General features: G+C 46.6%; 3 protein-coding genes and 1 pseudogene across 3 annotated transcripts; 3 read left to right on the top strand and 1 right to left on the bottom strand.

The window, feature by feature from the left end:
- Positions 1–39,086: 39,086 nt before the first annotated feature.
- Positions 39,087–102,239, bottom strand: LOC129385674 (endothelin-converting enzyme 1-like). The gene is made up of 5 exons (XM_055072580.2): positions 102,023–102,239; positions 82,929–83,261; positions 56,786–57,217; positions 48,891–49,073; positions 39,087–40,585 (listed from the first exon to the last, which is right to left on the bottom strand). Exons 2-5 carry the CDS (start codon positions 82,971–82,973, stop codon positions 40,397–40,399), a joined length of 849 nt encoding a protein of 282 aa, XP_054928555.1. The 5' UTR covers positions 82,974–83,261; positions 102,023–102,239; the 3' UTR covers positions 39,087–40,396.
- LOC129385673 (uncharacterized) lies at positions 97,868–119,803 on the top strand. The gene is made up of 4 exons (XM_055072579.1): positions 97,868–98,245; positions 98,583–98,906; positions 113,597–113,769; positions 119,654–119,803. The coding sequence occupies exons 1-4, from the start codon at positions 97,931–97,933 to the stop codon at positions 119,694–119,696; spliced, it is 855 nt and encodes a 284-aa protein (XP_054928554.1). The 5' UTR covers positions 97,868–97,930; the 3' UTR covers positions 119,697–119,803.
- A 57-nt stretch (positions 119,804–119,860) lies between these two features.
- On the top strand, positions 119,861–125,944 carry LOC129385816 (endothelin-converting enzyme-like 1). The gene is made up of 4 exons (XM_055072963.1): positions 119,861–119,936; positions 121,056–122,158; positions 123,508–123,936; positions 125,849–125,944. Exons 1-4 carry the CDS (start codon positions 119,861–119,863, stop codon positions 125,942–125,944), a joined length of 1,704 nt encoding a protein of 567 aa, XP_054928938.1.
- A 10,441-nt stretch (positions 125,945–136,385) lies between these two features.
- On the top strand, positions 136,386–140,986 carry LOC140219588 (uncharacterized; annotated as a pseudogene).
- Positions 140,987–144,179: the final 3,193 nt, after the last annotated feature.

Here is a 144,179-nt window from a genome sequence, read left to right as displayed (position 1 = left end):
CACAGCGGCTTCACGGAGCGTTCGCTTGCCAAGGCTGTCTGCATGACGTAGTACTCCCTCCTATATTTTTCCTTCCTGCATGGCGACGCCAGCCGCACTTCTTTGGCTACGACGTGGGACATCCTGTGCTGCTCCATCAAGCCAGGGGTAATGTTATACATGTAAAAGCTGGCGCATGGTATTACTAGTAATGCGCTATGAAATCTGATGCACTGCTGTCGCTTTCTGTCACATTCATCTAAACGCGGCTAACGTGCCAATCTCTGTGTGCAACAGATATTCGCGTTCGAGCCGAGCTTGGACACGTGCTATTTATTCCGCATCATTCGCCCCTGTGTAGGCACACCTGAGTGAGCTTGCACGTGAGGCAAGCGTACGTGTGATTCGACCTTTACATTTAGCAATGCAATACCATTACGCACATGTATCAAATCTTCCAGAGAAGGCCGCGTTTGCACTGCAGTGCACCAGTGTCTTTTTTTTTTTTGCAAACAGAATTTTGTCACAGCTGAGTTGAACAATACAGCCGAATTTCGTTTTCGGAGCCCTAAGAGAGGCGGTAACTTTCTGTCCCAAGGCCTGACACACTGTCGCAAACCGGACATAACTTCGTTTTCTAGTTCAAGGACACCATTCAGTCATTCATTATAAAAGAACGCTTTTACAATACCATCGCAGGAACGTTTATTGCAAGCGTCATGATTTCGCCATCAGGGTTTTCTCTGTGAACGCGGAGTACAGAACGTGGATTGGTGCAAGTCAAAACCTGCATGTTTATTCTGTGCGGTGCTTAGCAACACAAGTCGAACGTAGTCGCACGTCTTTTTCAACGGCCGTGCTTTTCCCACTGCACTGTGATATACATTGGTGTTCCGTAACGGTTTGCGTGCTGCCGCTGGTTGAATAAAATAGTGGGGCATTATAGTCGCCAGAACCACGATCTGATTTTGAGGCACGCCATAGTGGAGAACGTTTATCATCTTGAACTCTTAAGTGCATGAGTGTTGTCGAATTTGGCCCACATTGAAATGCAGCTGGGACCGAACTCACGGCATCGAGATCAGCAGCTCAGCCCGATTTCCAATAAGCCATCAAGGCGGTGGTGGCCGGGTTCGTATCGTGAACCACTGACATCGTATGTAGTGATTCCACAGCAGTGAAACTTTTCACTATGTCACTGACCCTGGCATTAATCGGACTAGCGGAGCATGGCCAAGGTTAGTAGCTTTAAAACACGTAAGCATTTCTTTTTCTGACATACGAGAAAACGAGTCCGTCAATGCCTCTGTCACGTAAGGTAAATCGCTATATATAAAGAAATTAATGTATAAAACGAAATAAATTCGACAGGAAAAACATTGGCGGTGGTCTATGAGCAACCAATAAGGTCATAAGGATGCTAAGGAGTGATGAAGGATTAGATGGGTCTTGTCACGGTTCATAATGGTTCGACGCAGACGGATAAAAGGCTAAAGAACTATAAGAGCTTAAAATGGTCGGAGCAATTGTGATAAAGTTAATATACACCGCTAAGGGTTGATAAGCGTCGGATCAAGTGCTATCAGGTTGACAATGACCGATAAGCGTTCATAAGTGGCGGATCATAGCAGATAAGGTTGATAAGGAAAATTAAGGGTTCATAACGATCGGATCGATTGCGATAAGTTTGATACCGACTGATAAGTGTTGATAAGGCTCGGATGGAGTCCGATAAGGTTGATAACAACCGGTAAGGGTGGGTAAGTGTCGGATTTTGTCCGATAAAGTTTATAACGACTCATAAGGGTTAACTAGGGACTATACTGGTCGGACCAAGTTTCATAACATTGATAATGACTCCGGTTTGCGCGGATATGAGCAAGTGGCACAATGCTTACGCTTGCTTAGACAACTATATTCGACCACGAGATTGCTCCGCCAAACTGTACAATCATCCGAAAAGACCAACCTTCACGGAGTGGAGGAGTGGCCTTACTTATAAAAATCTGTCTTCGCTTTGTACTTCTTCCCAAGGTGGACAACGCTGAAGCCATTTTCTGCAAGCTTTTGTGCGACAGGACATCAATTGCAAATGGTTGCGTTTATCGGAGCCCTTTCTCTGACAGCGCATGCCTTTCAGCAATTCAAGAATATATGCAGCGTCATGGTCCATCAACAACCCAGGATTAATCTTGCGGGCGACTTTAACCTTGCCGACATAGACTGGCCCATAATGCATCACACATGAGAAGCCTCAGAAGTGCTAAGAGACTTAATGCTACATTTTAACCTACATCAACTTGTCACTCGTCCTACTTGCGTTCAAGGTTCAACGAAAAATATCCTCGACCGCATATTTCTTAGCAACCATTTTTCTACAAGTCAAGTACAAATGGACATTATTGAAGAGATATCTGATCACAGTATACCTATGTGCACATTCCAGCTTGATCGTTGTATTACTACCCTGTCTACAGTAAAAAGTTTTGTTTAAGCTTTCATAAGGCAGATGACGCCAGCATACTAGCTCATCTGTCGCATGAATTCGATTCCTTTTTGGAAAAAGCATCTCAGGAATCTACTGTAGTAAATGCATTGTGGCTACATTTTAAGAGCATTGTCCTGCACTGTATAGCTAATTATATTCCAATGCAAAAGAAAAAAACAGCGCCTTAAGAATCCATGGATCACACGCGAAGTCATCCATGCTAAACGGCGCGCAAATCGGCTTCGTAAGGCAAAAACGAATAACCCAAAACCATCTACAACCTTGAAGTTAAAATCTGCAGTTATGCATTTCAAGCACAAACCAAAACATTCGGAACAATACTACTACAGTGTCACGCTTGCTAGCTTCCTAAAAAATAACCCACAAAGATTCTGGAAACATCTGCACAGTAGCGAGTAGACAACCAAAGTAACTGAAGAAGAAAAAAGTACAACGGCAAATAAATACAACGATGTCTTCAAGTCAGTCTTCACGAAAGACAATGGCACACTTCCCCCTCTTCCACCATCCTGTACCTCAGTGCTTAATCCCTTAATAATAACGGATGCCGGTATCCACAATCTTCTCATCGACATTGACCCTAAGAAAGCAAACGGCCCTGGTGAAATTCCAAACGAACTCCTAAAAAAATATGCTGAGTGGTGCAGTAGATATCTGGGACAGATTTTCCGTAATTCACTAGCAACTACTAATCTACCACACGACTGGAAAAAGGCTAAAATAATACCGACCCACAAGAAAGGAGACAAAAATAATGTTGCCAATTTCAGACCCATATTTCTCACCAGCACTTCATGCAAAATACTAGAACAAATCATTCTAAAACACATGATAGTGTTTCTAGAACGCGAAAACATCCTATCGCTTCACCAGCACGGTTTTCGATCTGGCTTATCAACCATCACTCAACTAAGAGAGGTAGTTCATGACCTTGCTCTTAGTATTAATAATCGTTCTCAAATGGCTTCGCGCACGCGCCTTGCATTTCGAAGGCCACGTGAACTCTTAGCGGCGGCGGCGGCGGCGGCACTGCAGGACGCGGTAATTCTTAGGGAAGCGCGAAAGAGGACTCCCGTGGCCGTACATGTCTCATAGATAATTTATTTCGACGGGGGTAATGTGTTGTGCCACTGTAGTGATTAAATTCTAAACGCATTACCATGGATAGTCATCGTGAGATGAGTTCTGCCGAATTTTTATTAACCATGCACGTCTAACACCGCCAGCAGCATAAGAGATAACAGCATAACAACATTCTTTTCATAAATTCTTCTTGCCCACAGGATATGTGTTGTGCGTCGGTTTTCGTTACGCCATGAACGTGGTACAACTATACTTAACGTAACAACAGTGTAATAGTTTAAGGAGGTTGAAGTGGAAGTCATTTCTTCGTTGTATCTTCATCTAACGTCCGGGAAGCGGCTTTACAATGCTTAACCCACATGTTACGGTGAAGAAGACATTTCCTAAGTTTCCACCTACCTCTGATAGATTAGTATCATTTTCTTCCATATGGCGCCTGAAAGTCTCGTACGCGACCTCTATCGCCGGAACCTCGGGGAAGATGCTGACGTTCCCCGGCAGGCAGCCGAGCGTGCGCTGTTCGTAGGTGCGCTGGTCGTTCTCGCTCAACCAAGTCGGCACGATCTCGCCTTGCGGATTGATCTGCATAAATCAACGTATTACTGCTGCATTCGGCCATGGCCGGGCAGAGCACTTGCGGTGGGAAAAGCGCTCCATCCATTTAGTAGACAGACAGAGTACGAAAGAAGTAGTGTGTTCAGAGACGTGTAGTGTAAGCATATCACAGCAGTAAAGCTTAATACTTAATAACACTAAAGTAAACACCAAAATGCGTGTTTATATGCATAAATGTGGGCACAAGGTTCACAATGCGCGATAACAATAAATACGCTCAATTTAATCCATTTAATTCTGACACTTTAATCCTGTGCCTAGACCCCTAATGCCGGCAAAAATAAAAAAAATCTGTGTGCGCCTTTACATTTACGCAATGCTGTTTCTGCTAGTTGTGTACGGTGCTCAATGTTTGAAACGTGATAAGACCAAGCGCTAGGGTGTCCGCGCTTTTCGGGCCGACCGGGGGCGCTGGGGACTCCTATCTTCGTGTAAAGTAAAAGCGAGGACTTTCGCGACGCATTGCGTTTCTCACCAAGCGCTCACCTATGGCACAAGAAACCGGCGACGGTAGGCACGCGTTCCTTGTGTAGCGTTTCAACTGCTCAGCACTGGTGATTACAAAAAAACTTTATGCGCTCAGTTCTTCACTAAGTTTTTTAATATTAGTTGGTCATTATGTCAGCGAAAATGTTCGACACGTGTCTTCTTCACAAGAACAATGCAATGGCATCCTACTGCAGGGTGTCCTGATAACCGTTTTGCTGGCATGACGCCAATTAAAAGCGTTTGCAGGCAAGGTAGCACAGTGACGTATATCGTGGCTACCGTAACCTCGAAAATAATTGTTATCAACCAACAGTGCCACAAAAGATCAGGAAAAGGCAGGCGCTAAAAGCACCGTTGTTTTGCGAATCAGCCCTCGCAGTTCAGGTTACGGTCATTCTTCGATTCTCTTTAGTCAGCCGCGAACAGTAGCCATCAACTTCATCAATCATTCACTATTTGATTCACTTTTACAATTTTTATGAAGCCTTGAAAAGAGCTTCAGATTCCTATATAAGAACGTCAGGAAACCTTACTGCCACCTGAAGAACTTCTGAAAACTGCTAGAGAACGCTTAGGTGCTCACCCAAAATAATAATTACGTAGAAAGTCGGCTTAAGCAGAAGGTGAGCTTATTCTTAGTGTCATTATTCTCAGCTTATTCTTAGTGTCTTAGTGTTTTGCATGCCTGGCAGGCCAGGCATGCAAAAGCCCACCGATTAGGAAGGACTCAAACGACGAATTAGCGAATCTCAAAGCAGCGCGATCAGTGGTTATCGTCTGGTTGTCGATCGCGCATAACGGAAGAGATAAAAGTTTCATGCCTAAGTGGCCAGACTGAAGCAAAGGTTGAGGAGTCTGCCAGAGGATGACAACAACCACGTCAACGCATTAACAGATGGAATATGCAGAGCCACCAAAGTTTGTGGCTCTTGTTGTGCTCCACGTACCATATCGCAAACATCGACCAACTGTGAGCGGCCGACAATAGAAACTTAAGTGTTCAGAAACCATCGACGGCGACTGTCTTTGCCAGGGAGTAGCTTCTAGAAAGCTATTCCTTGTATAATAGAAATGATTATATTGCAATCGTATATTTCTTGCAATGAGACTATTTGGTTAGAAATAGTTGTCTCATTATGTAATCTTGTAAAAATCAGAGCCTTTAACCGGCACATTTCTGGCGATAGTGAAATCGGCTACTCGCTTAAGCCGACTGGTCTTGTGCGTTCTCTACATCGGAGCAAACCATCAACGTGGGCGTCGTTCTTTCGAACAGCAACCGCATTAATGAGACGGCATGGCTGTCCTTCCCGAACGGCCCACCACAGCGCCTAAACTTCGGATGCCCCCTAGGTATAGCCAGGCAGCATGTGCGTCTCAGAGAGATTCGTATTACGTGGCCTTAGGCGACGAACAGGACCCGCAATATTGTTCAATGGTTCGCACACGTGCCATTTGAATTGACCTATTTATTTTGGCAGTTTCACCTTACGGCGAAGCATTGAAGGTAGGGGCATTGGAATTACGAAATTATCCCGTCGAACGTGAAATCCGAGAAACACGACTTTCGAATATCGGAGATTCCCAATATGCAAACAAGTGAAGTGATAACGTTCGTGGAGCCTATTTGGCAACTAAAGGCTTGTTTACATTATCTTAATATTGACATTGTGTGTATCCCTTGACGTTATGTAATTAACGCTGCATCTGTCACCACGTTAACCGCTCTACGCCAGGTCAACTGAGAACCTTATAAACGAAAAACGAACGACAGTGCGCTGACTTCTAGCGCACCTTGACAATGACAGCCATGAAAAATGCAATAGAATGTAGTCATATGCATACGTAGCATCCAAAGGCAATAACACAGCACCGCATGTTTTGACGAAATCCAAAAAGTGGCGAGATTGGACAAAAAAAAAATTACGTTGTCTTAACTGAAACAGTGAGCATTTAAGCTGCCTACGCCGAGACATGCTTATACTCAAAGGTTGGTGACTACTAAGTGACCTTATGCTTTTGCTTCTTCAGCGACTGCGTCGTCTACGCCGAAGCCGCGGTTCTGCTGCACCAGACTCATTCAAAGGGGTCTCCCCTTTGGTCTCCAGTTTTGCTCGCTGTACACTGCACAGATTCTTGTTGTTCCCTCATCGTGTTCGAAGGAAACGAATATTCCACACCTTCGAATGGTGAATTTTCGAAGAGATGAGAATCGAATAGCAATAACTATTTCGTTGTAACGATAGTGTTGAAAATGTTCGCGCCACTTATCTATAGCTGTCACATGAACTCGTTGATTTAAGAAAGCTTAGGGTTGATCAAGCTAATGACATAGTGATTCTCGGGCAGATATGTTGGCGACTTTCTGGACGCGGACCTATCATGCTAGGCACGCTACCTGCGGCAGGAAAGGACGCAATAAGAGTGAGTGGAAATGAATGTAATCGCTCAATAATGCGCTGTGGCAACAATGCGAGAGAGGGGGACCGCCTACATGGCGCACTGTGACGAGTCAACTTTTCGTGGCGTCAGTGGGCCATAAGTGCGCAACAATTAGGATCTTGCAGTGTTTCAGCTGCGACTGAAATGTCGCAAACACCACACATACTTTTGGTTCATATTTATATTTTTTCATATTTTGTAAGCATACAATGATGCGGTGCTATGGTATGCCGTGAATGTTTCTTTACTTAAGGAGTGGGTAAAGGTTTCGCTTCCAGGACATTTCAAGCCACAATAACACATGACGCTCCTTCTTGTCTTTGTTACTGTCTGTCTTCAAGCTAAGATCATCAAACAAATAACTAAAAGATATGGGGTTTTGCGCGCCAAAACCACTTTCTGAGTATGAGGCACGCCGTAGTGGAGGACTCCGGAAATTTCTACCACCTGGGGTTCCTTAACGTGCACCTAAATCTAAGTACACGGGTGTTTTCGCCCCCATGGAAATGCCGCCGCCGTGGTCGGGATTCGATCCCGCGACCTCGTGCTCAGTAGCCTAACACCATAGTCACTGAGCAACCGCGGCGGGTCACAAAGAACTAAGAGCATTCGTCAAGCACAAAGAAAAATAGTGAACTTGCAGAAACATTCCACATACAAAAGATCGGCGATGATTGTGTACTATAGCCTTCTATGTGTTTGTTAATTTGTGAGATGGAAATACTTGGCGATCTATTTCATGTCACTTAACACGCGCACGCAGATTACCTTTCTGCGTTTTGTTAATAAACTGCACTTGTTAGAGAGAAGTCGTACTGTGCGCTTCTTTTTCGCGTTGGCGTCATTTTCTGTGCTTATTCAAAGGACACGTCTGTCTTTACTGCCCTTCTTGTGCTGTAGAACGCTTTACGTAAATTTCAGCATCTTCACCATCATCAGCCTATTTTTTGTCCACTGCAGGACGAAGGCCTCTCCCTGCGATGTACAATTATCCCCTCTCTTGCGTCAACCGATTACAACTACCGCCTGCGAATTTCCTAATTTCATTGCTCCACCTAGACTTCTGCCGTCCTCGCGTGCACTTCCCTTCTCTTGCCACCCATTCTGTAACCCTAATGGTCCAACCGTTATCTAATCTGCGCATTACATGACCTGCTCAGCGCCATTTTTTTATCTTAATGTCAATTAAAATATCGGCTATTCTCGTTTGCTCTCTGATCCACCACCCCTCTCTTCCTGTCTCTTAAAGTTATGCCTAGCATTCTTCGTTCCAACCCGCCGTGGTTGCTCAGTGGCTATGGTGTTAGGCTGCTGAGCACGAGGTCGCGGGATCGAATCCCGGCCACGGCGGCCGCATTTCGATGGGGGCGAAATGCGAAAACACCCGTGTACTTAGATTTAGGTGCACGTTAAAGAACCCCAGGTGGTCCAAATTTCCGGAGTCCTCCACTACGGCGTGCCTCATAATCAGAAAGTGGTTTTGGCACGTAAAACCCCATAATTAAAAAAAAAAAAAAGCATTCTTCGTTCCATCGCTCAGTGAGCGGTCCATAACTTGTTCTCAAGCTTCTTTGTTAGTCTCCAAGTTTCTGCGCCATATGTCAGCACCGGTGAAAAGCACTGATTGTATAATTTCCTTTTCAATAATAATGGTAAGCTCCCAGTCAGGAGCTCACGATGTCTGCCGTATGCGATCCAATTAATTTTTTTTTTCTGTGAATTGCATACTCATGGTCAGGGTTCCCTGTGAGAAATTGACCCAGGTAAACGTACTCCTCCACAGACTCTAGAGGCTGACTGGTGATCCTGAACTCTTCTTCCCTTGCAAGTCTATTGATCATTATCTTGTTTTCTGCATACCAATATTCAACCCCACTCTTACACTTTCTCTGTTAAGGCCCTCAATCATTTGTTGTAACTCGTCCCCAGTGTTGCTGAACAGTACAACGTTATCTGCAAACCGAAGGTTGCTGAGATATTCGCCATTGATCTCACTACAAAGCCTTCCCAGTTTAATAGCTTGACTACTTCTTCCAAGCACGCGGTGAGGCTGTGTCTCCTTGTCTGACCCCTTTCTTTATAGGCATTTTTCTACTTTTCGCGTGGATAATTAAGGTAGCTATGCAGTCTCTGTAGATATGTTCCAAGATATTTACGTAAGCCTCCTTTACTCCGTGTTTACGTAATGCCTCTATAACTGCTATTATTTCTACTGAGTCAAATGCATTATCGTAATCTATGAAAGGCTCAGAGAGGCTGATTGTGCTCTGCGGATTTCTCAATTGCCTGATTGATGACATGTATGTGATCCATTGTAGAGTATCCCTTCCTGAAGCCTTTCCCTTCCTTCCTACAGCCTTCCCACAGCCTGTTCCCTTGGTCAAATAAAGTCCACTGTTGCCTTCATTCTGCTCGCAATTGGTGAATATTTATATAAAACAGGAAGTAAGCTATTGCGCCTATAAGTTTTCCAGTTCTTTAACGTCTCCCTTTTTGTGGATTAGTGTAATGTTGGCATTCTTCCTGATGTCTGGGGCCCTTGAATACGCGAGACAGTTCGTATAAAGGGCCGCCAGTTTTTCAAGCATGCCACATAAATTTAAGACACTTGTAATCGTCAGCGTTACATGATGACGTATACACGTCGTCCCAAAGGGGTAGCGTCGTGTGGTGGACGACACTGCTTTACGTGAGTTATGAACGGAGATGCAATTGAGTGACCATGCCAAAGTTGTACATCAAGCGCGGCGAGTTTCTTATATGCGCGTCAGCATAAGGATTTGCATGGTAAGAAAGTGGTTGGCGAAATGCACTTCAGATTACATTTTCCAAGCGATTTGAATGAATTCTCGAAAGAGCAGGCAATGGACTCCATTAATCATGTGGAAATACTAAGGGCGCTATACTCGTTCTTGAGGCCTGTAACATGCCAGAGAATGAAAAAACAATCTTGGGACACCAGCCGTCTACTTATCGCATATATGAACAATTATTGCGACGCGATCGCATGCCATGCCCAGCTTGCCATATGCAAGGTCTTACCGCTGAGAATATTGTAGGCGTCAGGTTTTCAACAGACGTAGCATTTCTAAGAATTATTTTTCATTCAATTTTCGTCGTGTCGTTACTTTCAAGCGTCAGCTTCCTCTCACTTCTTCGCGCCTTCAAATGCTAACTGGTCTTGTGATGCAATTCCTCACTGCACGACAGAAGTCCATGTCATAACGTTTTATTTAGGACTACTTCCATCATTGCTCTACTGATATGTCGGGCAGTCATTTCTTGCGTCACTTCCTTAGTCGTTCACCGTAAGAATTTCGACGGTACCGTTGCGCGCACATGCAGTACAGTATGCCCACTTCGTTTACGCTCTTACCTTAACTCCCTCATTGTCAATTGCACTGATGAGCGCTCGAGCGTACAGGTACAAGATGCCGCCGTGCAACATGGCTTTGGTGCCATCCGGATAGTATAGCGGTGGTGCCAGTGTTCCGAGGGACAGGGACAGGAGGTTGCGCACCTGCACGTAGTCCGCGTACGGCAGCTGAGCGTTGTCGCCCAGGAGCAGCTCCTCTTCGGCCGCCTCGGAGCCGAACAGCTCGCGTTGACTTCGACGCGTCTCGATCCAGAACTCGGTAAATGATGGAGCGCTGTCGGTGAAGTTTCTGTACACTTTCTCCAGTGCCTCCGCGTTGAGGAATTTGCTCGAGGGCCACAACACGGTGCGCACGTTCTCCAGCTTTTCTACGGCAACTTGTGTTGTCTTGCTTTCGAGCCAGGTAGAAGCCTTCGTTTTCTCAATGGCGACCTGCGAGGGTTTATCGCATTCAACACTTGAACAACCTAAGATCCGTCTTCAGTAGGTTTGTTCAATCTGGACATAAATGCTTGCGACCTTCCTAGAAATTGTACACATGTCATTAGAAGGGGCCGCATACAGCTCTTACCGACCGATCGATGTTTAATGGTATTTCTGTGAAGAAGACGACGAGCCAGAAAAACCGTTCTGGGAAGCAAGTCTTATGCTATCTTCGGCATCGCGTCCGATTATGTTCTAGCTTTGCGAAAGCTCCCTAATACCCATATATGGACATTTGCAGTTACAGGGGTCACCACACGGTCATTCAACGATTCTCAGATTATCATTGTGAATGGCATTAGAAGACCCTATATCGCTATACAAACAAGAAAATCTGCGATCACAGTGCACATTTCTACTAAAAATTTTCTTTGAAATTGCTGGGCTCTAAGCCAGCCTCAGACAAGCGACCATCATTTTGGCGTGGCGCTGTGTGACGTCTAGCAATCAGGAGCGACCACTGTGCCGTCTGCTTCGAAACTAGTTCAAGGCCACTACGGACGTTTTGTTCCGCGTGCTCTGGGACAAAGCGACGCAGCAGGGGCGTCCTCATTCAGTTTCGCCGGCATTTACTTCACTCGCGCGATAAAAAGCAGCAGCGAACTACCGAGACGTACGCGCGAAAACGAAACGACGTATGGTGACCACGGTGTGTTCCCAGCCACTGCAATAACATTCGGTGTTTGCGGTACTCAAAAGCACGACCTTTGATATAAGCTCCTGTTACCTGGGGGAGCCGCCTCCCGTGGTGCCAATTCATTTCATCGCCACACAGTGTTGCTACATTGCTGTACTGTTAATTTGTGATTTTAAGCAATTCAAATACAACATTTCTACAGCATCGAATGCGCTCAAATTTTGCTGTTTTGTTGTGGTGTGCGTAAGGCGCGTGCGGTTTATCCGGCAATGCATAATTCAGGCTTGAAAATTTGATGTCATGGTCCGTTTCAGAAAAGCAAGCCGAGGTTTCCATTAGACAAGTCATAGCCTGTACGGCGCATAGATTATTTGCTCAAGCGCGAAACTCTGCCTCACGTGATTTCATTTCATCTGCAATACTATTCGTCCAAAGGGTTAAGTGTTTCATCGATATTTCTATATCGTAGAACCATCGTCCATACAACCATGTTCAAATTCATAAATGCAACCCCCACCCAAATTCAACGACAGCATCATCGTATCACCTGCATCGCACCGCATCGCACTGCATCGCACTGAATTACACAACGAGAGAACACGACAGTTGTGCAGTGATTAGGACGACCATAAACTTACTCACTCAAGGCACATTATGTGGCTCACCATCTTGCTGAACTCCAGGAATGCAACCGTGTGCCAAACATACAATTTATAACGGCAGTACAGTTAATAATTGCAGTAAGATATGACGCTCAATGAACGTTTTGCAGCACCACTAACGATCAATTTTACATGAGGCGTTGAGCCCATGCGCGTGAAAAGAAGACATGGGCCACAGCGAAAGCTCATGCATGACTAAGCTAGAAACTTTATTAGTATCAGGCTTACGAGAAAATATCAGACGTGGATCTTCACTTCTCGGGACTCCTCTAAACACGAAGCTTTCGCGTAACAGAAATAATGGTCACAGCTAAGTAATTAACAACATAAAGCTCTTGCATCACACATGTAAGAATCGAAGTGATTGGCCTATGAAAACCTAATTGCACAAGCATGACTGATAAAGTCATTATTATTATGCTTCTCTAGATAAAAATAGTGTGTCGACAACTTCTTAACGCATAAATACTTCAATATACCATTTGTAATACACTTTTCGCAGTGGTACAATACAGACGAATGTTAAGAGATTATTCTCTCGTTAACTCTCACCGCTTTCACAAAGAAAAACAAGCGATGACAAGCCATCAACAAATGGTAATTTGAGAAGTCAGAAAATCATGCAATGGAAGAGAGACGAAGAGTTTACAAACATATGCATTAGCCTTCATTTCCATGGTTTGCAAAAATAACGTACGCATCAAGATTCTATATTCTACGCATTAGCCCATCTCAGCCAAATAAATCGTGATCCTTAAACATTCGTTTTTGAACGCTGACTGACAAAAGACACGGCAGGCATAAAAAAAAAGAGTGATCTAAGTATAGACTTTCGTATCACGCGTTATTCAAGGCCAATTTACTGAGACATATAGCGCAAATACAATAAATGTGGTGGCGTATTTTGCAATATAGAAATTTCGCTAAATACCTGCTTTTGCAAGAGACAAAATGGCTCGCAGTGCAGTTTCTTGCTTTTTTACCACCAAGTGCATGATACGCCAACAACTTCTCGTTTCTCACAATTCTGACCACGTTTTATACATTAACTCGCATCCGCGTGTTGGAAGGTAAAAAGGGCTTGCTTGGGGATGTACTCTGCGGTCACCACTCTGCTACCCAATAAAGTTGGCCACGAGAGAGAAAGGTCATTTCCTACTGTAGGTATGCATGTGCCGGCCTCGTGATTGGCCAGTTTCTAGGGTCCTCTGTTTTTTGGTGTTGCAATCTCTCTTCATTGATGCCATAAAATGTCTACGGCAGCTACATGCGTATCATCACACTCACCTGTACGATGCCGGCTAGGTGCTCGTCGATGCGTTGCCGCTCGTCTTCCGAGAAATGCGCTACAGTGGCCATAGCAGCGACAAGGAGCTTGTAGCTTGGTTCGACCTGACCAGCGCAGAAGCGAGGCTGTTCGTTTTTCGCTCGGTGATCACTGCCGTGGAACACGAACAGAACGGCCTTGGGGTCGGCCACCGCCGCATACGCTTGCATAAACAACCATGACAGATGGTTCAGTAGAGCTTTATCGCCGACGTGGTTGATGATACGCATAATACTTGTGAACTCGGCAATGTCGCTCACAAGCACCAAGTCATCCATCGTCACAGGCGGATCTATTTTCATCACTGCATTGAACATGTTCATTACATGCTTTCCAACAGGAACCTGGGATCTGCGGTCAATGTCCCTTAGTGAGAACAATGCCGGAATGCTTGCGTTGCAAGGGCACGACGGTACCAAGGTGTTGAAAACGTATTGAAGCATGTTGTATGTATCCAGCATCTCTTGAACTTTGGGATGACTGCTTTTGTCGTTAGAAAAAAGATTAAACAGGTCGTCGTAGACACTCTGAAAGTACATCTTCGGTATCCCATTAATGGTGGCCTTCCAAAACAGCATACGTTCGTTAGGGGCAAAAAAGATTCGCCTTTGTTTTTCTTTAGGAAAAGCCGAGAGGACCTTAAGGGTGAACCAGAGGTGCACGTTCCAGTTGAAAGAGAGGTCGAAGAGGACCTTGGCAGGAGGAACTTGTTCTTGCAGGTTGTTTGGCCAATCAATGCCTCGTGCGTGCATGAATTTTTTCATGGGTAGGAGGTCCGATCTCGTCTGCCCCATGCAGCTTTTCAACATGGCATCGACTTTCTTGCCTACGGGGAAGTGGACGGCACCCTTAGTCAGTATCACCGGAAGCTGCTGCAACCACGACAGGAGCATATCAGACATCTCAGAGCGTGATATGGAAAAATCGTTTCGGGGTTTCCAGCGCCTACACACATGACCACCGAAGTCGTCACAAGGGTCCACGCTGTTGTCCAGCTGATTTTCTATTCGATACCTGAGAATGAACAAGAAAAGTAGGCGTCAAACCTTGGGTAGCACTCACAGAATGTCCAACTGCATCAAGGCTAATTATTCAAAAAGTCACTCTTAAGCTTATGCACTAAATGTATTTGTTCTCTTTCATCACATTTGTTTTGGAGCATTGGCCATGTTCACAGAGAGCTAGCAGGTGTACGTGACGTTCGCTTCTTTGAGAAAACACGGATATTTACTTCAGATGCTGAAATGCTGCGCTCTTTCACGCCGTACATAAACAGCCGACGAAAAGAAGATGTTTTTTTAGCATCGAAACGTGAATAAGTTAAACTTCCTCACGACTTCTGAATGCTGCGGTCGCGAGGAAGAAAGCATTCCGGTAACTGTATAGCCTAACAACGTGGCTTGAGCACAGACGGTATTTTGATAGCTGCGTAGCCCTAACAGAGGGCAACATGTCATACGTCGCACAGTAACATGCTCGAATAGTTTCGAATAATTAGGCGTGCAGAATTAGTATTGCTCTCCCCTCAAAAGATGTCACAGGCACAGTCAAATTTGTCAGAAACGTGACCACTTCATGCTCAAACGTACACTCACGCCCTCTACCGTAGGCAGCTGGCTCGAGGGAAGTTGCTTCGAGCCCGTGCCGCCGGATTCGCTCGTTGTTAGAATTTATAGAAGACTCCTCGTAACGATAGACGACCGCCGAGGCATGTCATTTGAAGCGCTCATAAAATTAGATGAAAGAACATCAAATGTTTCGCCGTGGCAGGTGTATGCTTATATCCTTCTCACCGATGTTGGTGGCAGCCCTCTGTCATGCAGATAAGCAGAAGTTGCTGTTTTCGTCTCGGCAGCAGCAAGAAGGCGGTCGACAGAACGATCATGATGAACAGTGTGGTCATCACTGCCTTCATCTCGAATGACACTGCAGATTTCCTGATAGCCGGACTCTTGGGAGACTCAACCTGCAATAACAAGCGAAAAAAGGGAGGCGCTTATCGTAGGTCCATAGTTCAAGACGTAGCCTAAAACAGACAGTAGCCTATGTAGTCTGTGTGCGGATATCCTTCTTGTGTTCGTAGTCAATAAAGAGTATCCGGGCAGAACGTCCCAAATACATTCCCGAACACAAGATACACGAGAAAAAATGGGTCGCGCTTCTTCGCTGCTCAAATTTTAAGCCACCTTGGCGAAAAATCAAGACAGACTTTTCTGTCTCCTCGCTAAACTCACGCATACCATGGCAAGCTAGAAATATGTGCTAGCAAGAAGAGTGTAATAAATTTTTCTTACGCAAAAACAAAGTCAGGCGGGAAAAAACCTAGTCAGCAGAAGTAAGGACCACAGAGCCAAAATTCACCATAATTTTTAGTTTGCATATGTCGCCGCACCGCCAACTGGATGGTCACAATCACGTGATCTCTTGCTAATCTGCCTGATGAATGCCACCGCGTGGACGAGGAGGCTAGTAGGCTTGCCAGCAATGACATCTTGGCAACTGACCTCGTTACGCTTTGCTTCTGTTGACTTTTTTAGCGCATGTCAGAAATAGATAGTTGTCTAACAACAACATACGAAAGTGTGGACCATCCTTTTCAGTCTTAAACAACTGCCGGCAGACAGCTATGCACTCTTCGTGATTTGATGCGAACCATTCATTGTGGAACCTTCGCAGCTAGCAATTGATTCGAAGTTGTACTCAGTCGAATATCACACATGCGATGGCTTTAGAGAGAGAGTTTTCTGCGACAATAATTTATTTTCTTACTTCAGCGATATCTGTCATACACGTAGGCTCAGTTTTTTACTCATTTTGATATCCGCTGCGGTCTGTATCTGTTGCACGAACCTCGAAGTGCTTTGCGCGTTTACAAGGACACGAAAGTGCAATATGACCCGAGTGGATTCGAACCCCAACCCCACACAGCGGCGTCAGAGCTTCTAGATATCGGGTATTCTGCAGGTGCTATACGAGAAAAATGCTGCCCCAATGTTACTTGGGGCAGTTACCTGATCCAACAGTTACCTAACAGTTACCTGATCCAACGCACATATTGAACAATACCTGAAGCGAAGCTTTCAGTGAAGCGATTAAACGTATGCTACATATTTGGCGATTTAATTGCTGGTTTTTGGCGTAAAGGAAATTGGCGCGCGCACCAAGTGCAATCGCGCTATAAGCAACGTGACACACGCTGTGATCATCTCAAGGAGCTATTTGGCGCCGGCACTGTGAAACCACACGTGAGAATGTGGCCCAACGGTTAGAGCAGAAGGGCAGCTGTGCTGTGGAAACCAGGTTCCCCCAGCACAGCAGCCCTTCTACTCTAACACAGCTCTAACACATAAGGGCCCAGCTGCTCTTGGTGCTAGGTGGCAACGAGGTGACCCCAGCCCCAATCCCCATAATACACCTTGTCTTTTTTTTTAAGCGTCAGCTCTTTGGCGAGAGAGGTGAAGCATCCAGCAGCCAGGACCAGAAAAGCACGGGAGGTTTCACAAAGACAACTTCGCCCTGAGATTGTACCTTCATAAAAAAAATTGCGTTACATATGTTACGGGACTTGCTGAATAATAAATGCGCTTGCGCAGTTGTATCGTTCACGTGAATCACAAAAAAAAAAGGATTCGTTGGAATACATATCGATATTTCAAATCAGAGCTAAGCAAACACTCCGACGTTTCGAATAGCGAGATGTAGGCGCAAGATTGCTATAGGTGCGCGCAACACATTAAGCATGCATTCCAACCGCTTAAAGCGCTGTTCACAAATGTCACGAGGTCAGACAGAATGACTGTAGGTGAAACCTAGAAGAATCGCGTTTCCTTAGAACACGAGAAAAAACACCACATCTTGAGTACGCTGCGTGACAAGGATTAAGCTGTTAGGTGGTTCGACGTTTATTCTACCTGCCTGCATATTATTGCACTGACAATGTTATTTTGCTTAAAATGTGCATGTAATAATCAAAATGAGTTAACTCCTGGTTTAGAACCTGAAGGAACAAACGGATTACTCGAGCGAAGAACACGTGTTGCATGTTCCTAACAGTTAATACATTCGTAAGTCTGACTTGATGAAGGTTTGCGTCGATTTTCCCGCTTACATATAAATATTACGATCCCTGATGATCCGGTCCCTGATGTTTGATGTGGAAGACAATAGTAATGCTCAGCAGCCAAGCAAAAAAAAACAAGAACACATGATTGGCAGATGGCCGCTAAATCTGTGCAAGAGTACGTTTATCTAAGTCAATTACGCACAGTGGACCCCTATCATGAGAAGAAAAGGTACAAAAGAATAAAAATGGGTTGGAGAACATAGGGCAGACATAACCAAATCATGACCGGCACCTTACTGTATTCGTTGAAAAGCATAGAGTAAAATCGTTGCATTTTATAGGTTCTACTATGTTGGGTAGAAAGTTAAAAATTAGAAAAGAATCGTCAAACAGTTGAGGGACCGTGCAACCAGCACCGGAAAAAAATATATGTTAGGACCAATATTAAGAGACAGAAACATGGCGACATTGAATAGTCATCCTCGACAGCGTAAAGAAAATATTTAACGGACGGATAAAGCCAGCTCGGAGCTGACTGCTCTGTCATTTCAAAGAACTCATCCACACTACTAATGCGCCAATTCACCACGTGCTATCACAGAAGCGAGAATAATCTCTGAGGCTGCAGCAAATTAACATCTGATCACCTGTACACATTATATGGCCTATGCACACGCCACAGCTGTAAAATTTTCGAATATTTATGCAGCACAAAGCCGAACACAAGCGTCAACTAAGCTGCAATGCCAAATGAGTGAATGTTTCTAGATGAGGTTGAAATACGAAGGTATTGCTTCAAGTTTGATTTGTAAAACATTCTCCACATATGTAAACACACTGAACTTACATATATCGACACATTAAACGCATGCACAAAGTGCAACAAAAGAAAGTGCCTTAACATAGTGTCGGTAAACGCATTTGTTCTACGTGTGTAGTAGACGAAACCCATGGCGGGAGAGGCGCAAGCTACAATGTCTCAGTGAAAAAACCGATCATTTCAAATGGAAAGGATAATTGTAATTGGAAGTGAACTTGAAGTGTGCTCATATTACTAATCTTTACAAACAGTCAAGCCTCCGGTGCTGCCTCTGCTGCAAATTTCAACAAATCTATTACCATGTGGCGTGCGGTATTGACTGCGCAAAGTCTACGAGACTGAACGTACATTGACTTCCTTAACATTGCACTGACACGTTTGCTACGGATGATCGGGGAGATATCGCCGATCAGTTTTGGCACGAGCAAGCAGCTGTTTAAGGTTTTGTGGAAAGAAATGGTGCCGATGGCTTTTGCGAATACATTAACGTTTGTGAACAGCGCTCCGTGCTAATGTCCCACATTAGAGCCTTTTAGAGCCTTTCCATTCCTGTATGCCTCCTCAGCTTAAAACTAAAACACAAATGCCTCAGAGCACCGCTTAGTACTTGGGATTTTTAACCTTAATGAACTTTAAAGCATACCTAATTATAACGAGCAAGCGTTGCTTCCAACTCAGAATCTCCAATCTGCAAGGTACACCTACAATAAATCGACAGCGCTGCTCACCATTCGCACCGCAAGCTCTACATTACAACTTTATTAAATCAATCCCACGAGCACTCACTTGTACACGACTTGGTAAACTTCACACTATACGCCTATATAACACCGTTTTCTCATGGGCGCCACCATATCGCGTACGCAGTGGCGCTATCTATGGGCAGTCGGCATGCTGGCTTGGGCGAGCTGACTTGTATCTCAGATATACGCTCGGTGCTGATTTTTAGTGTTTGTTTCCGCGCTCACGCAGTCTGTTTAGTGGGACGTGGTGCCTTCTATGTGGAAAATGGTTCTGTAAGACGCACTGAAGTGGTTGAAGTCGGCATGGTTAGACATTCTCCTGGCGTTGAGGCAGACGTAACACACAGCGTGATGTGTGCGCACGTGTTTGAGCCTACAATCATTCTCGGAGATCTGTTGTGTATCTCTGAACGTTCCATTCACTAATGTGACTTGTATCTAACCATTATTGTCATTTAGTTCTAAGCTGGAGGTCAGGAACAATGAAACATACCCGACGATCGTAACAGCGCGGGTACCGGTCTGCTACGGTAGAAGTTCCGCTGTTATACTTTGAGAAGCGTTCAATCTGTTAGCTGTAGATTACATTGCGTGACTACTAGGTTCAGTGGACGTGGTTTGCACCCATGAATAAAATAGATTTGGTTAGTAATAATAACAGCACACCTTATGGGGGTGTGAATTACACTTGTCCAGCAAAGCGACCGTTAACGAACTACGCGAGCGTCCGAAGCAGTAGTAGATACTGGATTACGGATACCTCTGCTCTACATAGCGCATGGTCCAAGCATGTAACGTCAATGTTTATAGATATATAGTCATTGTGCGGCTTCACCATGCTAGGTCTTATAGAGGCGTTAGCCCGTTTTCTTTCTATTTTTGTTGAAAGAGGATGATCGATTTTTTTTTTGTTCGTCCCGTTCTCTACGACGCACTCACCCGTATTACGAAAATTTGGTCCTCACGAATAGGCCTCGCATTATTTTTATGCGAACCCTAACGTATACTGGGGCTTTACAATGCAAAAACGACAATGCCGGAACACATAGCTTATATATACAGGAGGCTAGCGTAGGCATATCACAGTGATTTCAAGTCTATAGTAGATAGCGTGTGGCGCTTACATGTTTCTGGGTTGCCTTACGAGCATGCGCTCATATGTTTTAGTTGCCCCGCCAAGCGATCAGATATTGAGCAGATTTCCCATTTCCTGCCAAAAGACAGACGCCGGTGCCCTTCGTTGAATTAAAACCGATACACCGAAAATAGTTCACAACGCGTACGCACACCACGGCTGATGATTCGCCGCGCGCCTTTTCCTCCTCGCCCGATTAAAAGGTCTATACAATAGAACCAATCAGGACTGCTTATTACTCGCACTCCGAAAATTGCGATGCACTTTCAGAAGAGAAACATAGCGCAGATTAGCACATGTACTCTGTAAAATCCAAAATATATCCACAATAGAGCCGCAGAGATTCTCATTACATCGATTCATTGAGCTATTACGTACGTTGTAACGTTTTAGTGACGCTGAAGAGCACAGTAGCGGATGTGTGAATCACTAAATGAACTTTTAATTCGGCAAACCAGTGCCCCCAAAAGCAAGTGACACTCAAAGGACAACGATCGCTGCTAGCGGAGTCGGCGATTGTGGAAAGTATGAGGGGCGGGTCAAAAGCGTCGGGGGGGGGGGGGGCTTTTACACATCATTGGTAGAAGGTAGCAGCGATATCGCTGGTGCCCTCGTGTCTTCCAGAAAGTACCCCACAGCTCGCGTCACGCATACAATCAGATTAAACAAGGCTCGGTGACAACAAAGAACGGATAGAAGCATCGATACCATTCGAGAAACTTTCGGTACATGCAGGCGTGTCCTGCGCCGTGCAATTGCGTTTAACATATGTTAGCCAGTGAAAAGCGCTCGCCGGAGAAAGATAAGCAAGTACATGCGCCAATATTTACAATGGAGCCAAGGAGGACTACTTCGTACTCGTAGTCAGTAGGCTCTAAATCCAACTACTATGAAGCTGGAGCGTGCTGGTTAGTAGTGGGAGTCCATAAGCTTCAAACTATACCTACAATTACACTAAATACAGCTACGTAGTACTCGAACTCGACAAACTTCACAGGGTGTATACATCGGAGCCACAGAGCGCTGGGTAGTGTTCAGGCACCACATGCCCGTAAGTATTTCTAAAAAAAAAACCACGAAGTGTTGGTTAGTACCACAGGTTTATTATTCCTCGTATACTCCGTACCTTCTAAGTACACCTAGACGAATGAAGCCAAAGAACGCTGCTTAGTACTCGGACCCTACATAAGCTGAAATGTAGCCCTACAATAAAGCTGCAGGGGGTTGTTTAGTACTAGGATTCTATAAGTTACAAAATATATCTACAGTGCGTTCACAGTGTACTACTTAGTACACTGACACCGTAACCTCGGCAGGCTCGAGATTGAGTGTTCAATAGAACTACACAGCGCTACTTTGTGCTCTGACTTCGAAAACATAAATGTAGCAGCAATATATTAGGCAACCACTTGAACAATGCGTACTATGCGGGAGGAGGTCTCAATTAGAATGCGGTTTGATCGAGTGACCGCAAACCGCATGCAAGCGACTCACATTAGAAGCGGGTGGCTCCTTGCGAGATATGACGGGCGAGGTGAAGCGCTTCAACTCCTTCCGCCAAACCTTGTTGTCCGGAGATGGTGACAACTTCGAGAGGGCCTCGTAGATATCGGATACTCGTGAGGGCGCAAAATTTGAGCCTGGGTGCCCGGGAGAAGTCGATGGCGCATCTGGTGACGCAGTGTCCGAGCTCGTCGAGGGGACAGGCACCACTTGATCCGGCTCAAGTGTAACGTGGGCAGCAGGCGCTCCTTTGGATTCAGCAGCGCCGGATGGTACGTCCTGTTGGGCCACTGTCTTCCTTTCCTGCGTCTACACAGTGAAATTGTTTGAAAAACTGTAGTAATATGTAAATAACGGTGAACGCGCAAAACATGCTATAGGTAATGGGGAAGGAGAAAGGATCGAGTATAGAGGCGGGCACGGTTCAAAAATTATGATTCTTTCTGGCCTGTGCGTGGAACTCAAAATGCGTATATTAATGCTGCTACATAATTACGCAAAATCCGAGGATTAGCTTCAATAATGTACCGGCAGATAGTTTGCGAAAATAATTAATTTCTCTTTATTTCTTTGAGGCAAAATTAATAATAATAGTAATAGTAATAGTAATAATATATTTTTTAAGATGAAAATTATCTGCTTCTGCAAGGAAGATAAGTTTTCTGACGCCCACGCTTGGTCGGCGAAGCTACCGTGCGTTACTCATGCCGTCACTGGTGAAGTTCCGCCCGAACGCCCTGAGTTCGCGCTAGGATGGCTTACTGACCGAGGCGCCAGGAGTGGTCGCCAGATGAGTCCCACTGCTGGACACGCCGGCTGACCCCACGGAAGGCGACAACATCGAGGGATTCCCGCGCTGCGCTGGCTGGGTTTTGTTCTGCCAAGGGTGGCGGTGTCTTATCTTGCGGCCGCTGAGAGCGCCAGATTTCTCCGTGGTTAGAACGCTGGATGTTGCCGTGTGCCCCGCCGTGGCTGGACTGGCGGCTGCAGTCGGCACCTTCTCACCGTGCCGTGGGTCTGCAGCGGCAGCAGCGCCGTTCTGATGGCAGGCCTCGGTGTTCTTCTTCGCCGGAGTCGACATAATGCGATCGGTTCCCTCAAAGATTCCAGAAAAAAAGAGCCAGGAGCTGACGAAGAACGCTGACGATCAGGCGGTCGGTCGATTTTCTTCTTCGGCGCGTGCCTTCCGCGCACGTTCCCTTCATGACGATGATGCAGGGAGTGCCCTTCGAAGCGGGAGATCATGTGAGTGTAAACGGGTCATAAAGAAGCAAAAAGAGGGAAAGAATTGATCCTCTGGCCGAACCTATCGCACAATGGATGGATAGATGAACGCGAAACTTTAATGAAAGTCCTGAGGTACGCGACTCGGCACGCTGCGGGCCGCTCCCATGTTGGGACCGTCAGGCCGTGCCCGACCGCCGCATCGTGGGCCCTCTGGACAGCTCATAGTTGCGCCCCGGCATCGGGGCTCTTGATAGCGGAGAGCCACTTGTCCTCATTGATTTGTTCCATGCCTCGCTATGAGGGGCAACGCCAGAGCATATGGTCTAGGCTGGCGACGTCATTGCTGTGCCTGCAAGCACTACTGGCATAAGTTTTGGGATAAAGCTTGTGAGATAAAGCCGGGCTGGGATACAATCGAGCGTGTTTTCAATAATCTGAGGGTCAATGCCTGCGCTGTATTTAATTTCTTGTGAGGAAGGGGAAAGTAATTTCCTTTCCTCACGCAATTTCGAACGTACACAACGAACGCAATTTCGTTGTATGTAGTTGGTTGATCTCTGTTCACCACTGCGGGCCGACGGGGGAGTTCTCCATGGTCACGGAAAGTGAGCCCTCGCGCCTTGGAGTGGGCCAGCTCGTTGAGGTTTGTGGGGCCTCCCATGATGGATCCCATGTAAGCGGGGAACCACGTGATTGTGTGGGTGGCGATGCTTTTGCTGTAGATGAGGCGACAGGCTTCTTTACACACGGCTTCAACGCTGAAGACGCGGATGGCTGCCCTGAGTCGCTGAAGATATTGACATCTTTGTCGTCCAGGAGGGCCAAGAGAATGGCAACTTGCTCGACCACAGGCAACGACGGGCTTCGTTCCAAAGCGGCGTTAACGGTCGAACCCCAGTGGTTGATCGACACTACCGTGAAATTGTTGCTGTTGCCATACTGAGCCCCGTCAAGGAAGCAGCTGCCGCCAGGGAGTTCTGTCGCGCGGCGTAGGAGCGCGACCGCCCTGACCTTCCTTCTTTCTACGTTGCGCACGAAGACTTTCACAATTTCACATTATTTCGTTTCACCTGATCGTTCTCTAAAAATAATCACAAGATTCGGCAGAACCAATCTCAAGATGGCTGTCGACAGTAATGCGTTAACGTTTAATCACAATAGGGCGTTTCTTTATTGAACCAAATATCTAAAACATGCCTGCGGCAGCACAATTCTAACCCTTGATCTAAATTGCTCGGTGATGCACCCATTACTACAATAAATCAAAATTCGTCTTAAAATACTTATTATAGTTAGGCAAATAAACGTTTCAATTATTTACTTTATGGCAGATATTTCAATGTATACGAATTGTAGCCGGTAAGTTCGCAAGGCCTATGCACTAAAAACGAATTCTCAGGACTGCCCGAGTTTCGACATATTAGTTTGGACGGTGTCTGACAAAATGTAATGCCGTTCCAATCACTTAAAAAAGAAGAATGCCGTTTAATATTTTACATTGAAGCACAAAAGTAACTCGAACACCAGCGCATTTTGTGGGACACATTGAAAATTAATATCTGAAAACTGGTGCAGTCCAGAGAACTTGTTCCAAGTGGAACCCGCCCTGGTTGCTTAGTGGCTATGTTGCTGGGCTACTAAGCTCCAGGTCGCGCGATTAGATAGTATTATGAGGTTTTACGGGCCATAACCACGATTGGATTATGAAGCCCGCCGTAATGGGGGACTCCGGGATAATTTGGACCACCAGGGGTTCTTCAAAGTGCACATAAATCGAAGACACGGGTGTTTTCGCATTTGGCTCCCATCGATATTTGGCCGCCATGGCCTGGATTCGATCCCCGGGACCTCGTGCTTAGCATCCCAACAGCATAGCCCCAAAGAAACCACGGTGGGTGATGTCGCGGGATCGAATCCCGGCCGCAGCGGTCTCATTTTGATGGGGCCAAATGCGGAAACACCTGTGCAATTAGGTTCATGTGCACGTTGAAGAACCCTTGGTGGTCCAAATTGTCCCGGAGTCCCCCACTATGGCGTGCTCATAATTTACCCATAATGCCCCATAATTTAATATTAATTTTATATTACAAGTAGATACGCCGTGCGAACTCCCAAACTACAATTCGTTGATTAGAATATGTGCAGTTCATGAAATAATAATTTATAAGTTAAGCAGCTTAGCCACGTTAATTATTTCAATAGGCATTCTGAGTATTAGATCAACAGTTCGAATTTTGCTATCTGCCATAGGGATTTTTAAAAACTTGATGCAGTTAGAAAAAACATTTCGTATAATGGCACAGCGTATTGCCACAGTCCAAACGAATTGTGTCTAAGGCGTTTACGGCAGTTGGGCTCCGCTTTCGTGCTTCCCTAAGAAAACTTGGCGCCATGTAGCGCCGAGTGTTCTGGGGTGGCATCAGAAATCTGCATGGGGTGTTCCGGTGTGGCACCTGAAATGAAAGCCTAGGGTGGCATCCTTGCCTGGCCTCCAAGACGAGATGCGTGGAGCGCCGGTGCATGTGAACGCTGGGAATTGTTCTCTCGCTTGCCGAACACTCTTTGGCGCATGCTCCGCTACCCGAGTTGGCGAGAGGTTCATCGAAGAGCGGGACATACGCAGCGTGTTCACGGCGCAGCTTCCTAAAGCGTTCGCATGAAAGGCGTTCAATGAAAAGCCGCACATATACCCAGTGAATTTCTGGCGTAACCTGCTAAAGCATGCGGGTGCTGTCCTTAAGGAACCCTTGTGACGTGGTTTCGATTCCTCTCGGCATCGTAGAAATTTAAGGGATCTTTTTTGTCATTGTAGAACGGCACATTGCCCGTGGCACATGTCTGGTTTCGCAAGTTGGCATGAAAGACGTTCAATGAAGAGCGGCGCACACGTTCTGCCACATAGCCAGTGAGCCAAGTTTGGAGCAAAGAGGTTCATTCAGGTTCCAAGAGGTTCATAAATAAATGGTCATCATGGATCCAAGAAAGCAGAGAATGTGGCTGGCGACTAGTTCCTGCAAGGTCTGCTGTTCCCCAAGGCGAAAGTGAGAGTCCATTATTCCGGAATGTCAAACTTAAAATGGAGCGATGCGGACCCCAAGCATAGGCGGAGAATTTACGATTTAAAGATCAGCATGAACAGCAATCAAAATTTGTCATTGCCCCGTACATACAACCCCAATTTCACTGCATAGTTTTCAAAGACCATATCGTGATAAATGAGAAATAGCTCAGACAGGCCCAACAAAAGTCTTATTTTAAGCAAGTCATTTCTTGAGATGGAAGTGGCAAATTGTCGCAAATTCGCAAAAAGACGGAAGTTGTCCTTTCACTAAGGAACTACTCGTAAATTAGGAGGCTCTAATCAACTCTGTCCAGCCGAAGTAATAAACCTTTTTTGGCGATTTCAATTATCCGTTCATTGATTGGTCTGCTATGGTTAACACCTGTCGCTACTCGGTCCGCGAATGAAGACTGGACACACTCTAAACTCATATTTGAGTTAGTGGACAAATATGTGCCACTCATCTCTATAGCAAACGGTAAAACTAACCCTTGGTTTGCTAAACAACATCGGTCACTACGAAATTAAAAGAAACGCTTGGGCATTACCGCTAGGCGTAATAATAGTTTCTTATTTAGATAGATGCAAGGAATAGCTACGAGCTTATTGTAAAGTGTTAGGCGCAGCCAAAAAGAAATATTATCTTTAGGACTAGCCCTCACTTATGAACAATAATCCTAAAAAATTTAGGAAATTTTCGTTAATAATTCAACTAAGCACGACCCAATACACGATGCAAAACAAGCTCCGCTTTCTGATATGATTGTTCAGTTGCTTTCAATGCGCATTTCTCACCTGTTTTTAATTAGAAACATTGTTCCAATATGCCATTTCTTCCAGAGGAAAATTTTGCCTTCATGCCACCAATCATAATCACTGCCGAAAGTATATCTTAGTTAGCAGTCTTAATGTGTCAACTTCAACTGGTATTGATAACATAAACTTAAAAATGCTAAATAACTATACAGATATGTTCAGTCGCATTCTGTCTCATTTTTAAGCAATCATTATCATCTGGTCAGCCACCTAAAGACTGAAAGATGGCTAAGGTCCCTCTTCTTTTCAAATATGGTGACAGGCACTCACCTGGTAACTATCGATTTATTTCACTAGCATGCATATATACTGCAAATTACATGAGCCCGTTATAGCTTCTCATATACATGGTTACCTCGAATCAAGTAAGTTTTACTTTTCTAATCAGCACGGTTTACTAATCAGTAGGCTATGCTCATGTGACACGCAGATGTTTGAATTTACGAGGGACGTTCGCTTTAACATCAACACTAACGTTCAAACTAACTGCCTCTTTCATAATTTTTCTAAATCTTTCGATACTGTAGCTCATTGTCATTTGATTTCGAAGTTGTCTGCCCTTTGCTCAGATTAGTTGAGACTATCTTAGATTCCCAACTTCCCGTCTTTGCCTCAGCAATTTACAGTATTAAATAACTTTTTGACTAACCTTCGTGACGTCACATCCGGTGTCCCCCAAGGCAGCGCCGTCGGTCCATTACTCTCTTTTGCATACATTAATGACTCACAAATTAGCATATCATACACAATTAGGCTGTTCGCTGACGACTGCATTATCTACCGCACAATTAAACGTTTCCATCACCATTCTATTCTGCGAAATGACCTTGACCTAACCTACACTGGGTGCGAAACATGGCAGATGTCCCTTAAATCCTTTAATGCAAGTCAACCTATTTTACCCGTAAACGTACTAACTCAGTATTTCAATACGCCGTTACTAATACCATTGCATTTAATACTCCACTGTACAAGCAACCTGGCGTCTACATTACACCTTATCTCTCCTGGGCTACGCATGTAGCAGCAAGCGCTTCTGAAGTCTCTAAGTCTCTGGTTTATTTGCGTAAATACTTGCGTAACATACCTTCTAAGGTACGGAAATTAGCATATCTAACCTATGTTCGTCATCAAGTACAATTTGATTCATCTATATGGGGACCATACCACGAGTCCCAGAGTAGAGCAGCCAGAGTCATCTCGCGTAAGCGCGACCATCTTTCTAGCAATATCGGAATAAAGACATTTAACTTCAGTCATTGGAAGCTCACCGCGTGATCGCTCGTCAATATCTGCTTCACAAGTACACTTATATCAATAAATCTCACCTTTTGGTAATTCATGCACTTGTGCGCACGTCACGACGCCTTCACAACACGCTCAGTTTCATGTGCACTTATGGCCAAACGTAGGCATTTACTTCCTCATCACTGCCTTAGGATATTTCACATTGAAACAACCTTCCAGATCACATAACGCCTCTGTCAAACCGCGAAAGGTTTCGTACTAGCCTATAGATACGCTCTTTTATAAACTTGTCTAATGATGTTACATTGTACTAATTGTACGCTTTGTTTTGTTACCTTTTTATATGATTCTAACTTTTCCTACTTTGTTAAAACTGTTAGCCCCCTACTCAATGCCCTTAGATAGGCCTGTAAGATACTCTGAATAAAAAAAAACTTAAAAGGGCATTTTATTTTGATTTTAGTTTCGAATGGATACGTAAAATCTATTGACCCAATTCATGTCCACATCAGAGGCAGCTTGTAACTCGATATCTACAAGATAATCGAGCTTCTAAGCAGCAGCGGCATCAGCAGGTGCATTAGGTGAAACGAGATTATTGAAGCTGGATGTAGTCGTTCGCATAACAGAAAGCTCATGGGCAAAATCACTGATAGAAAACACTTGTAAAAGGTGCTCCATCTTAGTGGACAACATTTGAACTATAGACTCTGAAAAGACTGAAACTATACTTTCCGTAACCATAGCCGTCTTAACCGCTATCGTTACAGGCAGTGTTTAAATGTCTCGACGCGAAAACTCTCACGGGATACCACACCAACAGTGAGTCCTTCCTTCAATTTCTACAAAGGATTCCATACGTGAACAGTGCCTTCAGTCGAAAATTTCCAGTACTTGTGGTTCCCGACTTCTCGCTGTGCACGTCGAATAATTGGCACAGTGAGCACCAACGCAGAGATGGCACTTCCTGCGAATAAGAGTCGCAGCTACCATCAGCACCAGAAGCACGGCCTCTAAGCACAACCTACGGCCACTCGACGAAAACGTACGTGGGTTTTAATCAAGCAGCGACGGACACACCTGCAGCATTCTACGCTGTGTCCATAACGCCAACGCTTGAAGACCTTGAAACGCACAATGGGTGAAGGACGCAACTCCTCACACAACCACGAATTTCTCAAAGCCGGGTTGTTCCAGAAAAAGTTGTGATCACTCATTCTGTGGAAATTTCTTATGGGCCATGATGCGACTTTACCTGACTACGAAAATCACCACGGCCTCTGAAAACGTAGCTAAAAAGTTTCTTAGACAGAAACGTGCGTCAGTCATTGCGGGCTATGTTTTTTTAGTGAGCAAGGTGCGCAGGAAATAAACAACTGAAGAGGCGGCAGGCAAATGCACCGGGCATTAGCACATCTTTAGCACAGGCCCGGTTTTCTAAAAACACAGGGTGATACCAGTTTCGCCGTAGTGCGGACCATAGTGATCAGTTAGAGACGTTGGGAATGGATCAGCGTGGGTTTTCGTGTTATGATGACCCCTCTATTGCTTGCCATTACATACACGGTAATGCAGCCGATGCCCGTCCACAACCAAGTTGGGAGGTTTTTGCTTCTCCTGCAGAAGCTGCTGGAGATTTTTGGTTCAGTTGTCTTGAATTTGGTAGCTAAATGCGCCTTCCCCCCACAAGTATCCGATGTCTGCTTCTCACAACCCGTCTTTGATAAGCCTGCGCAACTTGAGATACTTCTTCGTTGTTAGGTTTATGCATGACGGCTGCTGAAGATTTGCATCAGTGATCCGTGTGATGAAAAAATGATTAAGCAGTGTTTCCTATTCCGCTTGCGTTCTTTCGCGTCTCACAATCTTTGCAACAAATTCTCATAATACGTACTTCTATAGCAGTGTTACATAGCGAAGAAAGAAGACATGCCTAATCACAAAAAATTGTGTCCGTTACTTTCGTAGAGCGAGTTTACAATATCTTAAAATTTCGTTGGAGCTGTCGATAATTTGCTCGCCTGCTTTTTTTTTCTTCTTTCTTTCTTGCCTGTTGCCGTACGCAACTCGTTGGCACCACATGTTCAGTAGTGTCGGATAATGGCAGGATTAAGAATATCCCCTCTTAGCGTAGTCAATGAGGACGAGATTTTTCATCCGTTATCTACATTTTAGACTCAACGCATTTGTGAACCAAATCTCTAGTCCTACCCTGTAGGGTGCACAGTACAAACATTTCTCGCTCTTAAGACGTACTCAGATTTTGAGTAGTGCTGACAGATTCCAAACCTTAGGCAATAAATTTTAGAGAAGCTTACATAAAATGATCATGTACTTACATTTAGGTGTACACAAAGAGTGTGATGTCGTGAAAATCAATCCGGAATCATCTACCACGACGTCTACCAGTTACCCGCAGTTGCTCTGATATTTGAAACCAAATGAATAAATCATGCAAGAGTGTTAACTACGTACAGCACAACATAAACACAAAATAGTGGCTCCAGTCTTTGAGCAATGTAAACACTTAGAATATAAGCGTAAAATCACTTTTTAAGCTGCAAAATCTCTTTGAGGACATTACTGCGCCCCATTCACGCTATCTAAACCAGACATTCACTGCGTATCCGTTCTTCTCTATTTGCACAGCGTGTTTCCATCCATTACGCATATTCTGTCAAGCAGGGCATAGATTGGTGATTTTCGCGCCAACATTTCAGGTACAGGGATAGGCAATGAATCGAGAAAGAGTCCAATACTTTCGTTTTGTTTTAATGGCCAAATTAGTACTCTTCCGGGTGTGAGCTAATTCGCGGGTCAGCCAGTTGAGGAGAGAGCAGACAAAAGAATGCTGTGCAGACTGTTTACTGATGTTTTCAAACTTTAGCCAGGACAAATGATTGGAGTGCTAATTTATGGCGTGTACATAAACGTATCTTCACTTACGGTGGCTGTGGCAATGAATTATGAGAGCCAGTAAAATTGCGTTAAATATTTTTCTGACCTTACTCCAGAGACAATGGGCGAGCACGTCCATCTTGTAGAGACTGAAACAACCCGGGCACCCCCTGCTCTAACACCGGCAAAAGGCAATGAACGTGTTTAATTACACAATTCAACTGCAGGCTATAATTAGCAGCACCTTTTGGCTCTCCAACGCTCCATCTCGTATATTTAGGCAGTAATCAAATGGAAATATTCTTGTAATGTATTTTGTGAAGCTTCTTCGTAGTTGCTCACGTGCACACTATGGCAAAGAAAGAATTACTGGCTCTCCTGTAATCCAGAATGTATGTAAGCATAAAATGTGAACCGGCAAAGGAGATTTTTTGGAGAAGATAGCAGCCACAATCTTAAAATGGGCGTAGTGCATGTTCGCAACAGCCCACCCCACCACACCACACAGCACCACATCAAACTGTGCACTGGTCCATATGGACGCTGCCCATCTAGAAGAAGAAAGGCGGCTGAAGGCTGCACGACAGGCAGCGAACTGCCCAGCTAGAAGAATGAACTAAATTGTTTTTACGTGCCAATACCAGAATTTGATTTTGAGGCACGGCGTCGTGGGGGACTCGGAATTAGTTGTGCGCATTAGATCCCATAGATGAGATGAATATTTACAATTAGTATTAGGGTTATAATTATATTCGAGTGCTGATTGCTGTGCTATCGTTTGTTACTGAAGCTTTCCCTCAAGTCTAAATATTTTAAGGCAGTTTGTCGTGTGCGTATCATGGCTACGCACGCTTATATCGCATTCCGTTTCTCTACCACGGGTGCGCTTTAAAACCACGGCGCTGCAGTTTTTGCTTTTCTTTTCTTTCTTCTTCTCCGCCCTTAAACTAGCTCTCTTAACTATACTACACGCAGAGACAAAGCAACAGCGCACGCATGCGATCCCATAGATGAGATGAATATATATATATATATATATATATATATATATATATATATATATATATATATATAGTAAACTATCAGTCATAGCTCTCGTAGTATAGCCCTCTGGGCCGTTTCCTTTTTTTTTCGAAAGTAGTCCTATTAGGGTTATTATAATTACACGAAGGTATTTCGCCCTCATCAGCAGCAGTCCTTGGTATAGTTATTCTGGCGGCTAGCTTCCCACGCTAGGCGTGCCGCCATCGCACCTGGTTAAGCTTTTCCTAGACGCTAAAGTTATGCTTTGTTCGCGCAACCTTGAGCGATCGGAAAGCGCGTTTTCCCCTCTTGGCCGGCGGAGAAGGGAGGCTTCGTTCCGGCCGCGAAGCTCTCCACATCTCTGTAAGGTGCCTTGTGGAGGTCTCGTGCCGACGATGCCCTCTCGGTGAGCGCATATTTCCCCCCTCATCTTTTAAGAGGTTCAATACATACAAGCATTTGTCTCGCAAACCAGATTTTTTTCAAGGGAATTTTCCACGTCTCAGTAATTTCTCTCGTCGTATTCGAGTGCTGATTGCCGTGTTATAGTTTGTTAACGAAGCTTTCCCCTCAAGTCTAAATATTTTAAGGCAGTTTTCCTAGCCTCTAAAGACGCTCGAGTTCGCTCTTCTCCTCGAGCGGCCATTGTTCCTAGAAAGTATGCCTTCCAACTACTTCCAAAAACCGACTATCGCGGACAACATGAGTCTCTTTCCACGCAAGTGTGAGGCTCGGAGCAGGAGCTGTGGCGCTTGAAAGTAGCCTGGGGCCTGACGAACCAACCGACTGAGCTATCTTTCCGGGCAACATCGAAGGGTCACGAGTTCAAATCACCTGTTATGTTCCTTTTTTTTCGCCCCTTTTTCTTTCTTTTCTTTTCTTTCTTTTAATGTCTTTTCCTTTATTTTATCGCTGTACGGGAACCCTCCTAAAAAAAAAAAGAAATATATATATCTTCAAATATGCATGGCCTCACACTCACATGTGCAGGTCATAAATACCAGGTTCTCTAGCCGAGTGCCATCCATGCGGTATAACCGAGCTCAGATTGGTCCACCTTGACTGACCAAATAGGGCACCACTGTAGGTTAAATGAGGCGTACAACTCCTGCGGGACCCGCCGTGGTTGCTCAGTGGTTACGGTGTTAGACTGCTGAGCACGAGGTCGCGGGATCGGACCCCGACCACGGCGGCCGCATTTCGATGGGGGCGAAATGCAAAAACACCCGTGTACTTAGAATTAGGTGCACGTTAAAGAACCCCAGGTGGTCGAAATTTTCGGAGTCCTCCACTACGGCGTGCATAATCAGAAAGTGGTTTTGTCACGTAAAACCCCCTAAATTAATTTTTAATTTAACTCCTACGGGGACGGTAGAGTATCCGTCTCCAGTGCAAGAGGACCGTGATTCAAATCCCGGTGCCGCGCTATTCTCCACCGAAAAATACAAAAAAAAAAACGTGTGTTGAGAAAATTGCACAAACAGGCCTGGAGTGCGGCCTGATCCCGGTGACCAGAACCGGTAACGCACTCTCTCACCAGAGCAGGATTGGCCACCCTGGTGCAGTACTTGGCCACAACCTCCTATATGAATACAACAATCGAACCCCGGCCCTCAGTCCCCAGCAGCCGCGAAGTAACTGACCACGGCGGCGGTCAGATCTGTGACGCTGCAGAGGGTGCTAAGAATACCTGGTTCCGCACAGGCCGCCATTGGAATCTGAACCTGGCAACGTTTAACGTTAGAACGCTATCTAGTGAGGCGAGTCTAGCAGTGTTATTGGAGGAATTAGAGGGTAGTAAATGGGATATAATAGGGCTCAGTGAGGTTAGGAGGACAAAAGAAGCATATACAGTGCTAAAAAGCGGGCATGTACTGTGTTACCGGGGCTTAGCGGAGAGACGAGAACTAGGAGTCGGATTCCTGATTAATAAGGAAATAGCTGGTAACATACAGGAATTCTATAGCATTAACGAGAGGGTGGCATGTCTTGTTGTGAAACTTAATAAGAGGTACAAAATGAAGGTTGTACAGGTCTACGCTCCTACATCTAGTCATGATGACCAGGAAGTCGAAAGCTTTTATGAAGACGTAGAATCGGCGATGGGTAAAGTCAAAACAAAATACACTATACTGATGGGCGACTTCAATGCCAGGGTAGGCAAGAAGCAGGCTGGAGACAAGTCAGTGGGGGAATATGGCATAGTCTCTAGGAATAGCAGAGGAGAATTATTAGTAGAGTTTGCAGAACAGAATAATATGCGGATAATGAATACCTTTTTCCGCAAGCGGGTTAGCCGAAAGTGGACGTGGAGGAGCCCGAATGGTGATACTAGAAATGAAATCGACTTCATACTCTGCGCGAACCCTGGCATCATTCAAGATGTAGACGTGCTCGGCAAGGTACGCTGCAGTGACCACAGAATGGTAAGAACTCGAATTAGCCTAGACTTGAGGAGGGAACGAAAGAAACTGGTACACAAGAAGCCAATCAATGAGTTAGCGGTAAGAGGGAAACTAGAGGAATTCCGGATCAAACTACAGAACAGGTATTCGGCTTTAACTCAGGAAGAGGACCTTAGTAATGAAGCAATGAACGACAATCTCATGGGCATCATTAAGGAGTGCGCAATAGAAGTCGGTGGTAACGCCGTTAGACAGGAAACCAGTAAGCTATCGCAGGAGACGAAAGATCTGATCAAGAAACGCCAATGTATGAAAGCCTCTAATCCTACAGCTAGAATAGAACTGGCAGAACTTTCTAAGTTAATCAACAAGCGTAAGACAGCGGACATCAGAAACTATAATATGGATAGAATTGAACAGGCTCTCAGGAACGGGGGAAGCCTAAAAACAGTGAAGAAGAAACTAGGAATAGGCAAGAATCAGATGTGTGCGTTAAGAGACAAAGCCGGCAATATCGTTACTAATATGGATGAGATAGTTCAAGTGGCTGAGGAGTTCTATAGAGATTTATACAGTACCAGTGGCACCCACGACGATAGTGGAAGAGAGAATAGCCTAGAGGAATTCGAAATCCCACAGGTAACGCCAGAAGAAGTAAAGAAAGCCTTAGGAGCTATGCAAAGGGGGAAGGCAGCTGGGGAGGATCAGGTAACAGCAGATTTGTTGAAGGATGGAGGTCAGATTGTTCTAGAGAAACTGGCCACCCTGTATACGCAATGCCTCATAACCTCGAGCGTACCGGAATCTTGGAAGAACGCTAACATAATCCTAATCCATAAGAAAGGGGACGCCAAAGACTTGAAAAATTATAGACCGATCAGCTTACTGTCCGTTGCCTACAAAGTATTTACTAAGGTAATCGCAAATAGAATCAGGAACACCTTAGACTTCTGTCAACCAAAGGACCAGGCAGGATTCCGTAAAGGCTACTCAACAATAGACCATATTCACACTATCAATCAAGTGATAGAGAAATGTGCAGAATATAACCAACCCTTATATATAGCTTTCATTGATTACGAGAAAGCGTTTGATTCAGTCGAAACCTCAGCAGTCATGGAGGCATTACGGAATCAGGGTGTAGATGAGCCATATGTAAAAATACTGGAAGATATCTATAGCGGCTCCACAGCCACCGTAGTCCTCCACAAAGAAAGCAACAAAATCCCTATAAAGAAAGGCGTCAGACAGGGAGATACGATATCTCCAATGCTATTCACAGCATGTTTACAGGAGGTATTCAGAGGCCTGGAGTGGGAAGAATTGGGGATAAAAGTTGATGGAGAATACCTTAGGAACTTGCGTTTCGCTGATGATATTGCCTTGCTTAGTAACTCAGGAGACCAATTGCAATGCATGCTCACTGACCTGGAGAGGCAAAGCAGAAGGGTGGGTCTGAAAATTAATCTGCAGAAAACTAAAGTACTGTTTAACAGTCTCGGAAGAGAACAGCAGTTTACGATAGGTAGCGAAACACTGGAAGTGGTAAGGGAATACATCTACTTAGGGCAGGTAGTGACCACGGATCCGGATCATGAGACTGAAATAACCAGAAGAATAAGAATGGGTTGGGGTGCGTTTGGCAGGCATTCTCAAATCATGAACAGTAGGTTGCCACTATCCCTCAAAAGGAAAGTGTACAACAGCTGTGTGTTACCAGTACTCACATATGGGGCAGAAACCTGGAGGCTTACGAAAAGGGTTCTGCTGAAATTGAGGACGACGCAACGAGCTATGGAAAGAAGAATGATGGGTGTAACGTTAAGGGATAAGAAAAGAGCAGATTGGGTGAGGCAACAAACGCGGGTAAACGACATCTTAGTTGAAATCAAGAAAAAGAAATGGGCATGGGCCGGACATGTAATGAGGAGGGAAGATAACCGATGGTCACTACGAGTTACGGACTGGATTCCAAGGGAAGGTAAGCGTAGCAGGGGGCGGCAGAAAGTTAGGTGGGCAGATGACATTAAGACGTTTGCAGGGACAACATGGCCACAATTAGTACATGACCAGGGTAGTTGGAGAAGTATGGGAGAGGCCTTTGCCCTGCAGTGGGCGTAACTAGGCTGATGATGATGATGATGATGATGATGATGATGATCAGAGGATATTTTACGAGCCCTTAATGCACGGCACACCGGTGTTCTTGCATTTCGCCTCCATCGAAATGCAGCAGGCGCGGCCGGGATTCGATCTCGCGACATCGTGCTTCGCAATGCAAAACCATAACTGCTAAGCCAACGCGGCGGGAAGATGCGCCTGAAACAGGCGCCACGCAGCGTGGCGGCATCTCTCGAGATAACGGAAAACCCGCGCTGCGGAAGTCGTGGGGCGCTGGCTTTCCGCGCTAAGCGCCAAAAGATGACAACTAAGTGTATAGGCCCTGTATCTGCCTTTCGAACGTCGCCCTATTGTAAATGGCAAATAAAACTTCAGCGCACAACAAGTTAAAGCTTGAATGATGTTGTGAACAAACGTACATTATGAAGAATATGGAAGCAATGCTTTTGCAGCTTGCTTGCGCAGTAACTAGCTTATGTAAGGCGGTCCTGTGGAAAGGGTTGGGGGCAGGAGACCGCGTTATTTATGTTTTGACTGATTGACCGGATGATCTAGTTTTGTTCCCGCAAACTCGCCCGGATGCTCACGTTTGAGTGCCTGGATAATAGCTCTGGCTTTTAGCTCAATGTCACTTGTAGGTCACCGACAACGGGAGCTAAAAGCTTTAAAAACAAAACAAAAAACGCTTGTTTGCAAATGTTGCCAATGAAGGCTAATCACCTTACATATTATTTTACTGCTGGTAAAAGAGCCTTCTAAAGGAAAGTAGATTTATCTGATGATGATAAATATGCAGTCAGAAATAATAACTAATAATGAAGCACGAGAAAGGAAGTACGAGAAAATTTGCCATACATTTTTGTTATCTTACTCAAAAATATATAATGGCGTCAAAACTTGACATGCTTAAAACCCAGAGCGATGCCTCAAAGCGCAATGACAATTGGAAGATTAAATTTTGCCAATAGTCCTGTCATGATTCCTGCAGTATTTTACTTTAAACAGCAAACTGACTGTATGTTAGCAGAACATGTCCTTAAGTTGCCTTCCCATTAAGAAAGCCCTAAAAGTAACGGAGACAGACCATAATGGCGAAGATGACCTCGAGTACGTAAGCTATCGGCAACGTTGTGTCAAGCGAGAGTTGAAGCATTCCGGTGGCATGGCCGTCTACTGTGTCAACAAAAATTACGATCTAGAAAGGCAGAAGAGGGCAGTGAACCTTTCGCAATATTACCGAGGTTTTAAGAACAAAACCGCGATGAATTACGCGGAAAACAGGGATAACATCATTATTATGGGGTGCCACTGCCAGTGAATTTAGGACACAGCATTTGCTTTATTCCAGTTATACTGAGCACTACAGGTGAGTTCGCGAGTTAACAATGTGTTTTAGTTCGGCGTTTCTACGCTCCGCTCAGCAGCGGAGCGGAGCGTGAGCGCGACTGCGCATGCGCCCTCCGCTTAGCCGCAAGGGGGATAGCGGAGCGAGAAACACGGTACGCGTACGAGCTGCCTGAGCGGAGCGAAGAGCGTGGCAGACGTCTTTTGCTACCGAAGGTGGTCGATGCGCACCCCCTCTTTCGCGCGCGCATTGAGACGCCTGGCTTCCCTCGTTCTTTCCAAGATGACTGCCTCCAGTGACCTTTTCTCTGCCATGCCGTGCACCTCAACCACGCCTTTATGTTCGTCTGCGTAGCCCAAGCCGCAAACGCAATTTCGCATAGACGAAGATTTATGTTTGCTAAAAGAAATTGCAAGTGGTGATCCATTTCAAAACCCCGCAGAGTGGCAGGATGTGGTGCGCGGTATTCAGCGCGGTGGCGTCAGAAAGGATTGGATTGGATGCGGAACGCAAGCTGGCTGGCTATCACGTGGCGTTCCACAAAAGACACCGCCTATGTTCCAATGGACAAAAAGGGACCAGTAACCCAAATATAACTTTGTAAATTAAGAATGATATATTTTGTGCATATCAATTTGAAGGCTGTACTATAAAAAAAAGTTATTTTTTATTTTCATGGCGAGGAGAAATTGCTAAAATTAACATGGTAATGTCTTTGTTTCGCTTGAAAAATAAGTATGGCATCACATACGTTGCTATGGCAGTATCATAGCTTCGATGCCCCGAAGGACATTATATAAGGAAGCGTAATTACCAATGCAAGGGTGCAAATGCGACCTTCCGCAAGTAGTCTGCTTTACATTTTGAACCTAGGACTTTCTATAAAGAAATGTTCCAGAGTTTGAGATTCATTACAATAATATCATTGACGGGAAGGAGTCAAGCAAATTAAGCATTGATATTCGACCACCGGTTCTCGCAAATGAAGTTTTCTTCTTAAACCACATTTGCTGCGCCAAGGGATTCTAGATGCTGAAAATGCAGTGTTGAATAGATCAAGTAGTACTACTACTTGATCGTCTTCTTAATAAAACTTTTTATTATGCTAACACAGAATACTTCACCACTAAGCCGCGACCAAAAAATAAGAACTGGGGCTTGTAGTGCCAACATTTAAAAAAAAACAGTGTGCTAACTCCATGCCATAATTTTTAACGCTCGTTGCAAATTTTTACCCTTTCACCATGAATTAAGCTTACTTCAACTAAAGACAGGCTGTTGCTGATGTTTCTTTTGCTGCGACCATTCCGAAGCAGCTGTCTGAAGATGATCATTGGATAAATTGGGACAGCATAAAGTGCTACTGGATAGCTCTGTCTTTTCACCTTTGCTTTCGGGTAACGTTTTTTCCCGCTAGGAATAAATCTGCACTTGACTTGAACGGTCGCTGATGAAAACGTAATTCAAAAGTCATCCGGGCGAAAGATTACTTTTTTTCATAGATTCAAGTGCTTGCTACCGATTTAGGAAATTCGTAATGGCATCGAGTATTCAAGAAAAAAATTAGAAATAAGCTTCTCATTTCTAGACATCCTCCTCAATGCTGACATTAGATCCATTTCTTTGATTTTCCATATCCAAAACACAAATTCGTACTCGACAGTAGGACATTGATCAAGGGCAACGCTGCTTTCAAAAGTCAACAGGAGCGTGGTTGCCCTCATGCTGTGATGTGTCCACTCTAGTAGTGCCACAGAAGCTTCAATGAGTTCTTGCTGAAAAGCGAATGCGCACAAAATGACACGGCACGAATGATCCCATAACGTTAACCGTAGCGCTCAAATAACGAAGCAACCATGGTGTTGAATGAAAAATTCCGTCGAGGTTAGATGTGGGCTTACATAGCCGCCGACTATGGAAGATAACATGGCGAAAACGTACAGCGTCAGAAAATCTGAAAGGTAAGACGAGACTGTGGCACTTTCTGTAAAAGGCAGATTACTCTTGCTTTGTTACAGCAACCATAGGCTGCTCGCATACGAAAGCGCAATGCGGCACATTACTACGATTAGCGATGCCAAAGTGCAAAGCAATACGGAATAATTGGTGCTGAAAATGTTCGAAATTGTGACGAAATGAAAACCACATAGTTCAAAAGAAAACAGTCCAGCACTGCCGTGAATGCGGGGAAACAAGGCACAATTCGCGAATGAAACAGTCCACGATGAGTTCAGCCCCGCAGTGTAAATCATGGCGAAATGAAATGCCGGTAACAGGTCAGTGATAAAACAGCTTTGTATCACAGGCACACACGTACACGCGCACGCAGCAATGAAAGATAGCATTACTTAAGAAAGAGTTGTGCAATCAAGCAGGACGGACCACGTCAATCGTAAAAAGTGCACTTTGACGCAGGATTCATCTTGGAACCGGCGGGGCAATTGAAGGCTTTGGCGAATGGCTCGAAGTTCATCACAGCCTTATTGCAGTCACCACCATAGAGATTGTCGGCAGGTGTCGTAGCGCAACTGGCGAGGCAGGCAGTTATGAAGAACACCTTCTCCTCGGTCATTTCCTGAGAAAAAAAAAAAAAAAAAATTGAGGTATTGTTTCAACCGTTCGCACCAAAGGCTACACGTAATTACTACTTCTGATTCCATTTTTGCATTTATGCATAGACATTAATAATATTGTCACCTTCTTGCGTAACATGTGCTTGTGAAATGATTTCACGTCTGTTGTATGCGCTAGTTCCATGAGTTGAAATGTTAGATATCGTATTAAGATGGTTTGTAACCGAATGCGCCCCCCCCCCCTTTGCAACAGCTCGAATAGTGCATACTATATCGTGAAATCAGTAAACATGTGAAATGCGGCAAGGTTAGCAGGTGCACTCTTGCTTGGGACGTGAATCACCAGCCACGCTTTTAAAAAAAGGTCGTAGTTGTTTCTACCCAGTGTCAAACCATTCGCTACCTTGGTATTACCGCAGTTGTTAACGATAGCGTTAGTAAGACAACTGACTAAACAAGGTAGTGTTATGATTGGCTAGTGGGGGCAGCGACCTTCGAGCCTCCCCTGCTTTCCTGCGACGAATCAGTCTTTAGAAGCTCATAATACCTCCCACCAGCATCGCCCAGACAGCAAAGAAGCCCGACATATACTATGAAGTGTCAACGACGAAGCTTCCTTCAAAGTGACAACGACCACAGGATTCTGTAGACGCGGCAACCACCATGAAAACCAGAGGTGGTATTCTGTAAGAGTCCACCTAGTGGACATGTGCATTTCGTCTGCTGTTCAAGTTATGATTGGCTTGGCTGGGCTGCGCGTCCGCAGCAGCAAGGCGCCACAGCCAATCAGCACTGCATCAGCAGACGAAATGGACATGTACACTAGCTGGACTTTTGCAGAAAACCTCCACAGGCTTCCCAGGTCATTGAAACCTTGCCGTCACGCGGAGCACACAAATTGATGCAAGGGGCGAACGTCTTCCGTGGGAACGGCGTCGACATCAGGTTCCGAGATTGCCATGTGGTTGCGCCATATGCAGGGGCGATCGAGAGGCGCAGTCCGGCGGGACGGTGCGACGTCATTGGAAGGACTTTGCGGAGGATTCGACGAGTATGATTGGCCGACACACAGTCATCAGATTACCTAGTCTACTCACCTAGAGAAATGATTGTTTTAATAGCGGACACCAGCACACCGGGACTTGTCCTGGTATGCACTCCGAAAGATGTAGTCTGCTTTCACATGGAGCTCATGCTACGAGAACGATATACTGCGCTCCGTGCTGCGACCAGTACGCGTATTCCTTGCTCTGTAGATAAATTTGCCTCTCCTATGTAAATAAGCACCTGTTCCGCTTGCCCAGCCTCTTCGCTAAAGAAGCAACTCTCGTCATGAAGGCTCCGACGACGGCGTGGGCCCGCATAGCCTCCGTGCGACGCCCCGCTAGCGTAGGTTTGCTACACGTTACGAAAGGCACTAGCGACGCAGGCTAGAGAGCGAGTCTCAGTTGACGCCAGACTCCGAGGCCACGACCCCCGAACCCTACAGTAGTTGATTGTACTAAGGGTTCTCGGCTACCGATTTCGAACGCAGATAGCACGGAGGATTCAAAGTTTCTCTTGTACATCGCTTATATCGAACCCGCAGTGGAATACACCACATCTTCATAGTGGTTCGTTACAGCGCAATACAAGACAAGGACACATTTGCGCTGTAACGAACCTCTATGAATCCCAACCAACTGGCCCAACTTGCCGTTTTGACGCCACATCTTGTGCGAAATACAGGGTGTTTAAGCGAACGCTTCCAAATTTTTCTTATTGGTTGTGGCAGGCAGCACAATTCAAGTCCATGAGCCGGCCTACTCGAAGAGGTGGACTTGCAAAAAAGAAATTTATATTCATAATTCACTTATTCAGAAAAATTCATTACATTTTCAACTAATTACCATATGACACATTGAAATTTACAAGTTCTAGCGGGTGAGACTTCAAGTCATATCCACATCAAAAGAATTGTGTGAGATGACACCATTTACGACATATACGCCACCAAACTTGCGGTAAAAATGCCCGTTCGTTCAACATACTTTCTTAACGTCGTTCTATGCGTTGCAGAAAAGTGGAACGCCAATGCATTTATCCGCAAAGGTTGCGAATCAATCTCTAAACTGGTGTCATCTTGCGAATTCTTTCCAAGTGGATCCAAAATTTTTTTGTGCAAGTAGTGTCCGCCTCTTCTAGTAGACCAGCTCATGGACTAGAATCATGCAATCTGCCGCAGGCAGTTTTTAAGAACATTTGAAGTGTTCGCTGAAACACCGGGAATGCAGCTTCCAAAGCGAAGCTTGTGCGGGTGAATGTCTAACTGTGGCTCAATGTGTTGTTGCATGTAGCTAGACCAGTTTAATGATCCTGGAAGATAGCGAAGTAATAAAGCTGTCAGGTAGACAAATGTAATGACACTTCGAGCAAGCGCATTTTCATACAGCGAGTGTTGATTCGATGTTCTGTTAAACATTTGGAGCTTATGTCAGGTCGATCAGTAAATCAGCTAACATATTATAACATTTGCTAATTGATGTATATTTGAAAAACCATAATCAATCATCATGAACAAAAACAAGGTGGGACGATGTTCAAAACTTGATCGGTGTGGGGCGCGTTTGGCGGTGCTCAGAGTGGCGAAACACAGGCGCCTGAGAACGAGGCGGCTTTTATTGACAGAGAGAATATCGGATTTCTTAAGCGGTGAAGTAAAGAACATTAGAAAATGGTAAAACTTGCTCCATTAGTACTGCCGGCCCTGCACTGATTATTATTATATTTATTTGTGGACCATTTCTATCGAGGGTACAAGCTGACACATTGAACTAAGTTCGGTAATCGAAGTCGCAGGCGAATGCGCTTTACAGGCAGCGCCAGGGAACTTTTCTGTGTGACAGTAGGCGAATGATACTCTCGATGAAGGGCACTCGTATGAAGAGACACTACATTTGCCCGCTTGACAGGCGTACAACGCAGTGATAGCAGAGTGCCCTCAGCTCACTTTTAAGCCCCATAATAATCTAAATAAATATGATCTATTTCTTAAATAAACACCATACGAGTCAACCTTTGAAATGATTGTCATCAGATACCTTCTATTTAAAGTTTATAATTGAAAGTAATGCGTGAAGTAGAAAACGCTCTTTTACGCCACAACGCTACTTCGGTCATCAACCTACATATAGACAGTGGGTTTCTTGGACCACCACGGCAATCCACCTCATGATAACAACCAACCTTTTTATGCCCACTGGCAGAACGAAGGCCTGCTCCGGAGACCTCAAAACAACACTGTCTTGCGCAAGCTCACATCATCCTGCAAGTTTCCTAATTAGATCACAATGATTAGTTCTCTGCCGACCTACACTGCACGTGCCATGCCTTGGCATCCGTTCTGTAACATTTATATAGCGCCGGTTACAAGTACTACACTCTACATGGCCTGCCCAACTCCATTTCTACCTTTTGGTGGCGACTTGAATATCGAACACTAGTGTTCAGTCTCTTATGCACGTCAACGTCTTCACGTATCCAAAGTTATGCTTAATATGTTTCCTTCGATCGTTCTTTGGTGGACTGACTAGCCTAGGTGCTATAGTCGACGACCATGCCTAAAACTGTTGAGTTCAACGCATGAAGTAGCCCATAGAGTGACAAAAACGGTGTCTGTCGTGTGGACAAGCGTAAAACAGCACTTAAATTCTCATTGGCTGCGACAGCACATCACGAGCGCGCCTCGACATTGCAGAGTGGGCGAAAGGGCATTCACCTGCTGCAGCTATAGCGCTCCAGGTGTTGCGTGAGGGGAAACAGCATTGCCGAGACGCCACGTCACACTCGCTCTAAGAAGCCTGTATTATCCGCGCGTTCCTTGTCCGCGCAAGCTCTTGCCTGTGTTCTAACTACGCCACGGTAAGCCCCCCTCCACCACCCCCACCCCAAAAGAACGCGCAACGCCAACACCTCCTGTGCTACCTAGCAGACGTTGGCCATGTGTGTCAACACGCTTGTTTACATTCAATTTCATTCTCAGGTTTTACGTGCTAAAATCACGGTTTGACTATGAGGCACGCTGTAACGGGAGATTCCGGATTAATTTTGACCCCCAGAGGATATTTAACGTGCCCCAATGCACGGGACACGGACGCTTTTGCATTTCAACCACATCCTAATGCGGCTTACCCTGTTGGTCGTATCTTGTCCTACAGCAATAAGCGTCACCCGCCTTGCCCGCATTTCCTTTCCCCAACGCTACGAGCCCGGTACTTCCAAGTCGTAACCGGCTTGCGCGTTATCACTGTGAGACTGCATAAGAAACTAGCAAGCGCCGCGTTTTCAAGAACGGAAATGCAAGCAAGGCAGACGACGATTATCATTGCGGGACAAATATTCACGCTAAAGGCCGTAAATGTTTTAAGAGTGTATATTACAATCGAACGGCATAACAGTCGAGCAACACTGGTACACTCGCGATCCGTGACGTCACAAGCGGCACGCTTGCCAAGCGAGCATTTATATTACGGCGAAGAATCCGTGTTTCAGCTGTGCGCGCATGTGGCAAACTTCTGCTTTGTTCAGCTTGCCATTGGAATTGCTCAACTTACAGCGGCTGACAAAATGCCACCATGGTGCTTATGTGGCGCTGTGGGGTGTGTTACGGTTGGCGTGTAGCACCTCGTGCAAAAAGGATGCTCGATCACCATGCGTCATCGAAACGAAGGGCGAATTCCCAATTTGTTGTGGTTATCTCGAGTGGTTGCCGGTCTGGCTGGCACCCCGCAGTGCTTATAGACCCCATTTGTGTGTGTGCGACATTAGAGGGACGCTTTCCTCGAACTGTCAAGCTCTACAGGAGAACATCAGTGAACCAACGTCGCCTAGATGAAAGGATCAAGCCGCTACTAGTACTTCCAACGCCAGCTAGGACAATGGATCAGCCGCGTATCCACAACCAGACGCCCCTTCCGCGAACCAGCAACGCGCGAAAGAGAAGCGATCAGCTGTCTACTATTGCCAGGATCGCAGACTGCCGCCAGCAGAGGCGCACTCGTGAAGACGTCAACTGGGAGAATGGATCAGTCGCCCTGCCGCAACTAGGCACCCTTTCCGCGAACCAACGTCGCCTAGAAGAAAGGATAAGCGTCTGCTATCCCGGGCCTGCGGGTTGCCAGCTGCGAAGGCGGGCCCGTGCAAGCTCACCGGAGAGAAATGGGTTTCGCCGCCAAGCACTGTGGAACTCAGTGTATGTCACGTGACGTTTACGTAAGCAAGATCCCGCCTGCAATATTAGGAGGGCCTACTTAAGCGGCCCCGCATTGTACTTTCTTTAACTTTATTCTCTTCTTCTCATCTATCACCAACCATTCAATAAACCATGCAAGTCTCGCACTAGAAATCATCTCGGCCTTGCCTGGTTGCCATGGTCTACCGGATGCCTGCAGCCTTCCGACAACGCCACGCTACCCAATAGTAACGTCGGTCGAGCTTCCATAAACAAGCATCTCAATAACTCGGCAGCGGTGTGGTACGCTACCCTGGAGAACGCAACATCTGGTTGGCAGCGATTGAGATACGCAACCCTGGACACCGCAACTTTTGACGACATCTGAGAGATCGCCGCCGCTTCGTCCTGGTGACAACGTTCGGAAGGAAGGTTTCAGGATGCATGATTGCATATGTTGAGCGCACGTTTTTTTTTCACTAAGATATCACTTGGCTTTACGTATTTTTTGGGCAGTACAGAGCAGGGGTTTTATGCCGCACCTACCAACTGCGCTGCCACCTACTATTAACCGAGATACGCACAAGGCTTTAGCGATACTAGATGCAAGGTTTTATGCTGTGTTGACGACTAATTATTGCTTTTAAAAGCTAATTCTTTTGCCATGTGCAAGTTACAACGAATGAGTTTCCTAGAGAAGACAACTAAATTTGTACACCTGATCTTGACGTTTACTGAGCGCCACCTCTGCCGAGTTAATTGTTGGCGCACACGCAAGCAGCTTTTGCCATTTTACTGGGCCCATACTAAACTTGTCAAGAAATCTACAACCTCCTTAGGTCTTCAAGTGGCGTTGAAGTTCTTTCTGATGGTGCACAAAAGTTTGAATCAGGAGGACACACGGCTAGGCTAAGCCCGATTTCGCTGATATATGTCATGGTTGCAGAAGCTAAAGCACTCTTTTAAAGAAATTAATTAAATTCCATGAAGCTTAGTGGAAAAGACCAAGCGGCACGAGGTGCCTGTTGCTTGTTCAGCGCCACAGAAACTGGCTGGCTTGTGCCCGCTCATTTTATTACCGTTGAAGCTGCCTCTGTTTGTATGACAAGAAGCATGCTAGAGCATATGTTGCCTGCGCGGTTTCTAGATAAACGGCTAGTATTATTGGTCAAACAGGTAGCTAAATCATTGACAAAACAAGAGAGAATTAGCTTTTCCAAAAAAGAAAAAGTGTTCGGTATATCTGCCTATTCACTGTGGTGCCTCCAAGTGCGAGCTTAGTCTTTCGAGCATCCGCACACTCGGCAAAACAACGGTCGCCTTAGCATATGAGATACTGGATACTATATCAGAAGTAAGCGAGAGTTCTGTATAAGCGATATACTGCTGCATCTGCGCATGAATTAACATCAATTTTTAGAGTGTACGTTAAATCATGATGCGTCTTAGAAATTTTGTTTCTTTGACTATCTGGTCAGATTTCGGTGCTCGAGTTTCTTCGGGCACGCTGGCAATTTCCTGGCAACGTTGATGCTTTTTTCCTCTACAGTCATTTCCCATATGTTTTCGCGTGTTTTCCACATGCGAGCTATATGACACAACTAACACAGCAACACGTTGTGATCGAATCAACATTGTCGCATTTAGAGCTAAACGTGGTTAGAAAATATTGCATAAACCGATGAAGGTTTTCAAGGCAAATTGGCGTAAGTAACGTCCACCACCAAAATAACCCTGCCCGTGTCACCATTTCCCGCACAAAATCAACCTCATTTTTCCTGTGCACCATCCCAACTTTCCTTGTCGTCTGTCGTGCGTCAACAATACAATGTAAGCGGCGGAAAGAGTTCCAGAATATCTTTACAAGCTTCCGCGTAAACGCAAGCGTGTACAGTGATAAAGGAGCACGGCAGCAGTGCAGGCATACAATGAAGTACGCTGCCTATGGACGATTAGGATATGTACAAATCTTTCAAGCCTTTTCCTGTGGAGAAACCGCACATGGGATTTGCCCGACGGCTTTTCTGCGGCAGCAGCGGTAACATGTGATTGAGTCATCCTTATCGAGGATGCAGACACACCCTATAGAAAGAAGAGCCGCCGTCGCAGACCCGGTACAGCATAGAGGAACATGCATCCATTATACGAGATAGTGTAGCTCTGTAATAAGTTTTGATATAGAGACGCGTTGGAAAACACACGGACGCAAGAAGGAATTGCAGTGGGCATGGTGAAAGGCGTTCGCAGTGTTGGGCATATTTCTGCCAACGACAACCCAGTAAGAACTGTTAGACTTACAAGGATCTGAAAAGTCACTTGTGCAGGTTCACTCTAATTAATGTATGCGTTGCTCAGATTTGCATACATATGCAAAGGATCCTTCGATACCTTGGCCCAGCATACCAAACGGCAACGTTTAGGTCTCACTCCCGATGCAGATCTCACTACAGTTTGGTCTCGCTGCTGTTAGCATTACATATCGCATCCTTTCATAGCTCGCATCGGCTCCTGTGTTTTCCGTGCCTGCCAGATCATCGAACAAAGCAGTCAAAAGCGTCCGTCGTTGGAACTATGGCTGTGGTGCCAGTTATTTGGGGTGAAAAAAAATTACGTGGTTTTAAGATGCCAAAACCACCATCTGATTATGAGGCACGCCTGAGACTCTGGAATCATTTGGAACAGCTGGGATTCTTTAACGTGCGCCTAAATTTAGGTACACGGGTGTTTTCACACTTTGCATCTACCGAAATGTGGTCGCCGTGGCCGAGATTCGATCCGACGATCTCGGCCACGGGGAATCAATAAAAGAGTGGTAGCGACGATTAGAATGTACAGATTTTGCCTATAGTTGTTTTTTCAAAATTAAATCATACCCTATCATAGAACATTAACGTTGTTTCAAGCGCACAGAGAAGTTGTGACCTCTGCCGCCATTGGTACATTATAGGGGGCTGTGAAAGCTTGCCGTCTCGGCGCCAAATGGAAATACCCTGACGCTACGTAAATGGCACCTTCATCGATGACAGCAGCTGTATGGTGATAAGGTCGGCACATATTGCATGTAAGGGAGGCTATGCTGCTTCCCCATTGATACCCACCTCAGATAGCGGGCTATTATTCTCGAGGTGGTGTCGCTTGAATGCTCCATAGGCCACCTCCATTGCCGGAACTTCCGGGAAGATGCTGGTGTTTCCGGGTAGGCAGCGTAGCGTTCGCTGCTCGAAAATGTCCTGAGTGTTGTGACTCAACCAAGACGACACGATATTGCCTTGCGGGTCGATCTGCAGGAAGCGATTACCTCATGCTTGATTCGATTACATGTTTGCATCCAGAACCCGTAAGTAATAATGCTTGCACAGTGCCCCACCAAAAAGCAGCGTAATGATGCCACTGAAGCCTATTACAATCATCATCATCATCATCATCATCAGTCTATCTTATGTACACTGCAGGACGCAGGCCTCTCCTTGGGATATCCAATTACCCTTATCCTGCGCTAACCGATTCCAACTAGCACCCGCAAATTTCCTAATTTCGTGGCACCCCCTAGTCTTCTGCCGTCCTCTAGTGCGCTTCTCTTCACTTGGTACCCATTCTGTCATCCTAATGGTCCAACAGTTATCGAATCTGCGCCTTACATGACCTGCCCAGCGCCATTTTTTTCTCTTCATGTCTATTAGAATATCGTTTATACCCGTTTGCTCTCTTATCCAAACAACTCTCTTTCTGTCTCTTAAAGTTATGCCTAGCATTCTTCGTTTCATCGCTCTTTGCGCGATCCTTAACTTGCTCTCAAGCTCCTTTGTCTGTCTCCAAGTCTCTGCGCCATATGTCAGCACTGGTAAAATGCACTTATTGAATACCTTCCTTTTCAATAATAACGGTAAGGTCCCAGTCAGGAGCTCACGATGTCTGCCGTATGCGATCCAACCCATTTTTATTCCTCTGAGAATTTCCTTCTCATGGTCAGGGTTGCCTGGGATTAGTTGTCCAAGGTAAACGTACTCCTTCACAGACTCTAGAGGCTGACCTTGCGACCCTGAACTCTTGTTCTCTTGCCCGGTTTTTTATCATTATCAGTATGCATTTGAAATGAAGGCAAACGGCCATATATATGCATTTAGGGTTATGCATGATTATGTACGCCTTGATATGAATTACCAAGCCTCGCTGTTCCGTAACCACATATGCGACAATGGCACGTATAGATGAAAGGTTTAGTGTCGTTGGGGTAAGGACGGATAGCAGAACCGCGTGATTACGTATTACAGCGAAGCTCTATACCTCCACCTTCCAAAGAAATTTTCGTGCCGTAGTTGGCGTGGTAAGCAAGAAACTCCCCATATGTGGGTCGGCCCGCGGCAGAGGTGAAGTAGGCGTTAAGCATTCCCATAGGTGGGCCGATCCCGAAGATAGTGCAATACCGGCCCTACCCGCGGCGGAAGTGAAGCAGGCGTTAAGCACTCCCGGTGCGTGGACCGATCCCGAAGATAGTGCAATGACGGGCCGACCCACGGCGGAAGTGAAGCAGATGTTAAGCCCTCCCCATGCGCAGGCCGATCCTGAAGGTAGAAACAGAACTGACAGAACTAAAACAGAATAGGCCCTGAGGGTAAAATAAATCAATAAAAAAAATTGTGCAATGCCGGGCTGACCCACGGCGGAGGTGCAGTTCGCCTTTAAGGGGCCCACATACACAGCTTCGCTGGTCATCCTTCTTCACAGCGCGAAAGGGCACTGAGATTTATTTTCAGTAAACATTGCCTTTTTATTGGCCTTTGTGTTGCCTACTTCCCGTTGTGCGACCACACTGATCAAAGTGTGCTCTCATGAGCCTTACCAAGACTGTATGTTCTTTCCATACATGTGCATCCCTTGTCCAATATCAACGCGCCGTTTGCTCAATGTTCGTGCTTGTTCGTGCGTGCGCGTGCTGCACTTGCCCAGAGACAGGCATAGCATGTTCTTTTTTTCGTGGCAGCTACTGCCGAACACTTCCAGAATCAACGCGCAAATGTCGCCCGGGATATCGTGAAAACCTCCTTGCAATTTGTCATTGCAAAATGCAATTTGGGTGGGTTGAAGCACACGCAGGGCGTTTTGGATCCGGCCTTACTTGAAAAGTGATAACGCATGTCCTGGCACGTTCACGCCACAGAAATTCTATCATTTTTAACAGGAAGCTGGCCAGTGAGCAATCAAGCGACTGAAGCTTTGGAAACGCGTGCCCATTTTATGCTCGGTGTCTCTGCATGTTCACCGACCATTTTCTTACATTTCTTTCACTGCTTCAAAATATCTGGCAACCGAGACCTCACAAAGTCTGCGTTGCTTCCAAGTGTACGCTAAACATTTGGCAATGTATACATAGTTTATGTGCCCAAAAAGAGACATACGAAGGGAGGACATACACAAAAAGCGCTACACAATCAACTCTCTATGTGTTCTTATTTGATATAGACAAGCGTACTTATTTATCCTTTTCTCGGGGACTGCATTTCCACGCACTAACAACTTGAAGTTATCGCTCAGCGCAAGAACGCCTGCATGATTGGAACTTACTGGAATGTTATCGATGTTTGTATGCGTTGTCTGTTGTCACTGAAGGTTGTATAATCTGATTGTATGCTTGACGGGAATTGTGTAGTACTTTCTGGAAAACACGCAGGAACCAGCGATTACACTGGAAAAGTCGCTGACTCATGTACAAAAGTCGACGCGCTTGACCGGAAGATCAGATTTCCACGCTTGCCGACTGCATTCGCCTCTATCGTCGTGCTTCGAGCGTAACTTGCTTTTCTGGGCACAGGTTCGCCTAAGAAAAAGTTATTCACAGCTTCGCTGCTTTGTTTTTCTGCGTCACTACCACGTGACAACATGTCTATGCCACCCAAAACGATGTTTAGCAGAGCTGAATGAACGAATATGTGTTCTGTAGCGGCGCAAGGGCCACGTATGGCCAAAGATCTTTCTTAGCAGAACTCATCAACTTGCCCAAGAAGTACTGTTGAGCTATATTGACATTGCGCATATTCTCAGTCCACCGAATGTTCAAGTGCACCGCAGTGCTCTCTCCTTTCCTGTACCTATACTCTTTCGATAGTTCCAGAGTGGTGGGGGATATGTGAATTCCGAAAGCAGTGCCAATCTTTATGCAGTTTTCGTTATTTCAGTAATAAATAGCAATGCACACAATTCTTTTTCTCCAATAAGGCAGGTAAATGTATTACAAGTACATCCGTATGCTGTGAGAAGCTTTCTGCACTAAAAGAAAGTTTCTTGTAGAAAGCTGTGGCACAGTGGCATACGACCTGCTCCAAAGGTGTTGAGCGGTTGTTTATTGGCAGCTCCACTCATTTTTGTGCACGCTTCGTGTCAATGACAGTCATAATACGGAAAAGTGCGTGTAGGGGTTTCGAACTGTTTATTACTACAGTGATATAGAAGGATTAGTGTACTCGCTCACGAGTACTATAATGCGTACTTGCCCCCCCACTCATTTCACAGGATTGAGTGCCGGTGAGCTTGATCTACACTGAATAGGATGAATAGCAATGTGTGCTAGCTAATGAGTACGAACGTAATTCAGTGACAGTGATTTTGAGTGAACGGAAGTATTAACGGGCGTGATTGTTGGCGAGTCTGAGTGAATGCATGTATGTGAGCGAGTGCCGGTGAGTGCGGGCGGGTGCAAGTATAAGAGTGAATGGGTGCTAGTAAATGTGACTTGACTATCAGCGCGAGTCACGGTTAGTGGGCATGACTGGGCGTGAGTGCCAACGAGTGTGGGTGAGTATACGCAGCCAGCAAAGATGTGCTGTTTGTATGTGCATTAACGCATATAAAATAGTAGTTTAATTGCAAATTTATAACAAAAATGTTTAGGGACTCCAGCTGCATGCTAGGCCTCGCCAAGCATGCAGCTTTGCTTGGCGAAGCACACAGCAATACGAGCAAGCTGCATCAGATTTAGGAGCGCAGCGACAGAGACATAACTGTAGAGAACTCTTTCTACTGACGTGTATTATGCTGCATGTAACATGTCAGAACACAGCTGGTTGGTCTGCTGGTTTTGAAGTAAATATGCTGCTGATCTAAGAACTAGTTTGCAGATGTGCACATTGAGTTTACACGTATGCGTCATTGTCTTTTCCTGTCATACGCAGGTGCCAAAAGTTAACCAGGCCCCTGATGATGCTGAAGTGGTTGCCTCATGGAATCCTACATGCGAAGCCATCCTGGAAGAATATTTCAGCACAGAACGCACGGAAGACAACCCTGCGCTCTCAAATGAAAACTGCGAAGCAATACAGAATGCTGCAAGTCCTGCTGCCCATCTAGTAGCAGAAAGCGAAAGCGACCATCATCGGTAATTGAAGACGTGATGGCGCTGCACAGCCGCGCAGAAGAGCCAGCCACAGTAAATGCGAGAGAGTCCATTCAGCTGCACAAGGAGCTTGTGCAGCTCCAAAAGTAGGCTAATGAGACAAACAAACATGCTTGTGGTCATGAAAGACTATCTTGCTTCTTGGCAAAATAAAGCTTGAATGCAAGGGACCCCACATCATCGTTGTTTTCCTTTCCTCAAAGTCGCTCATAAAAGTACTCATTTCTTTTTGATGTCCAATATATCCACCTTTACTTGCCTGCACTAAATGTCTAAACCAGACCTATCACTATTTTATTCTAAATAGGCGAGGCAAGGTTGCCCTGCCTAATACATTTGTTTCAGTGAGAAAGCCACAACACAATTTCACTTTAAATATAAGAAGGGCCCTTAAGCAGACCTATCACTATATTATTCTGAATAGGCAAGGCAATGTTTCTCTGTTAAATGCATTTGTTTCAGTGAGAAATCCACAATACAATTTTGTTTTTAATATAAAAAGCCCACTACGCCAAATAAGCCTTTGAAAAAGCCAGCTTTATGAGGCGCTCCCTGTTTATACAACTTGTATCCATGCAATGTGCTTCAATCTGTCGGTGCCTTTCTTGACTTTGAATATTAAAAGCAGTCATTCACTCCAGCCTTCTGCTGTTCCACCAATCACCTACAATACAAAACGATACCAAGAGTGCAGTTATAAGTGTACGTGCAACTGGCGCGAAACTTCATGCACTGCTTGTTGCCACTTTTGTCACTGAAGTGCTAAAAGTGACACACAAGCAAGTATAAGAAAATAAAATTGGTCAGTACATTTATATTGCCCGCTAAATAATACTCATACCACACTGGAAAGTAAGGAGTACTGTCCATGGTTGGGATGAAAAAAATTTTCCTCATCAAGCACTAAACTGAAAGCGAGGCTTTCGTTGTAGTAGACATGCAACCTTTTGTACAATTCTCACAAATTGTCAAAATGGAATTTGTGCGCCACATATAAATATACATAGACTGCATGTCACTGCTTCATGGTGTCTGCTAAAAGTGTGGAGAGTCAAAACGCTCAGGCGGCCATGCGTGTTGCAATATGCTTCGCAAGTGCATCTCTCACTGCCATTCCTATTGGCTCATTACGACTGCTTGTACATATTGGCTGAGCCGGCCTTGCATCCTCACTGCACACAACTTCAATTCAGCTTGCATCACAGCCACCTGTTAGCTGCTCACAGATGTTCAGAACACAGAAAGCACGGATGATGCAGTTTACGACACCGATAGTACATTCCAGGCCCTTATGCATGATTCGAAACCGCGCTTTCAGTCGCTCGATACCATTTTCACAACCGGACAAGTGCGTTACAGATTATAAGTTTAAAATATGCAATATTGAACAAGTAGGAGCCGGCCTTGCAAAAGGTTTCATCAAATGAAGCTGCAGAGGGAATGCCTGGTCAGCCCAAGTTATACGCCCTCAATTAATTTGGCATCTAATCTGAACAAATTACTGCTCAGTACACTTGGCGGACATGACCGCTCGAATACAGCCGCATCTTGCAATCGACCTGGAGATCCAACGTTCGTGTACATAAATCTGTAGTGGCGATCGACAACAGCGCGAAGAATGGTGCTGTACTACCCCCTATAGTTGAAGTAGTCAGGGGCCTGCACTACTTATATGACAGCCATCCAGGGCGCCAGTTCCTAGAGGAAACCCTATAACAGTGGTGAGTTGACGCAGATGCACTGTCAGCCCTAGTGCCGAAGGGAACCGTAGGTACCGCGGTTCGTGGCGCCGCACAAGAACACCGACGCACTGCTGACGGCAAAGAAGTTGACCATGGTTCAATCTTCAGCGGATGTAGCCAGTGGATTCAACGTAATCACCACGCGCTTCTCCAGGGGGATGGCTCAGGGCATGTTCGCGTCTTGGCGTGTCTTGGATTTGCATACGGCCACAATACATGGGAACGTACGCCGATTGAGTCAGACGTTTTCCGTGAATAAACTTTCGGGAAAGTGCGGGAGGGAGCGTTTCTTCAAACCGCGATTGCATCGGCGGGTTCAACCACACATGCCGCTCACAGGAACGAAGCCAAAAAGCGGTGGCCACTAGCCGACGACACTGCCTTTCAGCGTTCTCTCTTTCCTGTTCGAGAACCTCAATGTCTTGCACTGAACGGTGTACTTCCATCTGCTTATCGTGCGACGCTGTTCGTTAAGCGGAAAACACAATTAAGAAGTCGTGGTGGTCTTCGTCCCCATCACAAGATACAGCCTTGCTCAACGTCATCGAACAGTTCGCGTCACCAGATCAAAGCTGGCAGAAACGACAAAAAACAAACAACAAGCAATAACGTACCATCTAATAAAAACGCACCAGGAACGCAGGGATCACAACTAACCATACCGCACGCACTCAGGTAAAAATACCAATCCAGCAATGGATTGTCTTGGGTTTAATACCGCCGTGAACTATACTTTGGCCTGGAGTTGGCTGACTGGCTCTAACTGGTGCCAAACACCGCGAAAGCAATTGAATCAATATGCTCAGAGAGTGCAGATGCTAACACGACGGACAGAAAATACAGTTCCTATGTCAATATATTTGGAACGAAAAGGTAAATAAATATATTTTAATTAGCTCTACTGAGTATGACGTGACCTGCTTCACAGCGCTACAGCGGCATTGACTGAGGACAGGTTCCGTGTAACACATGTTCTCTCTGTATTTACCGGTAACCATAGTTGAGTCCGGCAACTGAGGTACGTCTTAACTGTGGTCAGCACGGCCGTGTATCAATGGTATTACAGAGGCAAGTATTCAGACTCTGGAACGAAAGGTATGAGTGGCTGGTGCCTATATAAGAAATGAATCTGTAGTAAGTACCGATGAACGAGGAACTTTGACACCATACATAATGAAGAGTCCGCGACCCAGTGTGACGGTATTTATACGTGTAGACTATTAAGCCCCGATTCCCCATGTTCACAAAAAAAACGGGAAATTTCCTGGCCGAATACCCAAACGAATCTTTTTCCCTGAGACGATTATACCACAATGCGACAGGATTCGAGCGAAACGAGCACATCTCATAAAAACAGCCTTCTGTGACCACTTAAGAAATGGGCCTAGTTTCGGGGAGGGGGCGGGGCAGTATTACAGATTATCCATAGTAATGACAATTTTAATGACACTAAAAACTTGGATTACTTTCGAGCGTTTTTCATATAAAGCGCTCCATTCGTATTTGCAGGCCAATCCATAGCACATGGGGTGCCTGCACAGACGCCATCAACATGTCACACTGCAGGTGACAAAACGCTCCAGTGCAAGAACACTGTGAGCGTACGCACTCTGACCCCAATTTCTTTGTATAGAGTCATGTGTGCCCTAAATATGTTGTAAACTGAAGTTCACTTCAAAACCGCTGGACAGAAAACTACCTCTGTAGAGCCCAGAAGTCATCCTCCTACAAAAGAAACCTAGAGAAAGAGTTTTATTCTTCGTCTATATTTTAGCACAATCGTCTGCTGGCGCTATCAGTGCCAGTCCATCACTATCATCGATCCATGCAAGCAAACCTTTTGTCCAATTCACAGCCCCGTTACCTTGACTCCCTCGTTGTCGATGGCAGGGATCAGCGCACGAGCGTAAAAGTACAGCAGGCCGCCATGCAACATGGCATTGGTGCCATTCTTGTAGTAGAGCGGAGGTGCCAGCGCTCCGAATGAGAGAGAGAGGCGGTTCAGCACGTGTTCGTATTCCGCGTACGGCAGCTGGGTGCTGTCGCCTAGGAGCTGCTCCTCTTCGGCCGCCTCGGAGCCGAACATCAGGCGCTGGCTGCGACGCGTCTCGATCCAGTACTCGGCGAAGGACGAAGCGTTGTAGGTGAAGTTTGCGTAAACCTTGCGGAGTGCCTCCGCCGTGAAGAACTGCTTGGAAGGCCACAACACAGTGTGCACGTTCGCCAACTTCTCCACGGCAACTTGTTTGGTTTCGTTGTCGAGCCAAGAGACGGCCAACGTTTTGTACGTGGCCTCCTGCGCAAGATTGTAGAATGAAACTTGTCAACGAGACGCAAATCATGGGCAGTTATTACTCCCATTCACAGCCACCTTAGCATACGCTAGAAACGATGAAGGCAGAAGCCTGTGCTCTCACGGGATATTCATTACAATCGCTCGACAATGTAAGCTATTCGCTTACATTGACAGTTATTGTGGGTTTCCCTCAAAATTTTTTTTGTTCGCGAATGCATGCTTGTTGCTTTCTTACTCATTCTTAGGAATAAGCCTTATGAAAAAACAGGATACATGTTGTAAGCAACTGCTTAAGAGCGCTTCATTCACGCGAGACGTAAGCCTACTTTGCTATAAGGGCTAAGTAAATGTGTGCATATGGGCTCAAATATTATGTATATGGGCTGTATATGTTCTATTTAGCCTCCTATGATGTCATTAAACTTGTAGTCCACTTGCGGATCTGCTACCCGTATTATGCAAAGTTCTATTGTTGTTGACGTTTTCAGTACGAAAACAGGCATACGGCTTATTTTCCAAGTCAACCTCCCTATATTCCTTTTGATCGCGCTCTTTTCAGTGTAGACGACCATATATATATCAATCAGATAATTAACACAAAAAGGGCACTTAACATTTCAAGCAGACTTTGGATTTTAAATTTGAAAGCGCACTCTGCAGCCACTGCACTGTTGGCACAAAACGACGTACGAGGTTCTTTAGAAATGTCTTGTCTCGTGCAAATCTTCAAGCATGCAAATTATTTATGTAGCAGGGTGTACGCTGTTTTCTATAGATAGCGTGAGGCCCAGAGTGAGCCGCGCGAACCGAGCAGGTTGTTTATCAGTCACACACAAAAAATTACCTGATGTGACAGCAAACTTAACAAATAGCGCGTAATTACTGAACAAACAATTATGTACAAATCATCGACGATAATTTTAATGCCAGCGAATAGCCCCAAATGAACGAGCGAGCGAACTTTGAATGAAGAGCTACGGAACGAACCAATCAACGAACGAACGAAACAACGTGCGAATGACAGTCCCCTCCCCAGGTCCCTTCTCGCAACTCGGTTGCGCAAAAGCATGCGGCCTTTCTCACGGCGCCTTCGTATTGCAAGGCCCCCCCCCCCCCCCCCAGCAACCACTGCCGACCACCAACCGCCGAAAACCACGAAAACGGGCGCCCCGCCGAACGTCGCGTCTGATCGCACTTCCTGCATGGAATGCAATAAATATGTTTCTAGGCTCCTTTCGGTTGCTATACCCTAAAGTGCAGCAACCAAGTATGATGCTGAGGTAATTTCTGGCGCTTGTGCTTGAACACAATGAATAAAGCGACCAAAGTGGTGCTTAAACTCTCTCCACGCTGCGTGATCAACGTGCGTACACCGAACCAGCTAGGAAGGGGTATCACGGTGAGAGGTCACATGACACAAGCAACCCAATCAGCGCACCGGTGGCGCGCGCAACACAAATGCAATACTTTCAATTTTAAAGCAAAGTATTCTTTGCCTCTTCCTTCGACTTTTGCGCTGCTGCTGCTGATGTTGCCGTCTTGTGAGCCTCGTCAGGGGGTGGTTCAGGGCGTTTAGGTACATGGCAGGAGCGTGGCAGAGAAGAAAGTCAAAGCGAGAAACTCGTTTCGACCTTTCCATCGTGTCGTAGCTGCACAATGCCCTCTGGAGCTCCCTGGGTGTCGCCATATTATTCTCTTGACAGCTGTAATTAATTGTTAGCCCACTCCAAAGCACTGCAGAGATTGCAGTTTGCCTTTCAACTAACGTGCAAGTCCAGATGGGACATAGATAAAACTTTCGAGGACAGGGACAGGAGCGAGAGAGTAGGCAGAGAATGGTAAAATCGACGCAGTCGCGAAAAGAGCGAATAACAACCTTGCCATTCTCTCATACAGGGAGAGAGAGCGGGAGAGGGAAAAGGCGTGACAAGGCAATCAAACAGTGGTTGCGGGCAAGCTGAAGGTACGGTACGGTACGTTTCTGCTTTTTCTGAAAATTATATACCATGCAAATTTGTCAAGCGGAGAACCGACGCAGGGTATCTAGACACAAAGCCGAATTAAAACACCGTAAGGTTGATACGATATTACGGAAGCGGTCGCATGTCAAATCACATCTGTGCCCACCATGGCAGCTAGACGGCTATGGTATTGCTCGAGTTCGCGGGTTCACATCCCATTCGTGACAGCCTCGTTTTGACAGGAGCGAAATGTGAAAACGCTAGTGCACTTAAATTTAGGTGCAATTAAAGAACACCAGGGAGTGAAAATTAATCCGGAGTCCGCCACTTTAGCTTGGCTCATAAACCGATCGTGGTATCGACAACCAAAGCCCCGTAATTCATTTTAAAGGGACACTAAAGGCAAATACTAAGTCAAGCTGAAGCGATGTATTATAGCCCGAGAATCTCTAAGGCGTCAATATTATTGCAAACAGAGCCTTCATAATAGTGACATTGAGGTAAATGCAGGGAATGATTAGAGACTCAACCGGAACATTTAAGCACTTGCGCAATGGGGAAAGCACTCCTCAGTAAAATTCTTTGACTGGTACTCAACAACTCGTTTAAAAAAAGAAGAACATCCTTGCATTGTATTATAATATAAAAACTGCTGCTTGTCCCTTTCAACTGCATTTTTAGGAGAAATGAACTCATTGAAATTACTCTTGACAACGACGCGGGCGGTCGAAAGATTTCGTTTTCGCTCGAGTCTGCGCCACCCACGCTTTCGCGTTTCTATAGTTTCTTTATCGTGTAGTGCTGCGCTGGTATTGCTGGCTCGCGAACTTTGCACAAACCGCAAGCAGCAGAGAATTCAACTTCCATGGGATGTCGCGTGATGCCTGAACGGTCTGCCCTACTTGACCAAAAAGTAGCTGCCAAAAAGTAGTGGCGAATCCATCGCTCTATCTTGGCTCGGTACCGCCGTCTGTCGGGCGCCGTTTTACTCGCTGACCGCAGCATAGGGTGGTGATGACGTATGCAACGTCACCACTCCTCCGGTTGAGTGGAGGGAAATTTGAATATCGAAAAAAGTATTCGGACCCATCAAATGCAATTTTCTCGTAAACTAAGGGTTTTTCGGCACGAAACAAGCATTGCGAGGTTTCTGGAATGGTATTTAAGTACTTCACGTCGGCTTAGTATTTGCTTTAGTGTGTCTTTAACTAGTTTAACGAGAAGAGAGGGGGTTAACTAGTACCCAGGGTTCTACTAGTACACATACCCAAGAAAGTGGATGGGGAAACAGCGCCACGGTAGCTCAACTGGTAGAGCATCGCACGCGAAATGCGAAGGTTGTGGGTTCGGTTCCCACCTGCGGCAAGTTGTTTTTTCATCCACTTTAATTTCCATTAATTTATCGTTTCTTTATTTCATTTATTAAGCACAAGTAATTTCCCCTATGTTGTCCTTGGTGTCAGTGTTTGTTGGCTTCTTATGATATAACTAGTTTATTAAGTTTAAACAAGTTTACTACTTCTGCCACGCAACGATGTGTCATGTGAGGCAATGATAATGCTAACCTTCTCGGGGTAACGTTATGAACAATCGCGCACAACAACGCCTCAACAAACGCGTCTCGCTGTGTGCTGTGTAGTACTACACAGACAAACAGCACTGGTGCATTCAGAGTAACGTTTAACATCAACTCACCACTCTCGTAATCCCTTGAACGCCGAAGAAATTAAACATTCGCCGTCGACACCACCGCTAATTATCGTCAGTCAAAGCAAACACCATAGAAGGCTGCACATTTATCGATTCCCACAGTGCGTGTGATCCGCATGATCTTTCATGAGATTCATTGTCTTATGGACGTAACGAATCTGAGGGTTGTAATGCAATGCACGGTTGTTTTCCAGGCGTCACTCAAACATTTGACAACATGTGAGGAATCATTTGGAGTGTTTACCTCCGAAACCACGTTTCTGCGAAAAGAGGCTCGGTGAAGGTTCCGGTGTTAAAGTGCTAGTACGCCACTTGAAAATGCCATTCCGCGGAATATGCAATGACGGAAAAACCACTAGACCTGGCTTCATTGATAGGCGGGAGCAAAGTGAAGGTGGCTCTTCATCAATTTAGGGTGGGTGTAGGCGCCTGTTCCATTTTAGAGTCCCGAATAACCACACGGCGACGATCACCGATCCACACAACACGCAGGCGCTTCGCAACTACGCTCCAAGGGAAGGTGGCGGACGCGGCCGGTCTTTCCAGCTCATCTGCTTTTACCCTGACTGCATCTAGGTTGGCCAGTTTGCTCTCGACTAATTTTTCTCTTTCTCTGTTCAAATAGAGAGCAATCTTAGACCTAACTAACCTGTGGTCACTGCCCTATACCACACCTAACATTTCTACATATTGCGCTGGGTAGTACGCACAGAATAAGAAATATATTTCATTTCCTTGTTCCTGTTACTGCACTTTCTGCAGAGAGTATTCATCGTTCAGAGTCTATTGCTTTCCGCGAGTTCTACCAAAATCTCTCCTCTACTGTTCCTAGAATCTATACCGTGGTTGCCAGTTGCTTGACACCATCCAAGCCATGTCCACACTGCAGCATACTGAGTTTGCACTTCTCTCATAGCTAATTTAACATCGTCACAGAACTTTTTGTATTCCTTCATCTTCATGACTGGTGGTTAGAGCGTAGCAGTGTACTATCTTTATTTTATATCTCTTATTTACGTTTATTATGACGACTGCTACCCTCAAATTATTACTGGAGAATTGGTCAGTGCTGCCCGCTATGTTCATACGAATGAGAAAATCTACCCCGCATTTTTTTTTTTTATGTAAAACCTCCGGAGAAGAGGACGTCATGAATAATCAGCCCCACATAAGCCTCACCTGTTCTCCTAACCTCACTAAGGCTGCTAATATTCTAGGCAATGCCAGATAATTCCTCAAAGAGCCCCGCTAAGGTAGCTTCAGTCGAGAGGGTTCCCGTGTTATATGTCGGCACGTTCAATTTCCAGTGGTAGCCTGTCCGGATGTGAAAAATAGCACCCGTCACAGGTCTAACCACTCATGTAGTTTTAGAAAAATAACGGGCGCCCTAGAACGCGATTTCTTCAGAACATTTTCTAGCTGAAACGTAGCCAATTTTTTGTGTAATCTCGTTAAAAATATTGCCAGTGGTTAAATAGAGAAATTTTTTGCTAACCATAGAGAACAGCTGCTAAATCTAGAAACAATATAGCTGAAATTCAACACTTAATCTTTTGTCGTGGGTTCACATGCATTGTGTGCTTCCTTTCCAGCTACTCTTCATTCCACTTGAGTGTCTCTAGTTCGCGATTATGTTACTTTGCCCTATTACGTATTTAGAGAACAGGGTAACGACTGGGTTAGAAAGTTTCTGGCGCTAAACATGTAAAATATATTAAAAGCATCACTACCCACAGCTAAATAATTAGCTTAGTTATTTAGTGGACCAATAAAGAAGTACCGAATTACTTGAAGCATTTTTTTACATCCGCAATATTGCGAAAACGAGCCTCACATCCATTCGTGGAGTGTGGCTCATCTCAATCATGCATTCTTTGCGACAGAACGTAGCCTCAAAGAAGCAGTAGGTTTGCACGAACCTCTGAATTATTTACCAACCCATTGACGCTCCCTGATCTTTCGTTGTTGACGCACACTGTGCGCACGACAACTTTCATGTAGTAACTTGAGTATAAGAATACATTAGTGTCATGCGAAACCAGCGCTAGGTAGAGGCGCTTAAATGGCAATTCGGTACTTTTCTAAGCGCTAAATGGTACAACGCACTTGCGCGCGTATAAAGAAATGTGGCCCCGCACACGAATCAGACTTTCGTGCGATGTATTGTTCTATGCAATTGGACCAAGGGATCATATGGCACCAAGTGGAGAAACATTGGTGACATGTCTTAGATTCATTTCGAAAGCGCTACATCTCCAACGCTTGTCAGACCATGTAAGATACGGAACGTTCTTTTCTTTTACACAAAGTGGTGCACCCCATCAGTATTTCTCGCATTATTTATCTCCTCAAAAAATTGAACCCAATTTCCTACTTCCATACCTGCGTGCATGTTCATATATAGTAGAGAGAGGCGAGTTGCATTGGCACGCATCGATTCACTCGCCTTCACAATGCTGGCCAGTTGATCGTTGATGCGGTGGCGCTCTTCCTCTGAGAAGAGGCCCGCGGAGGCCATGGCAGCCACAAGGAGCTTGTAGCTCGACTCTGTTTGAGCAGCGCAGAAGCGCGGACGCTCTTGGTTGGCATGGTTCTCACTGCCATGAATGACGAGCAGAACGGCCGACGGAAATGCCACTGACCCGTACTCCTGCACAAACAACCACGACAGGTGGGCCCGCAGGGACACGTCGTCGAAACGGTTGAGGATTCTCAACATATTCGCAAATTGAGACTTGTCGCTCACAAGCACCAAGTCATCCATTGTGACAGGCGGATCTATTCCCGTCGCGTTATTTAACGTGTCCATCACGTGCGAGCCAATGGGAATGCGAGAGTTCGAGTCTATGGCACGCAAGGGGAACAAACCTGGAACGGGTGCTTCGCAAGGACACAACGGTACGGAGGTGTTGAATATTAACTTAAGCACCTTGAATGTCGTTGATATGCCTTCCTGGTTGGGTTGTCTGCCCGTGTCGTTAGAAAAGATCTTGTAGAGTGTAGAGTAGACACTCCCAAAGTTTTCCTTCGATAGCTGACTGAATGTGTCCTTCCACAGTAGCATAAGCTTGTTCGGTGCAAAGAAGATATGCCTTGGTTTTTCTTTCGAGATAGATGGAAGTATCTTCAAGCTGAACCAGAGATTCACGTTCCAGTTGAACGCGAGGTCGCAGAGAATCTTCACTAGAGGAACTGGCTTGGGTGGTTTTTCCGGCCAGAAAATACCTCGGGCGCGCATGAATTCTCTGAAGATGTCGATGTGCGACCCCTTCTGCATCAAGCACCGGTTATACATGACGGCCACTTTTTTCACTACGCGAAATTGCCTAAAACTTTTGTCCAACCTTTCCGGAAGACTATGCAACCAGGACAGATACATATCTGACATCACTGAACGTGATAAGGTGTTCTCATTGAGCGGCCTCCAGCGTCCACAGACATGAGCGCCAAAATCATTACAAGGGTCGATGCCTTTGTCCAGCTGATTTGCAATGCGATACCTGCAGTAGAAGAGAACGTGTTGCATCCTTGATCAGTACTTCCATAAATCACAGCTGCATTAGTTCTAGATATTACCAATTGATTACTCAGTGTAGGCGCTTGAGTAATATGTTAACATGAGCACTGACACAGCCAAAGAACTTCTGCAAAGAGCAGGAAGTAGACGAGCACTCGAAAACCAAAGAAACTTTATTTGGATGGCACACAAGAAAAAATTAAAACCCCTGCCTGCATACACTGTAAAAATATGTCCCATGTGGTCGTGGGCGATACAGACATGTGATTTTGACGAAGCAGCTTCTTGAGTAGTACACCGTTTTATCTTGGGCCCATAGTTATTTTTTATTTTCGTAAATGATATTTTCGAAAATCGTTTTCGAAATACATTAAGTACTAACAAGTGTTATATCACTTTTTCAAAAAGCAGGCACAAGAATGTGAAATATTACGCCTTTAGCAATACCATTCGCAGAGAAATGTATGAAATCAAGAACTTAGGCTTCGTGCATTGTTAACCTCCTTTTTCCCACTCCCATATGTAGTCATTAGAAAGCTTGTTGCCTTCGCAACCTTGTCAAGCCTACACCCCGTAAAACCCTATCAAATATAAGGCTAGTTGCGCATGAGTCGCTTGGGCGGCTTTATTTCGCGCATAATGTTATGAGGAACTGCCACCAAGAAGATATTGTAGGTTCACTATAAGGAAGTGTAAGAACTAGATTTCCAAGCAAACAATATTCGCTTTGAACTCGATATCGCCGAAGCGAATGATGTTTCTGGATTGAAAGGACGACAGGACGAAAGGAAGTTAAGCTCTCCTACTCTGTTTCATACGTCTTCAATAACTGTAAGAATAGCATGTACCTTAGACGACCATATTGTCTCAGACCAGTGACAAAAACGCATGCGCCCAAAATATGAGAGATATCGTGCTGGACTAAATATACAACGTTGTTTTTTTCCTCGAACAATATCCGAATATAATTTACTTCAAACTAATGCTGTAGTAGCAAGCATAGACTGCATTGTTGACATGATAACTGAGCTTTGACCAGACATATTTAGTTGTGTTGAGATTGTATCTGTCTAAAATTATGCTAATAATTCATGCTTGAAATTTCAATTTCAATCTAATCGTTTCTTCACCGACATGTATTCTTATGTAGGCTAATCTACGGTTTTCTTTTGAGCTCGCGCTTGCATATTTAAGTAAGATTCTGCAGTGTGTCTACACCTCTGGTAGTTAGCCGACTAGGAATGTACTTCAGTACATTGCCTTGTTATTTGGTGCATCACTGTAAATGTAAGAAAATGAGTAACATGAATTTCTTTGGAGAGGAGTTTCGGCATTCTGGTCTTTAGAGAATGAGTTCACTTGGTAATCGTTGCTTTGCTTTTAGTCTCATATTCGAGAACGTTTTACCTCTTTTGAGGCTTAAAATGTGAGGTGCCAGGATATGTTCTCTGTCTACAATGCTCATTCAGTTCACTTGCGACTACGTTCAAAGCAACGTCTAGGGGTCACAGTCGAGGAGAGCTAAATTCGCATTGGGAACGATTCCGGAATCATTCCACATTTTCAAACATCCAGAATAGAACGGGAGCCTCAGATTCCGAAATGGGGTTGGAATGGAATAAACGCAATGTATGCGTAACGGAAATCTGAAAAAAAATACGCTTTCACAGTATACGCTCCACCATCTCCAACCACATTCATTGCACAAATATGAGAGGCAATATTTGGCAAAATACTTGCTATCAGCTAGCACGCAGCCCTGCTACAATCCTAAAGGTCCCTGCTCAACTTTGGCTGTATAATGGTCACCCAGGAAAAGGCCAATGAAGCACTTCAAACGCATTCTTAATAGCACAGACATCATTGGACTATATTTCCTTGTTTCCAGAAATCTCATATATTCCTCGCACCTAGATTACAAAGAATCCGTGATCCATACGACTAAACGGCACGTCATGGTTGGATTTCTTCTACCTCTCCTATTCATTTGCCTTAAGAGTAAACAAAATGAATGCAGTTTTCTCATTGTTTGAAACATATAATATGCAAGTCCTGTTTCTACATTGAAAATATGCTATTGAGCATTTCTCGTTCCCCAGGGTCAACTCCGCAGTCATCACATATGCGCAAGTCTGGAGCCAGCTCTAAATTATTTCTGAGGTGAACGATTCCCCGCAAAGATTTCTCAGGCAGCGGATGTTCAGGAACTAAATTATAGATGCGAATTCCACATTGTTGCAGGTTGTCTGCAGGTTGACCCTGGTGCACATATAGCGGCTCAGAATGCGAAGAAAGTGGCTAATATTTAACAATGCACCTAGTGATTTTGGCGCTGCTGAAGGTGGTTAACTCTTGCTCAAGCATTTCATTTAGCAACCTCGATAATCCTTTACTGGTGCTGGCAACACTGTCCAAATAAACAAGGACGTATATATGACGTCATGGTTCACGGTGGCTCTTTCGCTTGGTGCTGTGTTCAAGTTCATCATTTGTGGCGTAGAATCGAGGTGCTTCGTCGAAGCTGAAAGGTTTCCTGCTGCCGATTACCTTATCTCGATCGGTCTCGAGGGTATCGGTGACTAAATCGCTGAAATCATTGCGCTGTGCGTGTAAAGCTTCCAGTCTGCATAGCGAGCCACATCAGTCTTTCTTAAAAGACAAAAAGCCTTTCACACGAGCCAGAGGTTGAAAAAATGCATGTTTTTATGCGTAGCGGGCTTTCGAAAGGTACAAGCGCTTGTTCTTCGCGTTGCTCCGCCGCTACAAAAACGATGCTCGACTATTTTGAACCTTCATAGGCAACTCCGAACTGTGACTCTTGTTACAGTATATATCGCATAGCGTCCCACAACATATAAGCAGTAATGCCTGTCGTACTTTCAGAAGATAAATACGGATACTGTACACTGATGGAACTAGGCTCTGTACTGCTAAGCTACCTGGTCAAAGTGTCTTCGGATAAAAAGGTGAGTTCCGTTTGTGAGTCAGGATAAACCTTTGTCTTTGAGGTTAGCTTATCCGTGTTTTGAAGAAATGGGCATGGGCAGAACATGTAATGAGGAGGGAAGATAACCGATGGTCATTAAGGGTAACGGAGTGGATTCCAAGAGAAGGGAAGTGTAGCAGGGGGCGGTAGAAAGTTAGGTGGGCGGATGAGATTGATGATATAGTGTTTATTTACGCAAGGGCCAAGTGTGGTCAAAGAGCACCTGGGCAGTGCTGATGAGCACTGAATTGACTAATGGCTGATGTGACGTGGCTGTAGAGAGGCCTAAAACTGAGAGCTATAAATTGCTTAAAATACATAAGGAATAAAAATATGAGAATGACTGAAGTAGGGTATGCTATCAGTATAGGATGTACAACAATGGTGTTATAGCGTTACGTGAATATAAATCGACAGGTGATTGTTGTTGACGAGTAGTACAACAGCCTCAGCGGATACCTTGAGCACAAGGGCCCGGAGGCATGTGCTATACCAAAGGTTGACATCGCAACCGTGGCCTCTCGCAAGAGGCCGTGTTACAAATTTCTTGGACAGAAAACATGGAGCGTGTCAACGTCATTTAAAAAGGCTAGGGTAGATTGCTTGTCAAACAGCGGTTCTCTGCCTAGAAACAGTGCCAGGTGGAGTGGTATACACTGAATATATGCTAAGGGCAAGTGTCTTTTCCTCTCGACTTGTTTTTCGCGGCATTCTAGGAAGACACGCTGAACACTGAGTGTCTCCCCACATCTAATACACATTGGGCGTTCTCCGCCACTCAACAAAAAGCTGTGTGTGCCGTAAGTGTGCCCTATTCTGAGACGACAGAATAGGATATCACCTGGTCGGGACTTGGTCAGTGATGGCCAGTATCCTAAAAGTGGCTTAATTATGTGGAGTTTATTAAGGGTTTCAGCGTCCCCCTTATGCTGCCAGTAGGGTCTCAGTTTTTTCCGTTAGAATGGCTTTAGGTCTGCGACCGGAACGGCTACGGACATGTTTCAAGCTTTTGTGTCTAAGGAGGTAGCAATTCGGTCTGCCAGGATGTTACCTTCAATACCTCTGTGTCCAGGCACCCAGCATACCGTTACAGGTTGGCCACAGGCATAAATAGTGCAGAGGAGAGAGAAAAGATCTGCAATTACTGGATTTCTGTGGTTGACGCATGACATCAATGTTTTGACAACGCTTAATGAGTCTGTGTATATGACCGCCTTATCCAGTTTTAACTGTTTGATGTGTTTCGCGGCCGACCATACTGCATACGTCTCGGCTGTAAAGATGCTTGTTTGAGGGTTCAGAAGATCGGGATCGGAAAAGGATGGGCCGACGGATACGACACGCCAGAATGTGATTTAGACGCATCTGTGCAATATTCTGGACACGAGTATCTAAATTGTAATTCTAGAAAATTCATATAAATGTGGACCTCTGGAGCGTGCTTCGTTATCTCTACAAATGACATGTCGCAGTCAATGATGCGCCACAACCACAGCGGAAACGGCTTGGCAGAAGCCATTAGACGATTTTCATAAATAGGAACATTCATATCCTCGCTCAGCTTTCTCACACAGATCGAGAATGGCTCTCTGGCTGTAGGTTTGTTACGGAAGAGGGTTGCAGAGGTGATATTGTTTATGGAGGGATAACAAGGATGATATTTGTTAGCATGTATTTTCAGACAATAATTAAGAGTAAAATATGGCCGCTGCAGATCTAGAGACCATTCATTCGATTCCACATAGAGGCTTTCGATGGGACTTGTCCTAAAGGCACCGGTGGCGAGGCGGATACCGAAATGATGCACAGGGCCCAGCATCTTGAGAGCACTGGGCGCAGCAGAGTGATACAATACGGCACCGTAGTCTAACCGTGATCGTACAAGGCTCCTGTAGAAGTTCAGGAGGCATTTCCTGTGCTTCCCCATGTTGTGTGTGACAGTATTTTCAGGATGTTCATTGTTTTAAGCCATTTAGCTTTCAGATACTAGATATGCGGCATGAAGGTTAGTTTTGAGTCATGTATTATGCCTAAAAATTTATGTTCAGTGTTGAGTGGTGTGTGTTGTCCATGCAACATAATATCAGGATCTTGTATCAAGCCTCTCTTTCTAGAAAAAAGTACACAGGAGCTTTTGAGGAGGTTTAGCTTGAAGCCATTTTGATTTGCCCCCATTTGAGATCTTGTTCAGTCCGAGTTGGACTTCGCGCTCGCAGACTGCAAGGTTACAAGATTTAAATCCTAGTTGCCCATCATCCACAGATATTGACTAAAACATTGAGGATGGAATGACTTTGTGGAGGTAATTCATTTTCACAATGAAAAGGGTGCAACTAAGCACGCCCCCTTGTGGCACACCAGTCTCTTGAGTGAACAGCCTGGACAAGGCATTGCCCCCTCTAACACGGAACGTGCGGTTAGACAAGTAGTTTTCTATCATGTTTAACATATTGCCTCGTACGAGCATTGCAGATAGGTCTCGCAGGATGCCGCATCGCCATGCTGTGCCATAAGCTTTCTCCAAGTCGAGAAACACAGAGAGAAAAAACTATGTGTATATAGGCATCTCTAATATTTGCCTCAATGCGAACAAGGTGGACTATTGTTGACCTACCCTCCATGAAACCACATTGAAGGGGATCAACCAGACGGTTATTTTCCAGGAAATTGATTAGACGCCGATTTACCATTTTTTCATATAACTTACACATACAGGTTGTTAGTGCTATTGGCCTATAACTACTGGCTAATGCGGGGTCTTTGCCCTGCTTATGAATTGGGATGACAATCGCTTCTTTCTATGAGGATGGAATGTGCCCAGATACCCACATGGTGTTGTAAAGAGACAGAAGTGTGTTCAATGTTTCTGGATGAATATTCTTCATCATTGCATACATTATATGGTCACCACCTGGTGCTGAATTGCTGCAGGAACTGAGAGCAGCCTTCAGTTCAGCGAGACTAAAGGGACGGTTGTAAGGTTCATCTGCTGCGCATTTTCGTTCAAGGCACTCTCGCTCTAGGCATTCCTAGAACTTTAGGAAAGTTGGCGCATAGTGTGATGCACTAGAAATATTTTGAAAATGCTTGCCCAGGAAATCTGCCTGATCTTTCATGCTGTCGCCTTGAGCGTTTACTAAAGGAAGCGGTTGTGTTTCCCTGCCCTTTAATCTGTTTACCCTGTTCAATACATTACCCTCATCCTTGTACGAATTGATACTACATATGTACCTTTCCCAGCTTTCTCGCTTAGCACGTCGACGTGTACTCCTGCTCTGTGATTTTGCCATCATGAAATTAATGAGGTTCTCCGCAGTTGGAGAGTCACGAAGCAGGCCCCAAGCTTTATTATGTTTTTCCCGTGCCTCTTTGCATTCGTCATTCCACCAAGGCAAACGACGCTCATTAGCAAGTCCGTTAGCTTGTTTTATACATTTTTCAGCGGCGTCAATAATAAAACGCGTCAAGTATGCCACAGCATCATCTATGTTTAAAGAGCTCAAATCATCGTACTGTAAATATGTAATCTCTTGAAACAGTTCCCAATTCGACGACTCGATTTGGCATCGGAGAATCTGCTGAGGGATTTTAGCTCGTTTTGTTAAATTCAAGAGAATAGGAAAGTGGTCACTTCCATAAGGGTTTTTCAGGACCTTCCAATCAAGGTACGGCATTAGAGATGGAGAGGCTGTGGTTAGGTCTATTGAAGAATATGATTTATGTGTAGTGCTATAAAAGGTGGGTTCTTTTTTATTCAGAAGAACCGCTCCAGTACATAAAAAAAATTCTTTTAAAGTACGCTCTCTTGCATCACAGCGGAAGCCGCCCCGTAGCGTATTATGGACGTTCACATCACCGGTCAACATGAATGGCTCCGGAAGCTGATTGACAAGCGTTTCGAGTTCGCTTAGTTGCAAGCGATATTCGGGTGGTACGTAGAGTGAGCAGACCGTAACCAGCCTGTCGAATAGAATCGCCCTAACCGTTACTGCCTCAAAATTAGTTTGAAGGTGGAGGTGTTGGCAAGCAACTGACCTCTGAGCTATAATAGCCACGCCACCAGACCCGGCATGGCCATCATCGAGATCTTTGCGGAATAATGTGTATTGTGTTAAGAAATTTGGATTTGATGTTTTCAAGTGTGTTTCCTGAACGCAGAACAGACTAGGGTTAAAATCTTGTAATATTTCTTTAATATCACCTAAGTTGTTTAGAATGCCATGGGAATTCCAATCAATAATTTGTACAGCAATTTTATTAGGATGAGAAATGTTCTGTGTTCAGGTGTGTAGTGGTGGACCTTAGGTAACAGGACCGTCGTCGGGCACTGTTAGGATTTTTTTTGTTTGTTTTGGCAAGCTCGAGAGAGCCACGCCGGTTTTTCGGCAACAAACGTGACGGTGTTGTGTCCATTGCCTCCTGGGAAGCACTGGATGCCCGCGCGTGCGTGCTCCTAGTTTGTTTGCCAGACCTCGCCTGACGAGGCGTGGTATTGAGGCCCGACGTACCCGGGTAGCCGGCCTCTGTGTCTTGGTGGGTGGAGCAGATTCGACTGTTGCCACCTCGGGGGCGGGGCATGCCACAGCCAACGACTCGCTGTGCGCGGTCCGGCGCGTCGCATCGGCATACGTTCTGGTGTGGAATGGCGAGCACCTCTTACGTGCTTCCTTGAAAGAGATGTTCTCGTGTGCTTTCAGGGTGATTATTTCCTTTTCTTTTTTTCCAGTTGGGACAACATCGGGATTATGCTGCATGTTCACCTTCACAGTTTACACAGTGAGGTGTTGCTTCACATTTATCTGAGGTGTGGCCTTGCACACCACATTTCGCACATATGAGTTTACCACGGCAGCTCTGTAATCCGTGGCCAAATCTTTGACATTGGAAGCATCTTCTTGGATTAGGGATGTATGGTCTGACAGATATCTTTGTGTATCCAGTTTCTATGGTTTGTGGCAGGCAAAGATGAGAATCAGGTGCTTTGTAGGAATTTATTTTCACTTCGGATAATGATTCGTTGTACGTTAGTTACATTTTGCTCTATCCAGCCCTCTAACAGCTCTGTTTCGGACAAGTTGATGAGATCTGCATCAGATACAAAACCGCGTGCTGTGTTCATAGACCGATGAGGGGAAACGGTAACAGGAATATCTCGAAATGCCACAAGCTTGTTTAGTTTGTTGTGCTGTTCTTAATCGTGGATTTCAAGGAGGAGGTCCCCGCTCGCCATTTTGGTGACCTTATAGCCTGGGCTAAGTGCATCAGTCAAGCCTTTTGCAACAATCAATGGGGATACGGTTCTAGCTGTTTTTTTTTTCGTTTTTTCGCTGTGCACAACTTGGAATCGGGGGAAAATTTCTTTTGGTTTGAAGAGGCTTAGAATTTCATCGGTGCGTCCCCTCTTTTGAGGGTGACGATCAAGTAGACGTGGAAAACCAGGTGTTCCCATAATATTTCGGTCATTTTCGGCGGCAATGGCGGCCACCCACCACGAAGCCCAACAGGGGGACGCTGTAGCACTTAACCTGTAAGGCTGCAGACGCCAGCCGTGCATTGCTGCTATTACCTAATATAACATACACTAGGGAGGGCACATACACAAGGTTAACCCTAGCCTCCTAGGAAAATTAGGAAGTGATGGAAGAGAAGAGATGATAGGACAGTAAAAGAAAGTAGTCCTTCACAGACTCTAAATGCTGACTGTAGATCCTGAACTTGTGTTCCCTTACCCGGTTGTTCATCATTATCTTTGTCTTCTAATATTTATCTTCAACCCCACTCTTATACTCTCCCTGTAAAGGTCCTCAATCAATTGTTGCAACTCGTCTGCATTGTTGCTGAATAGAACAATGTCATCGGCAAACAGAAGGTTGCTGAGGTATTCGCCGTCGATTCCTACTCCTAAGCCTTCCCAGTTTAATAGCTTGAATACTTCTTCCAAGCACGCAGTGAATAGAATTCGAGAGATTGTGCCTGCTTGTCTGACCCCTTTCTTTATAGGCGTCTTCCTACTTTTCTGCTTTACTGCTTCGTTATAGGAACTATGTTTGAGGGTAAAAGGGGCGAGGATGCGGGCGCAACTAATTTTAGTGGCCGCCACCTCGGCGCTGACATCACACTGAGAGCCGCCATCTTGGATTTGAGAAACTGAAACTATCGTGTCATTTCGTACCATGACGCCATAATCACGTGGTTCCACCTCTATCCGCCATATTGAACCATTACGTCGTCACTGGCATCCGGATTCGGCCGTCATCTTCGATATCAAGTTTCCAAAACTAGCTTTGATTATGACGTCATAATCGTGCGGTTTCACTTCTAGCCGGCATATTGGATTATGACGTCATCATTGGCACCCTAATTTAGCCGCCATCTTGAATTATGACGTCACAGTCACGTGACGTCACCAATTGGGTTGCTATTGATTTACTATGGGTGCTGCCATCTTGGATTTTTCAGTGACGTCATAAACTGGCGACAATCTTGGATATATCAGTGACGTCTCCAATCCATCACCAATTGGGTTGCTGTCGGTTTACTATGGGGGCCGCCATTCAGAATTCTTCGAAATGAAAATTTTATCCCAAAGGGAAGTGGTAGCAGACCCCAAGAAACCGAGAAACGTGATGAGTAAGAGCTAACGCCCTTAAAAACACTCGTCCACTTGGATTTCATGATCATCATGAGAATGGCTACGCCGACTGCAGGGCAAAGGCCTCTCCTATACTTCTCCAACCATCCCGGTCATGTGCTAATTGTGGCCATGTTGTCCCTGCAAACTTCTTAATCTCATCCGTCGACCTAACTTTCTGCCGCTACCTGCTACGCTTCCCTTCTCTTGGGATCCAGTCCGTAAGCCCTAATGATCATCGGTTATCTTCCCTCCTCAATATATGCCCGGCCCATGCCTATTTGTTTTGCTTGACTTCAACTGAGATGTCATTAACTCGCGTTTGTTTCCTCACCCAATCTGCTCTCTTCTTATCCCTTTAAAGTTACACCCATCATTCTTCTTTCCATTGCTCGTTGCCTCGTCCTCAATTTAAGCAGAACCCTTTTCGTAAGCCTCCCCGTTTCTGCCCCGTATAGTGACTACTGTTAAGACACAGCTGTTATACACTTTTCTCTTGAAGGGTAATGGCAACCTGCTGTTCATGATCTGAGAATGCATGCCAAACGTAGCCCAGCCCATTTTTATTCTTCTGATGGTTTCAGTCTCATGATCTGCATACGCGGTCACTACCTGCCCTAAGTAGATGTATTCTCTTACCAATTTCAGTGCCTCGCTACCTATCGTAAACTGGTGTTCTCTTCTAAGAATGTTAAACATTAGTTTTACGCAGATTAATTTTTAGAACCAGCCTTCTACATTGCCTCCCCAGGTCAGTGAGAATGCATTACAATTGGTCCCCTGAGTTACTAAGCACTAAGCGAGGCAATATCATCAGCGAATCGCAAGTTACTAAAGCATTCTCCATAACTTTTATCCCAAATTCTTCCCAATCGAGGTCTCTGAATATCTCGTGTAAGTATACCGTGAAAAGCAATGGAGAGATCGTATCTCCCTACCTGACGTCCATCTTTATTGGAATTTTGTTGCTTTCCTTAAGAAGGACTACGGTGGCAGTGGAGCCACCGTAGCCCCCGTAGTCTGTGGACTAGGGTGGTTGTGGAGTCAGTGAGCAATGCATGCTCACTGACCTGTAGAGGCAAAGCAGAAGGGTGGGTCTAAACATTAATCTGCAGAAAACTAACGTTTAACAGACTCGGAAGAGAACAGCAGTTTACGATAGGTAGTGACGCATGGGCAGTGGTAAGGGAATACATCTACTTAGGGCAGGTAGGGAGCGCGGATCCGGATCATGAGACAAATAATCAGAAGAATAAAAATGGGTTGCGATGCGTTTGGCATGCATTCTCAGATCATGAACAGCAGGTTGCCATTATCCCTCAAGAGAAAAGTGTATAACAGCTGTGTCTTACCATTGCTCACCTACAGGACAGAAACCAGGAGGCTTACGAAAAGGGTTCTACTTAAATTGAGGGCGATGCAACGAGCAATGGAAAGACGAATGATGGGCGTAACGTTAAGGGATAAGAAGAGAGCAGATTGTGTGAGGGAACAAACGCGAGTTAACGACATCTTAGTTGAAGTCAAGAAAAATAAATGGGCATGGGCAGGGCATCAAATGAGGAGGGAAGATAATGGGTGCGGACTGGATTCCAAGAGAACGGAGGCGTAGCAGGGGGCGGCAGACAATTAGGTTGACGGATGAAATTAAGAAGTTTGCAAGGACAACATGGCCACAATTAGCACATGACTGGGGTAGTTGGAGAAGTATGGGAGAGGCCATTGCCCTGCAGTGGGCGTAGCCAGTTTGATGATGATGATATTACATAGTATAGATATGGGTTTGCAAGTAATTACACGTCTGCAGCTATTAACGCTGATATGCAATCAAACGAGTTTACGTGACCTGTTCGATTGCGAAAGCGTCCACCTTGTACTTTCCACCCAATAGCAGCATCATACGAAACCCAATATAAGGTAATGAGCCTTTTCGAAAACGAAACATTAACTTATAAGCTCTTTCTTCAAATACGAAGCTTCTAACCGATTAAAAGCACAGTCACACACAACCTTACAGCGTCTTCATCGTGCTACGCCACATCTGCCATGTTACTTTGCATATTATAGGATTCATTCTCGAAGCGCGAGCAGTGTTTTAAGTTCCTGGGGTCAGTTCCTGCTTGATTACTTATAGAATTAAGACGAAATGTAAAAGAAAACAAGTTTCGCAATTTATTCGAACATTGCTTTGTGCAGACCACTTCGACGTCATGTCTGGGAATATTTCATACTGCGTCAATGTCATCGAATGCAAACGACATTCGTATATTACGGATTTAACAAACTGCGTTAGATGCGCCGTGTCTGATTACGCAGAAATTTAAAAAATCGGTGGACCTCACGCAATTGTGGCATTCGGTTGTAGGCGAAGCTTACTCTGACATTTAATGAAGTGTATCTACTCCAATTCTTCTCCTCGACTGCTACGTAACTTGACGCTTCTTGTTCCATGCACGCACAGGGTCCCATTTCGTTCACTCAACATTTTTGTCCTCTCTCCGATGTTTCTGCTGCCGCTGTCACATGCCCAGTTGCAAATATCGAATGAACCAAGTTGTCTACCCAGACACGCACCCAACCACACATTCCCAGTCATGCATATGCAGTGGCCGAAGTTGAACATTCGAGCACGTAACAATTCCAAGTTGTTCCTTAATAAGCCAGGCAGCCGCGGCCAGCACCTTCAAAGCCGGCGGAAGAGGCAAAAAAAATCAGCTTTACACTTTTCCGTACTACGGCAGAGTCTATCGCTCGCTCACATGTGTTCCTTGCAGTCCTTCGTCGTACAGTACGTCACGGACTCCTGCTTTGGCTTGGGGTACAGAAGGAACACAAAGGCCAGGATGGTCATGGCCATTATCGCGGTCAGCACTACCTTGGCCTCAAGGGAGACCTTCAAGTGCGCATGGACAGAAGTTCCGGAAGTGCGATCCTGGGGTAAAAAAAGAAGATTCCCAACGTGCGAACGAGAGGGTTTGAGTGCTTTAAGGCGTAAAATTAGCAAAGGTAGCCGTATAAAGAATAGAGTAGATTAAAAACTCTTGCCCCCATTTCAAGCAAACACGCGACACATTATGCCCCAATTTGAACAGAATATAAACTGCAGGAAAATCTCGTGTTGCCAATGTCATCGAGAAAGAAACTCACGTGACAGTACAAGTTGGAAGCATTGAGGGCCATTTTCGCTCTCAATGTCTAGCCCTCTGAATCACTTGGGGGTCAGGAGGTCCTGCTTACTCCATGACACTTCAGTGTAAGTAACGTCTTATAGCGTTATTACTTAAGGTAAAGTGCCTAGATTGCCTATTCTTCTTTAAGTAGCGACATCTTCCTCCGTCAGCCGCCATATTCTTCCTAACGTCATGAAGCGGCGTAACCGCGTAGATAGCTTACGACCGTGAACGGCCGCTCTTGCACCACATGGGTCAAATGTAAGTTTCGTGCAGGAGGCGAGACACTCAAACACGAACCCAAAAGCGGCTTAGTGGTGCACTGTTGAGGCCGAACGGTAAATTTGTCGCCGTAATTTTGAACCGTACTTAACGATGGTGTTGGTTCTCATCTTTGCGGCGACGCTTGCCGCGCTATGTTGCGGTCGCGCAATACGACGCCTGCCGCGTCTCTGCGGTCGCGCCTTCATCGGAAAACCCATCGCACAAGGAAAATACAGAAAAGATAAACGCGCACAGAAACACTGCATGCTCGCTACAGTGCGTCTTCAGCCTGCCCTGAAGTTTGCTCGCAGCAGCATGCAAGTGAACGCGAGGGGAACAGCGTTAGGAAGAACATGGCTGCCGGAGTGAGCGCTGCCCGATGAGATTCGTCAGCGGTGCATCAAAGTTTGTCGCTACTTTAAGAGAAAAACGCAAAAAATCCCTAGCGACCTTAAGCTACTACGCTCCTGCGATACTCGAGCGCTAACTTGCTTTTTACACTGGCGTCCGCACGCATTAGGGCGCCGAGTGAGGTACGGCCGCCGGCGCTCCCGACACCGTAAACACCAGACTGTTTTAGTTGGGCGTCCGCAACAGTTCTGCGTTCGCAGCAAACCAGCGGGGTTGACTGTGCGCATGCGCACGCAGGAGCACGCATGGTCTCTTGCGTGCGCCCACAGCGTATCGAGAGCTGCGTAGCTCCCGCTGTGGGCTTTGCGCGACGTTTTCGCGCGTTCTCGCTTGTCTACGAGAGCACGGTTTTCCATATCTCACGTGTCCATGAGAGCGCAGTTTTCGATATGGCTCCGGCCGAAGTATGTCGCGCGAGTTCTTGAGGCGGCACTACTAACAGAGTTAAATTTAGCCCCGCAGTAGACTTGGAGACGTCGTATGTGCGAAACGCGAACCGTTTCCGCGACCAGAGGGAGTGGACACCTATAGCAGCGAGAATGCAGGATTTAACAAACCAGTCGTTCACAAGTCTTACAGTGCGCGAGCACACCTACCGGCTGCTCGTACGGTTCGTCGCAAAAGACCGAGTAGTCCTCCGCAGGCGAGTGTCGACCAACTGCGCGAAATATGTTCTCTAACGTAGTTAATGCGCATTATTTGGTGTCCGTTTTTAGGTCGGGGACGGAGGAGGACTACAGTGAGCGCGAGGCACTCTTGCAACACTCGACCTAGCTCGGGAAAGAGGAGTGAAGATTCCGCCTCCACGAAGGACCGACGCGTCGAGCGCCCGTCAAGCTGCAACAGCCCACCTCCGTAACGGCGCAACTACAGCGGCGGCACGAAATTCGGCGGCGCTTGCCGGGGATGCCGCGGCCGAGCTGCGCGTTGCGAGGAACACTGTTGGCGGCGGCTGCGAGTGCATTCGGCAATGTGCCTGTCGACAACCTGCCTAGCTGATGCGCTGCACCGTAGTAAATTTTACGTGCGACTTTTCATTATGCTGCTGTGCTCGGCGTGCTACGCAAATGTCACGGTATCAATTCCTTTGGCACAATTTTCTCTCTCGTGTCACTGTATAGGCAGATGCCAATGCGGAAGACGCCGCCACGAAGCTTTTTTCAAGAAATTCTAAATAACAAAGACGCCACACGTGACGATCACGAGGACAACACCGCAACCCAGAGTATGGACGAACAGCCTCCCGTAATCGGTGAGCAGCCTTCGACACCCTTCGCTGGCCCCAGCAGAACTGCTTCGTCCAACCAAACAGGAGACTCAGGAACTGAAACTGGCCAGCTTCAGGCGCCCCCTTCCAGTTCCCACCCTGCTGCACGAAATGCGCCACGTGGTATGTGCGTTTCAATAACTGCATGTGCCCCATGATGTAAAGAAGTACTGTCTTTTTAATTTGCATCTAAAATGATAATGAAGCTTACGCTTGTTTTCTGAAGTTCACAGTTCTTAACACTCCTTTATGTGCATCCCAGCTTTGGTACTGCATTCTAACTTTCTGTGAACGTTCCTTCTTTCTTGTTTTAAGCCACAGCTAGAAGGCGCAGTGAGAAGGATGCATATAATGAATTTCTTGAAAAAAGTAATGCGCCACGACTTGCTCATTAAAGAAAAGGACTCTGCCCTCGAGTCGAGGCGTCTAGCACTCGAAGAGGAGAGGCTGGCCTGGAAAAAGGATCGGACTTTTAATCAAGGTCGCCTAATCGACTTCCTTGATGACACAAGGCGCCAGCTTGCCGAACTGAGGAGCTGAGGTTGCGAGCCAAGGAACGAAAGCGGGAAGAAAGAGCTGAAGATCGTGCACTTGCCGCAGGCCAGCAACAGTCACTCACCAACATCATCGAAAAGGTGGTGTCCAAAATAAAGGAGAAGAAATGCATTTATTTCCTCGTCGTTGGACAATTATTTCACAATTGACACAAACCTATTGACATGCGAGAAAAAGAGACTCAAGCGTTTCCTTACATGAATGGCTATTCAGCACTTTGTAACGGGACATTGTGAAGCATATGGAAGCCGCATAGCACTTTTGGCCAGCTCCTGCTCACACAATGTATACTTAGAACTCAGGCAGTGGCACACAGGTGGATACACACTGTTATGACCTTAGTGTTGTTATGCTAGCAAGCACTCAAGGTGGTATTGTGGTCGTGTAGTTACACCCTGCACGCATAAATGTGCCCATTTGTGCAATTATTAAACGAAGCAAAAGTATACAAAGCGTCTTTTTTTTAGCCATTGATAACTTCAGGGCTGACACAAGTCTAGCAGAGCATATTAAAAGTAAACTTTGATCACATACTTACATTAGCAAAAATCACAAAATATGCTACATCCTGGGTTAAGACAGCTGTGCGCACGTACCAATTGGCGTCTAAATAAATAATGTGCATGTACCATAAATTACGTGCAGCCTGGTTTCAAGTACTGTTGCAGAGAAGGTGGCTGCAAGGCCGAATATTGCGACACCTGGTTGCCGTACAAACATGTGTGGCAGTTAACTAGAATTCTGGCAGCTTTGTACATTTCTGCTAACTGCTGCTTTAAAAGCTTCTGATTTTTCTTAAAGTCCAGAAATGCAAATTCTGCGACTATTTAGCCAAAGCCCCACTCAACGGCTTGGTGAACGGAGCTCATCCCATGGTTGAATGCTTGCTGCGCTGGTGTGAGCACGATTCCACCGTATGGTTTCATTACGTGTGGCAGCTGGGGATACACTGGGTCACCGTGTATGACGAAATCCTCGTCTTTAACCAGCCGCTCCAGCTTCGAGTATATGCCACTGCTTTCAAGAATTCCTGCACCAAAACGAAAAAGAAAGGAAAGGCTCATAACTTAAGCAAATGCCATAGTAAGTCGAACTGCTTTATGGGTGAACGATTGCCTGAAAAGCAGATTAATTTAAAGATCTTCACCTCGTGTAATGCTCATGCAAGAAGTGAAAATGTGACAGAAAACCCTAAGGTACAGCTAATGATTAGGGAGATAAAAAGTAAGGCGTGTGATTCGTTGGACGAAAAAAAGAGGCACAATCCACTGCCATGACTCAAGTAGTAATGTTGTAGGGGTGACGTTCCTCTTGCAATGCAGATGTAGACACCACACTACCTTTTTTTTTTTTCATGCTAAGAGCAAAAAGCTTACTCGCCTGCATCGTGTCGCCTTCCGGGGTAAGGCCCGTCTAGTTGGCAATTCATGCCATTCCAGCACATAAGAGACTGGTATTTCACACAGTGGAATCTCTTGTGACCCGATTAGTAGGTTTCCTGGTTTTGTTGCGGTCGGCAAATTGGTCGAGCCGTTCCATCGACGAACCCCCAACATTTGTGAAGAGGTACTCCTTTCCTTTTCACAGCCTGCACCGGAAAACAATGAAAAGGGATTGTCACTTCAAGTTATTTTATCTACTCACACAAATAAACTACGGCGTTCCAACAAGTGCCCTGACAAAACGTGTCAATTTGGTGCAAAAGTTCCTTTCAAGAATATTCAAGGGCATGACACCAGTGGCATTTTCAATAACTAACAACAAACGACCTTGTACTTTCGGTATAGTGATTGTTTTTCTTTATACATAAAAGAAGACGCCTTTTCTTAGAATAGTAAATTGGACAAGTTAATATTCGTTCTGGTTTAATAGGTAGCGCTAAACTGACGAGGGTCGAAAGAGAAACACAACACGACGAACCAAGTACAGAGAGTGTACCACAGTGTTTTTTTAAGGATCACTTTGTTAGGTGAACCTTACAATCAACTTGCTTACATGAAATGCGAGACGAACTGCGCCTTATGACCCGACGTCAAATTAGCAGCGTGCTAAGCTGGGGAGCAGTAGTGCGCGAATAGAAAACGAAAAAGCGGACTTACATCTGCTAGTGCGCCGAGGTAGCGGCGAGAAAACTAACTGTGGTTGTTGCAGTCATGCAGAAGATGGCCGAAATTGGAGGTAATGTGCCGCACCATTTTTGTCGCCACAGAAGAAATTCCGGAGGGGTGCAGGCGAAAAAGTTTCCTCTATATCACACCATCTGTTCGCGGCCGCGAGCCGCCGAAGAGCAAGAAACAATGTGGTGCGCCCGGAACTGTGACGTTCTGCACGCTGACCACTGCTTTCGGCGCTAAAATAGCCCTTGCCACTTCCCCGAACTCTTCTTTCTCTAAACGAAACTGCACCTTTAAAAGCGTAGCATCAATCCGCTCAACGTCGAAGAGTCGGCATCTTGATCGGTACGCAACAGTTCTGGCTCCCTTCTGCGCCTCAGTTCGTACTCGAGGTTGTCCAAGGAGTGGTCGCCTTTGAGAAGCCGTTGTTGCTCGCTGCTTAACATAAGGTCGTCTATTTCTCCCTTTGACAAAACCGACAGCAGGTGAGGGTCCCAGAGAACGCTTGACAGCAATAGGTGCATTGCAGCACTGAAAAACGCGACCATATTGGCGTGAATCGGGTGACTCTGCGAGATTTTCACGGCAGATAAGCAATTGTGGCTTGACTTGCTTTTGGTTTGACTTCGCGGTGGCTCATACTGGCTATACAGTTGCAGAAGCTGGCGTATAGCGACGCTGAGTAGTTGCACACTACCCGGTCCTGCGCGTGCAAGTAAGCAATCCACTTCTCGACTTTTGCGTCCGGCTAACTATTGCGGTTTCGTGAGCGCGCGCTTCTCTGCGTACACGCAACCTCGCGCGCTGCGTACGTGAATGGTTGCGGACACCCAACTAAAGCTGTCTACCATCTGGCTCAGGCGACACGACGGCAAGCGCTCGTGCCACTAGCGACTAGCGAAAAAAAAACGGGAGGTAACTTTCACGGTACAGCGGGAGCAATCAAACGGTTTTGCCACCCGCAGTCTGTGTCACCTAAACGAGCACTCCCACCTCGTTTGGTGGAAGCACGTTCTTGCGCCTCTCTCCCCTCTATCGCTCACATCTCTGGCTGCGCACGGGGCGAGTGGCGTGAAACTGAGCCAGGTGCTCACCAAGATTACCAGCAAAGAGACATCGACTCACCAATGAGGAGGGTGGCTCCGCGCGAACGTCCAGCAACGCTTTCATGCCCTTGACAGAGAACTTCCCAGCGGCTTCCTCCTCCGGAGTGGGTTTCAACGGCGCAAGGGCTTTGAGGATGTCAGCTCCTTTTGAGGTTGAACGTTGCTCGAGCTTTCGCTTCCCGGGAGGACGTGTGGACGTCGCTGCCTTCAGACCCTTGGGGCTCGCCGAGGACACAGGTCTCGCGTCAGCTGGCGCACATGAAGGTTCGGCGGCGGCTGCTTCTTTCAACTGCACAGTGGATGGTGGCGCATCCTGTTTGAAGTCTTCTTTTTCCCGTTTCTTCTTCTGAGCCTGGAACGTTAGTTTGTTCAGATATCATTAACAAGGTGCAAGTAGGAAGAAAAGTGATTGAGTAAGTCCCACGACAGAGGAATACGGAAAAAAAAGCCATTCAGCGTCTTACACATACAGGCGCGCAACACGAGTTTGGCATGGATAGCCAACGTTGGCGCATCGATAATTCAAAAGTTTTCGATCTGAATGTTCTGAAAGCTCATTACGAATTGCCTCACTCTTTCGTTGATCACACGAAACGAGGTATGTTCAGTTTCTAATATAGACCGAAAAATTTGTAAGTGGATATGAAGCAACCCTTATAGAAGAGCCGGCGAATATAGCGTGCTTTGTATACCCTCATTATCCTGACGACGGGTGAACCAGCGTCGGTCTGCGCTGACGAAGGAGTTGTTGCCGTGCTGGTGCACAGGTTTGGGGTCGTTGCCTGCTGTGTGCCAATGCCAAGCACATAGGCTGGCGTTACGGCTTGGGAAAATGACTGCACCGATGAGATCCCAGGCTGTGCCGGCGACTGGGCTTTGCTCTGCTCCTGGTGCCGTTCCTTGTGCCCTCTTCGCGTGGCCGTTTTTTGCGGTGGTGCGGGTTTGGAGTATGGCGGCGGGCTTTCTGCGACAGTAGCTGCTGAAACACTTGCTGCAGCCACCGTGGTTAGGGCGTTTTCCGCGTGTGAATCTGCCGCGACGGTAGCAGGAGGAACGGCAGGAGAAGGAGACTGGCTGCCAGCTGAACCCTGCTGCACCGATGACGGCATGGCGAGGTTAAATTACTCGGGTTCGTGGGGAAACGATATGAAGAACGCTGGCGACCTGCGATCTGACGTTTTCTTCTTCTGCGTGTTCCTTATGCGCGCGCTTGCTTTCGCTCAAGCGCGAGAAAGCGGATGGTTTTTCCTCGATATAGCGGCGGTAATGATGTCTGGGTCATGGGCGATGAATAATAGGAATGATTATCTTAAATAAATCTAAATAAAAACGAAAATTTCCGACTTGAAGCTGATTCAGACATGTATGCTGTGAACAATGATAACTATGGGCACTGAACGATGTATAGTGACCGCGGGACAGCAGCTGTGGTGCAGACACTGATTATTCCGTTCTTCTTCGATTACCGAATCCCCACTGTGGTGGTTCCATGCTCAGCACCTGGGCTGGAATAAACGGAAGGGCACGCACATTTATTGGCGCCATCGTCACCGGCTTACTGCTTTCCTGCGGCGAGTCGTTGACGGCCTCTTAGCGCATTGATTTCCTGCATCAGATTTGAAGTTCCAAAGAAGATTTTCAAAGTGACAGCATAAGCGCGTACGTCACCGACCGCACAAGCACATTCGTCATCGACCGCAGTGGCTCTAAGTGGCATCCCAACGCAGTTGCTTGCCAGTGAGCACGCGACCACAGCCATGCTGCAGACGCCGATTAACACTGCACTCCTTGATAATTCATTTCGGTCGATCGTGCTGACTTTATAGTAAGCGAACAAGAGATCACTGCTCTTATGTGTCCATGCCTTTGTTTCATGAATCACGTTGTTTCGTGCAGTCACTTCTGATGTCAGGGATGTGGGGTTCGAAGTTTAAGTTCGAAGTTAAAAACTTCAACTCTAGTGCCCTTAAAGTTTACTCTAATGATAGCAGTAACACATAACCTCCGTAAAAACCTTGCGATCGTTGTGTGTCAACTCTGGTTATGCAGTTACCGTTACCTAATGAAAGGAAGACCAACCAGAAATTACTCCGGCCAGCATGACTTCGTTTTTATCTGCTTGACAAGCGCCAAACAAAAGGGAGACGGGTGCAAAAGCGCATAAGATGCCTCCACCGTGCAAGGCTTTGTTTTCAAGGCTGTTAAGAGCCCCAAACTGCAGTTTTTAATTTCCGTCTTCGTGAGAGCTTTTTATAGCTCCCGAAGAGACAATCTGTTCTTTCCCTTTTTATTTTATTTATTTATATTTTTGATAAGGAGCCATCGAAGGTGATTTATCAAGTGCACGAATAGTTTTGTAAAATTCGGAGCCCACAGAATTATCTGTGAAACTGTGTAGCCGTGAAACGCGTCGGACGAACCAACGAAACCATAAAACTCGCGTGTTCTTTGAGACATTATTGGTCTTTTGATTAGTGAAGCACAATGCGGTGTATATTGCTTCTATAAAACAAAACAAAAATATTTCCAGCCACTCAATCAAATAGTTCATGCGAAATCTAGAAGCTTTTATTTTACTTGCGCTTTGACATGCCGTAACATAATCTTGCTGTTTCGCCCAAGAGGCGAAGCATTAATAGCGATAACAGTATACTTGAAAACTACATGAAAGTAAGGTTCGTAGTTTTATTATCCGGGTAAACAGCAATAAACATTTGCTTAGCAATTAATTAACTTAACAAAGACGGTGTCATGTGCCCACGAGCAAATATGAATAGATCTCACTCGATGACCGCGAACATTGGCTATCACAACGCTACCGAGGTGCGTGTCAGCAACGGGGAGTAAACGCTTGGTTTCGACTCTCGTTTCACCGTGTGTCGGAAATTTAGATATTACGCGAGCTTCAGCACAAGGCGTTTGGGAACACAGTGCGCTTTAATCAGCCATCTCGGTTCGCTCTTAGTGCCCACATAGCCTTTGCAGCCATAGAATTTCATACTTTCATTATTGGAAGGACCTCCGGCGCTAGTGTCTAAGCGGAGCGTTTAGGTAGCATGTGAATAATAGGTAGTACTTTGATTTCCCTAAACTTCGTCCTTGTGGCTTCAAACGGCTTCGTGACTTTGGAAACTTGTCCTCTTTAACAAAGCACTGCGTAATAAATAATAAAATAAGCATTTATAATATTGTCCCAGGGTGGTATTCGTACACAAGACGTTTAGCACAGATGCCCGATATTGAAGCCATTGCGTCTCAGGCACATGCATCAAGAAGCGGGCAAGCCAGCGCATTGAGGCGGTTGACGCGTTTCGATTTCACCACCAGGGCAGGCTGCACTGCTGCAATTAGTAGCGATTGTACGCATTCGCAAAGTCTCCTGCACTTAGAAAAGTATTGATTGCTCTGAACTTTAGGGCAGTGAAGGCAGATAAACTGCTATAAACAAATCCACAGGAAAGTCTGAATCCACGAGCACGGAGATCAGACATTTCCTACCCGTCTTTCCCACGATGGCTGAACAATCGCAGCGCAAGAGTTCTCTCTAATATTTATTATAGGAAACTCTATGTTTTAACACCGCACAGGCCACGCATTAACTCAGCCACGATCCCCTTTAACGCGCTCTTGATCGCACGACCGCGTGCTCATCTTCCTCCTCGCCTAGAGCAGACCTGATCACGTGAACTTCAACTTAAGGTGCCCGGCCTGACGGCGCGCATCAAGCGGCCATTCTCCTCATCTCTCCATTGCACGTTTTTTCTCGCAATCACAGTATGCGCCATGTTGGGCGGAATGGGATCTTATCGCATTGGACTTTACAGAACATCAAAGCGACGGCGGCAAATGAAACTTTTCTTGAAGTTCCCTATATTTGCTATCACAATAAAACGTACAAACTTCATTCTCACGTCTTTTATTCTTCTACGATATCCATTAAAAAAGGCACAAACTCGGCTCGGTAGCGCTACCGGGCGCGAGAAAGGGCGCTATTTTTAGCCGGGTAAATCTAATTGAGTTTTTTCAACGGGCACGCGCTCGGCTACGCGCTGTCGTGCGCATTTCACGCAGCAACCCGGGCGTGATATCTCGCACGAACGGCGGTTGGAACCTATCGCGCGCCGTTGTACAGTGCAAATTAAAAACAACTTTCACGCATTGAAAGGCCTTTCCGCTGTACAAGCTTGTTGAATGAAGAGCGGTTGCTCTTCCCCATGTCAACGACATTCAGCAGACCGTGGACAATGGTGCCCTATACGTGAAAGCGGTGCGTTTTACATAAGGAAGTGATCTCATTTTCGGTTACGTCAAGTTCGATGCACGTGCGTAACTTTTTAACTGTATTTCCGCGAGGAAACAAACATCTGTTTGCTCGGAGTTTTCGCTCGAAAAAGCACGAAAAGTACGCATTTTCTTCTTCATGTTTAGCAGAAAACCATCTTTCACGTAACGTAAGCTGTCTGTCACGAGATCTATAATGCATTACGCGCTCTATATTTAGGACATATTTGATTCTACGCTGTTTATTGACTTGTGGGCTGCATTCTGGCGCTGTAGCGTGCAGCGTTCTGCTGCAAGTTCGTCGGCACATAATTATGTCACGCATCATATTGAATGAAAACAACTCCCCAACTACTCCCTAACTGCTCCGTAACGAATTTTTAGTTTGTTTATTTCACCGCAGGCTTCACGGGGGCGGATTTAGGGGTCGATCTAAATGAAACTGAGAAAAAGTCGACAGTCGCTTGAGCATGCGCTAAAGAGGATGAAGGCGAATCCCGCGCTCACGAGGCGTTAAATTACTTGACATTTTCATTCGAATGCGTTTTACTTTCATTTACTTGTTTTCTTTCACCAAAGGTCGTGGGTTCGAATGCCTCAATGAACTATAATTTCGTTAACTACGCCTTAATTAACTTCGACCTAATTAACAGCAAAGGTCCTGGGTTCGAGTGCCTAAATAACTCTATCTTAATTAACTGTGCCTTCATTAACTTCGCTTTAACACCAAGGGTGCTGGGTATGACTCGCCCTTCACGATGTCAATCGAAATCAAACTTGGAGCAAGGGTCACTTCGCCCTTATCTCCAAGTTGGTTCAAGAGAATTTTGATTTCATAACGCCCAACATCGGGCTTTTCGACCCATGAGCCATCTAAGTCTTTCGCCGTAATCACATCGTTTGTAGTTATTTGTCATCGCTGCATATAAATTACGTGACTACCGAGTTAGGCTGTCTCTTCCGTTTTTTTTATTATGTGACTAAGATTTATACATCCTCCCAGGCATTGAAAATCTTCTTTACGTGCATCGGGGGCGTATTTTCCAAGTGATACAACTGCAGTTAGAATATAAGCATGATATAAATGCAAACATTTGATCGAAAAAAATGCTCGATGGTGAAAGGGGCTCCCTGAATCGCTCTGAAAAAAAAAAAAAAAAAAAAAAAAACTAGATTTACTGCTCGCACATTACAGGATGGCGTTTTTTTTTTTTTTTCCTTCGTGTCAGAGAAAGTGCCCTGGAGGCAGTATCCCTCCTCCCGACTCATGTTTATTCGTTAGACTAATGTATGGCGTTCACCTAATATGCGTGCGGTGACGAGAAAATAGCGAATTTATCAGCATAGTGCCGAGGACATTTACTCTGCTAATGTATTTAAGGAATAACAAATTATTGCAGCAAAAATACGTCGTTTACATTCCAGATTTAAGATTCTCGATCCAGCCCGGTTCAAAGGAACGCGGGTGACCTGATTTTTGTTCCTTACAGCCGCATTTGGTGTAGGTTATGCTTGCAAACTTTCTAATGTCCGACATTCTTGAAAGGCCAACTTATTTATTCGACACAATCTTCGTCATGTTGTTAAAATTAGCATTACGTGACTTCTATAAGAGTGAAAATGTGACAGGGTACGTTTCCATGCCTAGGTGAAACCGAGAGCAATGGAAAGTGTAGGCAGCGCGTTCAGATTCACGACAGCAGGCGCAGGCACTCCGATATGTACGTCTTACTACAGTTGAGCGGTCTTATTATTCGCCTGCTCCGTTTCAAACATCGTCATAAGATTTACAGTAGGACGTCTTCGTAGTTTAATTTACCGATACGCTTGCGAAACATCCACAAATTTATCGCACTCACCCACATTCGAGCGCCCACTGCGTTAGCACCCATCCTGGGGGGTTTGAGAAACAATAAAACCCATTGCATTTTCTCAGCACGATAAAAACGCCATCTTCTGCGGCGCAATTAACCGCAGCGTTTGGTCTCCACGAATGCAAGCAAGAGTTGCTTCAACATGGTCAAACAGCGTCCGCGTCGTACAGCAATACTCGGCCGTCATTGCAAGTGCGATGCATTTGCTTGCCTAGTCGGAGCCAAGGTCAGACAAAGGTCACGCGCCAATTTTGTCTCCGGAAAATATGGGCCGATCCAGGAGGTAGTCCAACTCAAGACGTCGCCAGAGGTTGGGCAAACGAACACCAGATATAGTGCGAATTAAGGCGGCTCCCGGCAGCCGATGATGCATATGAGCGCAGACTTGAGCTTCCAGGCTAGCATGCTTCCAGGCTAGCATTTCTGACCGTATGAAGTGATTTCTTCTCATGTTCCTACATATTTTTATATTGTTGCTTCCGCTATGAGAAAAGTAGTAGCCGTCACCATCATAAGGTGGCTACATCTCTTTCTTTCATTTTCATTTCAATAAAAAAAAGAGGGATGATGACGATTACTTTAACAATGGCACAAGCCCGCCGCGGGAGATACGCCACGAACTTGGTAGTATTACGTTTTAATATTTCAGCTTTATTTCCCCCACATTGGCACATCAATACATAGCAATGTACCTAAATGATGAGGATGGCGGGAGAAAAAGCTACATTTATCACCATGACTAGCCAGGCCACCCTCTGCTTACAAAGGCAGCAACGGAAACAGGCTCACACTGAACAATTCAAAGCAATGGTATCATCTAGATGTATAATTCGCACAGTTTTCACCTTTCAATGTACGAAAATATTCATGATATCACAGCTAAAATTGTATTTGTCGATAACACGCCTAAACTTTGATCTCTCTGTTCAAACTTATTTAACGTGTTCGGAAGGCAATACTGCTATGGTTGCAGTCCATAATAAGTTAGCGGCTGGGAGATATACCAATGGTTCGTATATCTTGTTTCGCGGGAGGAGGGAGTAAGACTTAATATGCGAATGTGGCGCCTTTTTTTAAATAACTCAAAACGTTAATGCGATTAACAATATATATTGTGATGAGTGTGTAATTGCTGATGGATATGTTTTATATGGCCCCATGTAGCTAGTGGGTCGAAGGCAAGAGCGGGTCTAGCCGAAAAGAGCAATGAAGACCGCCCCTTTCCCTGCTCGCGAGCCAGGCCCCAACGGGTCCTTGTTTCAGGAACCAGCTGCTCCTGAAACCCTCAAGAGTACTTCTGAAGGCTCGTGACTATGTTATGATGATTTTTATGAAGAGCGACACATACCAAATGCAACATGCACAGTAACCAAAGTTGGCATCAAAGGGCCTTACTTGAGCCCTAACCCTCAGCCACGTCCCTCTTTACCCTTCCCCCTTTTAATAAAGTTTATCACCACCACCACCACCAAGGGGTTTATGGAAGAGCTTCACACATACCCAGTGGAACATACCCAGGGACCCGAGATGGCATCAAGGAGGCTTTTTTGGAGTGACACAACCAAGTGACTCAAGTTGGTGTGAAACTTATTCATTCAAGAGAGGCACATTCTCAGTGGTCCACCCCCAGTGACAAACGTTGGCGTTAAAGAGATTAATTGAGAAGTGTGTCACATCATAGACCCAAGTGGACCCGACAGTCCTTTAGAATGTAATTCCATAAATTCAGCGCAACAGGCCGATGCTCTACAGTCTATACCATGGACTACCCAGCGACCCAATTTGGTGTGAAAGACGAAGACGTTAGCCGAGGACACACACACACACACACATGCACACACTCACACAGACACACACAAACACACATACAGGCCGCAAACTCGGTGGAAGTTTTCAAAGAAAGCTAATCGGATTACCAAAATAGTGTCTTACCAAAATGAAATGCGAACAGAACAGGTCACGTCGATTTTTAAAGCGACTAGCATTGTTTGATTACTTGATGTGTGTTGAGTCTTCATCTATCTATCTATCTATCTATCTATCTATCTATCTATCTATCTATCTATCTATCTATCTATCTATCTATCTATCTATCTATCTATCTATCTATCTATCTATCTATCTATCTATCTATCTATCTATCTATCTATCTATCTATCTAGAATCTTAAGCAGGCCTGTCATCCTCGGCCTGTCTACCAGCATGGGCCACTAGATATGGGCTCGTCGTAGCTATGCCGTCGTGATTCTTCCATCGTCGTCACTCGAGCTTCGCAATCTGACTCGTGTCCTGCCATTCGCTTCACGCCATCATCGTCATATAGACGTCATGCATTTGTTGCCATCGTTGAGTCGGTCATCGTATTGATAACATCATCGTCGTGCCATCGTTGTCAGTCTTCGTCATACGCCGTCGTCACGCCGTCGTCGTCATTCCATTGTCCTCATGCCGTTCTCATGTCATCCTCGTTATACAGTCCTCGTGCATTCGCTGTCAAACCTTCAGTTCATTCCATCGTCATTCTCACCTTGTCATGCCATCGTCGCAGGACAGCCGTCGTCATGCCGTTGTCCTCTGGAATCATCGTCACGCTGTTATTTTACCATCGTCATCACCTCGGAAACGCCACACCATTATCGTCATGCCATCGTCATTAAACATCTTCGTCGTTCTATTGACGTCATTTCTTCCGTCATTTTATCGTAATCATGCTGCGTCCATTCAATCGTGGTTATGCCGCCGCTCTCAATCCATCGTCGTTACTGAGTTGTCGTCAGACAGCCGCTGTTATCCCATTATTGTTATCCATTAGTGTTATCCAATAGTGTTATCGTATTATTGACAATAGGATGATGGACCCACTCAAGCCATTGTCGTCACTCTGCCGCCGTTCTACCATCGTGATCTAATTATTATCATGCCGCCGTCGCCCTGCCGCTTTTGTGGTTCCACCTACGACATGCCATCGTCATCACTGCTTCGTCGCCATACAGAAGTCGAGCCGCCGTGCTCATGCGCCTCCTTGCCAAGCGAGTGGCATAGTAAAAGGGACCGACAGCGTAGACAGTGTAGGTCTCATACAGGATGTTTCACGTAACTTGAGCCAAACGTTATTAATATGCAAATACCACGTAGCTGGATCGACCGAAGGTAATGTTGTCTGTTGTGTAATCTGTGTGGCGGAGCCCACCGCAATACTGACAAGGCATCTAAAGAAACGCTATCACATTCCCTACGTAGTGCGACGACAATAATGGGAGCAAGCATGTTCGACGATAAGCGATGATGATCGTGCTACAACGTCCAAGTCCAACGCCGGCGCCGACGACAATGAATTCACGCAACTTCCGCGAGATGGCCGATCTATTGGCCGAGGATCCCGGTACCGCTCCAGGTGCCTTTCCGGGAGCGGCTCTAAGCGCGCATCCAGATCCTTGAGCGGTCTTCGAGCCCGTTCCCGCAGTACACCACGCGGGGCCTCCACCGGATCTCCATCGCGAGGCCGCCCCAGATCCCGTTCAGCTGCCCGCTTCGGGTCCCGCTCCGTCTCTCAACGGTCGCTGAGCCCGCTGGCCCCACACCTACAGGCAACTCCAATAAGAATAAGCGAGGCACCCTTATCCTCACTTGGGCGGACACTGGGCGGGCGGAAACGCAACATCCCAAGTAGGGTTGGGTTCACTGTCAAAGGACGACACACACGCCACATCTGAGATATCATTCCCAAAACGGGAAACTGTGATGATGAAAGAAACAATGCACAAACTCACGGCCGCCATCGCTGAACTGAAAAATGAAAGCAGCGCGCAAGCCGCTACACCCCCGCCGCCAATGCTGCCAATACAGTCGCCCCGTCGATGCCGCAATTCGTAGGCGTCAGTAGCGACGGTGGCGACAGCGCGCACCTAAGAAACGCGCAGCCGCCCGCGACCAGCCTGATCTGAAGCACGAATTAGACGATATTAAGACCACGCTCTGGACGATTAAGGCGAGTAATCACTCCTCCTCGAGAACATGGCCCTCGTTCATTTCACCCTCACGGCACACGGTAATCGGTTGGGCGAAGTAGAAGGCTATCTCGAACACGTCGTCACTACCGCCATCGACAATGGTAAGCCAGTCTCGCAACGCACACCAACGCCCAGTCCACCCTCTCACCCGGCCCTCTTCCACTCGCCGGGTGGCCGGGCCGACCCCCACATAATTCAAGATGGCCAGGCCAAACGACGCGTTTCGCATCTGGTAGTAGAACTGGACGAGCTTGGCCTTGAAGATAACCTCCCTGCAGCAATACCTCCGCAGCCACGAAGCCACACCCCACGTCATCCTGTTACAAGAAATAGTAGTACCCACTGCCACGTTCTCCAGACACCACTGGTTACCCGGACCTTCGGGAGGACGCGGTACCACCACGCAAGTCTCTAACAAGATCTCCTGTCTAGCGCAAGACCTCGATAGGCCCGAAATTGAATACATCGTGGTAGAGATTTTCCCCTGGCGACGTGTCTCGACGAAGCGTGCATATCCTGAACGTGTACAGCAGCCCTCGCAACCACAGACAATGGTTCAAACACCTGTTCCAGAAAGCCATCCGCCTCGCCGGCTCCAACCAACTAGTGATCGCAGGCGACATTAATGCCGCGCGTACGACACCGCCAAGGGTAGCGAGCTCTGGCGGAAGGTGAATGAGACAGACCTTACCCTCATTACGGACAAGGCTTTTTCCACCCGCACCGGCACGTCTACGCAAAGAGACACCACCCCGGTTCTCTGTTTCGTCAAGAACATCGCTGACGCCCGCTGGTCCAACCTTTCTTTAGATCCCAGTAGCCACCGCTTCCTACTGGCCGTACACTTCCCTGACATCGGCAGGAAGACCATGGGTTGATTCGGACCTATTCTGTAAGACTCTAGAAGAACGACTCCCTCCAGGCGACGCCCCGAACCTCGAGACGTGGACGGCTTAGCTCAAATCCAACGTCGCCTAGGCCACCAAATCCGTCAGTACGGACCTTCCCAGCGAGAAAATGGACACTCACCTCGCCCACATGCTCGAAGCCAAGCAGTCCCTCCTGGCCCGCTGGAAAGGCCAGCGTCTGAATCGCAGGCTCCGCAAACGCATATCCGAGTTAAATAAGATCATAGTGGATCACTGCAACGCCCTTTCCAAACAGCAGTGGAACGAGATCTGTAAGTCGATCGACGGGCGGGTCCATAACAGTAAGACTTAGAACCTCATTAAGCACCTGCTTGACTACACCAACACCCGCACTCACAAGCGCCATTCGCTCGCGAAGATTCTGCATCAAGCCAAACGGACCGAACCACCGGAAGACGTCACCAAGACCCTCATACATAAATATCTCCCGCTTCCCACGGGTCCGTTGACACTTCATCCCCAATACACCGTTCCCAACAACACCCTCCTCGACGCCGACTTTTCCGCCGAAGAGATACGCCGGGCTCTCCACGAACTCAACAGCCGCCCCACGCCCGGTCCCGATGGTATCAGCAAAGAGCTCCTGCGCAACCTGGATTACGCCCCCGTCATTTACCTAGCCGACCCATTAAAGAAGTCTGGAAGCAAGACGAGCTACCCGGAGCCTGGAAACTCGCCCACGCGATCTTCATTCCCAAAGCGGGCGAGGCGCCTAGCCTAGACCACCTCCGCCCCATCTCGCTCACGTCGTGCGTCGGTAAGGTGGCCGAACACATCGTCCTCATCAGGATCGGTCGATACCTCGAGGATCACGAATACCACCGAACCACATGATCGGCTTCCAACACCGGTTATCTGCACAAGACGCCATGTTACTCCTAAAGCATCAGTTTCTTGACGCAGCAAATACTTCGGACACCCGTGCCATACTCGGCCTCGATTTGGAAAAGGCATTTGACAACATCGCGCACTCGTCCATCCTGAATGCAATCACAGACCTTGGGCTCGGGCTTCTGTTCTGTGACTTTGTCCACTCCCGTGATACCCGGCTCAAGGCCGTCCTACGCGCAGGAGACCTTGCGTGGACAGTAGAGCTCGGACAGCGGCGCACCCCCAGGGATCAGTCCTCTCGCAGACGCTTTTCAATCTTGTGATGATCGGGTTCTCCAAACATGTCTCGAAGATCGACGGGCAACACCATTTCGTCCAAAATGCCGGGGCGCCAGTCCCAGAGGACGGAAACCCCCGGTCGAACGCAGCATTACCCTCCGCACCAAGAACGGTCGTACCGTCTACAAGGTATACTCCATCAGGGCACTGGGCATGATGATCTAGTCGCGCGGAACCAACACTTAAACGGTGCACAAGCTCACGACCAAGATGGAGAACACCATACAACTCGTACGCAGAGTGGCTAAATGTCACCACGGCCTCAAAGAAGACGACCTGCCATCGACACCACTTACGTGGACGACATAACCATCTGGTGCTCCAAAGGGTCGGATGGCTTCATCGAATCCGCCCTGCTGGAGGCCGTCGAAACCGCCGAGTCCTTCCTCGAGCACACTGGTCTCAAGTGCTCCCCTACAAAGTGGGAACAGTTGCTGTAGTCGCCCAAACGCCGGGGCGCCAATTCTAAAAGATGGATACCCAGGCCGAACGCAACACTACCATTCGCACCAGGAACTGCCATGCCATCCCCAAGGTATACTCGAACAGGGTACTGGGCATGATGATCAAGTCCCGCGGAACCAACACCCAAACGGTGCAGAAGCTCACGACCAAGACAGGGACAACCTTACGGCTTGTACGTAGAGTGGCTAACTGTCACCGGCCTCAAGGAAGACAACCTGCCCCGTCTCGTACACGCATTTCTTCTCTGCCACTTCACCTACGTCGCTGCCATGCACAATTGTCTACACGCTGAGCGCAATAGACTAAATGTCCTCATTCGAAGAGTACTGAAACGGGCCTTCGGCTTTCCGATCTCCACTACCGCGCAGAAACTCCTCGAGCTTGGCGTGCACAACACGCTAGAAGAAGTCGCCGAGGCTCAGGAGCGAACGCAGGTGATCCAACTCACAACCACTAAGGCAGGCCTCCACATTCTGCGGGAGGTCGGCTTTTTCTCGTAAACTATCAGGGATACACCGAAGTTGACGCCGGTTCCCCGCGAGATCCAAGTATTCATAACGATCGCTCCTATTCCGTAAAACGTACATCGTGACCACAACAGAGGCAGCCGCCTTGCCCGGGCGACGTCACGTTCGTGGACGCCACCGCCTACCGCAAAAACCGAGCCTTCGCCGCAATCGCGGTCTCATCGACGCAGCGGAGCCTCAACTCCGCTACGGTCCTCACCCGAGATCCTGAGGTGACGGAGCAAGTAGCTGTAGCCCTGGCCGTGCTCGACGGCATACGGGAAGTTATCTACAGCGACTCCAGACATCAAAGCCTTCGAACGTGCCGTCGTCTCCTACCAGGCGTCACACAACCTCCGTAGCGCGGATCTGAGCACCCTCAAGCACCACACTGTCATCTGGTTCCCCGCCCATCTCGGTCAGGTCCCGGACGCCACGCCCAACCTCAACATGATCGCTCACGATGCATCACGTGCGGTTACCGGCCGCGCCGTCCCATCTCGTCGAGCTTGAGGGCAATCGGGACGCACTCATTACGCACAGCTAAATTACAAAACACTTCTACCTAGAGCGCCGCATCTTCCCGCCACCACACACCAAACTTACCAGGCACGCAGGCGCGAACACCACGTTTGCTACAGAACGCATATGCACCCAAACCCTGCCAAATTACACGTTTTCTATCCCGACGCGTGTTCCAGCGACACGCGCTGATCATGCGGAGACACGCTGACACTCACACATATGCTCTGGGAGTGCAGAAATGCTTTTCCCGACTACACCTCGGACAAGTGGGATGAGTCTCTCAGAAGCTCACTCCTCGCCGACGAGTATTGGGCCGTCCAGCAGCCCGCCAGGCACTGTCTGTTGGTCCCTACGTGGGAGACGCCAACTACGCACTACGCGCGTCCTGCAGAACCATAATAAATTTTCCAATTAAGTTCCGCCAAATTACGTATTTAGTCCCAAATATTTAAATAACATCTCAAGTATCACAACGACATGAAAAGTGATATTGAGAAAATTGTTCAGCACAATGAAAATCCTGATACAGCTTTCTGTTGCTCAATACGTGCTACAGAAAAGCGTTTTCTGGAGCAAGAAAGAAGCCTGCGAATACACGGGCAGCAATTCTGCGTGGGTACCGAGCCGTGTTTTGAGGCAACAACAATTGTGCCAGCATTCGCGGGCTTCTTAACCGCTCGAAGAAACACCTTTTTGTAGCACGTAGTGAGTAACAGTAAGCTGTACCGGGACCTTTTCATGTTGCTCTACAATTTGCACTTTGGCATTTTTAATCGAACTATAATGTTTGAGAAGTCATTAACTAATTAAGACTCATTATCTAATTAGGCGGAATGCGAACAATAATCTGAGTATCTCCAAGCGACGGCAAGCAACATAACATTGGTTCGATGCAGCTACGTGGCATTTGCATATTTTTAATGTTTGGCTCAAGCTACGTGAAACACCCTGTATATCCGAAGCAACCGAAGTATGAGAAGGACCACTTCAGACGTTAAGTAAACCTGACTTCAACAATAAAGGCTGTTGTTTCAATGCTTGAATGCTAATCGCATTACCGTCGACGGACGTCGTGACATGAGTTCTGCCATAATGTTATTTTTTATGCGCCGCTACCGCCACCCCGCGCAGCTCTGCTTAAGCGTGAGGCAGCGTTCTCGCAAGGCACGCGCAGAAGAAGAAAACGTCTGACCGCGCAGTCACCAGCACTTTTCATCTGCTCCTGCATTTCTACCGCTATTTTCTGGAGTTCAACAGTCTTATGTCGTCTTCAATGAAGAAGAGTACCGAGGGCAGCCAGCTGAGCAACCACGCTGTCGCTGCTCGCCCACGAAAGGAGGACAACCTGCCCACCACAGCGGCCAACACCACGGCCACTGCGGGCCACACGGCAAGCCCCAAGAGCACAGCTCCAGAGAAAATTGGGGCCATCGTTGGCCGCAAGAAAAGACGCCACCATCGCAAGAACAACAAATCCCAGCCAGCACCGTCGCAGGGCTCAATTTCGTGCCCTTCCGTGATGCCAGCCTCAGTGACCAACGTGGCGACGTGCCAGGTGACGACACCAGTCATCACGGTCAGTGAGCTGTACTCGCCTAATAAAGGGTTTCCCTAATAACGCTATGGGTAGCGCTATATTGCCGACTGTAGTGTAGGCGTTGCTGAAACTATCGTCCATGTCGAACCAAATTCTTTCAGAAAAGAAGTCATTATTATTATTATTATTATTATTATTATTATTATTATTAATGCTTCTGTTAAAAAACATCGACCGCTACATCATCGTGAAGTGCAGCATGCGCAGTAAACTAATGCTTTTTTTTTCACCTGCATCCCTCCACACTATGGTATTATTTCCTCGTTGACTACTATTCGTGCGTTACTGGTGATATTCTAACAAATTCGCTTTTCAGCCTGAGGAGGCCAAGACAGCGGGCAAACCGGACGTACCATCCTGCACTGTGGAATATAAAGGAGCGGCTGCCCCCGACATTGAACGAAAGCCGGATGAAGTGGGACCAGCGCCAACGACGAGCTCTAAGGCGCTGACAGACTATGCTTTGACTGCTGCTCCAGGGCAGCCACTACCACAGAAGCAGGCGCATTCCCAAGTCGGCGATATCTACGAGGCACTTGGGACGCTGTCTCTTTCTCCGCCGAAGAAAGCCACCCGACAGGATTCGCTGAATCCCTTAACCACGTTGCTCGACGTTCGCGCTGATCCATCATCTTCCGAGGTGAGTCGCACTGCTGAACACGTACACAGCAGGCAGGATAGTAAAGACCGAGTTTCTAGTCTCATGCAAGCTTTAGTTACTTGCGCTGTGAGCGGCATGGAATCGCTGGGTGCACGCTGTGTGTGCCTTGCAGCTGTGCTTTTCGGCGAAGCTATTTTCAGGGCCAAAGGAGCTCGAAAACTCAATGCAGACTAAAGACGCGCAAGTACAGTGTCGGCTATGTCGCAGTGTGGTATGCATTGGAGCCAATGTGAGCCGTTAAACGCCGCGGACATGCATACTCGGGGCTTAATGAAACAAAACCACAGGATTTAGTGATAAGGCCGGCCCCGCGCTGCTTGTGGAGGGATAACTACAAACGAAGATTTATTACGCGTCGGACTAGTAATAGCTTGAGAGTACGCAGCCCGCCTAGAAAAATAATGTATGCAGAAGCCCCACTGGAGTTGTCTAAGCCTGCGAAAGCATGCACCCTATCTCAGTTGGCTCACCACAAGTTTAATTTGGCCCACACCCGAATTTCAATCTGGCCGACCTTCACATATAGATTTGGCCACCCCTAAATTTCAATTTCGCCCGCCCCCAAGTTTAGTTGGCCCACTCCAAATTTCAGTTCGCCAACTACCAAATTCAAGTTGTCCCACCCACAAACTTCAGTTTCCGCACCACTAAATTACAAGTTGGCTCACCAACAAATTTATGTTGGCTCGCCCCCAAACTTCAACTTCGCCAACCCCTACATTTCTGTTGGCCCAGCCCTACTATACGCTTCCCCAGCAACCACGACATGTCCCGTAATGTCCCGCGCTGCATGTGTGTATATTGAGTCGGAGTTATTGCCGAATCATTTTTTTCTTTCTAATTGTTGGGCTCGGGCTTTACGCCTGCATTCATGAAATCTTGGGCTGATTTTTTAGAAGATTGGGGAGATCTTGAGTTTTTCTCGCATCTCCCTCGGTATGACTTCCTTTCGTTGCTGCAGTATTGTAGTTTGATCGGGTATCCCAGCTCCTATAAGACCCTCCTGTCCACCTGTGACATATTTAGGCGTTCTAGTTGTGTAGCCATTAACAATGCTTTGTGTTCTTCAAAAGTGTGGTGCATCCCGAAGGCGTCGAGTCTCTCCGTGGGAGACCGAAAATGAATATCCAGGGCAGCCTCATGCGCCGTGCATATTAACGCGACAGCGTTAAGGAGCTCGTGTCGCAGAAAAGCCGGTGTCGTCGGCGTCGGTGTCGGCGTCCGCGGCGTCGGCCGTGAGCGATAAATCCCGGCAGGCACTTCATGAATAAAAAACAACTTGCAAGATGGGCTGGGTGGGAATCAAACCAGGGTCTCCGGAGTGTGAGACGGAGACGTTACCACTCAGCCACGAGTTCGATGCTTCCAAGCGGTGCAAAAGCGCCTCTAGTGAATGCGGTGTTGCCTTAGAAACGAGCCGTAGGAAGTTGTACTGCGGTGTATATCGGTAATTATGAACATGTAACTTACAGAAGTCGCAATTACACGAATAGCGAAGTGCGTTTCCGCTACATTTCTTCAGCGCTTTCCGCACACGCAGAGCCATCTTGCGGCAAACACAGAAGACCCCCTCCTCTCAATGTACGGCGCTGCCCCGACAGGTGGCGCGCCACGCGCGCATTGGGGTTGTGCGGGGACAGGTGCGAGGCGCGTCGCGTCCCGGACTCCTCTCCCCTGACGACGTTTCTCCCTGCTCCCTCACGGGTTGCAGAATCAAGCGTCCTTCCATTCTTTAGATCACTATCTGTCTATCTCTCTGCCCGTGCCGATCACGACGTTTGGCTGGCGTGCGTCGTCTCCCCGGCGCTCCGAGACACCGAGTTCTTTGGTTCGTTCCGCTTGCTCAGGCGCACGTTTCGTTGCCGCGCCGAACGCTCCGTTGCTCGACGCTCATCGCGTCCGATGCGGGGCGCCTCGTAAGTGATCGCTGCGCCGAAGCCCATTGTCTTACACCCCTTGGCGGGTCGACGGGAACGCTGTCGAGTTCACTCTTGAAGGCGAAGCTTAAGCGTCCTCCAGTTTTTAGGACGTCTGCCTGCTCTGTCTCATTACGGTTAGGTTCTTGATAAGGGATGCTGTAGGTAACTCTGGTTATTGCAAAAGCTTCAACAAGTCTTATTGCGTTTGATTCGCTTAGCCCTCTTCTGTTCCGCGCAACTCTTGCTATCATTCTTGCGATTTGTTTGACCGAAGTCTTTAGAGTTTTTAGGGTTTGTTCTGCTGTTATATTGTGTTGTACCAGCCACCTTAAAATCATCACTTCTTGGGATTTTTAAGCGTGGAATCTCCAAGCTTCAATTCAGCTTTCCTAGTTTTAATAATTTCCGTGCACTGTAATTCAGCCTGAATTGTAAGGTGCGCATTTCATGCCGTTCTCGGTGGCGAAATCGTGCATTATGTTTATCTTTGAAGTATTCGTTCCTATTCTAGGCTTGAGCCTTTGGTCGGCCAAAAAGCAATGTCATCGGTCACCTTTTCCCATACTGAAGTCATCGGTATGAAGTGCAAAATGCAGATTTGGACATATTTCCAGCCTATGGGCTAGGTTATTCGTCCTTAAGCTGAATAGCAGGGGTGAGAGGATGTCACATTGTTGTCAGCCCGCATTTGGCAAGTTGAAGGAGTAGTGTCGTTCTTCTATCCTGTGCTGACAGGATAGAAGAACGACACACAAGATGAAAGGAGGCTGTCGCGTGACCGTTCCTCGCACGTCTCGCTGGCTGCTCAGCGGTGGCCAGCTGATTGTTACTATGCGGCGGACGGGAATCCATAGCGGATGCTGGCCCACGAAAAATACACCGCAGCCGAGCGTTCCTTCGAACGCTGACGGCGTCGACTCCGACACACCAAGGAGAGCAACAGGTGGACACGTTCACCCTAACAGCTGTCACAAAGGGACAATACGAAAGCGAGGGAACGCGCCAAGGCGCAAGCGAGTTGCGGAAATGGGATTTAAGGAAGGGGCCAGTGTCCCTTGATCGTTCGGGTTATTTGCTTAGACTCCATAATAGTCGATAATTTCCGCATAACTTATTTTATTTTTCACTAGCCCTTTCAAATTTTCGCAATGGGAAATCATGGCATGCGTTACTCACTTCTCAAAGGCAAAATGGAACCCACTTCTTCTAGTGAGTGTTAGTGGCTTGGTGTCCCGCCTGTCAGCGGTCCTGAGAGACTGATGACCAGGTTAAGCAAAAAAAAATGGCTTTCGAAGAACACTAAACAACTACGCGCATCGTCTGCGTGTACAAAGAGTCAGCGAGCTGACGTGTGGCACTGGCTCACCTGACGGCAGCGTCCGTTACGCGTTTTCGCTGACGCCGAGGTCGTATGCGGCCGCTTCGTGGCTACGACGCAGGCTGCATTCCTTGCTGTTCAGAATTCGGTATGCATGAGATGCCTATAAAGGCCGATTAGCTTTAGTAGTTTGCGCCTGTATAGGTAACTGTACGCATCCACTAAAGTAAAAAGTAAAAAGTAAAGCAGCTATGCAAGGTAGGAGAAATGCAAACCGAAACCGATGCCAAATTTGCCTGGAATACATTGCGTACTAATTGATGTGCAGAAGCTGCACCCCCATGACACTTATTTGATAATAAATAAAATCTGTCAGCAATTATATTTTGGTCTTATTTCAAGTAATGAAAACCTATTGAAACCTAGTTTAGTTCTTTACGTTATACGACATAATTAGGAAGGCGTATTTTATTTAGTTTTTTTTTTTTAACTAAACATAAGGCGTAACATATATGACTCGACATTCAATGCTTTGAAACATATAACGCAAAGTGCTTTGCCAGTTTTTTACCAGCTGCTTAACGCATGAAAGCATAGCCCAGACAGGATGATTTTTGCTGTTTCAAAGTGCTAGTTTCGTCTAGCATGCGCTTAAACACACATTTATTTGGTTATTATTTTGTTTATTACCAAAACAATGAGATAAGGTAACAGTATCTCTCAAGGCCATAGATGTAGCGCTAGTGCACCTTACAAAAAATTGTTAAAAAATAAAATGAAGAGGCGGTAAACAAAAAGAGAGGAAACAAGGAATTAATCATTACATTCTGGCGCAGTCACATGATAGTCATTCAAAAACGGCAACATGCCGAGAAATCTGACCGATTCCAGAAAATTCAGGACTATGAACTGAAGTGCAGAACACCTATTACTATTACCTCACGTAAAGAGAATCTCATGTGCATCCTGGAGCAGCATTCCTAAGCCACGAAGGCGTTTCTTCGTAGTTTCGAATCGAAAGCGTGAAATGGCCCATCTAGCGTTAAATCTAGCGTCTCTGGTCTGTACAGCGAAACGGTACCTAAATTCCCATTGGCTGCGCTACCGCCGCCGTCGGAGCAGAGCGGGTGACAGGTACAGTCGCGATCTTTTTGAGCGTGAACACGGAAGCGCGTGCCTTTCTGTGCTACCAGCGCAGTCTAGCGGCGGCGCCGAGAAGCAGCGCGCATGCGCAGTGCGTCTGGCGTGCGAGAATTCTATCTTCGCGCGCATTGCGTCATGCAAGCACGCGCGTGTCGCCTGTTACACGCATATCGTAACAAGGGAGCCGTAGGATTCAAGTGCGGTAACAATGTTGAACTTTACGTTCCAGACGATGTATAAGTGAAATTGAAACTATGATAACATTTACCTACGTTCGGAAGATCATTGTTGGTCTGTGGCTAGTCTATTGCAGGCATGCGCATTATGCTCGTGGTATATATATATATATATATATATATATATATATATATATATATATATATACATATATATATATATATATATATATATATATATATACATATATACATATACATATATACATATACATATATACATATCCATATATATATATATATATATCTGTTCACATTACCACATTGGTCAGAGCAGCTGTTGAACCTCCACATGCCCCATGTTCCTGAGAAGAGAGGCGAGATATAGTCCAACTTTCTCTCAAGGGATATCCTCTGCGCTCTATCGATGCCCAGACACAGAGGTCGCTAAAGACTATCACTAGGATAATCCAAGCGTTGAGCAAGAAAAGCTGCATGTTTGACGCCCCACATAGGCGTCGACCAAGGGGAACAACGGATGAACAGGAGGCACTTGTGGTAGCTGCAGTCATGGAGAACACGTTTCACTCTGCGACGGGACCGCGGGAGCTTCTGGATCTGGACGCTTATGTTGTTAGCATACGGCGACGCCTCAGGAGGGAAAGTCCGCGACGTTCTGTGGTTGCCCAAAAGCCCGTCCTCACTGCTTCGAGTAAGGCGTCACGACTGCCATTTGCCGAAGCGCACGCCTCGTCGACTTCCGATGACTGGGGTCGAGTATTCTTCTCGGACGAGTGCGCATTTATAACGCGTCAAAACCAACGCGTGTGAGTGTGGCGAGCAAGAAGGACATGGTAAGAACTTTTTCTGAACGGTCTTTATTTTGTGTGAAGGACTGAATTTAAACTTATTTCTATGCAATTACGAGCCAGCCAATGAGCAGGAAGTCGTCGCGAGCGGACGCACCTGCGTGGACACGTTGGGCGTGGTGTCATTGCATGGTCTCGGGCCTCTTCCCCGCATGAAGGGCGCTCTTAATTCGCACAGCTACTGTAGCGAAATCTTAGACGACGTGCTCTTATATTACTCACACCGCTTTCCCAGGTGCTTATTTTGTGTTCCCGAATGACCCTGCGTGGGTGCATACTGTGAAGGCTGAGAAACTGCACCTAAAAACTCGTAAGGTCCATCTGCTACGCTGACCGACCAAGGGCGCCGACATGAACACCTGCGAAAATGTAGGGGGGGGGGGGGGGGGGGCGCTTAAAAGCAGCCATGTTGCAGCGTCATATTTATTCGGCGACTCTTGAGAGCTGTGGGTTGATGGTTGCGAAGAGTTGGAGCATCATAGAGCAAATATTAACAGAGTGTCTGCTGTGTATTCTTCACTACCGTCTAGAATGGCAGCATTGGTTGCTGCAAAGGGGGATATGACACAATAATAACGAAATTCAAACAGCGAATAATTGCAGTTTACAGCTGTTACTTCTCTAAGTGTTTCAATATCTTGTGAAAAGTACAAAAAAAAAAAGATCGGACGTTTGTTTTCCGCAGCCTATTTCCTCCATTGTGTGACTAAAGAGCCCGGACGAAAATAACAAACAAGAAACCTAGGTAATGAGTTCCAAGTAAACTAAGGTAACGGTAAGCACGAGAATCACACCGTTTGAACTGCAAGCCTTTGAATTTTGTTCTGCAGTAAAGCAGTGACAACCCAGAAAAAAAAAAACTTCTGTCTGTATGTTTAGCAGACGACAAGCAAGCGCTCCGATGACGTGATGCGCGCGAGGGAAAGATACTCTCGCCGCGCATGCTCAAAGATGTTGCGAGGCGCCGCCTAACTGCGATGCAAGTACAGAAAGCCACGCACTCCCGTGTTCAGGCTCAAAAAGATCGCGACTGTATGTCCTCACTTGCGGAAGTAAGCGCACCGCCTTGCGCGCGCCTGTTTCTGCAGCGCTTGTGGTGTCGTCTTCTTGCCTCGTGTCCCGTCTACGTTTTGCGCTGTTAACACCATGATAGGAAACCAGCAAGCCCAAGCTGCTATTCTAGCGAATTCTTGCCGCGAAAGCGCCTTTCGCGGCGCGCGTTTTTCAGCGTGCCGCCTTGCGCGCGCTTATTCCCGCAAGTGAGGACGTACCTTGTCCCCGCCAGCTGTCGCTAATTTCACTATCGCGTGAGGGTAGAGGGCTTCTTCAGCTACGGCACCTCACCCTCGCTCTCGGAAGCCGGCTCGCCCCGTTCCTCTCTCTCAGTCCCCATTGTTCTTAGCTGCTGCGCGCGCCTGTCGGCCTTCGTGGCCGCTGCAGGCTGCTTCCTCGGCTTCTCGTCGCGCAGGACTTCGGAAGCATGCGGACTTCGCACCGCAGGTTGCTGCTCGCTGGCTCGGGTAGCACGTACCGTTATGGAACATTACTCGCAGCGCAAAACTCCAAGGACCACTCAGCGGAGCTCAGTAGGACAATAAAATTTCAAGCGAGGCTTGTATTGGCTCACAAGTGACGTTAGCGTGGTCACGCAAAAACCCAGTTGCTCCTGAGTAGAGCAGCTGCGGTAAAGGGCGCTTTGATGAGTTAACACCTGTGCCGGCATCGGAACGTGAGTTATTAGCAAGGTTTCCAGCTGCATAGGCGCGCGCTCACGTCACGCATGCGACCAATCAGCCGTTTCACTTCAACCGGGGAGGGAAAGGGCAGGAAAGGGTCTCGCGCGCGCTGCACGGGTGTCGTTTCCGTTTAGTTCAGGCTCGGAAAGCAGGTGGGAGGACCACGCGTTGTTGGTAACCCCCGAGTTCAGCGTTCGACGAGCCGCGGCGAGAACTCGCCTGTGAAAGGGCTCGCCGTCGACGCGCCTATCCAGCCGTTAGAGCCACCCGAGCGTAGGCAATCCGACCGAAACGAGAAGATCCCGAGCTGAGGGAGCGGGAGGCCGAAGCAATTCGGCACCGTTACCCGTGGGTTACTTAACCGTGACGAAGGTCGGCTGCACGCAGGACAAACATCGCTTACCCCCATTTTCCAGTAGGGGAAGGGTTGGTACTTTTTCGCATTCACAACTCATAAGAAGTGCCTAGGTGTCCTCGAATTTTTCGCTAGTTGTCTTTGGAGCCCTCCCAGAACACATGTGACTGTTTGGCTTGAACGCGGCATTGAGTACAGGTTGACGACGGAAAATGCCTTGTTTTATGGATCCAGCTGGCTGTGCCAGCACTGTTGATGCGCGGGCAAAACAATGTGGCACTCTCCCGGCGGTTTAAACCTCTTACAACCAGTGCAGTCTCTGCTGACCGGGCCGGAGCAAGGGAGGCTAAATGGCAGTTAAGCAAGCCGTTAAGCTCTTCACGGCCGTCAGGTAGAGTAATTACAGGCAAATGCGCAAAGCTAGTTCGACTGTCAGCACTCTCAATGCCTGGAATTACAATGTGAGACGGCACTCACTGAATGGTGACCTTTGTGCCAGCCTCATGAAGTTGTTTGTTTCACCCCTCGACGCTACAGCGTCGTCACTCTAGCTTCGTCCATTGACTCTCGTCCTGCCGTCTTCGTCACGCCATCGTCGTCGTACGGTCGTCTTGCTCTCGTTGTCCTTATAGGGTTGTCATGCCGTCGTCATCATAGAGTCCTCATCATTCATTCGTTTCAAACCATTGTCGTGATACTCCTGGTCGTTCCATCGTCATCATTGCAACTTCGTTATGCGACTATCCTTATGCCATTGTTGTCACACCACTACCGTCAAACAGTGGTCGTCATACGATGGTCGTCATGCCGTCATCCTCATGTTATCGTTCTACCATCGTGATCAATTCAGAAACGTCATCTCATTGTAGTCATGCCGTCGTCGTCATACGGCTTGGTCTGCCACTGACATCATATTGTCGCGTATGCCCTCCTGTGGTATACGCGCTGAATGAAGATCCAGGCGTTTGCACTTTACGAAAACGTAAGCGGCGACGCGCGATGCCGAGACGAACCTCGTTCTCCTCCTCTTCTGTCCCCTTGCTGTGCCAAACCATGTGGAATTACCCCCTCTTCAAAAAAAAGGAAAACATACAGAGGCTTGACGTGAGCGCGCCGAGATAGCCTAGGGCGAACACATAGGCTGTAGTCACAATCACTGTGGTGTGTGATATAGTCACAAGGCGCTGAGGGACAGGCAACAACAAAAACTAACCTAAGCTGCTGAAAACGTCGAATATTAGGGGCTACAGTGCGGTTTCAACTGCACAACGTGCACAATCTCAGATTGCGGTTGTCGACGTCGGGGAAGCTAGCTTCAGTCAGGAAGGACTTCGTAATGCACGTCACTGATTCGCTGCAGCACTCTGTAAGGTCCGCAGTAGCGACTCGAATGCTTCTCGGATAGTCCTTTTCGGCGCACGGGAGTCCAGACGAAAACTTGATCACCAGGTTGGAACTCGACTTGTCGATGGGGGAGATTGTAACGGTGCGCATCGATGCTCTGTTGTTTCTTTATGTGCACACGGGCAAGCTGACGGGCTTCTTCCGCGCGTTGCACGAAAAGTTCGGCATATTGGGCGAGGTCGGGATGATCGATGTTGTAACACGGCAGCATTGCTTCTAACATAGTCTGCACTTCACGGCCGTAGACGAAATAAAACGACGTGACGCGTGTTGTTTCTTGCGTATCAGTGTTGTAGGCAAACGTTACCTAAGGGAGTATCTCGTCCCACGTCTTGTGATGTACGTCTACGTATATAGACAGCATGTCAGTCATCGTTTTGTTCAGTCGTTCGGTCAAGCCGTTTGTCTGCGGATGATAGGCAGTTGTCGTTCGATGGGTCGTGCAGCTGAGTTCAAAAATGTCTTCAATGAGCTGTGCTGTAAGGGCTTTGCCCCGGTCTGTGATGACGTGTGATGGGGCGCCATGCCGTAGGACGATGCTCTGTATGAAAAACTGCGTAACCACGGAAGCTGTGCCTCGAGGCAGCACCTTTGTCTCAGCATACCGCGTTAAATAGACTGTGGCGACGATTATCCACCCGTTGCCAGAAGATGACAATGGAAACGGGCCCAGAAGATCAATGCCGACCTGGTCGAAAGGTTTCCCAGGTGGGTGTCCCAGAAACATGAGCTCCTCGTAGCCGAAATGACACTTCTGAGGCTTAATGGTGAGGTTAGCCGATCGGATGGCTTCGAGAACTTGCCGCAATCGTCGACGGTGGTCGTCAAATGTCGCCGAAAGAACAACCACGTCGTCAAGGTAGACGAGGCAGCTTTGCAACTTCAGGTCAGCGAGAACGATGTCCATCATTCATTGGAAAGGTGCTGGTGCCGAATAGAGACCGAAAGGAAGTACTCTGAATTCGTAAAGGCCATCTGGAGTGACGAAAGCAGTTTTTTCGCGGTCTCGTTCATCTACCTATATTTGTCAGTACCCGCTCTTTAGATCGAGAGACGAAAAATACTTAGCTCGCCGCAACCTGCCTGAAGAGTCATCGATACGTGGTAGTATGTACACGTCCTTCTTGCTAACATCGTTGAGGCGTCGATAATCAACACAGAAACGAAGCGTTCCGTCTTTTTTCTTGACCAGTACGACCGGGGAGGACCACGGACTGTGTGAAGGCTGAATGACACCATCATCTAGCACCTCCTTGACTTGTATTTAAATTGCCTCACGTTCTTTCGGCGAGGTACGATAAGGCTGTTGTTTGATGGGGCGTGCATCGGTGGATGTCGCTATTCGGTGCTTCGTGATTGGCGTTTGGCCCACCTTAGTAGACCGAGCGAAGCACGCTCGGAATGCGTTCAAGAGTTTCTGCAGTGCGCTCTTTCGGTCATCCGTAAACTCGGAGTTTACATCGATGTATCTGAGTGAACCGTCGTCTGTGTCCCTTTCAGAAGCAAAGCACTCGACGATGTCCGTTGATGGTTCGGCGTAGGCGACGGCAGTGCCACGAAAAATGTGCCGATGCTCAAAGGTAAAGTTGGTAACGAGGACCGCTGCCTGGCTATCACGAAGTTCCACAAGGCTTCGCGCTACACAAATGCCTTTGGTCAGCAACAAGGAAATGTTGCCTTCTACAATGGTTTCACCGTCTTGTAGCTCGTCGTACTTGACCGGAACCATAACACTCGCACGCGGAGGTATCGTGATGCTCTCATCCGAAACGCGAAGTGCGGATCTGTGTCCAATGGCGTCGGTCTGTGTTGTTGCCCTTTGTGTATAGAAAGTGATGCAGAGCTCGCGGAGGTCAATACTGGCGCCATATTCCCGGAGAAAGTCCATCCGAAGAATTGAATCGCGGGAACACTCGCATAGAACTAGACAAGTGGCGACAAAAGCAGCACCGCAAATTTCTACTCTGGCCGTGCACAAGCGAAGCGGTGTGACGACGTGGCCACCTGGTGTACGAACTGGTGCCCCATTCCAGGGCAACGTAACTTTTTTCAAAACGGTCGCCAGTTTTCCACTAAGAATAGAGTAATCAGCGCCGGTATCTGCAAGTGCACTCATTTTTCTGCCGTCGATTAACACAGGTATGTCCAGTGAAATCTTGTTGGCGGGAACTGGTTCTGGCGTCGTCGTGTTTTCGTTGTTCTGCGGTCGGCACGATACGAGGTCTTCAGCGCGTCGCTTAAAAGCGGCCCCGCCTCGGAAGGTCACTGACGTCAGTTTTTCCGGCGTGGACTTGGTGATCGACCTTGCGTCGTCTTCGAGGAGGTATAACGAACGGGGAAACATCGCCGCGGTGAGGGTGAGCGTGACTGCCGCTGTGATGTGCCGGGCCTGCGCTGCTGTTCGAGCAATTCTGAGATGTCGGGAGGCCTTTGGCCGAACCTAGGTCGAGGCGAATCGGTATAAAAACCGTGCAGTCCGAGTCGTCGGTAGGGGCACACCCGATACACATGACCAGCTTCGCCGCAGTGGTATCACAGCGGTCGTCGATCGGGTTCTCGCCAAATCCCGATTTCCTCGGCTGTGTTCGGCGGTCGTCGAAGTACGGTAGTGAAGTTGTCGAAGCGGCTTGCCCCGATTGCAACGCGACTGGCGACGCAACATAAGTAGGTACGAAAGCTTTGGCGAGGCTCAGTAATGTTTTTGCGTAAGTCTTGCGCCTGGACTCCCTTGGCAGAGGTGGTGCTTCACTGCTGAAAAGAGATACCTGCAGTGCCTTCTGTACTGCGTAGTGTAGGACACTGGCAAGGGAGCTGACTGGAGGTGGCGACGTACCGTAGTGCTTTTGCAGCTCGTCGCGAACTACTGAGCGAATCAGCTCGTAAAGCAAGGCGACGTCGCATCCGAAGCCTACCGGCATATCCGGAGTGCAGGCAGCATTTACTTGTCGGTTGTACATGTTCGACCGTTGCTCAAGCGTCTTCTCCGTCGCGGTGGCTTCGGTGAGGAACTCCGCAACAGTCTTGGGCGCATTCCGAATAAGACCGCCAAAGAGCTGTCTGTTCCTTTACGCCTCTCATCAGATTACGTACCTCCTTCTCTTCCGACATGCTCGGATCGGCACGCTGAAAGAGACGCGTCATGTCCTCCACGTACATCGTGACGCTCTCGTTGGGCTTTTGAACACGTGACTGAAGAGCTCGCTCCGCTTTTTCCCGCCGATCAGGGCTGGAGTAAATCTCCAGTAGCTTGCGCTGGAACTCAAGCCAGCGTGACAGGGCACTATCGCGGTTCATAAACCACGTGTGAGCACCATCCTGGAGGCTGAAGTAGACGTTCCTGAGTTTGGCGTTGTTGTCCCTCTCGTTAAACCCAGTCACGCGCTCGAACTCCGCAAGCCAGTCTTCCACGTCTTCACATGTGTCGCCATGAAAAGCCGTCGGTACTTGGGGGTTCAGCAGCGTTAGGCAAGTTGGTGTCACCCGTTCCGTAGAAGTCGCAGTGGTCGCAGTCATCGCTTTTTCCTTGAGGTTTCCAAATTCTGGGGCGAGGGCTCGGATTCGCCGGCTTGTGCGGGGAGCTGGAGTCAACTCCAATTGTGGGGCGAGGTTCTTGCTGCCCAGTGGGGTCTCCTGCATAAGTTCAGTGTACCCAGCAAGCTCCACCAAATTGTCGCGTATACCCTGCTGTAGTATGCACGCTGAATCAAGATCCAGGCGTTTGCATTTTACGAAAACGTAAGTGGCGACGCGCGATGCCGAGACGATCCTCGTTCTCCTCTTCTTCAGTCCCATTGCTGTGCCACACCATGTGGCAATAGTTTCGTCATCCTTGCGCTGATGCTGTCGTTCATGCTATCGTTCATGCTGTCATCATTCAATCACAATCATGTCGTCGCTATACTGTATATCGCTGAAAATACTCACCAAGATAATTTCCAACAGAATCAGAGCAAAACTTGAGTTCTATCAACAGGCTGTCTTCAGGAAGGGATATTCTGCAATGGTTCGCGTCCATGTCATCAATCTTGTAATGGAGAAATCTGCGGGGTACAATAAACCTCTCTATAAGCCTTTCATAGATTTTGAAGAGGCATTTGATTCCGCAGAGGTGCCAGCATTCATAGCGTCATTGCGTAGTGGAGAACAACAGGAGGCATGTGCGATTATCCAGCGAAATATTTACAAAAGTCACACAATCACGCAGTTACCTTGGTTCTCCGCAAAAAAGCAGAAAGTTATCTATCAAGCAAGGCATCAGGCAAAGATGCACCATCTCCGCGAAGCTATTCACTGTATTCTTAGAAGTATTCAAGCTGTCATACTGGGAAGCCTTAAGGGCGAGTACCAACGGCAAATATCTTAACATCCTTCAGTTTGCAGATGACATTGTGCGGTTCAGCGCCACAAGGAAGGAATTACAACAAATGATTCAGGAACTTAACCGAGAAAGTGTGGGAGTGGGGTTGAAAATTAGTACGCAGAAGGCAACAATGATGTTCCGTAGCCTAGCAAGGGAACAAGAATTCAGGATTACCACTCGCCCTCAAGAATATGTACAGCAGTACGTTTAGCTAGATCAATTAGTCACAGCAGACCCTGATCATGAGTAGAAAATTAACAGAACAGAAATGGGCAGGAGTGTATACTACAGGCATTACGAAATCCTGACTGGGAGATTACCGCTGTCATTGAAAAGAAAAGCGTACAATCTTTGTGTTCTACCGTTGCTGACATACGGGCCAGAAACTTCGAAGTTAACAAAAACAAAGCTTGAGAACAACTTAAGGACCGCGTAAAGAGCGACGGAACGAAAAATGTTACGCGTAACATTAAAAGACATTAAACCAGCGCCGTGGGTCAGACAGCAAACGGGGATAGCCGATATTCTGGCTGAAATTAAGATAAGGGAGTGAAGCTGGGCTGCCCATGCAATGCGTAGGGTAAATAACCGGGTGACCATTACAGTTACAGAATGGGTGACGAGGGAAGAGAAGCGCAGCCAAGGACGGCAGAAAACTGGGTGGGATGATGAAATGAGTAAATTTGCAGGCAATTGTAGGAAGTCACAAGCGCAAGACAGGGGTAACTGGAGATCATTGAGAAGAGCTTTCGTACTGCATTGGACATAAAAATGGGGTGCTGCTCATGGCGACGATAGTAACTGTCATGCATGTCACGCATCGATTGTAATACCGTCGTCGTTATATATGTGGTCGCAGTCGTGCCACTGTCGTCATTCCGCCTTCTTCATCCGGTTGTCGTCTCATACTGTCGTGGTAACGCCACCATCATCATTTCATTGTTCTCTTGCCGTCGTCATCACGATGTCATTTTTATAGCACCGTCATCATTTAGGAATCTAATTTCATTGTGGTCATGTCGTCGTCATACCGCCTTTGCCCTTTAGTTTGACATCATTCCTTATTCGTCAGTCCATCATCGTCACTGTCTTGTCGTCACGCCATGATGCTCACAGGTGACCATGTCAAGCCAGTGCCCTATCGAAGTGGGCCGACAGCGGAGATTGTGTATGACGCATGTAGCCGAAGCACCAGAAGCTTCACAATGACCACCAATGATTTTGAATAAGCGTAACATGAGCAATGCTCTGCGCCGCTACGTTGTTTGAATGCTAATCGCATTACCGTCGACAGTTACCGGGAGATGGGTTCTGTCGTACCTTGTGTTTTGTCTGGTACCTGACTAGCCGTATATCATGTGTTGCTGAACATGCGCTTTGTTATCGCAGAATCGGCCTGCCCGTGCGGCTGCTCTCAAAAACTCGAGATGGCCGTTCGACATGAAAGTGGTGGTAATCGTGGTGCTGACCACGATCATTCTGGCCTCCGCCTTCTTTGTGTACAAGACGCCTAAGCGACAACGTCAGAGGATCTGTCCAACCGACGACTGCGAGCACCATCGGTGAGACAGACATACACTTTGATGTGATTTATATAATGAATTTAATGCACGATATGGGCAGTTCTTAGCACTCCTGTGGTGTTATGCGGAGTCTTTTATAAACGCCAACATTGAAAGCACTTCACAGAGTGAGTCTGGCAACGCGTGCTTAAAGGAACCTCAATTATAGAAGCTACCTACGACAGAGGCCATAGTTTTGTTTCTGAGCCCATTGTTGTCACTTTCTATATCAATCCGGCTGTGCCAGTAAGAACAGTTTTTCGAATGCTTAGCTGAACATGTGCCGCAACTATAGTGACTTCGCGTGACAACCTTGGACTGCCCCTTTGATTAACAAGTGCACATTAGAAGAAAATACACCTGTAACAGTTACTTATACCGTCGTGATAGGATAAGGCAAATTAACTGAAAGGGAACAGCTGTTTACTCTTCTTGTCCGTCTTCTTGTTGCGTAGTGAAATCGCGTATCCCACTCTGGGGTATAGGCCATGAATCGGGCGATGAAGAAAACCCTTTTTTTAATAAATTAGGGTGAAATGATGTAGGTATCTTGCAAATGGTATTTAATGTGTCTACTTCTTTTAAGTGTCTTCTTGTCAGAAGCAGTAATCGTCAACCTCGTCCTCGTCTTCTACTGCCAAGAGAACATGGCATTATCTGCTTCCCACAAAAGGATCATCGTCATGGTGCCAAAGGCAAAGTTCAATAACAAGCTAAGGCACGAAATGTTCAGTAATGCGCTAAGCAAACGAAAGAATGAAATTAAAAATCGGGCTGAGAGCATGTGGGAGCACCACAAAGTTTGAGGTACCACAGAAGGGTGGTGGTTTGGACTAGTTGGTTTTCGGTAATGCTAAATGGTGCAGCGCAAAGCAGGACAAAGGGACACTTTGCGCTGAATCATTTATCATTTGAGGTACCACTGAATTGTGGTATCTCGGAACAGCTGTGCTGCGAACGGTCTGTGACTATCGCGGTCTTCGATAATCATTTCGGAAGCAGTAGCTAGCTGAAAGACTTGGGTTTCACTTGGGTCTCGCAGCACCCTGTCGAGTAGTCGGTGGCAACAACAGTACAGCGGTTATCAGCTGTATAAATGAGGAAGGGGCCGAGTAAATCAATGCCAAACTATTTTAATGGCGCATAGTGGGGGGGGGGGGGGGGGGGGGTCGGCGTACAGACTGGAAGAAATCGGTTCCTCTCACAGGTTGACACTTGCAGCGTTAGCAGTTGCGACAAGTTTCGGCGTTCTGCTTGACTGTTTTGGTAAGCTTTACTAAATTCTTTGCTTGATCCACGCCAAGATACACATCAAACCAAAATTTCTAGAAGACTATTAGTCGCGGTATGCCCGTCAAAAATTTTCGCGAACGACAGTCGTAGTAATGAGAAAATAAACTGTTTCTTTTGGATGAAAGTTTCGCTAGCAGTGGAGGTTGTTACGAAGGCAAAACAAACGACAAATCGCCTGCGAACGATGGCAGGGGTTGGGCCCTGCGCGCTTCCATGTATTCAGTCAGTTCTCACCTCTCTAAGTTGTCGTGTTGCTGTTGACAGAGGTAAGAATATGTAAGGGCGGTCTACTGTCCTTCTCAAGATATTTTGGAATGGTCTCAACGTGTGCGCAGGAAAGGTAGTCGAAGTCAATCTGTTTCTGGACTTGCGCAAAATAGTGACATCGAGTACCTGCATCAGAAATCCTGCGCGATCGCCGAAAAGGTCCATCAGATTTGCGAGCCAGCATAGATAGTTGTGGACGACTCGAAATGAACGTCCTTACAAGTATGACTGGACCTATGTAATGGCCAATACGACCATTCCCTCTTGTATACTTTTTTAGGTGAAGGAAAACACTGTGGCTAGCATAGGAATAATGCGCCGATCTCCAATTTGAAACTGCACCAGAATGGCTCCAACACCAACGATGCTGGCGCCAATGTGCAGCTCTTTATCGGCTTCAGTGTCAGTGTCAAAGAATCGGCATAGTTTGCAGACCTTGTTCGCGTTTGTAGAAAGCACCAGATGGTGCTCATCCACAAAGATGGCATCATTCTTGACAACACTTTGCAAGAGGTCGACGGCTTTCGAAAAAAATTGTACGAAATGTTCGTAATAACGCACAAAGCACTAGAAAGTGGCGTACGTTGTTCTTTGTCTTCGGTATCAAGAACAAGACAAGTGCCTTAGTTTTTACTCGGTCAGGCCGAGAGGAGGCACTGCTCACATTCTCGCTCTGAACATGGAGTTCCTGATATAAAACGTTGCACTATTCAGCTTTAGGAGGCAGAAAAACCATATCGTTTGAGTACTGAAACGAGGGCCAGCCGAGGCCAGACAAGTCTGTGCCCATCATTCGTTGAAAGTAGCTGGAGCTGAAGAGAATTCAAAAAAGAACTATGTTTGTAGAAGGGCGTAAGGTGAAATGATCACCGTTTCTACCTCGATTGCGTTCGCCACCTTCTACATATTAGTACTCGCTAGGCAGATCCACGGAAATGAGGTAATACACGTGCCACAGGCGAGCCACAGAGCCAATAATGGAACGGCGCCGATTTGCCAGGCAGTTGATAGGTTCCACTGATGCGAATAGGACGTGTGACGTGGTAGGAATTGTGGCGTGGATGAAAGACGACAGAGAGGGAATAGAGGACGTCACAGTCTCGACATACGATGCACGTTGTCGTCGGACCTCCGTTGATGAATGGCGCGGCGCATTGTCGCTGGGCCATTCATCGCTTGCTTCTGATGAGAGCCGAGATAGAACCTGATGCGGGCCGAGCCGGGCAATAGTGCAACACGACACTTGCTAAGTTGAGTCTTGCCTCATATATGCGGATATCTTTAGCAAACTTTGAGAACCATTCTTGTGCCGTAGAAGTTTCCACTAAAACATACTACTTTAATATCAATGGCATCATTCTCAGGAAATCTCGCCATGCAATACCAAGCATATAAGTTCACGCAAATATGTTTTCAGTGGCAACCAGATATCTAAGTAAAACAGCGATTACTTCCCTGCCATACAGAGCTCAGCGCTACTGTGGCACCTGCTTATTCGTAGTTGTCTTGGCAATTCATTTGCCGTTTTAAGGATACTTTAAACAAGACCAGCCAATAACTGATAAAGTGTTCTTTCGTATTCACGCATCAGGAGGCACACCCTTTCTCTCCTTTTTGGTGAGCTTCCCGCAAAAGAACTGTTAATCGAAAGTCAGCATTCTATCGTGTTCCTCGTTGGTTCTTATCCTGCGTTCATATGTGATGTGACTCTGCAAAGAGGAGCTAGATGGCGTGATTCTTCGAGAGCACGTAGGAAGTCTTCGTGCGCAAGCTTACGCTTTGAAGGTTTCCTCAGAGCGCACAACCCAGTTTCTTTCTAAGCGCTGGCTTGTGACAACAAAAGACAATATTATGCTAAGCTGTATTATTTACTTACACAACTGCAATAGTCAAACTACTACTTCTGCCATGATAAAAGCCTTGATAATCGAGAAACAATCCAGCAAAATTAAAAATAAATGGCGAATGTGTTTTAGAGTTCCCGCACTAGCTCACTTAATATCATGAATTTTCGCAGGGTCTTCTCAGGTCTGAGTTACTTTCGGTGAAGGGAGAGTAGCGTACCTTCCGATCGAACGGAAAACTCGATTCGAGCAAGTTTTCATTGCTGTTATTGTGCCAAGACTGCCCTTTTGCGACAAAATCATATCCCTGACATGTCACCCCGAATTACTTCGACCGAAACGCTTTCATTTCTCGGCTTCTTCATGCCACCTGAGTTCCACGGGCGGGACGATGCCTGAGAAGCCCCGAAAAATTTCGGTTATAATTGAATATTACGGCTCTATAATATAAGCTTTAGCCGCAAAGAAAACAAGCACGATCACAACAACTATCAGAGCCATAAAGCATGCATAACTCCAGACATGCAGGTCGGTGCAAAGGTTGGCTCGCGTAGGCAATATACGAAGCCTTCAAAACATCACTGCGGCTTCTTGCAATGATAGCATTGTCATCGCGAATTAATGTCAACGCATCTTCTGTGCTCTGTACGGCGGTAGAAGACTTGTTTCAAGTCAGGTTTAAGCGCATGATGACAGGTGCAAGAAGAGCCTCGTGACGTTTGCATTTACGACCACGCTCATCGTTCGGAAAATGCATTACCAAGATTAGAGATACAAATGAAATACCAAAAATTCGTTCGTTCCTTTCTTGAAGACCCATAGTTGGGAATTCCGATTTATGCTATTCAATGTGAATCCATGCTGCGTTTGCACCCCAACAAGTTGGTAGCTGAACCAGACCGAAAATATCTATGCTCCCTTCAACAAAGCTTGGAGCATACGCACACCACAATCAGACAGAGCGGTTGTCAATAGTTATCTTCGACCATAGGTCACCATTGCCAACAGAATTCACCCTAACTCGCTCACAAATTATAGCTTAAGGCTCACTCGGTTTTAAGCTTACCAAAATCAGACTCAACCTGGCTCAATGGTACTCATGCTTACGAAGACCACATTCCGCAGGGCTCACTGAAACTCGGCAGAAGCCGAACTTAGCCTTTCTTTTTTCCCAGCTTGTCCAACCGACCTTGAATCTATCAATGCAGTCACTACCTATATTCATAATGCTAACAGCATAGAAAAAACGAAGGACGAATAAAAAAACACAGGACGAGCGCTGGTTCTATGTTCTAGTCCTGTGTTCTGGTCGAATAATCCAGGGAGGTACGCCGCATTTAGTGTGTACGCACATCTTTTCTAGTCTTCGCCTCGCAAGCCTTAACTTCGCAGCTTCAAGGCATGCATTACGGAACAGAACGATGAAATGCTGTTTGTTGTCAAATGTGGTATGACTGTTGAAAGTTTCTTTGAACTTTTATCGTGTTACCTGTAGTCGGCTGTGATTGGATGGAATGACATGGTTTTCATAGAGAGGGCTAGTAGTTGTGTCAGATCCAGGGTGGCTCCCGTCCTGAATAGCATTTCTTGAAACAGGTGGATGTGTCATTAAACTGGCGTCTTTCTGGGATAACCATCAAGGCGTTCAGATGTGTTGATGACTTTCTGGTTTTAATTCGCAGAGACGACGGTACCAGGAAGGTCGACGAATTACTAGATCTTTATAAGGAGCTTGGTCAGGATATGAACTTCACCTTACCATCATCATCATCATCATTATCAGCCTGGTTACGCCCACTGCAGGGCAAAGGCCTCTCCCATACTTCTCCAACAACCGCGGTCGTGTACTAATTGTGGTCATGTCGTCCCTGCAAACTTCTTAATCTCATCCGCCCACCTAACTTTCTGCCGCCCCCTGCTACGCTTCCCTTCCCTTGGAATCCGGTCCGTAACCCTTAATGACCATCGGTTATCTTCCCTCCTCATTACATGTCCGGCCCATGCCCATTTCTTTTTCTTGATTTCAACTAGATGTCATTAACTCGCGTTGGTTCCCCCTTCCAATCTGCTCTTTTCTTATCTCTTAACGTTACACCCATTATTCTTCTTTCCATAGCTCGTTGCGTCGTCCTCCATTTAAGTAGAACTCTTTTCGTAAGCCTCCAGGTTTCTGCCCCGTGGGTGAGCACTGGTAAGACACAGCCATTATACACTTTTCTCTTGAGGGATAATAGCAACCTGCTGTTCATGATCTGAGAATGCCTGCCAAACGCACCCCAGCCCATTCTTATTCTTCTGATTACTTCCGTCTCAGGATCCGGATCCGCCGTCACTACCTCCCCTAAGTAGATGTATTCCCTTACCACTTCCAGTGCCTCGCTACCTATTGCAAATTGCTGTTCTCTTCCGAGACTGTTAAACATTACTTTAGTATTCTGCAGATTAATTTTTAGGCCCACTCTTCTGCTTTGCCTCTCCAGGTCACCTCGGACCAAGCCAAAGAGGACGAACTACAATTCCTAGACCTTAGACAATGTTTTTTAGACGACCATGTCTGCTGCGAATATTTACCCCACTCTGTCAAGCCCCTGTTGAACTTTAGTCCAGGTCATACCAAAATAAAAGTTAAAAACGCCATTTGAATTTCCTGACTTCGTTCTGCCCTAGTAAAATCATGTGTGCATACAATGGGTGACGCCTTTGCACGTGAGGTAATCAAGCTGGAGGAAGGTGGCCACCCGGGTAGCTTAGTATCGGGCAGCTGTGAGAAGTTGATTAAATGGGTGGAAAACTCGAAAAGGCTGGAGGCCGAAGGAAGAAGCAGGAATAATAATGCGGTAGTTGCACTCTACGCACACAAGTTGTCCCACGCCTGCAAGAACGTTGCAGGGCGTTATTAGGTACAGGTTGTTTTTTTCTGCTCCCGGTAAATTGAGCGCTATTTGTCCGGCGGTCGAAAGGCGTGCCACTGGAACAGCACGCAATTCTACTGGAAGGTAAATAGTGAATCATGTCAATAAATATGTAGGCTGCAGAACCAATGTTGTGTGCTCTACACGCTCTCATGTGAGCGATTGTATATATAGCAAATAGGCCGGTCTATCATCGTAAGCCTTAGGGAGCATGACTTGATGTATGCGCATTGCCGACAACTAAACCACTGCTTAAAACAGCAATTTTGTTCAAGCATAGTGAAGTATCCACTAGATTGGTCGTGCACGCAGCCTACATTGAGCGGAAAGCCACCCAGCCTTCAATCGCGCTTTCTCAACAGTAATTAGTGCACTTAGATCGACATTGTGAGAATATGTACGTTGTAACCACATGTACTGGTTGTCTCTTTCGCTTTGCTGTGTGACTGCCTGCGTCGCTTCCTTGGTGTGTGTATCAATAAACTTAGTTGTCAGTCAGCGCTCGTCCTGTGTTCCTTGAATCGTCTGCCGCTTTCTCTTTCGCGCTGTTGCCATTATCACTGCTTACCAACTTGCCAGTCTTTCCATTTAGATAAGCTAGTTATACGCCTGATAAGGAAATTTACATAGCTAAATATCAGTCATTCTGACGAAGACGCCAGGCAAAAAATATAGATATCAACGTCTCACAACTAGGATCATGCGTCAACACCAAGGTAGCGTTGTGTTCTCTTTGCAGTTTCTGTCTTCAGAAAACGTTTAATTGCTGTTCACTGTACGTGCACGTGGCGAGAGAGCACGACCATAGACATACTAAAGTTGAAAGTTTTGCTTTCTTGGTGAAGGGTGGTTAGGAAAAATCTACTAGCTGTTTGGAACTTGGTGTTGCATAACAAACACAGTGAAACAAAGCGAAGACATTTCGCCCTTAAGCCTAACCGTGACTCTACATTATTTAACTTTCACGCAGTTGTACTTGCCGGCGCAGACATCACATGCCTCTTTGTTTTCATCGGCAGGAATCGCATAGAGGATCAGCTCGACAAAGATGTCAACCCTTGCGACGACTTCGGTGCTTATGTGTGTGGACGCTGGAGGCCCCGCGAGGGGTTCCTGCTGTCACGCTCGCAGCTTTCTGATATGTTCCTGTCGTGGCTGTACAAACTTCCGGTGACACTGAAGAAAGGTGTTATTCACTTCCCCGTGGGCAAGAAAGTCACTGCCATGTTCAACAGCTGCATACGGCAAACGGGATCACACGTTCCCATCATGAAAGACTTCATGCACGCACACGGCATTTTTTGGCCCGAGGAACCAGACAAACCAGTCGTTCCGGCGAAGACCCTCTTCGACCTTTCTTTTAACTGGAACGTGCATCTCTGGTTCAGCGTGAAAATTCTTCCCACCATTCCAAATAAAACGCCAAGACGTATCTTCTTTATGCCGAACGAGCTTATGCTGCTTTGGAAAGCTACAATTAATCAGATACCGGAGGCGCACTTCCATAATGTCTACGAAGGTCTTTACAAGATATTTTCCCAGAAGGCGAACGGCACTCCCGAAGTCGAGAAAATTTCACAGACATACAAAACGCTTGCAGACGTCTTTGACACCTTGGTACCGTCGTGCCCTTGCAAAGCACGCATTCCGAAACTGTTCGCCTTGAGAGACATTGACTCCATTTCTCCGTTTCCCCTTGGCAATCACATGGTGAACATGCTGAATGCTGTGATGGGAATCGATCCGCCAGTCACAATGGATGACCTAGTTCTTGTGAGCGACCTGTCTCACTTTACAAATACATTAAGCCTAATCAAGAAAGTCGACGACAAGGCTCTGCTGCGCCACCTGTCGTGGCTGTTTGTGCAGGTTTATGCCCCAGTGACCTATCCCACGGCCGTTCTGCTCGTCTTCCACGGCAGTGAGCATCGTGCGAAACAAGAGCGGCCCCGTTTCTGCGCTGGTCAGGTTGAGCCGAGCTACAAGCTCCTTGTCGCCGCTATGGCCACCGTAGTCCACTTCTCAAAAAACGAGCGGCGGCACATCGACGAGCACCTGGACGGTATCGTGCAGGTGGGTGAGGTTATACGTATGCCATTACTCCCAGAGGCATTCAATAGCATCACACAAAAGAGGTGGCACCATGAATTAGAACACTAGAAACATTTCCACGTGAGAGGCTGGCTCATAATAATGGAAGGGAAACAATTGTCTGTCTTGTTATTTTCTTTAATAACGGATTTGAGTCCGGGAACCGCACAGGACAAAACTGCTTCTGGTCCTGCATAAATTATATGCAGTTTGAGGGACGCACATAAGCATTATTATTGAATTTTGGTGTTCCACGCTCCCCACGACCATGATCTGGTTATGAGACACGCCGTAGTGAGGGTCTCCGGATTAGTCATGACCTCCATTGGTTCTTTAACGTGCGCCTGAATCTAAATCTCACCTTAATCTTGCTCACCTTAATCTAAATCACGCATTGCTCCATTGATTATCTTTTTCTTTACTTTATTGTAGAAGCCATGCAATGGCAATTATAAATATTATCTAATGGAAATGGCTATAGAGGTAACTTAAAAGGGTCGACAAAACTGGCTATTATATTTGCGCAGGTTACACTACGCATAGATAAAATCAACAAAAAGTATGTAGAGTAACCTTCGCCATGTATTCTTTTGGGCTATAATAACCTACGGACTATCCCCAGTACCACCGCTTTGATTCCACTGTCTCCGACATCTAATCAGCTTAACTACATTTGTCTATAGACAATCTATAGGAAGCAATGACATTTTCACACTGTCTGGAATTATGTAGGTTATTCACGTGTTGCCGCTACAGGCATTCACGTGTTGCCGCAAGAAGGGACAAAAATAAGTAGATGTCTTAACGAGTTTTGTCAATATTCTCTGTATAAACAAGAAATATAGACTAAATAAAATAGACGTTTATCAATACACTTGTTTAAGAAAAGGAATTGATTAAAAAATTAACGCTTACCTTTTATTTATAAACAGTCTGGACTGGAAATCTACTAAAATAAATTAATCACATCAGAACATTTGTCAATATAGTCTATCAACTGGGATTCGAGTAAAACAGCTTAGACTTTGGCCATAGCAGGTCTATAGATTTTTATAGACAAACTAACATATCTATAGAAAGACAAAGCAGTAGGTATGAAGGCTTTTAACAAAGTATGGGCTGGTTTTATGCATTTTTATAATGGCTCGTCGTCTCCATCGCAAGCAACGTGATAAAACTTCGTGAGGTATGTACGAATTCTATGCACGTATTTCTAAGAAAAGCTGCGCGAACTCTTGCTAGGGTGGTCGCGAGAAATTGTTGCTCTCGAACGAAGCTGCTTGCCACCGATTTTAAATCATTCACTTACTCCATGTGATAAACTTTCGCAGGTTGCCGTGGAGAAAACGGGGGGTTCGTGGCTCCCCAACGCGACCAAAGAAGTTGCCGTAGAAAAGCTGAAGAATGTCCACACCGTCGTGTGGCCTTCCGACAGATTTCTCACCCCGGAGGCACTCGAGGAAGTGTACGAAAACTTCACTAACCATGCCCCATCGTTTACAAAATTCTGGATCGAGACGCGTCGCAGCCAACGCCTGCTGTTCAGCTCCGAGGCGGCCGCAGAGGAACTGCTCCTGGGTGACAACACGCAGCTGCCGTACGTGGATTACGTACACCAACTCAACCGTCTGTCCCTTTCCCTCGGAGCACTGGCACCGCCTCTCTACTATGCGGAGGGCACCAAGGCCATGTTGTACGGCGGCGTCTTGTATCTGTACGCTAGGGCGCTCTTGAGTGCCATTGACGATGTGGGAATTAAGGTAAGGGTGCAAAGGAGAGGGCCACATGAAATTGCGTGCATACGCAATCGAGACGTTGAAATGGTTCAGCTGAGCGACTACGATAAAGACACATTGAATAGTTAGCGTAGTGGAGTCCTTGCGTACATTTGCACAGGGCTATCAGAACTGACGTTCCGATGTGGAAGGACAGCAGTGAAGAAAAGCATATTAAAGGCTGCAACGGTGACTTCTTTGTGAAACTGCTTAGTACGAACGCCTAGATGCAAGAAATGCAAAAACGTCGTGAGAGCACGTGCATATATATTACGGTATAACAGTACTGTGAAAATAGAAAAAAATATTTAAACCATTTTAGGTCTGCACAGGCAACAACGTCGACGCAATTATCTGCGGCAAGCCCTCGCACATGGCAATTCCCACGTGGGTAGAGCTGACATCGCTATTGATGCTAGCATGCGATAACCGCGGTTCGTGACCGGTTATTGTTTTTCTCATTTATGAGAACAGTTTAGCAGGATGCCCGCGGTGCTTCTGGCATTCTTTCATGATCCTTGGAGTCATAAATTATTGTATTGGCGAAATTTCTTCACTAGTTACATTTTCATCACAGCGGAATTCCGGCGGACATACTTTCCCGGTGTCAGGAACGCTGCGGCCAAAAGCAATGATGAACGGGAACGGTAGTTTGAACATTCTTTGCATACGGCCCTCTAGTGACTTCCTTATTTTGTCTTGTTTAACTGCCGATTAATCTCGTCGTCGTCTTTAGTGCAGCACAGACGCCGCAACATTCTTGCCAAGAGACTTTAAACGTTGATATATGAAGAAGCCGCGACACGTAATGTGCAGTGTAACATTGTCGGTGAACTGCGGCTGCTCTGATATATCATGTAAAGGGGCGCCTTCGAGCTCGTGTTACCACCCTTCCCTGGCCATTCGTGCCAGCACGAGCATGTATGGCCCTCGCTGAAATCCATCTTTAGGATCAGGGAGAATGCTCTCGAGTACCCTAACAATACAGACAAAGGTTTGCCGACAAGACGTAACGGGCGATTCTGCTCGCATAGAATAATATACCTTCATTAGCATACATAAAACCAACCTACAGAAGTAAAATAACTTTGATAGCACACTACACTATGAACAATGTACACTTTGAAGGAAAAAAAAACGTAAGGTTAAAGACAGTCTGCATTGGTGCATGAAATCATTCGTACCTATTGGTGAAACACAGTGAGAGCTAAAATTTATTTGAATTAAATTCTGGGTTCTTTTGTCAGGACCATGATAACCACGACCTGAATATGAGGCAGGTCGCAGCTTTTATCCCCTGGAGTCTTGTAACGCGCAATCGTGGCGCGGTACCCAAGTGTTCTTGCATTTTGCCCCCGCCGATATGAGAACGCGCGCGACCGGGATCGCATACAGCGACAGCTGTTCTGACAAGTATGTTCAGCTTTGAGCAGTTCCGTTTGCTCTCATGATATCACCCAACCCGCTCCCACAGAGGCACGCCTCCCGTGATTAACTCGCGCGCAACGTGATAGAGGCGTCGTAAACACGTACCAGCGTACCTACCTGGAAGCTACTAGCTATGGTGTGTAACTCCGCATGTAGCTTCCATAGACAGTTTTACGAAGCGGTATGTACGAAACACGGAAAAGACGCTGTCCCCACTGTCAACTCTTGCTGGCTTTTCCTCAGTATTTCTTTTTTAAAGGGGGGGGGGGGGGGGAGTCTTTTCAATTTATATGTCACAGTACATAACGCGCATTGCTTGCGTAGACTTCTCGAACCTACACGGTGAATCCCAGTTCGAAGGCGGCATGCAGGACCCGTATCTCGGCTATCAAACGTTCAGCTCTGCACATTGTATATCGCCAGTATAGTCTAAGGCTTATTTTGCCTCGATTCTCTTAACTTGCAACAGTCAACTCCTCACGATAGCCTGACGGTCGTGATAATCCATGTGGAGCGTTCCTCGGACTACCGTCAACGCGAGGGAAAGAGAACTGAAGCGGTGTAATCACAGCATTTAGGTCGTGGTGTTTCAGGCCCTTCTCAAGCCATGCTGGGGCCGTTCTATTTATCAAAAGCTAAACAAATGTCAGTATGAGCAAGTTTTACTACTTCTAGCATATTCCAGGACACCAATGTTAGATCACTGTTGTCATACTTGCGTGTTACAGCGAAGCTGTTAACCTGTAGCTAGTCTAGATCTTTCCTGGGATCGTGATCATCCAAGAACATTATCGCCACTCAGCGGCCGCGCCCACTCAGACTGACAAAATGGCTTTGTCTTTGAGTTTCCGCGTAACACAATTATGTTTTCTCGTATATTTCAATTACAATCCGAAGCCCTCATCTCTGCAGCTTGTGTGTAAGTCGTACTTTATAAATTTTCTGTCGCAATTTACTTCGACAAATTCAATTAGTTCAATAAGGCAGTTGCGCTTGGCGGAGGGCGCTGAAATCATGCCGTTGCCACCACACGATCGTCTTCAACGTGGTCGTTATCCTGCTGCTGGCTTCACAGACATCTACGCTCACGAGCCACAAACACACACTAGTATTCAATCTACGCGAACACATTGGTCCGCTTGATATCGCTTTTCGGAAATCCGTGCAACGCTACATGGCCAGGCACCTGCAAAATGCTTCGCATGACATCGATGCCCACAGTGCCTGGGATTTCTTATTCCTTTACACTAGGACGTGATCTCAATACCGCCTTCGTGGCCGAGAATTGAAGCCTCGACCTAGTTTTTTGGGAGAAAACGGCCATACACTGAGGCGCCAAGACCCAACAGTAACGTTCATCGCAGCAGCTCGAACGTAAACGCTGCTTGTATCCCAAGACTCGAGCCTTTATCCCAAAATACATCTCCTATAGCTAAAGCGACAGAAACGCCACGGCTAGTAATGGTGACTCTTCAGGTATCACTGTATCCGGTGATTGACTGTAGGCGCATTGACTGTCCCAGTGGCTTGTGAGTTTACTATGACAGCAATTTCGGATTCTAAACTTGCTTTGCCATGTCTGCTCTTTGAGTGTGCTCGACATTTGGGGATCAAACTCTTTCCTCTCTCACAATGCGCAATAGTGAGCCGAGTGCGGTATCGTGCAGCTTTCGCGCTAGTCAATTAGTGCTTCGAGAGATTGCTAAGCGGGCGTGTTTTGCATGCTCTGATTGACAGTGAATTGCGTTATGCATTGCGGGCATTCATTTCTGCAAGACGGCTGCTTCATTCAGATTGCGATGAAGCCTCTAAAAGTTGTTGAATACTGTCTAGGACTGCTTCGGGTGCTGTGCCGTGAAGTTCCGTAAAAGTTTTCTTGGTGTAATTGAAAACTCGTCAGGCGAGGATTGAGTATCGTCACAATCAAAAAACGGGCGCACTCCGAAGTACAAGGAATAGAAACGGGAAAAGTTTGTCGTTTGGTGACCGCTACGGACCCCTTGTTCACAGTGAAGGGCAGGGTTTTGGGGTCATTTATATACGCAACTGATGGCGCAGGGCGCGTGAGTATATCTGGGAATTACCCCGTGTCCATTAACTTGCGTGATTATAGTTGTTTGAATAAATAAAGATTCTAAATGCATACGGGAAGAGGGACACTTCTTAGTAGCGATAAAAATCCGAAAGCAAACGGATTCTGAAAGGATCACACAGAAAACCCTCTGAAAGCTGTCTAAGTATGCGTAACCATTGTGCCACTTACTCATCCACACGCAGCCCGTTGTCAATATATGTATGAAACTTGATCCGACCAGAATAAACGATAGCGCTGTGGCGACACGAACTGCTGCGGACGATGGACAAGGTGAATAGACGACGCAAGCAAAGTAGTGCAGGCGGTGGCTCCAGGTGTGCTGATGACGTTCCGTTCCCGCGGTCGCCGTATTTAAGATCTTCTTCTAATTTATGTCAATCTACGCATATTTACATGGTTGCTTAATTATTATTATTCTGTTACGCGCCGGTGACATGTTGTACTTTGCTTGTTGACTACGGTGTTAACATAACTACGTTTACGCTCCTGATATAAACCTACTGGACGCAGTTTCTTTCCTAGCAAGCATGATCACAAGGTCTGGGCATTGTGTAATGAAACACTAGCCGATAATTTTTTGTAGATCAATGCACGAGGCGAGTTCGTGCAGACTTGGTTGAGCGACGACGTGAAGGACACCTTCCATCAGCGCACACAAGGCTGCCTGCCCGGGAACATCAGCATCTTCCCCGAGGTTCCGGCGATGGAAGTGGCTTACGAAGCTTTCAGGCGAAGCATCGAAGAAAACGGCACGCAACTATCAGAGGTGGGCGGCAATTGCCGTGGTATTCGAGGTATTAGCAATGCATGTATTTGGACATGTCAGGCTGAAGGACGGACAAAAAACGATGAAATTATTTCACAGGACCAATGTGTGTCGTTCGCGTAATCCACGTCTAACTCATTATCGTATTGCAAAACCATTGAGTGAAGCAGAGCTTTAGCATGCGGGTCTGTTTAGCGTGAACAAAACCGAAGTTCTGAATATAAAGAAAATGCACAGGAGGACAACGGAGGCAGCTGGTGGGTGGATGCGTGTATAGAAGATGGTGGCGGTTATGTATATATATATATATACTTAACCTACTGAAAGCTTACGTAGATATGGTTGGAATTTTGTCTTTCTGTTGAGTCCCATGATTCAACGCTCTGGAGGACGCAATTAGACTAGACTCCCATCAGTTCCTTGTTATTGTTCTTTAAAGTCCCATAACTTAACGATATCAAAAGTGGATATCACTGGGATTAGATTCCAAACAGCACTTGACTCACCTTAGCAAGTCACGTGATGGTGACCGTCAGATAAGCGCTGACGGCTTCCACGCTGTCTGCTGACTGCATAAGTGCTGCTGGGTGAGTGATTGGGGCATGAGGCCTCTTTCTACTCAAGCCAAGCAACACATTCTCGCGATGCTTGTGCGCACAAACTGTCGACCTGCCAACGTGTCAAAGTGGTGGCGCCTAGCTGGCCATCCAAGTGTGGTTGTTTATGGTATACTTAGCAAGGATACCGATTTTCGAATGCAGCGTCAGCTACATACATGGGACTTGCGTAAAACCGATACGCGTGTGCTGCAATCAGGCGACGATGGTTTTCGGCCGCCATGTCGAAGGTTAGACCCCGGCGGGATAAAGTAGGCGGTTCCCAGCTACACCACGTGTCTTGTGCCATTCCTCAAGCGTTTGTTCACTGAAATTTGACCTATTGAACTACAGCTGCGTGCCTCTTTGGAAAAATTATACCTACGTTTACACTACCGGTCTTAACGTACCTGCGTAAAACATGCGTACCCACAAAAAGGCGCTCAGTGCAGCCACTTCCCTTTTGAATTCGGCCACTTCTTCGCACGTTGGTTCGTACTTGCACTACTTGTAACAGTAAAGTGCAGCAGCTTTCATTCACCAGTCACTCAGTATATGTAAAGGAATGTTTACAGCGAACTCTAGACTTGTTGCGTGTTTTTCGCACTTGTGGGCTACAGTAGCGTCCCAATGAAATACGTCACTCGCCTGAAAAGCACTGTAGGTGCGTGCACTCGCATTTCTTGAGACAGGTATGACACGCTGGGCAACGGCCGCTGCGCCAAGTTGACCCGATTATCTGGCCGAACATATCGTATACTGCAGTTTGCGAGGCCACTTCAGCCCTGCCGAAGTGCTTCAGCGATGCTATAGCGGGAAAAAAGAGTCGCGCACACGCAGTGCAAGACATAAAAATACGTTTACTGTCATATAGAAGTAGCGTATGACATTCGCCTCTCCTGTGGCCTAATGTATGTGGGACATACTTGCAGATGCTTGATTGCGTGACTGCAAAGACACTGTCAAGGAAGACACGTACTTTAGAGTGCAGAAGAGTGGAGAAAAGTTTCTGGCAATGATCTGCGTGCTGCATGACTGTGTTCCATTATTTGATAAGACTAATGTCACAGCAAGACATGCAACCCATACTATACTACCCATTTAAACGTAACCCATTTAAACTCATTGCAAAATCCTACAGATTCAGGCTATTAGGATAATTACATTTAGCCCATATAACAACAACGCCTCATACCTTTTACGAATTAATCACATTCTTACAGTCACACAACTCGTTAAATATAACCTAGGTACTTTTCTGTTCCATCAAATCAATTACACTCGATGCGATAGCTTGATACCACAATCTTCTCTATTAAATCCTAACATTACCAGGTTTGCAATAAATAGGAACTTCATTTTACCAAAACTACATACTAATTATGGCAAACACAGCGTCCATTTTTCATCTATCGCATTCTGGAACACACTACCATTATACATAAAAACACTAAAAATTCACGAATTCAAGAAACAACTAAAAGATTACATTCTGTCGAATACAGATGCCTAGTCCATACTCGCAACCATTCTTTCAGGGTGCCTTCATTTCATTTTTATTGCCATACCATTAGGTTTCTGTTTTTGCCTGACATATACATTCGAGTTAGCAAATTTACTGTGTTCGTCACGTCACCTACGCTGTTACTATATCAGTTGTCAACGAGATTGTGCTACAGTGCTTTTTTTTTCATGACATTTATGCAAATGCAATTCTTCAGTCATGCTATTCATGCTAAAACGTGTAATTTTTTCTATGTTAACGATTAGTTGTAACTGCTGTACTTTTGTTTTATTACGTTTACTTTGTAAAGGAGGTCCCATTGCAGTCTTTGACTTCGGAGCCTCCTTCTGAATATTAGCCACTTGTAATCTTTCTAATGATCTCAATAAAAACCGATTCTTATTCTGACTAGAATGATTGCAGAACCATGGCCACAGCTAGAGGCTATCGTGTCAGCAAACCATCGGCAGCCTAGTCCGAAAAGCAGATTTTGTACTTATAATGGGCGCAGGAGTCCGCGCACCTTCTTAATCTGTATTTAGTTAATTCATGAAAAGCTTTGAGATTTCTTGCTTTTTATGTTGTATTCACGGGTGGCAGTGCATAAGTCTGTTTCATGACAACAAATTCTAGTTGGAATTCAGCGTTTGTCCCCTTCTTTCATGTCCAATTTTAGTCTGCTGTTGCACTGTTCATGCCATCATAGGTTACACTAGCCTGGTCCAACATGTTGTTTACTTTGCAGCAGTGAACGACACCTTCCTAGTGCAAGCGCGGAATTACACCTGGTCCCGTTGCCGCAGGAACCAAGCCTGCATTCGCAGGGCCATACTATGCTCCCAATACAATATGTGCAGGTCAGGAACCCACAGCAACCTGTTAATCTTGCAGCAGTACACATGCGCGGCTCACGAACTTCCTCGCGCGTCCTGCACTTCCACGTGTCGTATCTTTCGCGATGCCAGCGGGACCCCAGCGTACACACATGGTTGCCGGCATTATGCAAAAGGTCTATAGCACCTAAATTTTACTCATAGTGGGAATGTTCTGGAAGACAACAAGTGAAAATGACATTGACGTTTTCCTTTGCAGGATTTGACAGAAGAGAAAGTGTTTTTCATCACCGCCTGCCTTGCCGCCTGCGCTTTGACTCCCGCTGACAACCTCTACGGCGGCGACTGCAACAAGGCGGTGATGAACTTCGCACCATTCGCCCGAGCCTTCGGTTGTCCCCTGGGCTCTAAGATGAACCCAGCGACCAAGTGCTCTTTCTACGACTGATTTTGTCACCTTCCCCTTCATGGCCTATATTTTGTGCGTCGGCTGTTGGCCCACTACTGTATAGTCTTCTTTTTTGTGTGTGTATGCCTATGCTGCGTAGCGCATAAGCACACAAGGCGCTTGGCAGTGTATCTACTGCGAACGTCGCTTAGAGTGCTCCAACGTTTTCGTGGTCAACTGCTTGATTTACGTACTGTTTTCCGTGCCCAAGTTCTTGCTAGAGCCATTGTTCATCATTCCGTTCTGGCTCCCTGTCTTTGAAGCGCTTGAGCTTTTTGACATCTTGTGCAATGAGTCCGAACTGTAGTTCAAACGTAGGCGATGTTCACTGATCAATTGATTCATCTCTGTAAATCCGCTTTTGTGGGTGACTATTCAGGGTCTTGAGAGTTTTTATTTTTATTTTCCCCAGAGGTGGATTCGTATATGCCTTTTATGAAATGCACTTTAAACTTCTGTTATATATGCAGCTTAAAAATTAGCTTGCGAATTGTAAATAACTTATTTTCTCTCGTTATGTTCTCAGTAACGCTACGGTATTTAATTTTACAGCAATCCTTTTCGGACTTATTGGTACTATATTTCGCCCCTCCGCCTTCTTTCTTTAATGTAAGTTTCTGGTTCAAATTGTTCTGATGGTTGAGTTTTAGAAAGGAACTTTTAATATGTTTTTCAAGGACTACGGCAGCCTGTATACAAAAGACTGAAAGGGTTTTCTGGTGCGACGTAGCTGCAGTACACGACAATGAGATCTTCAAACCGAGGAAGGTAACGACAAACCCTGCTTTGCGGACTTGTCATACGAGTGCTGCCACCCTATAAATCGAGATTGAGACCTCAAGAAGTGGTTATAACGGCACATTTTTCATATAAAATGAACTGAAGCGCTGGTATTCTTACTTAGCCGGGAATGCTTACTAAGTGCACGACGAATTGCTTACATTTCTACACCTATACGTACGCATTCTTTGACGTAGGTACATGAGAATAATATATAGTAACCTTCTATACGGCCACGACATGACAGTTTCCAGATATGACAGCTTCCGCCGTGAACCGGGGCACCTCCATAACACTTATCGTTAAGTGATCTTTAGCTGTTGACGGAAAGTGACATATTTCTAAAAGCCTCACAAAAACATTGAGCGCGCACATTATTTTTTTTTTTGATACTGGGGCTCTATAACGTAAAACTATTCCAAACTTTTCTATTCTAATTCTGCTATGAGCCCTGCACGATTGGTCAAAAACTTTTTTCGACCACGCCCACTTCACCTGTCTGTCACGCGACGTCACGAAAACCGCGATATGTCCCCATCTGATATGTGTACGCACTGATTATGCATGATTTGACAGAAAAAAGACACAGTTATTTCTGATTCGACCCTTTTTCGCCATTAGCCCTCGGCTATTGGTAAAAAGCTTTCGGGCTGCACTCACTTCACCTGCCTGTCACGCGACGTCACAAAACCGCACAAACTCACCGCGTCCAAGTGACATGTACGCGATGAAGATGCATTATTATGACGAACAAAACTGAATTTTCTTCGGAATAGCCGCAGGCTGCCCCGTTCCGAAAGGAATAAAAGATGGCTGCCGCCGATCGCTGAGACGCTGGTTACTCGCACCTGCCGGATAGCATGGGTGTAATTGCGTATAATAAAACTTCTTGCGGGACCGTGTAACGTTTTCGAGCACTTTCAGCATGTTTACCACCTCATTCTGCCAACTCTTCTTTGCTGAGGGTCAGTTTTAGCGTCCTTCCTAAGCTTCCGTTGCCGGCCGCCGCGATTTTCGACCAGCCACCACAAGCTAAGTAAGGAAAAGCCGACCAATCGCAGACGCCGGCGCCACCCTCTTCATCCGGTTATCGATTTTCAGTGCACTGGCTCTGCCCCAATGAATCTCTCTCCACTTGAGCGTTCTCCTCGCCTCTTGTCAGCCAATTAGATACGACAAGCCGCTCAGTGTAGGCAATGTTATTCGTTTTTCAAGCAAACAAAAGTGGCCTCCTATGAACGAGGAGAGCGTTTGATTGGTCTGTTCAGACAACCCTGCGGGTGACCGCCGGTGCTTGCGTCGGTGGTTACGCAAATTTGACGTCAGGAGATTGGAATAGAAACATATTGGAATAGTTTTACGTTACAGGGCCGCTGTTCACACTAGTTTCTGAAGCTGTTGAATAGGCTCGCTATTTTCTGATTGTGAAAGTATTAGCATGTGCACAGGTGGAGTCTAACTGCACAAAACAAATTACATGAAATTCTGCCGTTGTGTTGCTTTACTGGACCGCTGCGCAAACCTCAAGAGTGCAACGGCGTGCTGATTGCAGTGCGCATTTCGCTAGCGTTAAAATATTCCCTGTTTTGATGAAATTTAAAGGGTGCGCTTTAGCTCTGTGTTTATGCTAGTGTTTGCGCCGGCTTGATTTGTTGCAGTTATTACAATACACATGCACAAGTATATAATCTTTGGATAAGGCCATTAGTAAAGCAACTGCTATAGCAAACGTTTACTAAATTTTTGTCTATGCTCATGTCTTGACGGAAGGGCCACTGGTAGTGATCAGTCATCAAGGTAAACGCCTAATATGCACTTGTTACAAACGTTGCGTCTGACATTTATAAAGCTTTTACTAAGTAAAGTGAAGCCGGTGCGCTACCTCTTCAACGTGGCCGATACACCAAATTGGTAACACCTAGAAGATTGAAGAATGAAGCATTAAAATTTAAGAAAAATGACCGCCCTTCTACTACTGTGAAGAGGGGTGCAAGCGAAGCTCAGGGTCTGCGGCTCTTCGTTGTCGTAGCGCATCGGCTACGCGCTCCCTCACGGCGAGGTAGGCACGTCGATGACTAGCCCTTTCTCGAGCGACTTCCCGGCGGAATTCATGAAACGCCGCCAGTTCTTCGGCCGAACGAACGACGCGCTGCCCGCTCCCGCTGCCGTTCCTCCAACGCAGCCTGCTCTTCGGCAGGACGAGCCAAACGCGGCCTCGCCATCCGACTGCCTGGCCTGAACTGGTGGGAAACGGCGGGCGCGAGGCGAGCGAACACGCCGTCTTTCTCTATGAACACGCTATTACACCTTTTCCCTCCTCCAGAGGGAGGGGACGCCTGTGACTGGCTCGGGCCTTGCGCTGCGGCTACTTCATGCATATAAATCCGCGCTTTAACGGGCGCGTATGACGAACCGACAGTGGCCGAATCGAAAACCTTCTTTAAGTTACACACCAACACACTTCCCGTTAAGACCTGGCTTAGCAATAGACATCTTCGTACACGGAACAACTAACTGCTATTTATGCAAAAAAAAAACGAAACAATAGAAAATGTATTCCTAGACTGTTGGGGCCCGATTTTTCACTGGGAAATACTAAAAGCGCACATTGAAGAAGCAGTTACCCCTTGACCCATATGGTATACAATTCTTGCCAGTAAATACATCCGATGATATACCGTATGATCTAATTATGGTCCTGAGCCTCCACGCTTTCTGGGAAACGAGAACGGAATTTGTGCACGCAGGCCCAGTTGTTCATCCTGTTCGCGAACATGATTACATGCGAACATGATTACTTCATTTAAAGTGCGGTATGTCTGAGAGAGGTGTATCGTGCGCTCTCTAATCCACAAGAGTGGATATCTGTAGTTGACGATTTGATCTCGTTGAAAAAAATATGCAGATGCCACGCACTGTGGGAATCGATGTAAGCGAAGCTTTCCGTGCTGGATGCTTTGACGATAATTAGCGGTGATGTTTACGGTTAAGCATAATTTCTTCAACGTTTCCTCTAACATGAGAGTGGCGAGTTGATGTTAAACGTTATTGCGGGCGCCAGTGCTGTTTGTCTGTGTAGTACACAGAACGCGCAGTGAGAGGTGTTTGCTTGAGGCGTTGTGCGCCACATTTCGTAACCTCTGAGAGGACTGAGCATAGTCATTGGCGCACATGACATTGCATTGTGGCAGACGTATTAAACTTGAATTGGATTACGGGCCGGACGTGCCAAAACCACAATCGGATTATGAGGCATGCCGTAGTGACGAACTCCTGATTAATTTTGACAGCGTGATATTCTTTGACATGTCCCAAAATCTAAGTGCACGTACGTTTTCTATTTCGCCCCCGTCGAAAGGCGGCTGCCGCCGCAGGGATCAAATTCGCGACCTCAAGCAATGCCATAGCCGCAGAGCTATCGCGGCGGGCACGAAAGTGTTCGTTTGACGGTCGATCGCTTCCGTAGTGTCGCCTGGAGCCTGCGGTGCGCTTTAATTAATGTGGTTCTGCTTCTGCACGCCCTGCGTAGTTTGTCCGCTCGACATAGTTGCATGTTGTTTATTTTTCAGAAATAGCAACGTACTGTTTCGTAACTTGAACTTAAAGGGCCCCTCACCAGGTCTGGCCATTTTCGGCTGACATGCGCAGCGCACACAATTAGCGATAACGATCATGTCTGCAAAGTATTAGATCGCTACGTGCCGCGGAAACATCTCAAATTTTAAACAGAACGCCGTTTTTCCTTCTCCTCGCGGCCGCCGCGCTCCAAGCGGAACGGTGACGTAGTCGTGCCCATGCGCCTGCGTAGTCGTGTCCGCACTGTGACGTCGCTTGTGGTGGCATATGACTTCGAGGATTATTCAAGACAATCTTTTATCTGTGCGATCTGTTGCTCGAATTGACGAATTGAAGTTTAGAGAAATAAGAAAACACATAAACGGAATGTCTGCGTGTTTATTGCTTTACTTTGCACCGAAGCAAGAGATGTACTTCCGCTTCGTCTACTTGTTCCCACGGTCCTGCGGTCACATGGGCAGGTAGCAAAACTATGCCACTTTCTACCGTGTTCCAGCGCGCAATCATGCTCTGCATTCCGCTTGTTCTGCCTAAGTGTACGTGTAGCATTGAATTATACTTCTAGTCATGTTTCCTTGTGCACAGCGTGCAAAATTGTGCGCTGCGCGAACGAGACAACAGCTCGCGCATGACGCCGTCGGCGAAAGTGCGTAGCGCCGAAAAAAAAACGAGGAGCAAGAAAAAATGAAGGCGGGGCAAGTGACGTATGCGTCACGCGATCCTCGAGGTCCAGTATGGGAGAACGCAGGGAAGGAATTTCGCTTGCGGAGGCTAGACGGGGCGAGTGGAGAGAGCGTCTTGCTTGGCAATGAAACCCGCCTGCTGAAATCATGGGTTCGCGGTACTGAAATATTTGTATCTTGGCTATTAATCAGCCGATTTGAAAAAAAAAATTGAGACAGAACGCTCCCTAGAGGGCACGTAACAACGTCCAGCGTATAATCAAAATTTGCTATGGGGCCTGGTTAGGGGCCCTTTAAGCTTATCCAGTTTCCCCGCAACCACCGTCGTATAGTAGTAGGGTTTGTTTGCCTTATCACGTAACCCTCCCTTCCCTTGTATGGGAATCGCCTCTTCTCCTCCCTCCTCCCTACTGTTTATGGAACGCCGCCTAGAGGAAATTCTACCAGGCCGGGGTGCACCTGTGGGCATGTGATCATACGTCATCGTCATGGGGCCTTGGTGTCGGCGTGGGGCGGCGGCAGCAGTGGCATGCTTGAACGCGCGTCCGCGATGCCGTCAAAGGCATGTGGTCGCTGCAAAACGTGGTTGTTTGCTTGAATCTTTATTTCTGTGCGTGAATCGGCAATGGCGATTGACATCGCTGTCTACTGCCTGTTATGTGGGCCGAACAGGGTTGTGCAGAATTATAAGAAACTGCGAAACGCCTGGCAATTGTTGTCTGCCGCGGTGCAATGGAAATTACAAGTCAGGCCCCGAGGTGCACGTCTTCTCGTTCCCTAAAACCGACGAAGTAAGAAAAGCGTGGATACGTGCCATTCCACGTGAAAGCCCGGTCGTGTCAGCTAACTCCAGGGTAAGACATTCTGAATGTTTAAAATTTTCTGAGCAGGTTGCTTCTACCATTGGTTTGCAAGCCTTGCTTGCAACTCCTTTGTGGTACGTAAAGGCTAAATGCGTCACACATAGCCCGCGATGTCAAGTAACCACACTTATGCTAGGATATATATGAATTTTGTTTAGGTGTGCAAGCGTCACTTTAAAGCCGAAGACTTCGTTCGAGAAACAAGCTATGTTGACGAAGCCACCGGCCGCACAGTGACAACGTCGCTCTCACGTTTGCGGCTTCGACCTGATGCCGTACCGACGGTATTTCCCGATTGCCCAAGCTGCCTGTCGAGAGAAGGGACTAGACGAGAGGAGCCGGAGAGCAAGTGGATGCGCTCAGACTCCGCTACCTTTGAGAAAGTGCTTGCAGAGTCATTTATCACTGCCCAGAATGAGGACGACGCAGACAAGCTTTGTGATTTGAAAGAATTGGCAAACTTCGTTCGAGGCAAGCAGCTGACATCTTGGCATGTCATCGAATGCCATGAACACGTCATTTTGGATCACATTTGTAACTATGAGGCTCCTTGGAATAAATACTATGTTGTTATAAAAGCAGACCTAACTCTAACAGTAATTCGACGTTAGGATAGATAGTTGGGCGTGTTGGTTAAGCATGACCTGAAGTGAAGGCGCGACAATGACGGTGGACGAAGAGGGAACAAACACACAGGGCACCATGTCCCGTAAATGTCGTGTTTTCTGCCCCCCGCAAGCTCTCTAAGCTCTGCAGAATGACCAACCCTTTTTTCGGCAAGGCACGGGCTTGTGTCGCAAAACACGATAACAAATACGTAGGTTGTCAGGCAGGAGTCGTTTATGAGATTTCTTTAGATTGTGGTAGAAAATACGTGGGCCAAACAGAGCAGTGCCTGAATGACAGGTTGAAGTAACATAATAACAAAGTCAACAGTGGCAGGAAGGGCCACCTGGCAATTCGTTGTAGAAATTGCAAATGTAAGCCAGACTTCTACGCCTGCGCTGTGGTGGCCAGAAGCCATGAAAAATGGGTTCGATTAATAATTGAGGCCAAAAGGATCATTGAGGCAGGTAATAAGTGCGTAATTGTTGCATCAATATCACTATAACGCAAAGAACTGCTTTACCTGAACCAGAATGCGCACTGAGAGACTGTGATTGCGCTCCCTGTATAAAACAGTGGCGTTTTTTCCTGATTTAACATTGTTGGAAGTGGCACCCTGTGTGCGTGTGTGTGTGTTCCCTTTTCGTCTACCGCCGTTGTCGCGCCTTCACTTCAGATTTAACAGTAAATGTCGCAAAAGCACCAGTGAAGCGGCTCGACTCCAAATTGCTAGATTCGTCGGCGGTCGACAGCAAACGACGGCTGCTGAAGTTGCTTGAGGGAATCGAGAGGTTCGACAGCGCCGTGAGTTCAAGTTCTCAAAACTCGGGTATGGACATCTGCGGGACTGTCGCTTCTCTTCTGAGCAAAATATGTAACACAAGGAGACGATGACTTCCCGGGCATTCAACTGCTCACCGAGCAAGTGCAGCTGATGTCAACAAAAAAAAGAACGACGCCGCTACTCTATTGACTTCATGGTGTACTGCTGCATACTTTTTACAATACCGCCCCATGCATACAAGTACATACGGGAGCATCTTCATGCCACACCCAAGGACCATTCGGTCAATATGTTCATCATTCGGGATCAACCCGCAATTGGAGCATCAAGACTGTACATTATTCCTCTGCTACATGGCCAAGAAGAAATCTGATTTGAATGAGCAGCAGAGCTACGTGACTTTGATGGTGGATGAAATTCACGTAAAGCCATTTCTTGACTACAAGGGAGGCAATATCGCTGTTATCGCATTGAATAACGCAGAAGCAGCAAATCGTGCATTTGTATTTATGGTGCACAGCCTCATGTGCAAGTTTAAGGAGGTAGCACACATCGTACCCGTGCATAACGCTAATGGGGAACTTCTGCACAAGGTTCTGGGAGACGTTATTAGCGGCTTAGAAAAAATTGGATACAAAGTCATGTGCGCTGTGACTGACAACGCTGTAAATCAAAGCGCGACGATGCCTTTTAAGTACTCTGTGACCAAGGCCCCCGACACAACAACTGTGCGCAACAACTTGTTAAAGCAAAATGACCAGTGTTTATGGTTCCCTGAGTTTGAGCCAAGCACAGCGGGCGAGCGGCGCGTGTAGTATGCGCATTTTAAGACAATCAAAAACGCATATAATTTAGAGAACGAGCAGTTACTTCGGTACGGCTACACTTAGTCCAGGAAAGCTGTTTCTCCGACAGACATTGGGAAACAGAATGTTAAACCTGCTTTGCAGATATTCAGTGAGTCCGGACCGAATGTACTTCGAATGATTGGAGCCAAGCACAACTTAAAACACCATGAAGAAACCGCCGGCTTCATAGAAATAATAGTAAGGTGGTGGAAAGTTGTCAATGTCAAAACCCCTTTGAAAAGATTCAGACTAAGGGACGACTTTCAAAAAGCCCGTCTACCCTTCTCCATTCGACTCTAGGGCTTCCCTTTTGAGCGATTTCTTGGACTCCTTGGAAGAATGGAAGGAAAGGAGGGTGGGCGCCTGTAAGTTGTCTGGTAAGACACATGGCGCTCTGGTCCAGACGACTCAGGCATTTATTGAAATTGCCCGATACTGCTTTGAGGAGCTCAAGGTGTCATTTGTGCTTCTTCCGAAGTTCCTGACCGACCTTCTAGAAGACCGCTTTGGGTGTTACCGGCGACTGGCTGGCTCGCAATATCATTTGTCCGTAAGACAAATCCATGAATGTGAAAACAAATTGCGACTACAGAGCTAACTTCCACAAGTGAGCGCGATGCCTGTAATCGACAACTAGAGAAATAAAAATTGGGAAGAAATGCAAACGCAAGCAGCCGTGCTAAGCGGAAAATTCCACATTGTTGTGACCGAACAGGCGCTGTCAAAACTGAAGGATGCCGTTCCAGTCATTGTTTATGTTGCTGGTTACTCGGTGCACATCGCTCTGAAGAGGTTGAAATGCGACAAATGCAAAGAGCTCTTGACAATTGACAAGACTGTCGCAGGTTCGCCCGAAAATCACATGCACAGTATTGTCAAAGAAATTGACAGGGGAGAGCTGTTTTACCCAGCAATACCAGCTGTGAATGCTGTGGCTCACAATTACGTTGTCGTGGAAGAGCCTTCCAAACGTGCGGAATTTCGAAGGGTCCAAAACCAGCGCCAAGTGGCCACGGAACCGACACTCCAACTGCTCAGCGATGAGGAGCCTTCAGACTTTGACGTCTGTGAAAAGGCACACACGAGTGAGCTGGCGCTGAAATATATGTTGTGGTGCAGCACAAACATTCTCCTAAAAAATTTCTGCCGGCGATTGAATGACAAGGTGAATGACCCTGACAACACGGCTAAAAAGTGGAAGCTGCAAACTCTAACGAAAAAATGAACAGAACGCCGGTCCGTGTAGAAACCCCCCCCCCCCCCCCCCTGCATCTCTATTTTCTCACGCACACAACTATTATGCGGACTTCTGCTCAACCGTCCGGCTGACGTCACGGAGGCAGCCCCTGACCTTGAGCCAGTCTAGGTGGCGTTGGTTTGTCTACGTCCCCTCTGGACTCGCACGTTTGCAGAAAGGGAAGCGCTGCAGTTTCTGCAATTATTCTGAGGGGAGCCACAGGTAATTACAGCTGTCAAGAGGCTATGGTGCCTAAATAGGTTAAATAGCTCAAAAGTGAGCTAAATAGGGAGCATGATGCAAGGAAAGTAGTGGAAGAAAGACTCAAGCAGCCGAGGAAAAGTTTAACAGGGCCGCCATTGTGAACGAGAATGGTTGGGACAATGGAACGCAGTCCGCGACGTGACAGGAGAAGGAGTATCAGCAAAGCAGGTGGAATGCCTGCAACGTGGGGAGGAGGTAGCCGGAAAGAGCGGCACCAACCTTGAGGCCGCCACACACAAATAGCAGGAGCGCAGGGGTCAGTGCCCCTTGTGGAGTCCGAATCACGCGGAAAAAAATTAAATTGAGGTTTTACGTGGTAAAACCACTTTCTGATTATGAGGCACGCCGTAGTGGAGGACTCCGAAAATTTCGACCACCTGGGGTTCTTTAGCGTGACCTTCTAAGAAATTTAAGTACACGGATGTTTTCGCATTTCGCCCCCATCGAAATGCGGCCGCCGTGGCCGGGATTCGATCCCGCGGCCTCGTGCTCAGCAGCCTAACATCATAGCCACTGAGCAACCACGGCGGGTAACACGCGGAAAAGGACAAAGGGAATCAGGCAGGGGTAGGAGAAAATGAAATGGTGATTATCGCCGGTGACTCAAACCTGGCTAGGTGCTCAGAAGCAGTTGTGGAGAGGGTGAAAAGCGATGAAAGAATGGCGGTAGGGACAATTCCAGGGCGGAACCTGGGTTCCATCGTGGAGCGAGCAAAAGCAAAGTTCCCGGAAAATGCCCACGGACGCAACCTTGTCGTAGTAGCAGGTTCGATAAATGACGTCCTAAGCAGAAAAGGGACAGGATTAGCCCAGCGCTTGGCCAAAGGGGTAGACGACTTGCGCGAGCTGTCACCCTCACGCGCAGATCGTGCTGTGCACGGTGCCGGGGGTGCCTGGATGTGACAGTCACGTACAAAGAGCCGTAGTGGCTGCTAATGAGGCGATATGGAAAATGAGCCGAGAGCAAGGTTTCGAGGTTGTCGAAGTAAACAGGGAGGTGAGAAGGTGTGGTGGTTTTGAACGAGATGGGATCCACTTGAATTACAGGCTTGCATGAGAAGTGGGCTGGCGACTTGCTGGTCGCGCTGTTGCTTTTTTAGGGGGCCCACGGGCGCTCAGGAGGCCAGAAAAGGTAGTAATAAAGAAGGGTCCCTTAGGGGACCTTCTTTATTACTACCTTAGCATTATTACCTTAGCATTACTACCTTACATTACCTACTATAGCATCGCCGTCAATAACAGAAGAAAAGAGGAAAGCAAGAAAGAGAGCTTGTCATGCAATAGGCTACATAAACATGCAGGGCGGCAGAAGAGAGGAAAAGTGGGGAAAGATTGAGGAGCAGGTAAATAGAGAAAAAATAGGGGTGTGTGCGGTTACACAAACGCCCCTTAGAGACTCGGAAGAGCCGCCAGTGATTGAGCATTATGTTTGGGAAGGGTGCAACAGAACCAAGTCGGAAAGAAAGGGAGGGGGAGTCGGAATGCTCATCCATCAGGGAGCCAAATGGAAAAAAGTTAATTCAAAATGTCAAGAGCGTCTTTGGTTATCAGGTACAATGAGTGGAAAAAAGAACTTGGCTGGGCGTTACGTATTTGTGGACAGTAAATAATTGCACAGAGAAGAATAAAGAGTTAGTGGAATGATTAAGTGCTGATATTAAGGGTCTCGGGAATGATGCCGAAATTATCCTATTAAGTGACATGAATGCCCACATACAGGATTTAGATGGCTATACCGGCAACAACGGGAAGTCAATGCTGGAGCTTTGTGAGCAACATACCCTCATTATCGTGAATACAGGGCCTAAGTGTGCAGGGCAGATCACGTGGGAAGTGGGAAACCGGCAATCGACCATTGATTATTGTCTGATGAGAGAAGTAATTCATGATAAGTTGAAAGAAATGGTCATTGACAAGGAAGTGTATAGCAGCGCAGGGAATGACCAAAAACGCATCATATTGAAAACGGGATATGTAGTTGGGAAAGAGAGCAAGGAGTGCAAAATCACCAGTCCAAATTTGAACGCTGAACAAATAGCAAATATGGTCACTAGAGACCAGGAAGAACTTGTCAAATGGCCAAGTATAGAGTGGGAATATAGTGAGCCTCTAAGTGCAATACCGACAGAAATACGGAAAGAGAAGCAACATGGTTCGTTGGAAAAGAAAACAGAAACCGAAAAGGTGGTAGAACAGGGAGATACGAGAAGCGATTGCCGAACGACAGAAAGCATCCCGAGGGCACAGGCAGGCAAATAAGGCGCAGTTGCCGCAGGATGAAGCAGCCATTAAATGGGAAATATACCGAGAGAGAATGTGTATGGTTCAAATACTGGTGCAAGCAAAGATAGAAGGCGAAAGTGAACGTTGGTTGTCAGAAATACATGAGAAAAAGAAGGCCACACCTAAAATATTTTGGGACCACATAAAATTATTAGGCAGGAAGTCAACAACTATAAAACAACATATCCTAGACAAAGATGGAAACAAACTGGAAGGGGAAGCGGCATTAAATTGCATATAAAACATAACAGCCGAATCCTTCCGAGGCAATGACGAGGTTGTATTTCAAGAAAAAAAAAAGAGCGTGAAAGAGAACCAGATGCAAAAGGAGCTACTGATGACAAATTTCAACTGGAAGAAAGCCGAAGAGAAAATTCCTAAGCGCACAGCCACAGGGCTAGACGAGGTTCCGGTTCGCTGATAATTGAACTAGGACTCTAGTGAAAACACTGAAAAAAACTTTAAAAGATAGACGAATACCAGACAGTTGACGACAAAGTAGAATGAATTTAATTTGTAAAGGTAAGGGAGAGAAAGATAGAATTCACTCGTATACACCGTTGACCGTTACATCAGTAGTATACAGGCTAGCAATGCAGGCAATCAAATTAAAGCTGCAAGCATGGGCAGAGAA

The sequence above is a fragment of the Dermacentor andersoni genome, chromosome 7 (genome assembly GCF_023375885.2).
Source record: "Dermacentor andersoni chromosome 7, qqDerAnde1_hic_scaffold, whole genome shotgun sequence".
Lineage (NCBI taxonomy): Eukaryota > Metazoa > Arthropoda > Arachnida > Ixodida > Ixodidae > Dermacentor > Dermacentor andersoni.
The sequence above is the reverse complement of the archived record's forward strand: the minus strand, read 5'-3'. Positions and strand labels throughout refer to the sequence as shown.

What these genes read in the sequence shown, in the direction of transcription:
- LOC129385674 (XM_055072580.2), bottom strand. Translation starts at nt 82,973, where the DNA reads ATGAAAGCGTTGCTGGACGTTCGCGCGGAGCCACCCTCCTCATTG. An exon ending in CGGAGCCACCCTCCTCATTG is followed by an intron (nt 57,218 to 82,928) that starts GTGAGTCGATGT and finishes AATCTTGCGCAG; the next exon opens with GAGGCCACGTACAAAACGTT. An exon ending in TCGACAACGAGGGAGTCAAG is followed by an intron (nt 49,074 to 56,785) that starts GTAACGGGGCTG and finishes CGCTTCCTGCAG; the next exon opens with ATCGACCCGCAAGGCAATAT.
- LOC129385673 (XM_055072579.1), top strand. Translation starts at nt 97,931, where the DNA reads ATGTCGTCTTCAATGAAGAAGAGTACCGAGGGCAGCCAGCTGAGCAAC. An exon ending in TGACGACACCAGTCATCACG is followed by an intron (nt 98,246 to 98,582) that starts GTCAGTGAGCTG and finishes TTCGCTTTTCAG; the next exon opens with CCTGAGGAGGCCAAGACAGC. An exon ending in CTGATCCATCATCTTCCGAG is followed by an intron (nt 98,907 to 113,596) that starts GTGAGTCGCACT and finishes TTGTTATCGCAG; the next exon opens with AATCGGCCTGCCCGTGCGGC.
- LOC129385816 (XM_055072963.1), top strand. Translation starts at nt 119,861, where the DNA reads ATGGGTGACGCCTTTGCACGTGAGGTAATCAAGCTGGAGGAAGGTGGC. An exon ending in TAGCTTAGTATCGGGCAGCT is followed by an intron (nt 119,937 to 121,055) that starts GTGAGAAGTTGA and finishes ACTTTCACGCAG; the next exon opens with TTGTACTTGCCGGCGCAGAC. An exon ending in TTGACGATGTGGGAATTAAG is followed by an intron (nt 123,937 to 125,848) that starts GTAAGGGTGCAA and finishes AACTTGCAACAG; the next exon opens with TCAACTCCTCACGATAGCCT.